At 49.1% G+C, this 142946-nt stretch overlaps 2 protein-coding genes and 1 non-coding gene across 9 annotated transcripts in view; all 3 read right to left on the reverse strand.

Moving 5' to 3' along the window:
* Positions 1–5624: 5624 nt before the first annotated feature.
* On the reverse strand, positions 5625–70835 carry RAP1GAP (RAP1 GTPase activating protein). Of its 4 annotated transcripts, none has more exons than XR_009516892.1 (26): positions 70753–70821; positions 53867–53902; positions 34205–34298; positions 27794–27829; positions 26730–26777; positions 25438–25476; positions 24766–24951; positions 21462–21565; positions 21143–21221; positions 20715–20768; positions 19534–19617; positions 19231–19331; positions 18968–19097; positions 17760–17915; positions 17223–17294; positions 16524–16610; positions 15957–16094; positions 13997–14128; positions 12011–12088; positions 10933–11042; positions 9848–9961; positions 8153–8276; positions 7064–7166; positions 6572–6706; positions 6262–6303; positions 5625–5886 (listed from the first exon to the last, which is right to left on the reverse strand). XR_009516892.1 is itself a non-coding variant. In XM_059996268.1 (26 exons), exons 4-25 carry the CDS (start codon positions 27809–27811, stop codon positions 6295–6297), a joined length of 2046 nt encoding a protein of 681 aa, XP_059852251.1. In that variant the 5' UTR covers positions 27812–27829; positions 34205–34298; positions 53867–53902; positions 55998–56017; the 3' UTR covers positions 5625–5886; positions 6262–6294. The 4 variants fall into 4 exon arrangements, 1 of the variants encoding a protein (XP_059852251.1); XM_059996268.1 differs by lacking the exon at positions 70753–70821 and adding an exon at positions 55998–56017 and having other exon boundaries at positions 6572–6651; XR_009516895.1 differs by lacking the exon at positions 53867–53902 and having other exon boundaries at positions 70753–70835.
* Positions 70836–79879: 9044 nt separating this feature from the next.
* The window catches only part of USP48 (ubiquitin specific peptidase 48), a 67682-nt gene continuing 4615 nt past the window's right edge, over positions 79880–142946 (reverse strand). Inside the window, exons 2-28 of one of the 4 annotated variants that reach the window (XM_060015713.1) lie at positions 135861–135997; positions 134982–135102; positions 133658–133814; positions 130895–131022; positions 130432–130556; positions 129837–129945; positions 125912–126045; positions 125221–125303; positions 117257–117436; positions 114210–114338; positions 113371–113520; positions 109698–109895; positions 108658–108772; positions 107608–107738; positions 104841–104912; positions 98358–98482; positions 98073–98195; positions 97715–97776; positions 97338–97448; positions 96643–96773; positions 96205–96311; positions 93854–93958; positions 90087–90242; positions 86320–86445; positions 84730–84778; positions 82278–82304; positions 79880–81213 (exon numbers count right to left, since the gene is read on the reverse strand). In XM_060015713.1, coding sequence (XP_059871696.1) covers positions 81191–81213; positions 82278–82304; positions 84730–84778; positions 86320–86445; positions 90087–90242; positions 93854–93958; positions 96205–96311; positions 96643–96773; positions 97338–97448; positions 97715–97776; positions 98073–98195; positions 98358–98482; positions 104841–104912; positions 107608–107738; positions 108658–108772; positions 109698–109895; positions 113371–113520; positions 114210–114338; positions 117257–117436; positions 125221–125303; positions 125912–126045; positions 129837–129945; positions 130432–130556; positions 130895–131022; positions 133658–133814; positions 134982–135102; positions 135861–135958 — 3075 coding nt within the window. In that variant the 5' untranslated portion in view covers positions 135959–135997 and the 3' untranslated portion in view covers positions 79880–81190. The remainder of the gene's footprint in view (positions 81214–82277; positions 82305–84729; positions 84779–86319; positions 86446–90086; positions 90243–93853; positions 93959–96204; positions 96312–96642; positions 96774–97337; positions 97449–97714; positions 97777–98072; positions 98196–98357; positions 98483–104840; positions 104913–107607; positions 107739–108657; positions 108773–109697; positions 109896–113370; positions 113521–114209; positions 114339–117256; positions 117437–125220; positions 125304–125911; positions 126046–129836; positions 129946–130431; positions 130557–130894; positions 131023–133657; positions 133815–134981; positions 135103–135860; positions 135998–142946) is intronic. The other 3 variants (XM_060015708.1, XM_060015701.1, XM_060015715.1) reach the window with 3 other exon arrangements.
* LOC132416564 (small nucleolar RNA SNORA18) lies at positions 127613–127748 on the reverse strand. Its single transcript, XR_009517648.1, has one exon. It is a non-coding gene; the product is annotated as a small nucleolar RNA SNORA18 (small nucleolar RNA).

Here is a 142946-nt window from a genome sequence, read left to right on the forward strand (position 1 = left end):
AGGGAGGGATCAGCAAGTGAATAAGTGAATGAATGTATGAATGAATGAACACAAAGGCTGTTTAAGGGACTCTGTCCTGGGGGAGGTGTGGGAGAACCACAGGCCTCTCCCTAGTTGGCCCCTTCAGGAAGACCCCTGAGATCGATGCGCTTCAGGAAAAGATCCAAATCTTACCTCCCCAGAAACAAGTGTCCTCAAGTTTCTGGGTCCCAGGATCTCCCAACTGTCCAAATGTCTCCCTAAGGAGCACTGATCAGCACCTCTTTGGCCTGCTCCCCTACCTTAGTCCCCAAAAGCCCCCAATGCCGGAAGCCAGAGGTCACCCTGCCCTAGTTCCCAGCCCCGACCTGCATGCTTGCCCAGGCTGGACTCTGAGTTGGGACTGGGGTCTGGGGTGAGGGTGGGGTAGGAGAAAAGCTGGCATCATCTCTCTGTGCCCTCTGCCCTGCTCCTCCCCTCCACAGCTCACTTTGGGGAGCCCCTGGGGTGAGGGCGGTGCACCCTCCCGCTGGATCCAAGGAGCTTGGGAGGGGCAGGTAGGGTGCTGGAGCCCCTGCTGGCCAGGCACCACCCCACTGCTGTGGGCATGGGTTGGGAGAATCCTTCATTCATTCAACAAATATTTATGAAGCCCCTACTGTGTGCCAGGCCCTGGATGAGGCACCAGGGCTCAGGAGAGACCCTCCCTTCTGATGTCTATGGTTCCCCTGAGGAGGTAACTGGTGTCTGTGTATCACGTGCACCGCACCCCGCCAGCCAAACTCCTGAGGACTGGCGCCACCCCAGAAAACTGAAAGCTCCCTGTGGGTAGGAGCTGTTCCTCCCACATCAGACAGGGATTTCCCCCAGGCGTGGCTGTGACATCCCCGCCAGGTGGGGGCTCCCTCGGTCTATAGAACCTGCTGCTCCTAAGAAATTTCTCCTCTCATTCTTAGAGCCTCCCCGATAGGGCTGCCAGATAAAACATAGGATGTCCAGTCAAACTTGAATTTCAGATAAACAAGGGATGATTTTTAGTTTAAGTATGTCCCAAATATTGCATGAGGTATACTTAAACTAAAAATCATCCCTTGTTTATCTGAAATTCAAGTTTAACTGGGCTCTGTGTGTTTCTACTTGCTAAATCTGGCCACCCTACCCCTGGAGCTCAATTCTTCTGCTCACACCTGGCCTGGATGGATGGCCCAGGCCATGACAGAGCCCCTGCCTGCCCAGTTACAGCTCCTGTCAGTCCCCAGGACTACTGTCCTCCCCCACCAGGACCCACCTGCAGCCCCAGCTCCCAGGTGGACACTTACCCCTTACCTGGAGTACACAGTCCAGCCTACAGACTGTCAGAAGCCTGCGGGGGCCTCCTGCATGATGGACCCAGAGAGACGGGGATAGAGTCACAGCTGCAGAGAGGGACCTTGAGTGTCAGAGACAGAGAGAGGCAGAGACACAGAGATAAAGGGACATAAAGAGTAAGCAGATGGAAACTGTGGGAGATAGCCAAGACAGAGACAGACAGAGAGCTTAAGGCTCCCTGCCCAGAACTGCTTCAGGGAGACCAGTGCAGAGGGTGGAGGATCCTGAGAGCCCACCAGGGTTCATTCCGAGTGGATCAGGGCAGAGGCTGGGCCCCTGAGCCCCTGTACTGGGCCAGGGCTCTGCGCCCTGGATGGGCAGGCCTTGGGAGGCAGCTTGGGGTCTCCGGCACTGGCAGTCAGGGGTGGGAGTCCTCCCAGCCCCTCTGCTCTCCCCTCACCCTGCCTCCCAGGGGCAAACACAGGGACATTCATGGCTTCCCAGAAGGGCCTATGGGGCAGCCAGAGTGGCTTTTAAAATTAGCCTTGCTAACCAGATCTGGTTATTTCAGGAGGCTCCGTCCCTGACTGTCCCCTTGGCAGGGTGGATACAGGGAAGGAGGGAGGGACCTCCACATTCCAGGGTCCCTGGTTAAGTACCCCCTGTGGCCTGAGCAGCAGAGACTGTCCAGGTCCCAGTCCCCTGGCACTGGGCGGGCCTGGGCCTGCGGCCGGCTCTTTGGCAACGTTGCCCCAGAGTTAGCCGTGGATGTCCAGGGATGCCCCAGCTGCTGGGGGGTGGGGAGGACCCCCTCCTATTGGGCATGGGGTCTATGCCACATCCATTAGAGGCCATGACAGCTTCTTGGCCTGACAGCAACAGGTAGGGCTTTGCCTCCATTTTATAGGTGAGGAAACTGAGACCTGGAGAGAAAGGTCCCAGCTCTGAGGCAGGGGAGATGTGGCTGTCGGGTCAGCCAGGCGCCCAAGTCCCTCCATGGAGGCCTCTTGCCTCCTGCGTCCAGAGAAACCTTTGGCTGCCGTTTCCACCACCAGAGTTATTTCTAAGCAGAGTCCTGTGCTTCCCGGAGCCTGGCGCCCCCCGCCCAAGCCCTAATTTCAGCCTCGGGTCAGTGTCCTGGCTCGCCCTCCCCACCTCAGAACCCAGGACGAGCACAGAGCTGGCGCGGGCACAAGAGAAACAGCGCTGGAGGCTTTGATCCCAGAGGCCAGATTCGTCCTCCGCCTCCCCCAGCCCCACCTTGGAGCCTGGAGGGGTGGGGCGGGGGCCCAGGCTGAAACCCAGCCCAGAGGCCGGCCCTTCCCGCTGACGGGGGCTCTGCCACAACCTGGGCAGGCCGAGGGGCAAAGGCAGGTTCTGCTCATCAGGCCTGCCCCCTGCTTCCGCCCCAGCTCAGCTGCGGGCCGGAGCTGTGGGGTGGGGCACATCATAAAGGGATACAAGCAGGGGTGCCCCACTTCTTTTATACAAGGATCATGAACCCCAGTAAAGCCCAGGAAGCTGAGGTTCAGGGAAGCAACTGATAACTGTACATTCCCAACGCCTCGTATCCAGACACCTGTGCCGGGCTCCGCGCCAGCTGCTTCATCTCCCATTCAGAGAGAGACTCCACAGCCTCTGATGCGGGTCACGGAGATGGCCCTCGTTAATGGCTAACTGCATGTCCCCACACACAACACACACCATTTTCTGAGCCCACGGTGTGCTAGGGCAGCACCAAGAACCTTCTGAGGTATCATCTCATTGAATCCTCACCTCAGGGTACCAAGGGCAGGACTGTTAGCATTCCCATTGCACAGATGAAGACCCGGAGGCCCAGAGAGCCAAAATCACGTGCCCAAAGCCACAGAGCCGGGAGGTGAACAGACTCAGAGCCAAGCTCTTCATCTTGGTGCTGAAGCGGGGCTACCGGCCCTTGGTGGTGGGATGGGAGGAGACAGGGTAAGAGACTGGGGCAGAGAGTGGGGAAGAGCCAGGGCCTGGGAGGGGTGAGAGAACAGGGCCGAGGCAGAGGAGGGGAGGGGGGATTACCAGGGGACCCACTGAGCCCAGGGTTGCCCAGGGCCAAACCCAGGTGGGCGGGGCTGGGGAGTGGATGTGAGTCACCACCCCTGGGTGGCCCCAGACATCTGAGTGTCACAGCAGGGCCCTGTTGGGAAATCCCCTGGGCTGCACCCAGCATCGTCCAGGGGAGGGCATGGGAGCTGTGGTGGGGAGGGGGCGAGGCCAAGGCACGGTTAGTCCCGCTGGAACCCAATTCTGTGCCCGTGCCCCCAGACCCCAAATCCCCCAACCTGCTCTTCCTCCTGTGCTCCTACCTCAGAGGAGACCCTCCCATTCACCCAACACTCAGGCCAGGAACCGCCCCCCCCCGCCCCAAGGTTCCTCAGGTCCTCCCTCAGCCCCACATCGCATCAGGCCACGTCAGGCCCTTCGCCCAGACGCTCAAGTCTCCCAGCATCTTCCAGACCTGCCCACTGTCCTGGTTACCCTCCGCACCCAGCAATGGCCTCCTGGGCCCTCCCCTCCTTGGGCTGACATTGCCCAGCCAGTCCCCACCAGCAGCCCCCTCTTCTCTTTCTACTGCTATTTCACATCCTCCATGGCTCCCCAGTGCCCTCAGCGTAAAGCCTTAGCCCTTGGTCTGGCACCCAAGGCCACGTGACCTCTGGCCTCATCTCTGTCCCATCTCCCTGCCCATCACCACCTTCCCATCATTCAGAACTGCTGGCTCCCTTCCCGACTGCAAGCAGCACTCTCTCGCCTCCTGCCTTTGCACCTGCAGCTCGCTCCCCAGGGACACTATCCTAAGCCTTTCCAGGATGCCCGGGCACCACTGTTCCGGAGTCTTCCCCATTCTTCCCTTAGCCAGGCTGGACCCCATGCTCGTCCCCGCCCCCCACCCCCGCCAGGGCATTCGTCATCCTTTGTTGTAACCGCTCTGCACTGTGAGCTCCTTCCAGCAGCTGGACAGATTCATCGCCATCTCCCCACCCCCATCATTCCAGGTAAGCAATCCCTTGGCGCCCCCAGGTGGCCACATAGGGGAAGCCCTTGAGCTTCACTGGGCATAGGAAAAGAGGGAAGCCGATCCTTGAGCACCCACGGGGTGCCAGACGCTGTGCTAGGCGTTCCACCTGCTCCAGCTCAGTGAACCCTCATGACGAACCCTTGGGAGAGGTACTATCGCTTCCGTTTTACAGAAGTGGAAACTGAGGCTCAGAGAAGCTTGTAAGTTTCCCAGCGTCACCCAGAGAGTTAAAGAGACCGTGTCAGGACTCCAATCTAGGTCTGCCTGATTGGACCTTCAAAGCCACGTCCTCCCTGCTGTGGAGAGGGGAGCAAGGTGGAAGAAAGGGCAGGGCCATGGCGGGGAAGCCAGAGCTGGTGGTCACGGAGCCTGCGGCTTGGCCCTGGAGGTGCTCGCAGACCCAGCTGCTGATTCGGGGGGGTGAATAGGCTCTCCCTCGCCACCACGGTGCCACTGAGATCTGTCGGGTTGATCCGGGTGGGGGGCGGGGTCACGTGAAGCCACACCTGACTCGGGGTACAATAGCGATAAATAGAATTTATTTTGTACAACTGTTACTGACATACACATGGCCACGGGGGGCTTCCAAAATGGGTGTTGGGGCCAGGAGGCTGGCCTTTGGCGTGGCGCCTAAAAAGTGTGGACAGACGCACACAAGGATGTGGACCCACAGCAGCTGTGCCTGGCTGCCCCCTCCGTGGTGGGTGAAGGTGGCGCAAAGGTGCGGCCCATAACTCTAGGCAGCTGAGACCCCTCGGCCCGGCGTGCCCAGGAGCATGGGAAGGCAGGGGTTAAGCTGGGTGCTGGCTGAGGAGCCAGGCAGCTCCCACTTCCCCCACAAGCGGGTCACTCGTCTGTCGTGGAGGCAGTGGACAGGGCATCGGCAGATCTGCGGTAGAGACTGAGGGTCCAGGAGGGGCAATGGGCACAGCCTCGGCCCACCGGGGGCCCCAGGAACCCCAAGAAGCAGGGTAGGGTGATGGGAGGTCTCTAGGACGACGATCCTCCATTCTGGGGCAGGTGCATGGACTCACAGCCTTCAGTGACCTCTGAAATAATCTTGTCCATTTATAGCAGAAGCGCCCAGAGAGGGAGAGTGATTTGCCCATAGTCACAGAGCAGAACCCAAATTAAAAGCTAGGACTTAGGACTCCCAGCCCAGTGCTCATTCTACCACACCTCACACCCCACGGCCTCCACAGTAGGCTCTGTATGCACTGAGATGTCTCAACCCCCCCCTTCCAGCTCACTCCCCCTGAGTCCAGAGGGACATCCAGGGGTGATGGATGGCCAGGCCTGGAGTCCTGTTTCAAGTGACCACTCCCTGCCCCAGCCGGCCCCCCAGCCCAGGGGGTGGGGATGGTGCCAGCAGCTTCCCCGCTCCCAGGTCTGGATGGCTCCGCCCTGCAGAGACAGCCCAGACAGTGGGCCAGGAGGAGGGCTGGCGAGGCAGGGGCAGCCCACAGGCTGGTGCTGGCCTCGGGGGCAGAGGTCCCGTCTGCCTGGATTTGACACAGCATCTTCACCTTGTGCTTCTGTGGCCTCATCTGCAGGGTAAGGGGAGACGGAGGCACCGTGAAGCCGGGGGACAGATGCGGAAGGGCCCACCCTTGGAGTTCCAGGCTCTGGGTCTTTCCATCCCACTGGGAAGCCCCTAGACCCCACCCTCCCAAAAATTCCCAAGTCCCTTTCAGGCTCCCATCAGATCCTCCCAGAAACTCATGGGCAGAGGTGAGGCAGCATTTATTAGCCCCATTGTACAGATAGGGAAACTGAGGCCTGCGGTCACTTAGCAACTGAGTGGCAGAGGACTCAAGCCTAGATACATAGCTCTCACCCAAGAGAGGTGACAGAGGAAGACAGAGAAGCTGGCCCACCCCCGCCCTCTCCCCACCAAACAGAAGCTGGGGGCTGGTACTGACCTGCTCAGTGTCACCTTCAGAGGGGCATCCTGGCTAACAGCCCTGCACAGAGATGGCGGCAATGCAGGTGACAGGACAGACGACATGGAAGATACACGCAGGCAGAAGTCACTGGCTGTGCCCAGGCTGGACGAGCCCAGCCCTCCAGGATTAAGGGGGGCCCTTGGTCCCGCCCCCATCCCTGGGGACCCCTGGTGGCTTTGATGCCTCTCCCCAACAGCCAATCTCCCTCCCAGGTAGGGCTCCCCATAGGGCCAGGCTCCAGGCCACCCGTCCCCACCGTGGCCAGGCCCCCGGGGGCTGTGCATACCAGCTGGGGCGTGTGCTGTTCAGATGCTTCCAGCTGGATCTTGATCTCGGGACATGCAGGGTCCCCCGACTTGCCGGCGTCTGGGTGGGGTGACCGAGAGGGGCCTGGGGAGGGAGGCAGGAGGGAGCCACCTCACTGGCCGCGGGGAGGCACCAGGGAGACGGGGGGCATGGATGGGCGGTCGGCACCAGTGCTCCCCAACCCCACCGAGCCCCTCCCTCTGGGACTCCCACCCTTAACTCCCTTCTTTACCGTCCCCCCCTTCCTGCATCACCCTCCAAGGCCTTTCTGGAAACCACCAGCCCTCCAAGCCACCAACCACCCTAGGCTGGACAATGACCAGCCCACTGTCCCCATGTCAGGGGCAGTTCCATCACACACCCACCACCTGGGGCCTGAGAACTGCTTTTGACCCTCTGTGCCCAGCCCTGTCCCCTGCCCACCACAAGACTGGCCCTGCTTGTGGTGGGGGAAGCTGGCCCTGGCCAGTACCTGGGGAGCTGCCCCCACTTGTGGTGCTGACACTGTCCTCCAGCCACGTGCTATAGATGAAGGAGTCCCGCTTGTGGGGCGTCCCCGAGGATGAGACGCTCTCCTGGGGATGGGGGAGGAGAGAGGGAGGTCAGCCCTTGGCCATGGCACTGGCTTGGCTGCCCTCTCCCCTCCTCACCAGCCCCTCGCCGCTGCAATCCACAACCCCCGACCCTTGCCCCTCTGCAAAGAGGATGAGGGCCCAGCAATGTCTGCCCCAGGGGGAACCAAAGGAGGACAGAGTGGGAACAGACACAGACCCAGGGGCGCACGTGCACACGCGCACATGCGCTCCCATTCATTCATTCAGCAAACATTTATTGATGTTCTCATGAGCCAAGCCACCGAGAGAAATCAGGAAAGGTCCCAGCCCTCCGAGAGCTTGAAGAGGAGAGGAAAGACAGGCTGTGAAGAGACACTAGTCCAAGCCCCACAGGGCAGGGCCTTGGTCTGCACTGTCCCCTCTGCCCACGCAGCACCTGGCACGGGGCGTGGCAAGGAACAGCGCTCGCCAAAGGACTGTTGAGTGAAGCATGACAGACAGGTTCCAAGGACAGAGCCCAGGGTCTATGAGAGTGTAAAGGGGGATCCTAACCTACCCTGGGACCAGGAAGGCAGGCTTTCAGGAGGAGGTGACATGAGGCTGAATTGAGAAGGATGAATACGAGTCAGTCAGACAAAGTGGGAAGGAGGAAGCAGGTAGCGCTCCAGACAGAGGAATGGCGTGTGCAAAGGCCCAGAAGTAGAGTAAGCCTGGTTGGTTTGGGGGACTGCAAAGGAGGGCAGAATGGCTGAAGTGGTAAGAGACGAGGGTGGGGAGGGAGGGGCTAGATCTTCAACGGCCTCAGAGATTGGGCTGTGGGGGGTACCGGGGAGCCACGGAAGGCTTTAGAGTAAGAGAAGGTCAGTCTGCATTACTCCTTTGGGCTGAGTCCCTTGATCACAACTCAACCACACCCAGCCTCATGCTTCCACCCAGAGCATCTCCAGGGACCAAAGAGCACCCCTTTCAGGCCGTTGTGGGGCACCTCCCCTCCCTGGGCCTCTCACCAGGCCTGTATCATCCCCGTCCACACCCTCTGCTTCCTCCACGACGCTGGCGAAGCTGCTGGCACTGGACGAGGAGCGGGAGAAGTCCTTCAGCACTTCTGCTCTCTGAGCTGCTGTCTCCGCTCTGCCACAGACAGCATCCTATCAGCCAGCATCCACACTGGGCACCTCCTGGGCCAAGACCCCATGCCCCTGCCCTCCCGGCCCAGGGCGGCCCAGCCTGCAGCCAGCCAAGTGCCTTTTTGGCCTCTTACAGCTCCCTGGGCCTCTGAGCCTCCCCAATGCCACTGTCCTTGCTAACACGCGGATCCTATCATGCCCCTCCCCTGCTCAATTCCCTCTCCTGGATCCCCACTGCCCCAGATAAAGTCCAACTTCCTTGGCTGGATGCTCAATCGTAACTATTAACAACAATACTGCCATCTAGTGCAGGTTTGCTCTGTGCCAGGCACTGTTCTAAGTGCTTTTCCCCTAGTTATCTCATTGCTATCATTATTAGACCCACCTTACAGAGGAGCAGACACCGAGGCACAGAGAGGATGGGCACACGGCCCGAGGTCACGCAGCCATAGGTGGGAGAACCGGCAGGACCCAGGCCTTCCAACTCCACAGTCTACTCTCTTTTAACTCTCTCACAATTTTGTCCCATGCTCAGGGCCTTTGTGTCTCCTGCCCGGAGTCTCACTCCTTCCCTCAAATCCCAAAAAAGTAAATTTACCTTTGGAAAACCAGCCAGGGGTCGCCTACTCAAGGAGGCCCTCACTGATTCTTCCTTGCTGTGGGAATGACCCTCTCTGCTCAGCTTTGTCTCTCCCTGTCCCTGTGGCCCTCTCCTGCTTCTCTGTTCACTTGCCTGACTCTTCAGCCCAGGCCGGGTCCTCTCAGCAGCCCCCTCACCCCCAGCAGCCAACGCAGAAGGGGCTCAGCCAACAAGCACTGAACGGAGGGGCAGCCTCCTGGCTGGCCTCCCTGCTTCTGCTCCTGCCCCCACCCTCAGAGCCTTCACACGGGGACCACAGTCAGCTTGTTAAAGCACCACGACTCCTCTTAACTAAAATCTTCCAAAGCCTCCTTGCCAGTCTCAAAGTGCTCACATGGCCTTCAAAGCCGTGACCTAGCCCCCACCCGCCTCTCCAACCTCATCCCCTCCACTACCGGTGTCCGCCTGGGCCCAGCCTCACTCATTCAGCTCCAACTGCACCAAGCACGCCTCAGGGCCTTTGCACTTGCCGTGTTTCTTACCTGAAACCCTCTTCCCTCTGCCATGCCACTGTAAGTCAGACCTAACAGGGCTGACTCCTCACTCAGCTCCCAATTCAAACCCCAACCCTTGGTAGATGTCTTCCCTGAGCACCCACCTAACGCCCCACCCCCACTCATTCTTCATCATATCCTCTGCTTTATTTTTCTATCATCACTATCTGGAAGTAGCTTATTAGGTTATGTTATGCTGGACTGTCAGCTCCACGAGGCAGGGGCCGTGTATGTCCAGCTCACTGCTGTCTTGCAGAGCTTGGCATGCACAAAGTGCTCAGCGGGTGTGTGTCAAAGGAGGACCTAGGAGAGTAATCAGGCACCCTGCCGCCGTGGTATGGCTGTGTCAACACTCCTGGCAGGCCTGGGCCCAGACAGGGGGTAGAAAGAAAGGGCCCACCACACCCAAGCCCCCCGGCTCAGCATGCCCCGCGCCCCAACCTGTTTTTGGTCGTGGGCATCTCTGGGGAGCTCTGAGTGGATGAGTTCTCCGACTTGGGCTCCTGTGAGACGTGCCCGCTGTCTGGGGTCTTCTGGCCAGCCGGGGGGCTCTCCCTGCGGGGCACATGGGGGCAGCGGGGGGAGTCAGCACCAGGCCTGGCATCAAGGGTAGAAGGAGGCCCAGGTGGTGAGAGGAGGTCATGGGTGCCTCCTGCCTTGTACCCACACCCTACATCCTCAGGGGCCAGACCCAGAGCAGTCCCTGCAGCTCCTGGGCTGGCCTGGCCAAGGAGGGGGCAGGTGCTGTGGGAGCACCTACTGAAGACCCTGTTATGGATAAGGAAACTGGAGTCCAGAGATGGGAAGGAACCTGCTCAGGGACGCGCAGCTAGGACATGGCGAAGCCAAGACTCGAACCCTGGGTTCATGGGATTCTGGGCTCTCTTGCCTTTGAGGACAGTGCCAGCTCCACTCCTGAGGCCTCAGTGCACCTGCTCCCTGCTTCACATGCACTGCACCCCCCCCCCCCAGCCGCAGCAGCACCATGCCGTTGGTTGTGTTCTTATCCCTATTTTTCAGATTGGGACAGTGAGGCTCAGAGAGGGACAGTGCCTTTCCCAAGGTCACACAGCCCCAGTGTGGTGGAGACAGGACTCACACCCAGGAACTATCCTCTGCTTCCCGGAGGCTCTCTGCTGGTAATACGGTGTGCTGTCCACACCCCGCCCACACAGATGCACTTACAGACCTCCATGGACCAGGCCTCAAATCCCAGCTCTGCCCCTCACCAGCTGTGTGACCTGGGCAGGCCCCTGACCCCTTGACCTGTGGCTCCTTGATGTGCAAGGTGTGAGCCCCTGGGAGCCGGCAGAGCTGGGACTGGATGATAGGGCTTCATGTTAGGCGACGAGCTGGCCGTGGTGCCTGACGCAGAGCAGGGACTTGACCGTGTAGCTGTCGCCAGTGGGGACAGAGGGGGAGAAGGGTGGGAGCTCCCTCTTGCCTGCTGTGCTTTGCCACTGAATGGGGGTCGGGGGAGCCAGAGGAGACGCAGGACGCCCTCCTACCCTCTCTGCTGCACCCACCTTTTCTCCTGCACCTCCTGTATGTTCTCAATGCCGATGGCACTGCTGCGGCGTGAGCCGAATGGGCCCGACTTCTTCCTGGTGGGGCTCTTTCCAGGGACAATCAGGGACTGCGGGGAGAGGTCCCAACTCAGTACCCACCTGCTCCAGGAGCCCCTGTGCCCCCCACATGCCACCCTGGGGCCCTGCTGCCCAGGCCCTGAAGCAGAGACAATGAGCAAGAAAAATGAGAGAACTGTCCATCTCCAGAGAGGGCCGTCCTAATTTACAGATAAGGAAACAGGCCCAGAGAGGGCAAAGGCCCCCCTGAGGTCACACAGCAGGTCTGGACCCAGCATCTTAGTCCAGGAGAAGAGCAGAAGCCTGAGGGAGCTGGACAGCCACTCTGGGCTGGGACTGGAGGAGGCCAAGTCCTCAGAATGACTGCTGCCTCTTTGCCCCCAGGACTTCATGGGACCTGCAGCCTACGGGCAGCGGGGAGAGAGCGGGTGAGGCAACCCAAGCCCCTGCCCCCTGCTACACCTCGGAATCTCCAAACTGGTTGGGGGAGGTTCTGGCCGAGCAGTTGAAAGATGCCCCCGAGCCCAGGTTACACATATACAATGGTGGGATGCCCCAGGCACCAGAAGCATGTCCCCCATTTCTCTGGGGAGGCGGGAAGGTGGGCCCCATGGAGGCACAGATGGGCAGAAACCCCCAGGCCAGTTCATGGTCGGGACAGGGAGTTAGGGCAGAGGAGGGCGGTGGCGCTCCATGCAGAACTGGCGATATTGGGGGACGTGCAGCTGGACAGAGGGTCTCTAGGTACCAGATCCTAAAGGCAGGGACTGGGCCAGAGTCCCAGGGGGCAGGGCAGGGCCAGAGCCCCTGGTGGGGGGGGCACTGGCACTGGCACAGGTGCCAGGCCCCAAAGCAGGTGCTGAGCGCCATCAGAGCTGCTGGCACTCCATCCTGCCAGCCCTCGGGCCTGTCCCGGGGGGAGGGGGGCAACGTCCCCAATATGGCCTCCGTCCTGAGGGCGAGCAGAGAACAGCGCGTGCAGGCAGCCTCCAGAGACGGCGGCCCCGCGGACGACAACCTCTTCCACGGTTCCTATGCCTATGGCACTGCCCCGGCGTCCGAATCTACTCGCACTTTTCCCAGGAATAAGCAATGACTGGCAAGCAGCAGAGGGTGGGAGCAGAGAGAGAGAGACAGGCATAGAGAGAGTCAGAGAGACAGAGATGGCGGGAGGGGGAGGCACAGAGAAATGAGTCAGGGAAAGGAGGGAAAGACAGACAGACACAGACAGACAGGGACAAAGAAGAGAGCGGGGCAGGGGATTGAGAGAGACAAGGCCGGGGAAGGGAAGGAGAGAAGAGGTGGGAGGAGACACAGAGAGAACAGAGGAGAGAGATTGACAGTCACATGAGAAGGGGTGCAGAGTGAAACACGGAGAGACAGACACAGAGATGGACCCGGGGAGCAAGACGGACAGACGGAGAGGGAGGGGCAGGCACAAAGGAAAAATCAAGGGCGAAAACAGTTCGAAAGAGGAGAGGGAGTAAAAAGACAGGTGCAAGAGGACAGAATACACAAGTGCAAGAAGGTGGAGGGAGGCAGGGGGTGGAGGAGGGGAAGAGAAAAAGGGAAGGGAAAACAAGGAACGAGGAGAGAGTGGAAGGAAAAGGAAGCAACATGAAGAGAGGGGACAGTTGTGCAAAAACAAAAACAGAAATGGGTCTGGTTACTGCCACGGTGGGTGCTGCTGGTCTGGCCCTGTCCCTGGGGCCCCTCTACAGCCACCCACAGGAGGCTGGGCCACTCTGGCGGGGAAGGAAGGGAGTGGCTAGTGAATTAGGGTTGGAGGAGGGTGGGCCTGCTTCTCCAGTGACAGTGGGCTTGGTGACTGCTGGAACACAGAGGACTCGCCCTGCCTCCCTGGCCAGGTCAGCCCATGGGGCAGGGGTGGGGTGGAGGGGGTCCCTCCTGCCACATGACACAGCCTCACAGCACCGAGCACAGGGCTTGCTTGGCATGCAGCAGTCAGTCCGTAAATGATGGGTGGGTGGGTGGATGGATGGATGGACGGACAGACGGATGGATGGAAGGACGGGTGGATGGAAGGAAGGAAGGAAAGATGGATGGGGAAGGGGCAGCGGAGCAGTAGGTGCAGTGCTGGGGGTGACCACTGGGCAGTGGAAAGCAGACTGGCCCACAGTTGAGGGCCTTATTCAGCCTTTGTGCCCAGCACACCCCCTGAGTGTTAGTAGCAGAATCCCGCAGAGCCTGGCAGACAGGAAGTAATCACACAGTAGGTGCTCACTCAGGAGAGGCTCACACAGAAGCCCAGGTCCTGACACACAACAGGTGGGCACAACCACAGAGGCCCTGGCACATAATGGGTGCTCACGCAGCTCATCTCCTGACACAGAGAGGTATTCACTGATACCCGGGGCTTATCACAGCAGTCCATTTCCTGACACATGGTGGATTCTCATACAGCAGCTCAGGGCTGGGCACACAGCAGACGCTTACAGAGTTAGGTCCACGCAGTAGCCCAGGATCTGACATACAACAGGTGCTCACAGAATCTCAGGGCCGGGCCCACAGTAGGTGCTCACAAAGTACATGGTGCTCACACAGCAGCCCAAGTCTGGACACACAGCGGTACCCACCAGCATCTCAGAGCCAGGCACACAGCAGATGCTCACACAGAAATCCAGGTCCTGACACACAGTGCGTGCCCACAGCCTGACACACAACAGGTGCTCCCAGAAACTCAAGGCTTGACAGGAGGCGTCCACACAGCAGCCCGATCCCCAGCATACGACAGACAGTAGGTGCTTCATAAGGAATGTGACACGGAAGCTGCCCCAGAACAGACACAGCTGAATAAGGGGCCAGGAGGTGGGGCGGGCCGAGGAGCTGGGGAGGGGGCTGCAGGCTCTCAGCATCCCAGTGTCACAGCCTGGGCACCTGACCCCATGGAGGGCAGTGGCTAGACCTAGCCTAGAGCCCAGGATGAGCCCTCGGACAGCAGGGCAGCGGGGGGGAGGCGGGGCCCCTGGGGGAGGGCACTCACTATTCCAGCCGCCTTGGCCAGGTCCGGGTTGTTGGGCGCAAAGCTCCCGCTGTGGCTGGTGGACACGGTGTTGGGCTTCTTGTTGCTCAGCCCCATGGCATCCATGGACTGGCTGCGGCTCCGGATGACCCGCTGCGAAGGTGGCGGTAGGGGTTTCCTAAGGCCCCACCCCCTCAGGGAAACCCAGGAGCCACCGACGCCAATCTCGGTGACCCCAGGAAGTTCCTTCCCATGAGACCACACGAGAGTCAGGTCCACGTGTGCCAAGGGTAGTGTGGGCCTTGACTCTGCCACCAACTTCCTGGGTCACCTTGGGCAAGCCACCCCACGCCTCTGAGCCTCTGAGCTTCATGGCCGGTCGTGCAGTTGTTGTAAAGCCCGCAGAGGACGCTGGGTCATGAGCAAAAGCGTGCACAGAGAGACCTCCAGAAACCCCAGTTCCCTCCTTTTAGCGTCTCTCAGGGCTTGTTTCTTCCTTGCTTTTCTTCCCTCCCTCCCTCCGTGCCTCACTTTTGTCAGTCAGTCTGCACTGAACGCTCACTTCAGGGCCGGGTGCTTTACATTTGCTCTCACTCAATCCGCCCCAGGGAGCAGGCACTGCCACCAAGCCCATTTTACACGTGATGAAACTGAAGCAGAGGTGGGGCTGGAACCCAGATGCCAAACCCAAACCCTTGACCGTGGGCTCCGCTGCCTCGAAGAAGGTCTGTAACTTAAGCCCGGTCCACCATCCAGCACTCACCAGATGTGGGATCACTGGAGGCCCCCTCAGAGAAGACACCCCAGGTCCGTGTTCCTCCCACCCACTCCCTGTCTCCAGTGAGCAGAGGCAGGGCTCTCTTCAAGCCTCTTTCTCAAAGACGTTCTGTTCGCCTCAGCCCAAGGCAGGCCTGGGCAGCTGGGCTAATCCTCTTACGCAAACCCACACCTCCAACTTTGTGGCCTGCCCTGGGGTAAATGTGAGGCCCCAATAGCCTGCTGGGCACCTGGAGGATGGGCAGTCCTCCTCCTGTGGGTGGAGGACACAGTGGCAAAGAGGCCACCGCCTGGGGACCTGCAGCCTGGGGGAGTCCAGGCCCTGTGGGGGGAAGAGGAACTCTCTCCTCCTCTGTCTCTCACTTTGGATGGTAGTTGCTGAGGTAGATGGGCAGGGCTTTGCATTTTGCTTCTTAACTTAGATTACACTGATCTAACTGCTTCACAAATAATTCTCAACAGTTGTATGAGGTAAGTTGCCATTACCCTAAACAACAGATTAGAAAACCTGAGGCTCAGAGAATGCTCAAGCTGGTGGTAAGTGGCAGAGCTGGGATTTGAACCCAGGGTGTCTATGCTCTTAACACTAAGCTAAACTAGAGATAGCCAGGGTGGGTCACACGGCCTAAGGTCATGCAGACCAGGTCCCTCTCCTATAGCCCCTCGTTCACCTCCCTTCCCTGACCTCTGTTTCTTTCTCTCGGTCAGGACAGAGGCTTCCTCCTCTCTTCTCTGCCTGCTGACCTGGGAGCCACCACCCTTGGCACCAGAGGGCTCCAACCTTCAGCACAGCTCCCAGGCAGACTCCGCCCCCAAGCTTAGCCCCGCCTCCAACCAGCAACTCCTCCCCCAGCCAGAGCCCACCTTACAACTCCCAACCGCAGCTCTACCCCAGGCCAAGACCACCCCCCCGCCAAGTCTAAGCCCACTCTAAAGCCCAGGTCCACCCAGAGGCTCACCATCACCCAAACTCTACCCCAGGTGCGTGCCCACCTAGTCCGAACTCACGCCTATTAACTCCACCCGTGACTCCACCCTGAGCCACGCCCCCACCCGACTCCACCTCCAATGTGAGCTCACCTCTAGCCACACCCCCACACCTTGTAGCTAACGGCATCCCCCTGCTGTAGCCCAACCACGGGCCCAGATTCCAAGAAAACCACACCCGTCCCCCTCCGCACCCAGGTAGACCCCAGCTCTTCACCTTGAAGGACTCGAAGAAGCCGCCGCCCCCGCCGCCGTTCTCCATCTTGTCCTCGTCTCCACCCAGGCCCATCATGGACTGGCTGTGGATGTGCAGTTCCTCATAGAGCGTCTCCAGGAGGGCGGCCCGTGTCCGCTCCTGAGGGCCAGGCCGGGGCCGTTAGGAGAGACCCCAGGGATCAGCCCTTCTTCCCACATTTGCAATCGTGGCCACCTTCTCTGAGTGGGAAGTGGGCCTGGGCTCCAGAAGCCTAGACGGCTTCCCTCAGGCCCCTCCGCAGCACAGGCAGCCCCCAGGGCTTGACGTGGCCCCTCAAAGATCTGACTTCATGTCCCCACGCCCCTCCTCCACTGCGTCCTCTGTGGCAGCCCGCCTACCTCCAAGGCCCTCCTGAGCATTCCTTATGAACCCTTACTTCCTCTCCCCTGACCCTGACGCTACTCATCTGTAAATCTGTCCTCCCCCAGGCAGCCTTCCCTAAGGCCAAGGTCTGAACACAGCTCTTCTCTCCCCAGGGGCTGAAATTCTAAGGGGTGGGGGGATTCAACCCCAAGAACCCATACTCACCTCTAGTTTGGCAAACTTCTCTGCCTTGTAGCAAGCGTATTCAGCATTGATCAGTTTTGTCAGCAAAAATTCCTGGAACTCAGGCCCCTGGGAGCCCCCAGCGTGGAGAAGAGAAAGGGGGGTCAGGCGAACACAGAGGCAAGGGGCTGGGGCTCCTGAGCCACGCTCTGCTGGGGCCTCGGGCTGCCCTCTTCACTCCCAGAAGGGCATCTCCTTGGGCTCAGCTCCCCAGCCCAGGCACCTGTGAGCCCTATGCCCTTCATGGCTGCCCACCCCTTGGGAGAGCTGGGTTGGGGTCTCCCACTGTCTCAGTTTGGGGGATTGGGGGGTGCCGAAGCCAAGGCTCAAAGTGAGGGCTCCTGAGAGGTGAGAGAGATGTGTGCCCCTCTCCTGGAACATTTTAGAAGAAGGTTGAAATTGTCAAGAAGACAACAGAAGTGAGGAAAGGCCACAGAGTCTGCTATACCAAATGTAAAACAATGATATAGTCTGTTCTGGGACGTTGTAAAATAAAGTCACAGTTTTTATCAAGATGAACAGAAAAGCCAGGCCCCAGCTGCTCAGTTAGGGGAGCCCGGCTGCCCTGGCACACAGTGGGGCTTCAGGACCTCGTACAGCAGAATGTGCACCCTCTCAGCCCCCACCCATTTAGTCCTGCTCTGCCCATGATGGGGGGGGGTGCTGGGGGCTGCCCCTCACCTTCCTGAACACAGCAGGGTCCGGGAGGGGTGGCCCGAAGAAGGGCACATCGTCTCTCGCAGTGACGGAGACCTGGAAGGGAGGGCAGCTGTCCCCATGGAGTCCCCACACCAGCCAGAAACCACTGATTCACCTCCCTATCCTGCCCCGTGCTGGGCACAGGGCTGCCCCTTGGCGGGGGAGGTTCAGTGACTGCCGATTGGATGGGTGAACCCCAGGATTTCAGCTCCTCCATCCTTGGTCCTGAATTTGAGTGGTGGGAAGGGTTGGAGGGTCTCAGGAGTCATGAGGATGGAGAGGGAGGAGGAGGCTAAGGGGCGGAGGAGGGTAGCCAGCCTCTCTGAGGGGAGGGATTTCAGGGGGCAGAGAGGGCGGGATGGGACTCCTCCATCATCAGAGCAAGAGGGGGGCTCAGAGACCTCCGGACAGTCCCCCTACTTACAGTTAGGGAAACTGAGGCTCAGAGAGGCCTCACAGTGAGTGAGGGTGGGGCTGGGATGGTGGCTGATGCCCTTAGGAAGCTCCGAGATCACCCACCTTGTACAGGGGGCCATCGGGGCCCCCACTCTCGGCCTGCACCACCACATAGGCATGCAGAAAGTTGGATGCAATCATGTCCGGCACAAAGGGCGTGTTCTCGTCCTGGAAGACCACAGCCACGATGTCGTTCCCGATGTGCCGCTTCCGCTGCAACTGAGCACAGGGCCACAGCCTTCACCACCTGGCCGGAGGCCCGTGGAGTGTGGGGAGGGTGCCCGCAGAGGTGCAGGGGGCTTGGGGTAGGCAGAGGGCATGTCTAAGGAGTTGCTTCCTCCAAAAAAATGTGGTGAGAAACTTGTCTTAAAATTATTCTCGTTTTCTTGGAATCCTGTGACAGATGAGAAAACTGAGGCCAAGACAGAAGTGACTTGCAAGGCCCTACAGTGAATTAGGGGACTTGAACCCGGGGTTCTTGGTCCCCAGGCCCTACCTCTCACCCTCCTCCTGTCTAAATACCCCAAACATGGGCCCCTCTTGAACACATAAGTTCCACTCAATATATCTTTGTTGTTAAAATGAACAGAGAATCTATTAAAAGAAAATTAAAAGACATTAAAAATAAGGAATAAGCATTTCCATTTTTCTCACATGACCCCTGTATCCCCCTGTACCCCTGGAGTGGGGGCATGGGGAAATAAGGAGGACAGCCCTGCAGGAAGCTTAGGACAAGGTGACAAATTTCCAAGTTCAGCTCCAGGAACATGCCTTGCACTTCCTCATCACCAGGCCTTTGCAGAAGATGGAAGCCATTCTTTCCCCCAGAATGCTCCTCCTCCCTCTCCTACCTCCTTTGCCACCTAAAAGTCACTTTATCTTGAAAGCTTTGCCTGACTCCCACCTCTGCCCAGTCTAAGTCCCCCCATGTGACCTGACAATACCCTTCATTTCCTGTAAAAATACTCGCATTTACTGAGCTCCTGCTATGTACCAGTTACTGTTCTAGCCACTCTGGGTGCATACCCTCGTTTATGCTCACCTATAAGGTAGGTGCATTATCCCCATTTCACAGATGTGGAACTGAGGCTTTCACAACATCGTAGTAGCTTGTCACCCTGCCCCAACTAGAGGCCACAAGTTGGGGGACTAGATCATTTCCATCTCTCTATCCCAGGGCCCACTGAGTCTGGTGTGGTGGACACTGAATGGGTAGGTAAATGGGGGACAGGAGGACAGGTGGGAAGCAGGTGGGTGGGTGCCCAGGCTACCTGCTGGGCGTCCCCTTCTGTGTAGGGCAGCTTGGTGGACACGTGAAACATGATCTCCTTGTTGCGGAAGTTGCAGTACACAGACTCGGTTCCCGTCTGCCCGTGGGTCACGTCCAGGCCTCCTCGGAACCTGCCCCAGGCCCCCCAGGCCACGGCTCAGTCTCCAGCCCCAGCCAGGCCTCCACGGGGCCAGGACGGGGGCTCCCTCCCTGCCCAAGGGCATGGGTCGGATTATCCTCTGCTTGTCCCACCCCAATGCTCACCCCTTAAAGTCCTGCAGTTTGACCTTCTGGCCAAGGAATTCGAGGAACTCCACGAAGGCGGGGCTCTCCTCGTTGGTGCTGAAGAGTTCTTCCTCGGAGGTCTAGGGATGCACAGAGGGCAGAGGTCATCGAGCTGGGCCTCCTACCCCCACTCACACCCAGGAAGGCTGGAAGGGGGACCTCTGGCAGCCCCTGAGCTCCTGGGAAACTGAGTCCCTCAGCAGGTGCTCTCCCTGGCAAAGGTCTGAGGTCCCAGGTACATGGCCAGATGTGTGGGGGGCAGGGAGGAGGAGGTGAGCACACCTGCCCAAGCTTCTGATAAATGACTCCGAACTTGAAGTTATTGCTGATGACATGCTCGTCGAAGGTGACAATGAGGCGGGAGGCCTGCGGGGACAGGACGATGGGTGAAACACGCTGCTTTTTCAAGTTGCCGTTTATTGCTCAATGTGCCAAGCGCTGTGCCAGGCACTCCACATGCATCCACTCATTTCCTCCTCAGAACAAGCCCGTGAGGGAGGCACTCCCGCCGACTGCATCTCGCGGATGAAGACGCCGACATTCCGAGACCTTAAGGAACTGACTTGCTGAGGTCAACAGCTGGCAAATGGCAGAGCTGGGACTTGAACTCAGGTCTGTTGGATTCCAAAGGCTAAGCGCACTGCTCCTGAGTTCTGCTCGTAAGCTCTCGCCCCTACTCTGCTCTAACACCCAACCTGTTCCCCGGCTCTTCTGTAAAGCCACCTCATCGTTCTAGAACAGGCCGAGTCCCCCAGTGTGCTGTGGAGCCTTGGGCAAGTTCCCCTCCTCACCTTGGGCTTTCGGTAACTGAGAAGCAGGGCCTGATTTCTGAGGCCCCTTCCTTCAGGGGACCTTTCCTGGACCACCCGCCCTTCAGCGACCTCACCTCACTCTGGAATTCAGTCAGAGCCACAGGCTGTACGTGTCTTTCAGGGCCCACCTCTTTCCAGAAACCCCCTGGCTCACTGAAGACAGAAGTCCCTCACCTTTATCCCACATTGTCACAGTGCCTCAAACCCAGCACCCAGCACCAGAGCCGGAAGTGCAGCTGCCGTCTGTGGGGCGGCACCTACGGAGGTGCCTGTGTTATTCTCTCTCCCCAGGTCCCCTCTGGGGTCAGAAGGCAAGACCAGTGGAGCCTAGGCTCAGGAGCACAGATTACCCTTAGAAGGGTCCCCGAATGGCACTGAGAGTTTCCAGAGGTAAGGAAGGCTCGCCTCCAAGGAGGACAGCACTAGGTTCAAATGCAGGCTTCCTTATCTGCTGTGCATCCTTGGGTAAGGCACCAACCCTTTCTGGGCCTCTGGTTCCTCTTCCACAAACTGGGGACTTTGCAGGGTTATTGTGAGGTTTAAATGAGAGAACTTAGGAAAAATGCCCTGCACACAGCAGGTGCCCAATAAATGCTTGGCCCCCTAGTTATCTACCCACTCCCAGTGAGCAGGGCCCAGATCCAGCCATACCTTGGGGTAGAGCACAGGATAGAATCGATCCACATTCACGTCTTCACATACCAGCTGCGGGAGCAGATAAGGGAGGGCCTGAGGGTGGGGCCTCTGGGCCTCCCTGGCCAAGGTCTGGGGGGAGGACAGTGGAGGACAAAGAGGGGACAACCAAGGCTGAAGGAGGCCCACTGTCACTCAGAATGGGGTACAGAGAACTGGAGCCCCTGTCTCCAAAAGGTGCTCTAAAGAGTGCCCAAAGCACACAGCCAGCACGTGGGTGGGCATCACGGGAACACGTGAGCAGCAGGACCCTGGAGACAGGCCACAGCAGGCAGGCCAGGATCTGGGGCTAAAGATGAGGGTGTGCAAAGGCGAGGCTGCAGCCCAGCTCTGTGCCCACCTGAGATGTCCACGGGGGGCTCAGCATGAAGGATCAGAGGCCTCACCTTTGCCATCTGGACCACGTTGGGGAACTCAGTGAGGCAGGAGATGGGGATGACGTCATGGTATGTCCGGCACTTGGCCCTGGGAGGAGAAGACCCATGCTGAGGGGTGAGGCAGCGCGAAAGGGAGACGGGAGCCCCTCCACACCAAGTAAGACCAGAGAGGGCAGACCCCGGGGAGGTCCAGAGGTGATGAGGCGCTCAGGCCTGGCTTGGGCACTAACTTGCAGGGCAACCTCAGGCAAATCCCCGGCCCTCTCTGGGTAAAATAAGATGGGCTCTCAGGTTCTGAGAGTCACAGGTCCCCTCACCCCACCCTCACCTGAGCAGCAGACGCAGGTGTTCCTGGTCCCCGATGACATCATACTTGAGTGAGAAGACAAGGTGGCCCAGGGCGGTGTCCAGTGAGTAGTAATTAAAATGCTCCTGTGGTGGGAGGCAGGGGCCAGGGGAGAGGGGGAGGCTGAGCCTGAGGCTTCCAGAAACCAGACGAGAAAGCCAACTCACCCCCGGATGGGGGTCCTTCACCAAGCAGCAGGTGTCCGGGCTAACAGCACTGTCTGCCTCAGAGAGACCTGCATTCAAATCCCAGCTCTGCCACTTGCCAGCTGGGTAACCTGAGAAGGTCACCTCACCTTTCTGTGCCTCAGTTTCCTAGTCTATCAAATGGCAGTGAGGCCCACTACCTTGTGGGAGGGTGGCAGGCACTGAAAGAGATAGTGCCCGGCGCAGAGTAGGCGTTCTCTGAACGTCTGTAGTAACCTTGGCTCTCTGGGTCTTCAGCAAAGTCAGGACCACATCTGTACCTGCATGGCTGTCTCCCAGCCCCCGCCCCTCTCAGAGCTGGGCACACAGGAGGTGCTCAATAAAAATATGTCAACTGACTGATTGTTTAACTGATTGCTCTGTGGCCCCTGAAGCCAGGGCCCATGAGAATCAGGAAATGAAACATCTCATGAACACACTGGCCGGCTGACCGAGCCGGTTCCTGCCCTCCTGCCTCACCTGGGGAAGACACAGGGTGGGGAAGAAATGCTCCCGAGGGCCCAGGGGAACTGCAGCAGGGATGGCGCCCCCAGAGAGGAGCTGGCAGTCTGGTACCTCCAGGTGGGAAGCCCCAGAGCCAAGAGCCGGAAGTGCCAGAAGATTTCACCCCGCCTGGCCCTGGGCTCCCCTGCCAGCCCGGCTCCTCAGCCACACCCACCCCAGGAGTCATCGTAGAAGGAAGCCCTGTTTAAATACAAACAGCTGTGCTCAAAGGATGGGAGGAAAAAGATGTAGGGGCCGGGGGACGTGCGCCACAAATCCAGAGCTCAGGGGCAGTCCGCGGGGACCTGGGGCAGAGTGACGGAAACCCCCAAAGGCTTGGCACTATCTGTGCAGAGGGAGTGGCAGGCACTTGGCAAGGAGGTCTGCACCGAAGTCCTCGGGGTGCGGAGTTTCCCCAGACCCCCCTGGCTGGGCCCAGAGAAGCCCAAGGAGAGTGGGCTCAGGGTCCCAGTGGGTCAATGCCAAAGTCACCCTAACTTCCTCCCTCTGGCAGAACACGGCCCACTGCTTCCCCAGCACCCCACCTGGAGCCGGGAATGGCCCGGCCTCTCTGCCAGCCCCTGGGGCCCCTCCTCTCTGTGCTGCCAGCCTGACCCTGGCCATCATGCCTCCTCTAAGACCCCCCAACCTGTGCCTCTTCCAATCCTCCAGTGCCCAAGGCACCACCTTCATTCTATCACTCACCACTTCTTCAGCAAACTTTTCTGTGCACCAACTATATGCTAGGCCCACATAGTCCCCCAGGCCCCACCACCTGCCAGACCCAATTAAGAGCCTCTGGACAGTGGGTTCCGGGGATGCAGTTCTCTCTCCACCCACAGGTGGAATCCCCTGCCCTGTTCTGAGTTTGTCCCCAGGCAATGGCTCCTGCATCTGGGCCTGCTGGTTTAGTCTCAGTCAACCTGTCCCCCCACCTTAGCACCAATACCCACCAGCATCAGGCTAATGCCCTGGGCCCAGACTGAGCCCACACAGCTTCCCAACACCCCAAGGAGTCACCCCTCCTCCCAGCACCCACGAGTGCACGCACATACACTAGAAACGTGACCCCTCCCTTAGTGTGTCTTAATGGAAGGTCAGCCAGAGCTATGTCCAGTTCCTAGCTCAGTAACTGTGTGAACTTAACCAAGTCGTTTTATCTCTCTGAGCCTCAGTTTCCTTTTCTGTAAAAATTAGGACGCTCCTGATCTCACAGAGTAATTATGAAGATGTAATAATAACATCTAACGTTTACTGAGCACTTACTATGTGCCAAACATGGTTCTCGATGCCTTTATCATCCTCATTTCTACAGACGAGGAAACAGGCTCAGGAAGGTTAACTAACTTGCCCGAGGTCACACCATCAATAAACAGAAGAGTCAATAGGCGTCCCCAGGCCATGAGACTCCAGAGCCCACACTACATGCCACCACCTCGTTTGTAAACTGACACAGAGACCGCACTCGGCATGGAACGTGGCACCTACAAGGTCCCAGCGTGTGACCTCCCCTCCAGCTCCCACAGCCTCGCCCAATAGCTCCTGCCTGGAATGCCGTTGTCATCGGGTGACACGAGGACAGGTCGTTACTGGGCAGGGTCCCGGCTCTGGGGCAGGTGGTGGGGCAGGGGTTGTACCAATCCAGGTCACACCATGGAATTACTGTCTTCCCCACCTCAAGCTGCCTGAGGGCAGGGCCTGGGGCTGTTTTGTTTGCTGCTGTATACCTGGTGCCCAGAACAGGACCAGGCACACAGCTGGTGCTCATTATTTGTTCACCCTGACTGAGCCCTTTGTGCCAGACACTTTGGGCCGGACACCATTCTAAATGCCTCACAAACATCGTCGCATTAAAGGCATGAGGTGGGTATCATCACCATCTCCGTTTTTACAGATGAAGAACCAGAGGCAGGGGCTTCCCTGGTGGCGCAGTGGTTAAGAATCTGCGTGCCAATGCAGGGGACACGGGTTCGAGCCCTGGTCCGGGAAGATCCCACATGCCACAGAGCAACTAAGCCCGTGTGCCACAACTACTGAGCCTGCGCTCTAGAGCTCACGAGCCACAACTACTGAGCCCACGTGCCACAACTACTGAAGTCCATGCACCTAGAGCCCATGCTCCATGAGAGAAGCCACCGCAATGAGAAGCCCGTGCATCGCAACGAAGAGCAGCCTCCGCTTGCTGCAACTAGAGAAAGCCCACACGCAGCAGCGAAGACCCAACGCAGCCAAAAGTAAATAAAATAAATAAATGTATTAAAAACAAAAAAACAGTCTCCCCATCTTAAAAAAAAGAAAGAAAGAAAGAAACAGAGGCACAGAGAGGGTAAGTGACTTGCCTGATGTCCCATGTAGTGACAGAGCCAGGATTCAAGCCCTGGTAGAGTCTCTGTTAACCACTATGCCATAACACTGCCTTTTGCAATAAATGTTTGTTGCCTGAATGAGTGAATCCACTACGCATGCTCCCTGGACTCTGCAACAGACAGCCAGCCCAGCCCACGGTTCCGCTCCCTCCCAGGCCCAGCGTCCCCCAGGGTTGGGCTGTGACCCACTCCCCAGCCAGCCCAGCCCCCCAACACCAGCCGGCCACACACCTTGCCAAGAAAGTGCTTGCGGTAGATGCGGGCGGTGGGGTTGCATTCCAGCTTCACCTTGGCCGTGGGTGACTGCAGCGGCTCTGTCTCCGGGATGCTGGTGATTTCGTGATTGGTGCCTTCAATCCAGTAGCCCCCAAACTGGGGCAGCAGGATGAGGGGGAAGGGCCCTTCTCGCCCCAGGACCTGAAGGAGGACACAGCTGAGAGCCACCCACACTGCACGCCACTGGGGGCCCCAAGACACCCCCCATTTCAGACCTGGAGCCACTTCTGCCATGGCTAAGGAGTACTAGGGGACAGCCCAGAGCCTATGTGGGTCCCAGGGATCAAATCCACCTCCTTCAAGGCACTTGCTCCAGCCCTTCTCCTCCCACTGCAGGCACAGACCCAGATGCACAGAGCCCCATGTCCCAGTCTCAAAGGATGGGAGTGTGGGGACAGGTAAAGCTGAGAGCATGACGTTGGCCGAGAGGCTGGCATATTTGGCTCAGAGGCCTAAGGGTTCACATGGGCTCTGAAGTCTTGGGCTTGTAAACTGAGTCTCCAACACCCAGAGCAAGGCCTGTGGTCAGGCTCTTGACAAGGAGGAGGACCCGGCTGTCCAGACTCCCTGAGGGAGTGCCTCCTGGGCTCGGGATGGAGATGGGCTCGGTGGGATCCGGTCGGTTACCTCGTGGACGCTCGGGTAGGGAATGTAGTCCTCCTCCGTCTGCAAAACACAAGCAGGGCAGAGGCCCAGCTGGGGTGGGGTCCTTACCGTTTACTTCCAGCCTCCCCAGAACACCTGCTGTTCAGGCAGCACCCCCGGGCTGGGGTTGCGGTTGGGGCTGCTTCCTCATCTCCCCATACCGTGTGGGCTGACCCCACGAGGCAGGGACTGAGGCAGGCTTAGCTCACTGAGTGCTGGCAGCCTCTTCTGGGTCTCCTGCCTGGGGAAAAGGAGGCTCACTGCATCCCCAGAAGAAACCTCTGGACCAGTGGTTCTCAGTGCATCAGAATGGCCTGGAGGGCTCATTAAACTGATTGCTTTGCCCCACCCTCGGAGTTTCTTGTGCAGTGCGTCTGGGTGGAGCCCAAGAATTTATATGCCAACCAGCTCCCAGGTGATGCCGATGCTTCTGGCCTGAGGACCACACTCTGAGAAGCCCTGTTCCAGACAAAGCATCAGCCTTGTGCCCATGAGCCCCACTTTAACCCTCATCCCTGTAGCCCTGGGTCCACTCCCCTAAGCCCAGCCACTGATATTCTGGGATGATTGGGGTCCCAAATTACCAACCATGGTACCGTGTACCTACCTGGAGGGGCTCTGCAGCTCCCACCCCAAGAAAATCCTGAGTCTAAAGAGCCTCCTCACGCCTCCTTTGGTCCCCAGCTTCCTGTTAGTCTCTTCATGAAGGCTGGCGGGTAACGAGGCTACCCCTCCCCATCTCTCCGTCTCTCCCCCTCCCCCTCAGCCGTCCCAGGCAGGAGCTACACGGAGAGGGGGAGCGTAAGCTTCCTGGGTCCTGGGTACGAGTCTTTCTGCCACTGCTGATCACAAGTGGCTTCAAGGAAAACCTTTTACGGCAGGCTATCGTGAGGGATGGGGCTTCGATTTTGCGATGGGGAAGCCTGGAGAGGCAGGGTGAGTTTACAGTGGTGCAGATGGGGTGAGGAGGAGCTGGAATGAAGGCCTACAGGCAGGGAGGGGTTCTCCACACCTTAGCCTCCTCGAGGGGAGGGGCTGGGTATACCCTGCTTCCCCCTTGGCCCCAGCACCAACCCGCAGTAGGGCTACTTCACGAAAGGGGGGCGCAGATTCTCCTGGGCTGGCTGCTCGGCTGGGGCAGCACTTCCCCCACCCCTAGAGAGGGAGTCTGCCTCCCCCTTCCCGTCCCCTCCCATCCCCAAGCCCTTTGGAGAGCACTGCTCAGGAAGCCAAAGGCCCCCAGAAGGGTGGAGTGGTTCCAGATTCAGACCTACTTTGAGGGGTGGTGGGAAGGAGCATCGCTGTTCATCCATCCTGCTTCCCTGCAAAGAGAAGGCAGCACATCCCGTCACCCCCTTCCCTGCTGCTGGAAGCAGCACCCCTTCCAGGTAGATGGTGCTGTGGAGGTGCTCCCAGGGCAGGGCGCTGGCTGCCGGGTTACTCAGGCCTCTGCAGGGCTGGCCCTCCTGGAGGGAACGGGGGCTGCGGGAGGCTGGCAGCAGCAGGGAGGGCTCGGGGCTCTGGTCACTGCTGGGAGTGGGGGCAGGGCCAGCGTGCACGCTTGTGTGTGAGCTGGGGAGGGAGGCCGCTGCTTCTACACAGATACGTGTTGTTGAGAGCAAGAGGGAGAGGGAGAGAGAAAGGAAGAGGGAGAGGGGGAGAGAGAGGGGGAGGGAGAGAAGGAGGGGGAGAGGTGGAGATGGAAAGACTAAGAGAGGCAGGGAAACAGGAAGATGGCAGGAGACGGGGTTTGGAGGGTGACCTGATATCAGGAAAGCTCCTGAGGTTGGTTCAAGTCCCCCGGCCGCCTCCTAACACACACCCAAGCGAAAAACACAGACGAGGGCCTGGAAGACCAGGGCTGGGGAGTGGAGGATGGCCAGGGGTCAGGCAGAGGGGGCGGGGGCTGCCCGGTTCCTTAACACCTCCCCGGACCTGCAGCCCAGCCTCTGGTTGCCCTGTGCCCTGGCATCTGTCCCTCCCCCCATTCCACACAGGGTCCTGCAGAGCCTGTGATGCCTCTTGGGAGATGGGGGATGGTATGTGTATGCAGGGTGGGTTGAGGCACTGACCCCAGCAACCTACACAGGGATGGGAGCTGGAGAGACGCAAGTGGGGCCTGCGCCCTGGGTCAGTCAGGCAGTTGGGCACTATCAGTCCCCATCCCCAGACAAAGGGCTCTGGACAGCACACTGCCAACATCTCCTCCTGGCACGGTCTGCGAGAGCTCCCGGCCCGTCCTCAGAGAGATGTAGGGCTGCAGACACAGCAAGGGCCCCCCGCCCCCAGTCCAGCCCCCTCTGTGGCTCCCCAGAACGGGCTCCAGAGCCCACCTCACCTGCATCTTTTCAATCATCTCAAACAGATCTGTGTTCTGCAACAGAGATGGAGAGAGCAGGTCAGCACCGGGGTAGCCCAGCTGATCCTGCAAGTCTCCGAGGAGTCTCCACCTGCCCCAGCCCTCCTGGTGCCCCAACTCTGACCAAACACCGTGGACCTGTCCAAGCAGCAAGAGGGAGTGGAAGGGACCAAATATCATGGACCTGTCCAAGCAGCAAGAGGGAGTGGAAGGGACATCATAGGATGGGGCTCTGTGCCACTGACTGGCAGAGTTTGACCAACTGCCCGGAGAAGTCTGCCCAGAGTCCAGCACCCTCCCCAGGCAGCCCACCCCACTCAGTCCCCTTCCCCAAAGGAGGAGGCTGCTGCCTCAGACAAAGAAGGTCTTGACCTTTGGGGAGAGACACACCTCCCCCACGTCACTGCAAGACTGGCAGTGCCCGGATCGGCCCACGGACCCCTCAGAAGAGCCCCAGGTCCCAACTCCAGAGACGAGCCCAGCTGGGATCCTCAGGAGAGTCTGTGGTTCCACTCACCTCTGGAAGGAGGGCCCCATCCTCCCCCCCAAGCAGTGTGGGCTGGGCGTCTGTTGGGGGAGAGAATGCTGGGATGTCCCATTGGCCCAATACCTGTGTCTGAGTCCACACATTCCCCCTCCTCGCTCCTCCCTCCTCACACTCCAGCCAGCCTCTCCTGAGGCTAGCCCGGGCACACACAGGGTTAATCCGGGCATCTGCCAGCTGTGCTTGGCAGCTTCAGCCTCTCCAGCGCCAACTCCCTACGAGCCTTCCTGGAAGGCGGCATCCTTGCCGGCTGGCGGAGCTGGGGGCTGGGCCTGGGAAGCCCCCAGAGTCTCTAGGAGAGCGCCCCTCCCCCAGCACCTCCAAGTCCTCAGTTCAGTCAGCTCCTGCTGTCCAGTGGGGGCACTGCCTGAGCTCACACACACATGTGCTGTGGGGTTGTACACCAGGAAACACACACTCCCTCTCTCTCTCTTTCTCTCTTGCTCAAACACACACAGGCCTGCACACCAATATTTAAACACAGTCTCACTGTACCAAAGAAAGCAAACACACAGAAACCCACACGCAGAAACCCACCGGGTCTGTGCACATCAATTCTTACAGCTACACGCTAACATACAAATACACGTGTCAGTGTCCTACGTCACACAACAGCACATTCCCTCACACACTTACAGGTCTATGTCGCGTAAGAGCCGCACACACAAATGCAAACCCACCCCTATGCAGATCTGCGCAGCTGCACCAGCAATTGCACACGAAGCTACACGAACGCCACAAAACTACTCTCACATCCACGTGCCGAGAGACAAAATAACATGCACTCGCAGACACAGGCAGGTATGTTCATGGAAACTGAGCCACAGAGCCCCACTGCCATGCACAAGTTCATCCTTCCCCATCAGTCACACTCCCTGTATAACAGACGTGACAGACTTGATCCCATAACATTAAATGAGTTTTGAGAAAAAGAAAAAGCATGCAGCAACTATGGAAGTGGTTAATCGCCAAGGATGAGGGGCATTGGTCTGAACCACACACACACACACACACACACACACACACACACACACACACACACACGCTACACAGAGCTGTCTGTTAAAGATCACAAGACACAGACACCCCATTTGCACACTGTGAGGCCTGTCGACAGAGGCAAAACCCACCCTGTAAAATGCACGACAGGAGTCCACAGGAGATGGTGACCCATGGCCCCTGTGGCCACACCCAACACTTCTGAGCTTGGAAGACAATTTCACAGGCAATTAGAGCAGAGACCATAGACACACATCTGCAGTCCAGGTAGACAAACACACCTGTCAGCCAACACCTTGCACAGCAGCAACATCAGCATCTGTGCCTGGGTGAGCCACATAACCTCAGCCCAGCACAGTCCCAGCACCAGTGATACAGGTGCACTGGTGTCCCCCAGAATACCCCACTCAGGGTAACATGGCCTTACATGGCCAGAAACAACGCACTGGGAGTCACAGCCACATAAACACTGACACATGGTACTGTCACCCAGAGCGCACACACAGCAACAAGTGATACCCACAGATACAGCCTCATTAGTGCATCAGACGTTCTGACACATGGAAGGCTGTGAGTGAAGTGCCCCAGGGCACCAAGCAAAGTTACACTGTGACATTCAGACCCTTCCTAAAGGGGGAAGGGGATGGATGAAGTGGTCCCAAGGCTAGCGCCCACACACACACATCCACACACACGCACACACACATCCACACACACACAGAGTGCCCCCGCAGCCCAGAGCCACAGTGCAACCACGAGCACTCTGTTCCGTAGGCAGCTGCAGAAAGAGCTCAAGGCCTGGGACCCCAGGGCAGGGGTGTGCCCTGTGGCCTCGATGGCCGTGTGTCAGCCCAAAAGCTAACACACCCTCCATGACGGAGCCTCGCACACCCGCCCTGACTGGGGCAGAGCCTGCCGGGCTCCGAAGAAGTTGGGCTGATCCGTCTCCCGCAGACCCCCTCGGCCAGGCCGCCTTCGCCCTGGTCCTCACCTGCCAGCCGGCCCCAGAGGGCAGTGATCCCCTCCGAGGACAGCCCGGGGGCTCCAGGGGCCGCGGCTGCGCCATCCTGAGCTCGGCCCGGCCCCGGCCCCCACCCCGGCAGCGCTTTAGCTGACCCAGCCGGCTCCGGCCCGCGCGAGCCCCGGCCCGGGCCCCGCAGCGCCGAGCTCCGCGCTCCCGGCTTCGGGCTCCCGCGGCGCGCTGCCTGCGCTGGGCTCGCCGGGCTGCCGGGCCCTGAGGGGGCGGGGCGCCAGGTACGGGCAGCGCGGGGACCGGGGCGGGGCTTCGGGGATCCGGGGCGGGGACACAGGAGGCCCCGCCCCGGACACTGCGCCTGCGCGCTCTTGCTAGCGCGTTGGGAGCTTTCGGCGCGGGCCCTTGGGCCCCGAGGCTCTTCAGCGCACCCATAGCGTGCGTCCTCTACCTTCCCAAACTCTGGGTACCACGCCTTAGGGCCTCAGGGATGGGCTTCTTGGGCTGGGCTTTGAAGTCGGGGAGGAAGTGGCAGGGGTTGGGGGCGGTTACCTTGGAGACAGAGGGCTTTTCTTGAGCATCTACTTAATGTTGGACCCTTTGCAAGTCTTATCCTCACCCCACAACTCAAGAGGTACGAGTGTCATCCTCATTTTACAGAAGAGAAAACTGATTCCAAGAGATAAAATATCATGCTGAAGATCACACATCTTGGAAAAGGCAGAACTAGGAATCCAGGGAAAGGCTTGGAGCTCTCTCCCCTCCCACCTCCTCACCTCCACCCCCCTCTAATGCCTGCCAGTGGCTGACCTGTACCCTCCCTTCCCCAGGCCCCATGCCCATACCTGTCCCTAACTGCCCCTGATCCTGGGAGAGGGAGGGAACAGGGCCTGCCAAGGACCCACACATGGAGAAGACTTAAGCATATGTAGGTTCTAGCTCTGGCCTTGCTACAACTAGCTGAGTAGACCTGAGTGAGTCCCTGCCACCTCTGTAGGCCTCAGGTTCCCCATCTGTAAAATATAAGGCCTCTGAAAGCCCTTCCAGCTGATCCTGCACTGTGTCTGCCACTGAACAGTGGGGGGCAGGGCCTCAGCATCCCCTCCCCAGACAGATGCTGGGAAAGCAGCAATAGCTTCCTGAGCTGTGGCCAAGTCAACACCAGCTGCTTCAGACCCTGCGGGGCAGGGCTGCCCACCAGCTCAGTACCCAACCTCTCTTCAGCTTCCTGAAGGAGCTGTTGGCAGCTACCCACCACTCTCCATCTCCAGGGCCAAGGCCTCCTGGAAGGAAAGCACCGCACCTTCCTTTCCCCCAGACCTGGCCCTGAGTCAAGCTGGAGCCCAGGAAGCCGGTGGGAACTCTGGAGATGTGTATTCCAGACACAGTGTAGCTTTGTTTTTAATAATTAACAGCAGCAAATATTGATTCACGCAGGCACTTCCAGGCCTGAGCGCTTCCGGGCACCCATCGAAATGCAGCCAGAGAAACATTCATTCCCACACTGGGAGGAGGAAAGAGCTGCTCGCATCACCGGAGACATCTGTGTGCCAGGAGTGGAGGGTGTGCACATGTGTGCATGCAGCTGTGTAGATGTGTGTGACTGAGATCAGATGGGGACATCCTGGGTGTGCATATTTGTGTGTTTGTACATCTGTATATACATGCATGCGTACATGTGCGAGTCTCTGAATACAGCTGCAGACATGTGAATGCACCCATGTATGTAGGTGTGGGTAGGCTGTGTATGTACGTGTGTGCAGATTTCTAAATCCTCAAGCAGAAAAAATCCTACAGCAGGGCAGGGTAGGAGGGCCTTGGATAGCTCAGTGTCTATACAAATGCGGCTTCCCAGTGAGAGGGGGATGTCCTTTCTGGGTGTTCTGTCCTGCCCTGGGAACGTAATGATGCTGATAATAGTTCAGCTTCCTAATGTGAACTTTCCAAAATTACTTTCACAGTCATCCCCCAACTGCAAGCTGGCAAGGTGGGTAGAAGAGAAACTGCCACCTCTATATCACAGATCAGAACTGAGGCCCACAGAGGGGCAGGGATGTGCCCACTGGCACAGGGAGGTCAACTGCCCCTCACACTGGCTCCACCATCAACATTATAAACGTGTGCAGAGCTGGGGGAGGGGGAGTGGAGAATGTGTCACAGACCTGGGACCCCTCAGCCCCACCACTGGTGTGCTGGGGACCCTGTCTCTCTGGGCCCTGGTTTCCTTTGCTGTCAAAGGAGTACGATGTACAGACTGTGTCTTGATTCTGGGGTGGGGGCGGGCTGTTGGGATGGGGCAGTTTGGAGCCCGCAGCTGGCTGGGCTGTATTGGCACAAATGGAGGCTTCTAGCCAAACTGGGCAGAGGGGAGGTAGCTCAGAGCTAATCTGAGAAGGCCAGCCCCAGGCTGGCCAAGCAGGCAGGACTCAGGGAGATGGGCTCTTCTAACCCTCATTTTTCCAACAGGAACACTGAGGCCCAGGAAGGGGAAGTGAACCCAGGCCTCCTACTGGATGCTTACGGGGAGAGGGACTGGGAGACTCACTTCTGAGCCCAGCTGCCATGGAGTCGCTCCCTACCTGCCAGGTCCCAGGATCCACATGGCCCAGTCTTGGGCTGTCGCCCAGGCACAGACAACAGGAGAGGATCTCAAGAACCCCTTGATACGATCCCTAGGACCCGCTGCACTTGGACCCCCTTGGAGGTGGTGATCCAAAAGTACACCATTCCTTGGACATGTGCCCTCCTGGCCTAGAAGAAGTATATGGCCCTTGTTCCAGGTCAGAGCACTGGGAAAGGAGCTTGGCAGATCCTGCCTCTACTATTTCCCGGCTGTGTGACCTTGGGAAAACCACTTCCCCTCTCTGAGCATCTGGATCCTCATCTGGAGAATGCCTACCACCAAGGTTTGATGGAAGGACCAAGAGGCATGATATCTGTGGACGTGCTTTAGAAACTGAAGAGTGTACTACGAAAGTGAGAGCTTATTACCCTCTGCATTAGAGATGCCACCAGACTAGGCACTCTGGTCAGATAACATGAGTTCTGGTCCTAGACCCATCACATCCTACCTGTGTGTCTTTGAGCAAGTAACCTAACCTCTCTGAGCCTCGATTTCTCATCTGCAAAATGGGACTAATAAGAGTACTAATATAAGTACATAGTAGTTAGAGTTTGAGAATGAAATGAGATACTGCACGTAAAGCATTAAGTACCCACCTGGCACATAGGAAATCTCAATAAATGCTAGTGGTTATTACTGGTATTTGACACCCTGTATAAGTTGTTTAGTTATTTATCTCCTAACTGGACTATGGCTCCCTGAGGGCAGGGTCTGTGTCAAATTGATTTCTGGCACCTCAGTGCCCAACACAAAGTTGACACAGGTCAGGTGCTGGGCAAACATTTGATTTTGATGATAACAACAAGAATAGCCTCATTTATAGGACTCTTACTCTGTGCCAGATATTGTGCACAGAGTGTTTTATCATCACTTTTCACACTTTACCCCACTTCACAGGGCGACCTCTCACAGTAGCCCTGTGAAGTGGGGTATTATCATTATACCTGATTTACAGATGAGGAAACTGATGGTGATGTTGATAACGAATATGAGGAAGAATAGCTGTTTGGCCAGTTTATTCCCCGTTGTTTTGCCCCCAACAGTGCTACAGACCCTGGTTCAACTTCTGAGACTGTACCAGGCCCACCCAGGGGTGAGGAGTTGTATACCCTTGGGGTGGGGGGCTAAACCCCAAGCAGCATCTACCCAAACATTTTACTTCTGCACAGCAGTCATTCCTAGGTATCTCTTGGCCCTGGGTCGGGGTGGGGGGGTCTCCAGACCAGGGGCCGTGGGGAGACGGGCACTTACCTTAGGGTGGAGTGAAGCAGTCTGGGAGGGAGCTAAGTCCACTCGTGGCAGGTCTAGTGCCTGAGGGAAGCGCTGGTTCTGCCCATCACTCCTCCTGGAAGAGAAAAAGAGTCTGAGGTCAGGGAGGGCCCCAAGTTGGGAGATTTGTGAACTTTGGGAGGGAGAGTCATTCTCAGAGTTGGGGGACATTAAGGGGGACAGATTTCACAGAGGAGGGGGTCCTGGGTTCCCCAGGAGGCAGGAGAGGAAGGGCTTCCTGAGCAGGGCTGCCAAACAGGCTCTCCTTCCCCAGGGATCACAGCTGTAGACAGGGTCTCACTTCCAGCTCTCCATTAGGCCTCCCTAACCCATACTCCAGCCAAGAGGATGTCCACAGCCCATTCTGAAGATGGGCAGACTGAGGCAGGGGGGCAGTGAGGGTTGCTGTAGAGGGCTGAGCCCTGACTTCTGGACTAAGCAAGGTAGCCCAGCCTCTATGCACCTCTCCCTGAGCCTTTAGGGACAGAGTAGCCTTAAGGCTGAGGGCCACCTGGGCCATTGCTATTATTAATGACAATAACAATAACGGACACTCATTGGGCCGACTACGTGCCAGGTCCCATGCCAAGCCCCTCCTTCCAAGCCTGAGGGCACAGACTCATCACCACACTGGCATTCCCACTTTACAGATGAGGACGCAGAGGCACGCAGAGGTCACACGGCGGGTCAGCAGCAGAGCAGCATCTGAGCGGCGCTTGACTGACACCAAGCCCAGACTCTTTGCCCACACCCACGGCCTTGCCTGAGGAAAGGAAGCAGGTCTGGTGAGGGTGAACTCAGCTCCTATTACCCTAGAAAGTCTGCCGAGGAGGCTCATTCTGGGGTCAGGGAGAGGAAGTGCCCAGTGGTTCCTGGGACCCAGGTGGCCCAGGGCTGGGCAAGCAGTCCTGGCTTCCACCCACCACCTAGGGCCACCCTGACGTGGCTGCACCCCCGCCCCAGTCCCTCGAAGGCTGGTCCTGAGAGGGTGAGTCATTCAGGCCACGGCCAGCTTGAGTCAGGCGGAGCTGGGACTGCCACACCCCAAGAGGGGAAGGGCCTGTGGGAACCTGGCCCAGGAAGGAGACGCTGAGGAAGCTCTGAGCCCCCTTGCTGGCTCCCCTGGGCCCAGCTACTCAGGGAGAAACAGCTCAGAGGAACTGTCCATAGCCCTGCCGCAGGCACCAGCTGCCTCTCCACCTCCCAGGGGGGCCAGCACCTTAAAAGGGGGTCCTGAACTGGGGAGTGCTTGACCCAGAGGATAGACATGGTAGCAGTGACATTTCAGGCCTGTGGCATCGTTGTAGGGGAGATATTCCCAGGCACTTACCTGTTGTGTGACCTTAAATCAGTGACACACCCCTCTCAGCCTCAGTTTCCAGAAAAAATTCATCATAGAGCCTGGGCAGCTAGAAGCTATTCACTCAATGAATTCCCTGGTATTCATGCATTCATGGTAAACTCTGAATCCCCATGGTAGGGTCTCATTAAGTATTTGTTAAATGGATGAGTGAGTGCATGAATGAATGTTGGCAGTGGGAAGGCATTAAAGGTCTGTGAGCAAAACAATGGCCTAAACACAGGTTTCTGTAGATTACAAGGTACAGTGACACGGGGAGAGACTGGGGAAGGGGGAGTGGAGAGAGGCCCATAGAAATGGTCCGGGCAAATTCCACTGAGGCTGCCATGGGGACCCTTGAGACCGACTATGTGCCTGGCACTGTGTCAGGCATATTACACCTTCACTACTGTGCTGGGAGGCTGGCATTATTCATCCCCTTTTTCACAGATGGAGAAACTAAAGCTCAGAGAGATGAAGCCACTTCCCCTAGCAAGTGGGTGACAGAGTCAGAATTTAAAGCCAAGCCCTTGACACAGCCAGGTCAGCATGGCGAGCGGAGATTGTCCAAAGGCCAGGAAGCCCTGGAGTTGAAGCCCAGGTGAAGCTGGGTCCCCTTGATGGCAGCGATCACTGTCTCGGTGGCCCTGGCTGCCGAGTGGAGGTTTTTGCCCATGATTGAGCTATTCGGGTGCTGTCCTTCTGTCTGTCCCTTCTCATACCCCAAGGCTCAGGCTGTGGCCACTGCAGGTCAACCTGGCAGCAGCTCCCCAACACGCTCCCCTTCCAGAACCCGTCTCCGTTTCCCTGTGTCCAGGTGCCCCCTCATGCAAGACTGCTCACGTTGGCACAGGACTCGGTACGTCTCTCAAGACAAGGGGGCTCTTGCTTCTGTTGGAGTGCTGCCCAAGGCCCTCAGCTCTCCAGTTCCTGGCTGTCCAGAGTCTGCCCCTCACAGGCAACCCCTCCACCTCAAAGGTCATTGCTGAGGCCCTAAGGGGCAGGGGAAGCGAGGGGCTCCAGGATGAGAATAGCGCAGAAATCGGAGGCCCTGGGTCCTGCCTGCCCCAATCCATCCCAGCTCTGCAGGGATAGAAGGACAATAATGACAAAAGCCACAGCCTCCCTGTGCCTTCCATGAGTTTTCTTAATCCTCACAGCGCCCCAGTGAGGCAGGTGCTCAAAATCTACCTGCTTTACACATGAGGAAACTGAGGCTCAGAAAGGTATGTTAACTTGCCCAAGGGCGCACAGTTAACGAGGCAGAGCAGGCATTTGAACCCAGGTTTGTCACTCCAGAGCCAAAGATCTGAACTTCAGAGCATGGGCAGCTAGCCCTGTGGACCCAGCACGTCACATCAGGGACGTAATAATAACAGTAACTGGGCTTCCCTGGTGGCACAGTGGTTGAGAGTCCGCCTGCCGATGCAGACCGGGTTCGTGTCCCGGTCCGGGAAGATCCCACATGCCACGAAGCGGCTGGGCCTGTGAGCATGGCCGCTGAGCCTGCGCGTCCGAAGCCTGTGCTCCGCAACGGGAGAGGCCACAACAGTGAGAGGCCCGCGAACCGCAAAAAAAAATAATAATAATAATAACAGTAACAACAGCAAGGGCAGCCAACCCTGATGCAGGACGTACCGCGTGCAGACCCTGAGCGAATGGCTTCACTTGTATTACCTCATTTAATTCTGTTTCAGAGGAGGGAACTAAGACACAGAGGTTAAGCAAGGTGTCCAAGGTCACGCTGATAGTGAAATACAGAGGCTTTGAACCTCCAGCCGTTGGATCTAGACGCTGCCCTAATGTTACACTATTATCTCTTATAAAATAGTAGCTGCTCAATCAGGGCTTCTGAAGAAATGAATAAACTCAGGTTCTTGTCTCCCTCCCTCCCCCCTCCCCTCCTGATGCCTCCTCTTCCTCGTCTTAGCCTTCCTCACCTCTCACACACCTCTCCCCCACCTTTCTAGCCCACCATGCACTCTCCTCTGCCTCTGGTCTCCGCAGACCTCCCCCTATTTGGTTATTTTCCTCCCTCTCATGAACTTGAATCTCTCTTTCTCTCCTATCCCACCCTTGTCTCCTCCCAACCTCCATCATTCCGTTCACACGGGGGCCTCCCAAGTCTCTGCCCGCTCCCCATTTCTCTGGAAACCTTCCTGACCCTAGGGCCTGGCTCAGCTTAAAATGCGTTGCCTTCTTCCTGCACACGCAGCAGCTGGGACATGGGGAACTCTCCCCACTTTTCCGTTCCCCTGGCCAGGACTGTAGTCATATCTGCACGGCACTCTACAGTTTACATAGACATTGTCTCATTCAATCACCATGGCAGTTTTGTGAGCTTGGATTATTATCAGCCTTTTTCCAGATAAGAAAACTGAGGCTGAGAGAGGTTAAGTGACAAGCCCAAGGTCACTCCAGGGAAAGGGCAGTGCCGGGGTTTCACTCTAGCCCAGGGTTCTTCTACTACATGCATCACAGCCACTCTCAACCCAGCCCCCAGCGGCCTCCCCATCACAGCCCCAGGTTCCTGCCGCCACCGCCAAGCATCTTCTCTAGGTCCAGCTCCAATGCTGCCCTGTCTGGCCTGGACACCTGCCTGTAGGTACAGGACACCTGGACACAGGAATAGGCGGCAGCCAGAAAGGAGGTGACTTGCCCAAGGTCACACAGAAAGCCAGAGCCCACCTGGAGTCTGGGCCAGCCACATTCCAGGGTCACCTTCCAGCCCTGCAGGTGTGTGGCCACCAGCCATCTGGCCCTAGCTCCCCTCCCTCTCGGAGTGCCCATCTCTTCCAGGGAAAGGGTGCGGCGGGGTGTGTGGGGAGGGACCCAGTGGCCCAGCTCCTGAGTGAGATGGGCCAGGCCGGAAGCTGCTGCAGACAGCTCCCGGTAACTTGGCAACTGTCACTGCACCTCCTCCCCCTCCCGTATCTCCATGTTGAGGTAACAGTAATAATTGCAGAGTCGTGAGTGCAGCTTTTTCTACTTTTCAAAAGCCCTCTTTATCTGCTCACTCCTGGAAGTCTCACCGGAACTGGAGCGGGAGATAAGGCAGTCGCTAGGATCCTCCATTCCCAGAAGGGTAAACTGAGGCTCAGAGAGGTTAAACAACCAACTTGAAGTTACCCAGCAAGGCGGGAGCAGCTTAGGAACTAGAACCAGGCCACCACCGGTCCAGGGCCACAGATGCTGCGCTGGGGTGGGGGGCCTCTCAGGGGGGTGTCCACTCTCTGCAAAACTGCAGGTCAGACCCAGGTGTGATTGGGGAGAAAGGGAAGACGGAGCACAGGTGACCAGATGCCTCCCTGGGTTGCTTCCCACCTGTTAACCAGCTGGAGAGTTGGTGGGAGGGTCCTGTCTTTTATCTGCAAAATGAGAGACAATGTACCCACCTCCTAAGCAAGTAAGCCCAGTAGAAGTGTTTGCCATTATTATTATTATTATTAGCCGCTCTCCCAGAGAACCCACCCTTTCAGGGCACCAGAGGGGTGGCTGAGCTATCCTGTGAGTAGGACTTGGCCCTTTGGCCATTCAGAGAGAGCTGCCCTGAACGGAGGCCCCCAGGTGGGTCTGACCCCTGCTGAGTCTCCCAGCCTCATCCCCCCGCCCCCACCCGCCGCTTCCTGCCCTAACCTGGCTGGGCTGCAGGCAGCTTTCCAAACGCGCTGTTTCCCACTGCTGAGCCTCTGCACAGGCTTTGCCCTTTGCTGGGAGCTCCTTTTTCCTTCTTTTCTCCCGTGTAAACCATTCATGCTTTAAAATGCAATTGAAACAGGTGAAACTCTGGTGGCCAGAGCAGGTGACACATGACCACCAAGGCAGGAGTCCTGTGACGGGGAGCAGGGTAGCCGGGCAGGTGCTGGATGGCACACACACAAGTTGGGAATCCAGTCCTGGGGGGTGTTGGGAGGGCAGAAGAGGGGCTCAGCCAACCAACGAACATAAGGCTGAGAAGGATTTGTCGGGGGCTAGCCCAGGACCGGGGCCTAAGGGGTCCAGGCCAGCCCAGCACTGGTCACCAGAGCTCAGGGTCCCTTGAATCTCCCTGGTCTTCATGAGATCAACCGGTTCTACCAAACTGGTGATTCACGTTGGGGCCGGGGGATGGGGAAAGGGCACAGACCTCAAAGTGAGAAGGGGTCCCGCCCCGAAGGTCACTCCTGTGAACCTTCAGTCCCCTGAGAGAGGGCCCTCTGGATGGGCTTGGGAGGCTGCCCGTGCCCCCCAGCCGCGGGGTCAGGTCTGAGGGGACTCTAATCTCCTGAAACCAGGGCTACAGGCCACCCTGGAACTGCCCCCTCCCCCCAGGGGCCACAGAAGCCCATTGTCTCCGGAGCTCAACCATCCGGCACCGCTTGCCCCTGGCCTTGCCAAGGTGCCAGGGAAGGTGGCCAGGGGCAGCCGGTGAGCAAGTTTCTGAAGCTAGGCCTGGGCCCCCTCTGGGGGCCCATGGGGAGGGGCGGCGAGAGTAGGGGCGTCGGGGACACAGGCATGGCTGCTCCTGGCTCTCCTTTCCCCAGGCACCTTTGACCTCAGCCAGGACTCAAGAGGGAGTGTTGAGGGCACAGGAGACAAGGGGGCGGTGGGGGGGGCGAGCCAAGCGCTGTGGTGTCCTGTAATCCTCACAACAGCTCTGACTGAGGCTGCTGTCATCCTCACACCATTTCAGAGATAAGGAAGCAGAGGCTCAGCTAGGTTGCAAGATGAGCCGGGATCTCGCAGCCGCCCAGCTGCAGAGCTGGCAGGGCCCCCCTGGGGGCGGGAGGAGAGGATCTCAGGCACCAGGCAGGGCAGAGGGGAGCAGGAAGGGGGCTCGGGGCACCGCACCCTCACCCTGAGCTGGCTGAGCGCCGAGACAACCGGATCCCAGAGCTGCGCCAGGCAGCGGCCTCCTGAGCAAACAACAGGTTGGCAGCCCCGAGAGGAGGTCATGGGACTGGCCCCCACCCGGGGCACAGCACCTGGGAGCCGGGCCTCCCATCTGCCAGCTGCCCGCCAGTGCCTCCCCTGCCCAGGTGGCCCAAGGCCTGCAGCAGCCTAAGCCTGACCCTCCTCCTCCCCGGGGACTGACCCCTCCCTGCACCGGGGGCAGGAGGGAGGAGTGACGCTGAGGTGACCGAGCCTCGGGGCCTTCCTGCTCCCTAATGACAACATCCGCTTATCCCGCCTGGCACTTTACAGTTTACACACTTCCTTTGCTCTAGACCCTCCCTACAGCCTCACAAGGAACCGAAGGCAGGTAACGTTCGTTACCTCCATTCTACACAGAAGGAAAGTGAAGCTGGGACAGAGCTGATGACTCGCCCATGGTATCACACCCGAAGCCCAAACCCAGCGGCTGTAGCCCTTGCCCACGTGGGCACAGGACAACTTACCAGTGGGCCGGCACAGGCCACCGCCCTTAGCACCCAGGGAAAGGGTGGCCGGAGCTCGTGCGCAGGGGCCTTCCCAGCACCCATCGGCTGCTCAGTCTTAGCGCCACCCACGCCCCGCCTCCCTCCTTAACCTTCCCGTTCTTTCCCAGCCTCTGTCGCCCAGGGGGTCTCCCTTGCTGAACTCCATGCATTCCTTCGCTCACTCACTCCATCACCCACCCACTCCCCCATGTGCCCTTCATTCCTGTGCTTAGTCACTCATTCAGGACACACGTCCTGACGCCCGCTCTGGGCCAGACAATGGTGCTGGGCGTTGGCATCAGAGCCAGGCCTCACCCACCTCAAAGCAAAGCCCAGTGACACTGCCCGGACTGTTCTCTAGCTGTGCCTGCTGCTCTGTGGCCTCACTGCTCAGATGCTAAACCCTGCAGTGCTGAGGCCTTGTTAAATCCATCCGTCTTCCTCCTAGCCAGTGGGTTTGCTCCCTCATGGGTTCCAGGCCACTGGTGAGCAGAAGCTGAGAATACCGTAGGTGTTGTTCAATAAATTACAAGCTCCTGCCGGAGAGACAGCATAACATCAGAGGTGTGGGCCCTGGAGCCAGACTGCCTGGGTTTATATCCTAGCTCTGCCACTTAACAGCTGTGGGACTTGGGCAAGTTACTTAACCTCTCTGAGCCTCAGTTTCCTCATCTATAATTTGGGGGTAACAACTGTGTCTGCCTCCAAGGGTTGTCGTGAGGATTAAATGAGTTCATACATGTAAAGTATGTAAATATTAACCATGAGCATTTCCTGGCCTTCCCTTCTCTATTCTTTTTTTCTTTCCTCTGTAGGCTGCTGAGGACTGAGGCAGGTCTCCTGGGTGAAAGTCGTGAGAAGGTAGACCAGAGTCCAACATGAGAAATAATGTGATGAATAGAGCCGTGTAAGGTACTGAGCTCCCCGTCAAGCAAAGGCAGGAAGGGATGAAGGGGGAGATGCCAAAGTATGGGAACAGGGAGAATAATGGGAGCATGGGGGTTCACTAGATGACCTGCCAGGCACCTCCCACATGTGGAATCGATTCCTCTTGACTCCAGGGTCTGTGGTCAAAGGCAGAGGCAGTGGATAAATTCCCATTCTTTCGAGGAGATGGACTTTCCTGGGTCTCCCGTGACACATGGATTGCTGCTACTTCTCTGCCGGTTTGCTTGCCACACCCATTAAGGATGAAAATGTGCACACTCTTTGGCCCAGCAACTCCACTTCTAGGCATTTATCCCCCAGAAATACTTACAAAAAAGCACAAAAATATATGAACAGAGGACATTCACTGCAGCAGGGTTTGCCATAGCTGAAACCTGGAAGCTGGTTAAATACACAAGGCATGTGCAAACCAGGGAAGACCATGCAGTGGTGACAAAGGAGGTTTCTAGTCCTGACGGAAAAGGGAATTTGAGGTATACTGTTAAGTGAAAAAAAACAGGCTGCCCCCCAAAAAATCTCACTTGTAAAAATTTAAAATTACATGTAAAAGTTCACATGGGTTATCTCTGGGCAACAGGACCACTAGGAACTTCTGCCTTCTACAGGATATATTTCTCTGTATTGTTTGGATTTTTACAACGAGCACTGATTATTTTTGTCATTAGAAAAAAAAAAAAAGAAAGATTAAAACAACTGAGTCCTTTGAGTCAGCTGAGTACCTGACTCCTTTACTTTCCTCAATCATCTTAAGAAAGAGATACTCTTCACTCCGTATTCCAAGGAGAAGCTGACACAGAGGGAGGTTAAACAACATGGCCAAGGTCCCCCAGCAGCAGTGAGAGAGCTGGGCTGTAACCCTCGTTCTGGCTGACTCTGAAGCCCACGCTCTTTCTCCTACACAAGGCACTCTGCTCTGAGGGGCAGGGAGGAGAGAAGGCAGGAGAGAAGCAATCCAGGCTGCTGGGCTCGGGGCTATACCCTGGGACCTCAGCTGTCAGGTCCTGGGAGCCAGGCCAGCCACGGTCAGCCTGTGCGGAGACAAGGCTGTCTGCCTCATTTGCAAATGCAAATAAATGAAGCCTCTGCTCCTGGTGTCAGGTCCCAGCCCCGAGCTGCCCCAGGCTAGCAGGCTGGCAGGTGCCCAGCCCCACCCCTGGAACCACCCCCCCAAGGCCTCAAGGTCGCCAGGCAGATGGGCTTGCACTGGGGCTCTAAATAACTTTCCAAGTTGATCAACGTGTTTCTGGAAGAAACTGGCGTTTTAAGTTCCTTGCCGCCTTCTCAGTGAAAGCCTGGAGAGGAGAGGAACACAGATGCGTGCTCCTGAGTCTGGCTGGACCAATGGACAGATCTAGAAGCCAGATGGACTTGAGTTCAAATCCTGACTTGGCCAAGCTCTAGCTGTGTGGCCTGGGGAGAGTCACTTCACCTCTCTGAGCCTCAGTTTCCTCAGCTGTAAAACGGTGTTGATAATTCCTCCACGCAGGGCTGCTGGGAGAATTCAGTGAGATAACGCGTATGAAAGTACTGCCCAAGCTAGGAGCCACCTTCCATGTGCAGGGGAGGGTTATGATCCTGCACGCTGTGGGGGTGGTTGGGAGGGGGCACGTGCACATCTGTGCAAATGTGGAGTGTGCAAAGGGCTGGATCAGAGGGCGCTGCTCCACAAAATCAGCAAGCAGCTGGGGTGAGTGTCTGACACTTTTGCTGGGAGCCGGCACGGGGTTTTCTGCAGTGCTGCCTGCTGGTGCGACAGGGTGTGTGCAACTCCGTGGGTGAGGATGTAGGTGGGAGGCCTGGCAGGAACGTGAAGTGTGGGTGGGAGAAAACACGCTCGTGTCTGGGGCGTGCGTGGGTTTGTAGGTGAGCATGTTTGTGTCTATCACGTCATCCACCTGCCTAAAAGCCCCCCCGTGGCTTCCCGCCACGTGCAGGATGGAGATTCGACTGCCTCACGTGGCCCACGAGGCCCTGAGCGTGTCCCACCTCCCAGCCTTTGCACACACCGTACCCTCCACCTGTTCCACCCTCCCCCGTCATCCCCCATCACACCTACATGCTACACTCTTTTTTTTTTAATAAGCAGATATTCATTTTTAATTTTTATTTATTTATTTATCTTTGGCTGTGTTGGGTCCTCGTTTCTGTGCGAGGGCTTTCTCTAGTTGCGGCAAGCGGGGGCCACTCTTCATCGCGATGCGCGGGCCTCTCACTATCGCGGCTGCGGAGCACAGGCTCCAGACGCGCAGGCTCAGTAGTTGTGGCTCACGGGCCTAGTTGCTCCGCGGCATGTGGGATCTTCCCAGACCAGGGCTCAAACCCGTGTACCCTGCATCGGCAGGCAGACTCTCAACCACTGTGCCACCAGGGAAGCCCCATGCTACACTCTTATACAGTCTTTCTGGAGCCCCCTCCTCAGACTGGGTCAGGTTGCCCCTACCCTGACCAGCTTTCCCAGAAGCCTGTCCCGGGTTTGCACTTGTCACAGTGTGATTATCAGATCACGGGGCTTCTGCAGTGTGGACCCGACCTGTTTGGGGGCCTGGCACACAGTCGCTGCCCGATTATGATATGCTACACGAGTGAATGTGTATACAGCTGTATGCTCGTGACGAAGCTGCCTGGACAAGAGTCAAGTCTAGGAGTGTGCACAGGGAAAATGTGCGTGTGTATAGGGGGCATCTCAAAGAACCTCTGGCCCGTGGGTGGGCCAGATCTGGGAAACGCCGGAGCACGCTATGACTGGTACTCAGGCCCAGGTTGGCTGCAGAGAGAGAGAAAGCCAGCCAAGGTTCCTTTGCTCCCCTCCCCCAAACTCCTCCTGAAATAGGCCCCGGGTCTCTGCACCAGACCCCAGAATACTTCTGGGCAGGGGGATCAGCCAGGTGGTCGCCAGGCTGGCCTCCTGCCTGTGCCCTGCAGTCGGCCCCACCCCTGCAGTCGGCCCCACCCCTGCGGGCTCAGAGGCTCCGCCTTCTGCCACACGCCCCATCTCACGGGAGGCCCAACCCAAGCCTGGTCTTGCATGCCTGCCCACAGTGCCCACCCCCCTCCCCCAGGCCTGCCTCGTGAGCAGCAGTTCTTCTGAGAGAGGATGGGCCTCCAACACCCCTGCCTACTCAGCCACCTTCCACATGCTGTCAGGAGATGATCTGGAATGTTCCAGATTTGGGGAAGGGAAGGAATCTTGTTCCCGCCCCAAGGCCTTTACACATACTCCGCCCTCTGCTTGGATCACACTTCCCACAGTCAGTTCCTTCCCATTCAGGCCTTGAGAGGCCCTCCCCGATACCCTTAGCAAAAGGTATCCCCTCCCCAGCCACCCTGTCACGCACTACCCACTACCCACGTGAATTCACCTTATTTGCCCATTAGCTCGTTTTGCATCTGTCTCCTGCATTGGAAGGTGACCTGTATGAGGCCACACACCAGGCACCTCAGGTTCGCCGCTGTATCCCCAATTCTTAGACGACACGTGGCAGGGACTTGATAAGTATTTGTTGAATGAACAAATGGCTAACGAGGGACTTCCCTGGTGGCGCAGTGGTTAAGAATCTGCCTGCCAAGGCAGGGGACAAGGATTCGAGCCCTGGTCTGGGAAGATCCCACATGCCGTGGAGCAACTAGGCCCATGCGCCACAACTACTGAGCCTGCGCGCTAGAGCCTGCGAGCCACAACTACTGAGCCTGCATGTCACAACTACTGAAGCCTGCGTGCCTAGAGCCCGTGCTCCGCAACAAGAGAAGCCACCGCAACGAGAAGCCTGCGCACCACAACGAAGAGTAGCCCCCGCTCACCGCAACTAGAGAAAGCCTGCGGGCAGCAACAAAGACCCAATGTAGCCAAAAATAAATAAATAAAATAAACAAATTTATTTGCAAAAAAACAACAAGCAAATGGCTAACGAATCCTTGAAAGGATCCTGTGAGGTGAATATTGTCCCTGTTTATAGGTGTGGAAACTGAGGTTCAGAGAGGTTAAGTCTCTAGCCCAGGGTCACACAGCAATCAGTCAGACCAGGTCAAGATTAGGGACTATCAGACTCCACTAGAACCCCAGCACGACAGTGTTTTGTAGCTAACCTTCCCATTTTATAGATAGGAAAATGAGCCTCAGAGAGTGAGAGTGCTGTTTCTGCAGGTTACCGGGGCTTCCCATGGTCTGAAAGAGCTGCACTGTTAGGCTGCGCTGGACCTTTAAAAGCACCTCCTCACTCCTCTCACCCTGAGGTGGTGACAACTAATAACCCCGCTGCACAAAGGAAGAAACCATGGCTCAGCCAGGGAGGTACTGCCCAAGGTCACCCAGCCAGGACTCAGTGCAGACCTGGCTGGCTGCAAAGCCAGCATTCTCAGGGCCAGTGTCAAGGTCAGTGCCCATGGCTGGGAGCATGCTCAAGTGTGGGCAGGTCTTGCCTCCCGGCAGGCAGTGAACTTCCAGAGGGCAGAGTCCACACACTGAGCGATTCTGCCCCCACTGCAAGGACCAGCTTGTAAGGATGACACGGCAGGGACCACGATCGCTGGCATCACTTTGGTTTTGGACCTTGGCATACATTTCTCACTTAATCCCCACAACAATCTTCAGGGTAGGTGCTTTTATGGTCTTCAATTTATAAGACCCAGAGAAGTTATCCTCCATTGTACACAGCCCCAGTCTGACAGCACAGAGCAGGGCAGCCCTTACAGTGGGGAGTGCCCATCTTACAGTGGGTGACAGGCAGCCCCGGCAGGCCTCTGCCCCATCGTGGCTTGGGGGTTCAGACCCTCTAGGGCACCCACAGGAAGTCCCAGTGGGGCTAACAGGGACATGAGCTGGTGGCTGCCTCTCCCACTGTCTGTTGCCAGGTCCAGTTCCGTCCTGTGCCCAGCAAGTGCCACCAAATGCTTTTCTCCTCCATGTTGCTGACCTGCCACCTCCTCTTCTTGGAACACTCTCTTGGCACTGGCCCTCTCTCCCACACCACACACGCACAGACACTCTGCCACTTGGCCCATTTCAACTTGTTTTGTGAGTTTCAGCTTCTGGGTCACCTCCTCCAGGAAGCCTCCCCTGATTCCCAGGTAGGGGAGAGGAGTCCTTCTCTGAGCTCTCAGAACTCCCCACATCTGCCCCATCAACACGTATCACCCCCCCCCCCCTTAGAGCGCTCTCTTTCCTTATTCTCCCCCCTGCCCTTGAACTCCACGAGGGGAGTGGCCTTGTCTGTCATCTCCATTGCCATGTCCCCAGTGTCCAGCATGGGGTTTGGTTGGCCCTTGGAGGGCATTCCCACATTAAATATTTGTTGAATTAATTTGCTAAATGAAGGAATGACTGTCTTGGGAGAGACCCTGAGCAGAGGAAAGTCTTTATGGGATTTAGGGATATCAGAAAGGTCCCCTCCTTAATCACTTCTCAAATAAGCCACCTCCACAGGGCCTAAAATTCTAGCACTAAAATTTTAATGAGTCTCTCTTTGGTTTAATGTGTCTTTTCTCTCAAAATGCAAATGCTCAGGGAGAGGGAAAACATCCACTGAGTGCACACAATGAACTTATTTCATTCTTAGCCCCCCGTGGGGTACGGAGCCTGGTTCTTATTGTCATGAGCAATCTGAGGTTCAGAGAGGCAAAAGTAGCTTGGGCAAGGCCACACAGCAAGTAAGAAAAGCTGAAGTTGGTATCTGGACTCAGATCTGCCTGAAAACAGAACCCCCATCTTTCTTTGCACCTCCCAAACAAAGGGACCTAAGCCTGAGCGTTGCTGGGATGTAGAGGCAAGCAGGGCCAACCAGACTGGGAAACTTAGAGCTGCAAGTGCCCTCCAGGACCATCTCTGCCTCCCTTTTTCTTGACCACACCTCGCAGCAAGCAGGATCTTAGTTCCCTGACTAGGGATCGAACCCATGCTCCCTGAAGTGGAAGCGCGGAGTCTTAACCACTGGACTGCCAAGGAAGTCCCCCATCTCTGCCTCTTGATTGTGCCGAAGGTGGGCATGGGGAAACTGCCCGAAGACGGGGATTCACTTCCCAAGGTCACACAGAAACATAGCGGCAGACCCAGGACCAAAACCCATCTGAAGGAGACTTTCTCTTATCTCCGTAAGTTAGGGAGGCCTCTTTCCTGGAAGAGGGGGCCTCTCTGGTCTGGAGTCTCTCCTAGGCGTCCCCCCTGCCCAAGAAGTGGGCTTCCCCAGGAGTGGGCATTGTCTGGCCCTAGGAAGGCAGAGAGGCACAACTAAGGGGGCTTCGAGGCCTGCACAAACTGAGCTAAATAGAGGATGTAAAGGAGGGTGGGCTAGGATGAGTGACTGTTTAGACAAGAAAGAGTGGACCTGGGGGTACAAAATCCCCATCCTTGTCTCACTAAAGGGCCACTGTCAGGGATGGGACACCCAGAAGGTGCATCTAGCTCAGGCAGCTGGTTTGAAGTAAGGAAGAATTTTGAAATCCATCTGAGTTGCTCAGGAATGGAATGGGATACTTCAAGGGTAGTGAGCCCCCCATCACTAGGAGTGAGCGACAAAGGCTAGTCAAGGAGCTGCCAAGGTCATGATGGTCTCAGCCAGGGACGATGAGCTTCAGGAGGGCTACAAAGCCACTGAAAATAAAGGTACGATTTCCTCAGGGGCCCCCCACAGTCTTCTTCCAATATTCAAAGGGTTGTGAACCAAGGGAGGGTTCCTTGTTTAGTGGGAGGCCATAGGAGGGTGCCTCAAACATTTCTTCCATCTCCAAAGATTCTAGGAGGCCCAAATTTTCTGATTCTAAGATTTCACAAAGCCAAGAGTCTGAGACTCAGTGGTTCTGCATGTCAGTCACTGATGTTGTAGCCAGACTCCTACCCTGCCTGCGAGACTCTCAGTCTGGCCCCTCCCCCTTTCTAAATCCACCCCTGGCTTCACTCTCCCACATCTCTTCAGCCACACCAGCCTCCTTCCTGTTCTGAGGACACACCAAACTCACTCCTGCCTCAGGGCCTTTGCATCTGCTGCTTTCTCAAGTGGCTCTTCTCATTCTCCAGATTTTGGTTCAAATGCCACCTCCTCGGAAAAGCCTTCCATGACTCCATCCCTCAGCCCACAGCTTCACAGTACAGGGTGATGCACAAGCTGGAGCCCAGCTGCTTGTGTGCAAATCTCAGCCTGGCCAAGAGACCTTGAATAAGTTACTTGGCTTCTCTATGCCTCAGTTTCCTCAGCCCTAAACCAGGAGTAATGACAGTACCTGCCTCATGGGGTTGTGAGGATTAAATTCATCAATATATGGAAAGGGCTTTGGAACACGGCATGCTGGCTAAGCTCCAAGTAAGGATCAGCTCTTGCTAGCATGTACTCTTGCTTTAAAATTCAGCACAACCATCAGTTTGTCTTTTGCTATTTGGGGGGGGCGTCTATTTATAGACTGTCTCCCCTACTCCCTGTTTTACACATGAGGAAACTGAGGTTCAAAGAGGTGAAGAACTGACCAAATCAACCTCTCTGAAGATAGGGACTGTGCCTGTCTCATTCTCCACTGAATCTGCAGTCCCTAGAACTGTGTCTGGCTTACAGTAGGTGTTCGGTAGTTCCTTATAGCTGAATGAATGATGAATAAATGACCAAGACTACCGTCACTCCGAGGTGCTGTGCAGCCAGGAGCCTGTGCACCTAAGACTCTATAGCAGCCTGCCTCTGCCCACCCTAGTCCCAAACGACTCTCAGCTCAATCAAGGTCCCAGCCTCTCTCAGAAGTAGCTGCTGAGACAGGCAGACTAATGAGCTGGGCACCAGCATCCACGCTCCTGTCCCCCGTGGAACCCCCTCACCCAGGCTGGGCTGGGGGAATGAGGCAGGAGCTGCCCTGGCGTTCGCCCTGGGGGATCCCTGCTCAGAGGTGTGGTGGCAGGTGTGGGCTCAAGAAGTGGTAGCTAGCTCCCCTGTCCTGTGCTCTGCCAGCTGCCCACCGGGGTCCTGCCCACCAGATGCATAATAGAAAAGGAGGCCCAGCAGGCTGTGCCCGCCTGGCATTTCAGAACCACTAATGAGGCCAGCCTCATGCTTCCTGCAGCAGCACACAGGCTCCCTCCGCCGCCCAGGGCCTCCGGCTCAGTGATTACAGAAAGGAACCACCTGACAGGGGCTGCCCACCCAAGACCCCCAGTCGGCACAGGCAGCCTCCAGGAGAGCTGGAGCTAAAGGTACAGGCTCAGGCTGACCCTGCTGCCAGTCTTGTTCACCACTCACGGACTGTGTTCCCCTGGGCCAGCCAGGTCCCCTCTCTGAGCCTCAGTTTCCTCATCTGTAAAATGGGAGACAGATAGTAATAGTCTCTACTTTGTAAAGCTGGTATGAGGATGGAATGAAATAATTTAAATGAAGTTCTCAGCCCAGGGCCTGAGACCGGGGAAATGTTTCATATATGGGAGCAACTGGTACCATTACTATCACGGGGAAATATCTCAGAGAGGCCCTCCCGGTGGGACACAGGGGGCTGGGCAGTGCCCTCTGCTTTGGAGGTGTTCCAGGATTATCTCACTCTCCTCGTCCTCCTCTCTCACCGCGTAACCAGGATTTTTCTCATTCCTGTGGCTTCCTTGTCTCTGGCCAAGGACCCTTCCCTGGCAGGAGGAAAAGCTGGATTCAAATCCAGCCTTCGCCAGCTGTGCAACTTTGGGCCAGAGTCTTCAACGTTCTCAGTCTTGGTTTTGGCCTCTATAAAGGGGACACTAAGGCCAACTTTCAGGACTGTCATCATGACTTAATGAGGTCACCACAGTAAAATGCCCAGCAGGCACTGGCACTGAGTCCTTGCCAGGTCCTGCTCCTCCTCCCAGGGTCCCAGCTTTAAGGTCAAAGCTGAACCTCCTCTTCCCAGGGTATTTCCAGAACCCACCTTCCCTGCACAACTCCACCTAGCCATTCCCCCACTCTGACACTGTTCCACCTCCCTCCTCCCCCCACCATTTGAATCCACCGTAATGTCCATTAGGGCTGCGGAACCAGAGTCACCCACTATCCCACTGGCTCCTAATCCCCCCACTGGGCCTCATTCCTTGGCATTTGCACGCTTGTTCTGTGTTCCTTCACTGTAGATAATCTGCTGATGAGAGGCAGGGGGTAGGGGAATCCAGCCATGATCACATCTGGCCTCTACCAGGCCTCACTGCTCCCTTGATCCAAGCCCCTACCTCTTAATCCCTTTTAAAAATACACGGTGAGGGCTTCCCAGGTGGCGCAGTGGTTGAGAGTCCGCCTGCCGATGCAGGGGACACGGGTTCATGCCCCGGTCCGGGAAGATCCCACATGCCGCGGAGCGGCTGGGCCCGTGAGCCATGGCCGCTGAGCCTGAGCGTCCGGAGCCTGTGCTCCGCAATGGGAGAGGCCACAGCAGTGAGAGGCCCGCGTACCGCAAAAAAAAAAAAAATACGTGGTGAAAACCACACCCCCTCTCAGTCTACCTGACAAGGTTTCACCTCTTCCACCCTCTGGACACATTCAATTCAATCCCACAAACATTCATTAAGCATTTACCGGGTTTGGGCAGCTGGGCAAGACTGTGTGGAGGATGGAGAGATGAGAAGAGTACAACCCAGCTCTTATGGGACTCATGCTGGAAAGTGGGCCTAAGTCAAAAGTAACTCCAGCAACCTCTGCTTTCAAGGACCTCAGACCCTGCCTCACACCACACTCTTGTGTGGATTCATTCAACTCAACTGAGGTCAACTCGCTGAAAGATCCAATTCATTAAATACCATTGAGCACCAAATGGGGCTCAGAGAGGGGAAGTGACCTGCCCAAGGTCACACCACTAGTGTGTGACAGAGGCAGATTCAAATCAATGTCTGTCAGACTCCAAAGGCCATGGCCTTCCCACTGCACTAGGAGTAAGCTCTACTGTGTGCTCTACAAGCATGGTAAGCAGCAGAAACGGCATTCAAGGAGAAAAAGAGGAGGTGTGGGGATCAGGAAAGCAAACACTCAACAAATGGTGATAAAGATGGGCTGCAGGTGTGGCGAGGGCTTGTGGAAATGGGAGGGGAGGGCAGGTCGAGGGGAGGGGACAAGGCGAGTAAAAGCCTGGAGGTGGTGCTCATGGGGACCATATTCCCATTGATCGGAAATGCAGGGCATGGGAGAAGTGAGTCCCAGCCTGGAAGGTGAGGTGGAGACAGGCCTTGAATGCCAGAAGCTCATAACTGATAGTCAAAGTGACCACCCACTTACAGGGCACTACCTAGATGCCAGGCACAGGCTGGGGGCTAAGCAATTGGCTTGGGGATGAGGGAAGAGAGGGCCTAGGGGCTAGCACCAAGGACAGCAGCTCCAGCAAGGAGGGCATGGGGCAAGGCATTGTGGGTGATGGGCAAGTCCTGGTCATCCCAGAACCTTATTTTGTAAATGTGTCAACTGAGGCCCAGAGAGGGGAAGGGACTTGCCCAAAGTCGCACAGTGGTTAGTTACTATTAGTCCTAGACCCTCGTCTCTTTGACTCTTCATTCAAGGCTCCCTAGAGTGGGCTTTCTGAGTCACTCCTCCATCCTTCTGAGTCCTCCTCCATCTTCAAGTCTTCCCTCAGGTGCATCTGTCAGATCTGCCCGGTGGCCTGGAGGCCCTGGGACGGAGTGAGTGAGACTCTGGGTTCTGCACAGAGCCTGGAAGATCAAGATTCAAATCCTAGCTCTGCCACTGACTAGCTGTGTGAACCTGGGCAAGTCACTTACCCCTTCCATGCACCATTCTTCTCATCTGTAGTTAAGGCTAATAGTCCCTGACTCAGTGATGTGGGAAAGATCACGTGAGATGATGCAATTCAAGCACCTAACAGTACCCAGTGCACAGCAGGTTCTTGACAAATGGCAGTTGTTGGGATACTATTATTGAACTCCTTGAAAGAAAAGGCACTTTTCTCGCCTCCATCTGTATCTCTCCTCGCCCTACCCCTGCGCTGGGCTTGGCACATGGCCTTGCACATGGTAGAGACTCAAACTGGCTTTGCACGTAGCAGAGGCACAGCAACAGGAGACAAAACCCAGAGAGGGAGAGTAACTGGCTCCAGGTGGCACAGAGAGCATCAGAGGAAAATAAAAGGGCAGGCCCTGGAGCTCAGCCTGGGCACCCCGTTGGCCTCCCGCCCCAGGTGTGGCTTCCTAGGGAGCTCTTGGCAGCAGGTAAGGCAATGGTGCCAGATACGAGTCATCCAGCAGCTGGGGGGCACTGCAGGGCCTGGGGACCCCAGGAAGTCCTCAGCAGGGGCAGAAAGCAGAAGCCAGAGCAGTTGGGGGCTCTCCTGCTGGAGTTAAAGTGGCAGCAGGAGCAGCCAGCCGGACCCAAGTGATGCCGGTGCCAGGGAAGCCGGGAGGCACCCGCCTGCTGGGGCATCGGGCTGGGGGGTGTGAATCCCGAGGTGAGGCTGCACCTCCACCCACTGCTCACAGTGTTGGGGAAGCTGCAGACACTTCCTCCTCCAGAGAGAGGCAGCCTCAGACACAGGAAATGGGCTGGAGGAGGGCGTCCTGAAGGCTATGTATGGAGTGGAAGTAGAGGGTTTGGGGGTCAGTGGCCAGGAGACACCATGAGATGGGAAAGAATAGAGGAAAGGAAGGAAACCTTTCACTGCGGGCCTACAATATGCCAGGCCGTGTTTTGCTTTTTTTGGGGGGGTACAGCTTTCGCTCTGTTAAATAGGCATTTTAGTCCCCATTTCACAGATTAGAGCACTGAAGTTCAGAGAGGTGAGTGAATTGCTGAAGGTCACACAGGCAATGGCAGAGCTGAGATTTAACCTGATTTGCCTGACTCCAAGGCAGAGCTCTAGAAAGAACTGTGGTGATGGGACAGAGCTGGTAAGAGGGTCTGCCCACTCCAAGGCCTGCAGAGGATGGGTGGAGGGTTGGTGGGGTCTGGCCTGGCATTACAGGGGGCAGTAATGGTTTGGGAGTGTCTCTAAAGTTCGGCCAAGCAGCCCAGCCCCTCCCGAGAGCCCCTCAGTACTCACCACGCACTCCGGTGAGGGGTGAAGGACTTGTCCACCCTGAAACACAGCAAGAGGGACAGCAGGTGAGGGGGGCAGACCCTCTTACCAGGCCTCGCCCAGCACATCAGGCCAATCCTAACTCACCACCGCCCTTGCAGAAGGGCCTAGAGGGGGTATTGTTTCTAAGGTGCCTGACGCACTGTCACCATCCTCCACAGGCTGCAGGGGCCCTAATGTCAGTTTAGGGACATGTGAAGTTGTGGGGTGAAGAAGAAAGGAAGAGAGACAGGATTGGGGACAGGGGAGCAGGGGCCCAGGACCAGGCTATGGGGTGGCAGCAGGGGTGGGGTTCAGCATGGGATGTCCTGGAACAGGTGGGGTGGGACAGTGACTACAGCAGTTTGGGATCAGAGCAAGGATGTAGGGGTGTGGCTGGAGCCAACCTAGAGTGTTTCCAGACGGGACTGAAGGGTGTGGGTGTTTGTAAAGGTGGGCAGGAAGAACACCCCCCTCTCCTTCCCCAGTGGCCTGCCTCGATCCCGGAGCTGGAGCTCACTCACATCCACCCAGGGGACAAATGCCTGGGAATCTGGGCGCAGGAGACCCATGGGGGGCTTCCTCTCCTTACCCACCCCCAACCCAGAGCAGAACCAGAGGAAGACCTCAAGCCCCCAGAGCTCAGGGGCCACCCGCTGGCCTTGTCTCCCCCACTCTCTCCAGGTCTGGCATTAGAGAGGGTGTATAGGCAGCGCCCCCTCCCAGAGGCTCCCCCCATTGCCCTCTGAGGGCACCTTGAGATAGGGGAGGGCTCCAGCCTCCAGCCCAGCTGGGGGCCGAGGGGCTCAGCAGCTGTTGGGACAACAAACAACTCCTGCCTCCTGGTCAGAGGCCAGAGGAGAACCGGAAAGGGGCCCCAAACCAGACTCCGCCAGCTAAGGAGACATCTTCTGGGGAGGCAGGGCTGGGGTCTCCCAGGGATCAGCTAATGCGGACTCTGCAGATGGGGAAAGTGAGGCCAGAGAGGCCAGGACTCGCCCAAGGTCACACAACAGAATGCAGCCCCACTGCCTGGCTGCCTCTCGGTGTCAGCTGACCGGGAGGCTCAGGGCTCAACCCAGGACCATCACCTGATGGCTAGCAGGACCCCAGGCAGGGAGGGCAGCCCTCTTGTCTCCCACCCCACCCAGCCCCTCTGCGGGGTCCCCTTGGAGGTTGGGTGTCCAGAGAGGGGAGTACCTTGGACACAATCCCGTCAGATCAAAGAGCACATATTCTGCAGTGTTACAGTGTGAGCCCCAAATGCTCTGCACCCAAAAGGTGGGTCCCGTGGGTCCCTCTGACCACAGGGAGGCAGGGCCTGGTGAAGGTTATGCCACTACTTGGCCAGCCAGGGAAGGGGTTCTGGCCAGTCTGTCTACCCAGTCTTCCTTCCAATTTACCAAACCTCTGCCGAAGGCAAGGATCCTCCCAGCCCACCTCTGCACTCCTCTGGGGTGGGCACTTGGGGTCAGGAGGAACAGTGACCCCAAGATGGACCAGACACCACTCTGACTCCCCCCGCCTCCACAGGTCTCCAGGTCCAGGCAGCCAGCAGCCCTGGGAGGAGGGGGTTCCTGAGAGCCAGGCAGCCTGAGATAGGGGCAGCGAGGTACCCAGGGGTGGAGGTGGGCGGGGGCCTCCTAATGGCTTCTAGGTTCCCTTCCTCCAAAGCCTCACTGCTGGGGCCCAGCAGCTTCAGAGCCCAAGTCAGGGCCCCTGCAGGGCCTCCCCTTGACCTGCCTTTTCCCACCCCCACGACCTATACGTGCACCCAGGAGTGCACACACACAGGCCCACCTGCCGGTCCACACACAGTCATACACATAAACACTGTCACACACTTAGACACAAACACAGAAATGCCCGCGGCCACTCGCGTCCCCACGCGTGCACAGGGGCACCCAATCGGAACACACACACACACACACACACACACGCACACGCAGACTTCCCAATCCTACGAGTTACGTACTGACATCAAACCGCTCACCTCACACCTAAGCACAAATTCACAACTACAGAAACCAAGGCAGACACCCGCGGGCGCGCGCGTCCCCCGCCCTTCCCCGCGCACCCCCGCGCGCGCACGAGCGCCCCCGCCCGGCGCACCTACCCTCCGTAGGCCCCGAAGGTGAAGCTGCGCTTCCGGCCGCTCATGGTGCTGCCACCGCCCGCGCCACCCGTCCGGCCCGCGCCGAGCCGGAGCCGCCTCCCCGCGCCCGGGTCACCTTGGCAACCCGGGCCGCCCCGCCCCCGGCCACAAGCCCCGGGATTGTCCGCGCCCCCGCGGGCTGCGGTCCAGCTGTCGGCAGCCGCGCGCAGAAAGGGCCGCTTGTTCGCGCCGCCCTCGGGCCGGGGGCAGGGGATTTGCTGGACTTTCCGAGCTGGGACCTCGGGGCGGGGAGGCGGGAGGGCCGGGCGGTAGCGGGGGTCGGGGAGAGGTTAGGACAGGCCAACCCTCCACCCCCAGACCAGGGCGTACCGGGCTGCAGACCCTCTTCTGGAGGCGACACCCTCTTCCATCCCCCCTAGAGCCTTCCGGTTCTGTCGGCGGATTTGTCCCCCTGTCATCACGAAGGGGAAGCTCATAGTGAGCCGGGTCCAGAATTTGGAATCCAGGGTCAAAATGGTCTGCATTGTACCTCGAATTTCTCATCTGTAAAATAGGACGAATCCCGCGGGGCCCTTGTGGTGAGTTAATGTGTGTGGAGCGCTCTGCCCAGGCCTGACACAGTAAATGCTAAATAAGTGTCAGCTAGGAGAGTCCCGCACTGTGGGTCGAAGCTCTGCTCTTGAAAGAGTGAAGGAAGGAATTGCCCACTCTCATCCCCCACTCCCAGGAGCCCTTCTTTGCCCAGGTGAAGAGGAAGAGGGGGAATGGAGATGCCCCAACCTCTTCTTGAAAATCATCCATCCTGGGTTCCTCAGCAACCTTCCCTTCGGAGGGAAACTGGGCTCGAAGTTCTAGAGCCGTTCACACATTCACTCAACAAACACTCTGAGGCCCTCCTCTGCACCCAACTCACCCAGAACTCACAGTCCCTCCTGACCCAAGTAAAGGTGTGTCAGGAGACAGGGGACACTGCCCCTGTCCCCAGGACTCACCCACCCCTCCCAGAACACCCACTCTGCCCCCACCCCCTGCACCCAGGGAGGCCTTCATAGAAACCTGAGGTTTTCTATGGGGTTTTCTGTTTAGAGGGACTGCAGGGAACAGATGCAGTGGGGAGACGAGGGAGAAGGGACACCCAAGGGCACAACGATAGGGTGGCAGGGATTCTTCAGAAGCCTCTCAGGAGCTGTTCCTCCTGGGCCCTGAGCCAGGGCTCAGTGAGCTCCATCTTCCCCTGGGAAATGGCTGGTCTGGGTACCGGCCTCCACAGTTTGCCTCACCCAGGTGGGGGATGGGGGGCACAGCAGGCTCCTAATTTCAGATGTGAAGAAACTGAGACCTTGGCTCACAGCAAATATTCCTGTCTTGGTGGATTTCCACCCCCCGCCAGCCCCTCTCTCTGCCCCACCCTGGACCCCTTCTCCTCTCCACACATGCTGGTGGGTGGAGGAGCCCTCAAGAGCCCCTTGCGGAGTTCAGAGCCTGGGCAGGGCCAGCATGATTTTCGCAGCCCTAGAACCACTCCCTTGGTTTGGTTCTCAGAGGAGGGTCTGGCTCTCTCTTGGCAGGGTGCTCTGGAGCCAGGGCTGGGCTCCTTCTGCTCCGGGCAGGGTGGCAGATTCCGGGGCAGTGTGGGAAGCCCACTCCTCACAGGGCAGTCTGGTAGGGCTCCCGAGGGGCAAACCCTAGGAGCACTGAGATTGGCCCAAAGAGGGAGAAAGTCTTTCCTTCCTAAGTGGTAGCAGCAGCAGGGGCACCCAGAGAGCTGGGGTGGAGGCAAGGACCGAGAACTGGGCCTGGGTCATGAGGGGTGTGCAGTGTCAGGGCTGCGACCCAGGACTCCAGCCCCATCCAGGGTGGTGCACCCACCTGGACATTTCCCTCAGCCTCGCCGCTCTCTTTTCAGTGGGAATGATTCCTGAGTGGGCTCTGCATGTCCACTTGGCAGGGTGGCCAAGAGGCCTCGGATGTGCCAAGTTTCCCAGCCGGCCCTGGCCCCCGGGAGGCCCTGCTGGTGCTGGGACAGTGGGCCCTTGAGAGGGGCCATGGGGGCTGCAGGGTTCCCACCGAAGACAAAGAGCCCAGTGTGGGCTCCGGACTCTTGGGCTCTGACCAGCTGCAGCTGCCTCACTGGCAAGAGCTGGGGGTGGGGTGGGGGTGGGTGTGGGTGTCACAGTCCCTCAGCCAGCGACGCTCAGGACACTCCCAGGCCAGCTCCCGGTCCCGCCAGCAAGAGCAGAATTTAAATGCACCTTCTGAACCTGCAAAACCACTTCTGAGAATTTACCCTCTACGTCACCACAGGTGAGTCTCAAGATAAATGGCCAAGGACAAGAGACAGGAAGGCAAGTGCTTATATCCTCATTCTTGTGAACCCTCTCAGGGTTCAAATCCCAGCTCTCCCACTTGTCGGCTGTGTGACCTTAGGCAAGTCACTTAACCTTTCTGTGCCTCAATTTCTTCATCTGCAAAATAGGGTTGATGATGAATATAAAAGTACCTACTTCAAAGGGTTTTGCCAAGGATTAACTAATTTAATACTTACAAAGCATTGAGAATAGTATTTGAATCGCATGAGTTTGTTAAATAAAACACTCGCTGCAGTATCATTTGTATTAGGCCGAACTACATGAACTCACCATTTTTTTTTTTGAGTTAGCAAAGATTTATTAGTAAGAGTTCCAAAACAAACTAACAGCCATCCAGATAAATAGATCAAAGTTCAAGTGCACCATGCGGTATAGGCAGCTGTTGGAAAGAAGGGGGCAGCTCTATGTGTGGCCACATGAAACAACCTCCAAGACAGACACACAGACACACACAGAGGTGGGGCAGTAAGGGCGGAGGTGCCAGGCCAGGCTCTGACATTTCCTCGCTGTATCGTATTTAACAGTCCCCAGACGTCCAGCCTCCACTGGCCGCTGTGACAGGGAGCTCAACACTGTCCAGGCAGCACAGAACCGGTGCTTTGCCGACTGGCACTGGGAAGCCACTACCGTCTTTGGGGTGGGACAGAGCTCCCTTCTTCCTTTCCCTGCAGCCTCTCCCCTAGAAACCAGAGCCAGGCTGCCCTCCAGGGTCCAGGCCCTCCCTCTAGGAGGAAGCCTCCCTTCTAGCCCTCCTAGATTTGCACCAGAGTTGCTCAAACAGGTGCCAGACTGTGCGAAGGAGGAGGGAAGGATGCAGGGGTGGAGGGTTGCAGAGCTCCCTTTCCAAGTTCACCCTGGGTTGAACTCTGGGAGTTCCACCCACCTGCCTCCAGCTCCCACTTCCCAACCCTCAGCATGGAAATGTAAGGGCACAGGGAGGGGCAGGCTCCTGGGAAGATCTCAGGTCTGGGCTCCAGATGGGACTGGTGGGGTCAATTCTTGCTAGGGTCCCCAGCAACCTCCCCTGTTCTCCCTCCCCCCTGTCATTCCCAACCACGATATCTGCTGGGGGCATCCTGGGCAGGAGGCAGGGCAATCCCAGGCTTCCTGCCTGGCCAGGCAGCCTCCTGTGTTAACCAGTTTTCCTCTATGGGCCTCAGCTTGCTCATCTGTTAAAACACCCACTTTTACTTTGCTGGGTTAGAGACTGAATCATGGAAAAATGAGAATTTCATAGGTTCGAAGCATCATTGCCCTTAGCTCATGACCTTTCTAGCCAAGCCACACCCACCCAATCCCAAGATGCTGCAAACCCTGAGCTCCTGGAAAAGGAGTCTCCTGGAGGGTCCCTAGGCCCTGGGAAAGGAGGGAGGAGTGGGTGTGGCTTGGCTCACACCGTCTCCCCAAGTGGCTGCCCAGTGAAGTTAATGAACCAGCCATCCTGACTCTGAGACTGCCATCCCATTCAATGAGTTCCTGAGACCTCTGCCTATTCAGAAACCTACTGTGTGTCTGACACTCTTCAGGAACTAGGGGTAGAGGGTGAACAAGACAGTCTGTAGTGGACCTGTGTGCGCACCTGCACAGAAACTTCACCAGGTCACACGTGCACTTGTCCTTGTACTGTGCACAGATACATCTAACTAATGCCTACAGCGATCATATCAAGGTCAAATGCATGCAGACGTGCTCACATGAACACCAGCCCCACACTTACAAACCCACATGCACACACGCATGCTAAGGTCAAATCAAACTCACACCCACAGGTCCCAAATTGGTGAGCGCTCACCTACTGACTGTGGCTGGGTTTGTACACACATGTGAATACACACCAATGACAACAGATTCATACACAGAAATCACAGGCCCACACAGATCACATTATGTTCACACAAAATATACACACAGACACACGTGCACACACACATCACACACACACACAGCGCTCAGCCAACTATTGGGAAGAAATAAAGGTAGGGCTCTAGTGGTGTGCAACTGCTACATCCCCAAGGAGAAGCGAAGCCAAGACCCTCTCACACATTATAGGCTGGAATCCAGCCAGCCTCCCTCTCCTGCCCCCCTGCTAAGGGCATGGCACTCCCTGCCCATTTTCAGAAGCAGGTAAGTTGAACTGGAAGGGAGACTAGTTACGCCCAGAGCTCCACCCGGGGCAGCTGGGCGGACTGAGCCCTGTAGCGGGGAGACAGGAGATCTGGGTTGCGGCTTCCAGCTCAGCTGGTCACTCATTGTGTTTTCCTAGCACAATCTCTTCCTGCTTTGGGCCTCTACTGGTCCATCTGTAAGATGGGGGATGGGATGCCCCGACAGTTCCTTAAGGTGCCACGCTCCCACTCAGCCAGTCAGGGATGCTGTGAACCCCTCTTCACCCAGCCAAGGCCCCCACCTTGGCAATGGTTCTCAACGGGGACGGCTCTGCCCCCTGAAGGGCATTAGGGAAATACGCGAGGGTGGTTTTGGTCCTCTGCAGTTACTGGGGGGTCACCGCTGTCACTCAGTGGGTGGAGGCCAGGAAAGCTATGCCAGGGAGAATCCCACCCAAGGAGACCTGCTGTGCATCAAATATCCCCCCAGATATTCACGTGGGGGAAAGGCCTGTTTATCCCATCCTACAACTTAACTCTGGTTTACATATTTTTTAGTATGGCTTTATACAGACTGAGTCTTCAAAAGATTCTGAACTAGAAGTCAGGTACCACGATAAGATTTTTCTACCCTTAAATCTAAATTTTTTTAATATACAAACAGGGGCAAGCATTTGGTTACTTCACTAGGTCCTGTGGTGTGATCGTGCCAGACTATTTATCTGTGGAAGTGAGGGCTCTTACTTCTCTTAGGGCAGTGTGTCGTTTGGTTTTTTAAATTGTGTGTGTGGGTAGGCTTATTATCCGGGAATACCACTACATGAGAATAAAGAACGCTCTTTAAACATGTGTTCTGAAGTGGGCCTGAGGAGTCCGCCGCGGTCCCGGGTGCCCTCAGCTGGTCACTACGGGAACTGCAGGGCTAGGGCCGGGCGGGCTCCAGGACCAGGGACAGCGCCCCGGGCGTCTCTTCTGGGGAGGGCTGGGACCCGAGGGCACCCCGAGGAAGCGCCCTGCATTCCCGGCCGTGCTCCGGTTACCCCCGCCCCCCGCACTCCTCACTCCCCCACCTTGAGCGAAGGAGGCCTCCCGAACGTGCCTTTTCCCTAATCCCCGGCGCGAACTGCAGCGCCGCTCCCGGCCCACAATGACACACCTGCGCGCTACAATGGTGGCACCTGTGCCGCCGCCCACCGTGTTCCCGCCGTCCCCTCTCCCCCGGGAACCGATACCTCGGTGTGCAGACCATGGAGGTGCACCTACGTGCCCTGGGACCTCGCTGATCTCCACAACAGCCCCCTGAGGCAGATTACACAAGAGCTGTGTGTCAGCCGTGATGGATGGAGAAACTGAGGTTTGCAAATAGTGCAGATCCAGCTCTCCTGCCGCCCCCTCAAGACCTCATCCTCCATCATACACGCACCCCAGCTCAGTAAGAGCAGCTACGAGTCCCCGGGGCCCTGTACCAAGCGCTCTCGTTGGTTCAGTCCTCCTGACCACCCTGTAAACTACGTGCTATTATCATCCCTGTTCACAGACCAGGAAACAGAGGCCTTTTGAGAGACTAAGTGGCTTGCCCAAGGGCCAGGGAAGACCCCCTCAGGTAACTCAGCTCTGAGTCACTCTCAGGGACACTCCTGCAAGAAGAAAGCCCTTCAAACAGCACACGCTGCCCTGCCCTGACACCCCTGGAAGCCTGAGAGCCTCTGCCTCAAGACTTGGGTGCTATCTCCCCGTCCTCATAAGCTTTAGTCTCGCAAAGCACTTCCCCAAGGCACACAGTAGGTGCTCAACGAATATTTGCTGCTCGGCTGAAGCCTGCCTTCCAGGAACCAGGCTTCTAAATGCACAAACACACAGCCTGGGCACAGAGCCTGGACACAGAGCAGGGCAGTGTGAGTCAGGGGTAAGGGCACAGGCCTCAGAGCTGGAGAGAGCTGGGTTCCAGCCCAGTCCTGAGCTGTGGGGCTCTAAGCCTCAGTCCCCACATCTGGAAAATGGAGGTATACCAGCTCTTGGCTCACAAGGTGATGGTGAGCGTCAAACAAGGTGATGCACACAGAGAGAGGACTGAGCACGGTGCCTTGTGCCCACGAAGAGCTTGCAAGGTCGTGGCTGCTGTTGCTATTGTCCGTACCGTCTTCCTGGTGGTGTCCCAAATCCAGAAGCCCCTGCTGAGTCATGCCCACATTTCTCACGAGGGCCAATCAGGCGACAGCAGACACCGTGGGCAGGAGGAAGGGCAGAGAAAGAGGTTGCAAACACACAGTCTGTGGCCAGACTGGGGACAGAAGTGGGGAGGGCAGCCATCCTTGGCGGGGTCAGAGAGTCTAGGAGTGTTTGGAGACGCCCTACCTCACTGTCTAATCTCTGACCCTCAACCCCTGGCCTCTGACTCCAGATCAGCTCCCTGGTCTCCTCAGCACAGAAGGCGCTCCAGAAATGTCAGTGAATGAACGTATGATGTCCTAGGTTGGCTATGAGCAAAAAGAAGGATAGAATAAATTTTATTCCTATCATAATACATACAGGGGTTGACATCAGCATGGGTTCGGAGTAAGGTGGACCTGTGTTTGAATTCTCACCTCTGTCTGTCACTTCCTGGTTTATGACTTTGGGCCATTTTCATAACCTCTCAAAGCCTCAGTTTCTTCATCTGTATAAGGGGATGGTAATGAGAACAACAGTACTTACCTTAGAGGGTTGTTCTTAGGATCCAGTGTCAAGTGCTCAGCCCCGGCACACAGGAGGTGCCCAATAGGTGGGGGCTGTCCTTAGTACTGTTACCGGACTTGTGCCAGCAGTCATACACTGCGTCAGGAGACCCAGGTCCTAGGCCCAGCTCTGCCACTGGCTCCGTGAGACTGCGGGCAGGTCCCTACCCCTCTGGCACCCGGTTTCCTTCTCTGTAAAATGAGGGCTCTCCAAGGTGCCTTCTCAGTCTGATTTGGGGGGCAGCCTGGGTCCCATGGGCATGGCAGGTGGAGAGGCCCCTAGGAAACAGCTCTGCCCCAGTCTACACTCGGCAGGGAGGGGGTGGTGTATTCCCACGACAGGGGAGGAAGGCAGGCATCACTGGGAGTCCCGGAGCTTCACCTGACACCTGCCTCGTGCCCACACAGACGTCTCAGAAGCAGCGCCCCCTAGAGACGCCCCCAACACCGTCCCTAAGGCAGGGTGCAGTCCTGGAGCCACGCCACGTGGGCTCTAAGTCTCAGGGGACACGGGATGGTGCAGTGGGCTCAGGCGAAGCAAGATCCGGGTTTGGAGTCCAGCTTGTGCCCCGAGGCCCATCCCTTCACCTCTCTGAACCTCAGTTTCCTCAGCCTCAAAGTGAGGAGAACAACAACGGCAAAGCGAGTCCTGCCGGCCCTGAGGGTTCTGGCGCACGTCGGAGGCAACCCAGATGTGAAAGCCCTTTGTGAATCGCTGCCATGGGCTGTAATCATCATAATTATTATCTATAAAATGAGAGGGTTGGACCAGCTGATCTCCATGGGCTCCTCTCCAGATCTGATGCTGAGGATTTCATGAGCTGGGAGTTCATGCAGCCAGAGGGGGCCAGGAGAATCCAGGGGGGTCTGTGGGATTGTACGTCCCTGGGAACCTCTGCAAACAAATCTCCCCATTCTCTCCTCTTCCCCCAACTCAGTCCGGGGTGCTGAGCCCCACAGACTGACTGACGGGCCATGGGGAAGGGAAAAGGGAGGGAGGGGGAGCTGGGAGGTTCAGGGCCAGGTCCTGCAGGTGTGAGGCAGCCCTAGGGTTTGAGCCCCAGCCCCACCCCTGCCCAGAACTAGGCCCCCCCTCCCCCTCCCCACTCATTCTGCATGCAGTACACCAAAGTGGTTAAAAATGGAGTCAGACAGCCCTTAATTCAAATCTCAGCTCCAGCCACACACCAGCTGGGTGACCTTGGGCAGACTGCTTACCCTCTCTGAGCCTCAGTGGGCCTAATGACAGTTGTTCTGAGGATTAAATAAGACAGATCCATGAAAAGTGCTTAGCGCAGGGCCCAGCATACTGTAAGTACTCAGTTAACGCCCCCCACCTGCACCCTATCACTCAGCCTCCATTCTGCTTCTCCCCTGCCAGGAACGCTCCTGCATTGCTAAGCCAGCCAGCCAGCTCCCACCCTGGCTAACACAGGGCAGACCCCAGTGGTGCAGCTGGGAGCAAGGGCAGGGGACAGGTCCCAGGTTTCTCTGCCCCTCAGAGGACCACGGAGGGCCACACCTCTCCAGCTAGGGCGGTCTGGGGCCCTGCCCGGTGACTGGGACAGGTGAAGGCTTTGTCCCAGGGGCTCTGTGCAGTCCTGTTTCCGGAGGCTTGAAGCCCTGGGAGAGGGACCGTAAGGGCATGCCTATACACCTGGAAAAGCTCCCACATCTCAGGCGGAGGCAGGTGGTAAATAGGGCCAGGCTGGAGCCCACCTACCCAGAGCCTCAGCCCCATGGCCTCTCTCTGGACCCTCAAGGTCGGGACATGGCACCAGGGTGGGAGGCGTGCCTGCCATCAGCCTCGTTCTGGCAATCCCTCACCGGTTAATGAGGGGTCCCACTTTTGAAACGGAGGAATTGGGGCTGCCCCAACAGTTCTGGCCCTGAGCTTGCAAGCAGAGAGAAATTCCCAAGGTCACCCTCCACCCACCCCCAAAAGTCCCAACTCAGAGGAGTGGGGTCTTGGAAAGGGCTGCCCTCTGAGCTGGGATGGGGGTGTCTTTCTCTTCCAGACTTGGGGTGGAGAACTCAGGAGCAGAGCAGAGGGCTGGACCCACATGCCTCACCTGTCCACTCCCCCAACAGCCTGGCTGTGGCAGCCATGTGGCTCCTGTGGCCCTGAAGGTCACGGCCTCTCTGGCCACTCAGGAGCCTGTTTTCACCCACTGTCCCCCGCAAATTGCAGCAGCCCCAGATTCTCAAGGGAGCCTGGGGAACATGTAGTTGCAAGAAACAGCACAATTCCCCCAGAGATACGACACACCTGAGGATCATACAGCACGGTCACCAGCTCCACCTCACTGGAGCCACATTGCAAAGGCAGAAACTGCACCCACCCATTGCACAGATGGAAAGGGAGGCTCAGAGGGGCTGGCGACTTGCCCAAGATCACACAGCTATTGGGATGAGGGCAGAGGGGGACATGGGTCTCCTGATTTCCAGCACAGATGGTCGCCCCCTCCTTTCCTGACTGCTTGGTGCCTTGGCCCTCTTTCCTGTCCCTGGGATGGAAGATGCTGGAGCTCTCTCCTTTGCATACAGAGGGAAAATGAGACCCAGGGAAACGGGCAATGGAGCCACACTTACACAGCAGGAGCAGGGCAGAGAACCGGGCCAGGCTAATTCCTACCCAAGGCCTGCCCACAGAAGACTCAGCCACTCTCTCCAATGGTTTTCCCATTGGCTTGCAGGGAAAATTCCTCAGCCTGGCATTCAAGGTCCTTAATAAACTGGCTCCAACTCACCCCCTACACACACCTTCCAGTGAAGCCAAACCAGTGTCCTGATTGCCACCTTTCATGCTGTAGTGGTCACGCCACCAGAAATATCTTCACTCCTCCTTCCACTCGTAGTGACTCCACTCATAGCCACCATGACCATTTATTGACCACCTACTATGTGCCAGGCACTGACTCCCCAAGGGGGAAAGCTACCCATCTCATGTGACAAGAGTAATGCCAACTGCCTTGGAAATGTGAGGTTATGGAAACAATTCCCACTGCCCCTAAAACATTGAATAAAAGGCTTATTTTTTCTTGCTGTCATAAAATATTTGAAGTTTCTTTTTTTAAGATTTTTCTCCATATTTTTCTGGTGTTTGTTTTTTCTTCTGTGCATTCATATCTCTGAGTGCAGCTCTATGTTTTTCAAAGCAGCTCCCAGCCACCATGTCTGATCTGCACAAAAAACACTCTCAGGTAGGCAGGCAAACAAGGGCTTATCATCCCTATTCTATGGAGAAGGAAATGAGGCACAGAGAGAGTGAGTGACTTATCCAAAGTCACACAGCAGAAACTGGATTCCTGACAACTCCCAGCCCATCTCCTCTGAGTCCCCAACAAATGGCCACAATGAGCTGGATACTGCCCTGAGTATTTGCCTACATTAATCTTAACCCTCAAAACAACCCCATCAGGTACATAGAGTGGGTGATCCCCACTTTACAGATAAAGAAACAGAGGCTCAGAGTGATGGAGTAATGGGTCCCAAGTTGTGCAGTTAGTCAGTGGCAAAGTCGGATTTTTAACTCAGGCTTTCTTCCAAAAGGGGACCCCAGGGAGGGTGGCCCCACGCTGGCAGAAGCATTTACTAGAGGAGTGGGTGGGTCATTTGACCTCTTTGAGCCTTACCTCCTCATCTGAGACATGGCCACAGTAGCACCACACCGGGCTGTGGCAGGGACCGAAGGATGCCACACCCAGCTCATGTCTGTTTCACCTGTGTCTATTACTGTCCCTGGGACACACTACACACTCGATAAATGCTTCCTGAGTGTGCCGACAAGGGCCCTACCATTGTGCCAGCACACAGCGGGGGCACCACAGAGTTGACTCCTTTCTTCCAGTGGGGAAGGCTGGTATCCCAGCGGAACCTCCCTGTTTTGGGGTGTCTCCCCACCAGCACCCCTCTGCTTCTTCTTCCTTCCTCTCTGAGTCACTGCCTGCAAGTACCAGTCTGCAGCCCTAAAAATAGAGCACATATGGGGGCATAAAAATACTCACAGATGTAAACTACAGCAGCAGGCCCCCCGCCCTCAGGTCCCCCTCTGTTGACCCCAGGGTGGTCGCCCCAGGAAATCCCTGGACTGGCAACCCCTGCTTGGCCTAGTGTGGACCCAGAGTTTTCCATCTACCGGAAGTCCTTAGCCAGGGGCCCCCTCTTGCCCCACGCTGCCCAGCAGAGCCAAACTTCCTTTCCTCATTGGCACAGAGCTGCCACCTCACACCTCACACTCCCTAGCCAGGCCAAGCTGCCTCCCAGAGCTGGAGATGGGCCCAGAGAGGGGAGATGACTTCCCCGGGCCACACGGCCAGCAAGAGGCAGGGCCAGGCCTGGATTCAGAACTAGCGCCCTGGCAAGCCCAGGGTGAGCATCCGAGTGAGAACGGCAAAGTCCGGAGCCCCTCGCTGCCCTCCACCTACCACGTCTGCCCTGCGGAAGACATCTGAGCCCCCAGAAGCACCTCTCAGCAGCTGCCTCCCAGCGATGCCAGGCTCTCAGAGGCAGAGCCAGGGTGCCAGGGCCCAGGCAGGCAGAGGTTCTGCCGAGGGAGGAGGTGGGTAGAGGAGAACTCCGAGGTTTCCCCTCCCTGCACACCAGCTGGCCCCCAGCCTCGCTGGGAGGGCAAAGCAGAAACCAGGACTTGGCAAGGTCTCCCGGAAAAGTGGCAAATGAAAGGGAACCCCCGGGCTGCTTGGAGCCTGGGCTTGGGGGTGTCCTGTTTTGGGAGGGGCCTGAGGAACAGCACCTCCAGGGGCAGCAAAGGGGCAGCCGAGGGAGACGCTTCTCTGGCCACCTGGCAGGTATATGTCTGGGGGGAAGGTGGGCAGGAGAGGAAGGCCCACTGATGGGTAATCACAGGTAGTTTCCCAGGATTCTCAGGGTCAGCCAACCTGGGTTCATGTGAACCAAAAAAGAGGGAAGAAGGTGAGGGTGAGGCTTTGCTGGGAGCGGCCAGAGGGGCCTCTGCCACCCCCTGCTGGGGTGGTGCTGAGTTCGTGTCCCCCGCACAGGAAGCTGATGTAATGCATGCGTGTGTGCACCCATGGCGGCCTGGGTGTGGGTGGGTGCATGGGCCTATCTGCCAGGTTCACTTCCAAGGGTGCGGGGCTTCCTTGTGCTCCTTCCTGGGTGTGCGTCATGTGCGTGCCCTGGAGGAGGTAATGGAGGCCGTTATCAGCCCCATGAGGGCTTTGGAGGCGCCTCTTCTTCCTGCCAACACCCTCCTCCTCTGTGTGCACACAGCGTCTGGGTGGCAGGTCTCTCCGCTTGCGGTATTGGTCAGAGTTAGAGGCGGGGGTCTTGGCCTGAGTGTGCGGTGCGTTCCTGTGTCTGGCTCCCGGGGTGTCTGTGAATCGGAGCGTGTTTGCCTCTGTGTCTGGCTGTGCACGGGTCTTGGTTGTTTGTGCAGCCGTGTGGCTGCTCAGCGGTGTCTGACGGCCAGGACAAAGGCCTCCACAGACAGACAGGTGGCGTGGAAGGCAGACCTGCCCCAGGAGTCCTCAAAGGGCCTCTCGGCTCCGGAACAGGACAGCCGGCAGGGGTGGGGCCTGGTGAGAGGGAGGTGGAGCGGGGCCTCAGGGTTCCCTTACCCCAGGCTTGTGCTGACCCAGCTGGGGGCCTGAGGCCAGAGCAGCAGAGACGCCCGAGCCAAAAAGGAGACCGCCTGCATTTCAAGAGGCCGAAGGAAGAATCCTTCTTGTCTCACAGGGGCGGAGGGTGGATAGAGAGGGGTCTCTGGAGACCCCTGCCAGGCAGGCACCCGGGGCAGAGAGGAGAGCAGAGGGCTTTGCCCAAGGAAGGCTGGGAGCTGGGAAGGTCCCAGGGAGGGAAGACACACCATCATGGCCGTGGGCAGAGGCAGCAAAGCAAGCACGGGGCTCTGGGAAGGGAGAAGGTCTGAGCTCTGGACCCTGAAGAGAGGTAAAGTCCTACTCAACCTGACCCAGCTTCCCACCTCCATCCCAGAGGCACCCTCCCCCCTCCCCCCCCCCCCCCGCACCCCAGGCCGCACAGGAGAGCAGGTCACCTGTGAACCACTCTACCTTGTCACTGACCCTATCTCCACCCCACCACTGTGGAGATCCGTCTGGACCAGGAGCCAGAGAACTGATTCTAGGCCAGCCAAAGGTGACTCTGTGACCTTGGAAAGTTCAGTCAGCCTCTATGAGCCTCAGTTTCCTCATCTGTGCAATGGACACTCCAGTTCGCCTCCCTGAAACACTGCTGTGGATAAGGAAGGCTCTCTGCCACTTGAGGATTAATCGTGACCCTGGAATCCTTTCCAAGGCCATTAAGGTACCCCTCTGCTTCCCCAGACCCTCCAGCTGCCAGGGGGTCTCAGAGAGACGCAGGTCCCGGATAGAGGAATGGGGGCCATCTTGGGGCCAGCTGGGCATGACTGCCACCTGCCCCACTCAGCCGCTGCCCTCTCCCTGTCCAGGGGCCCCTTTGGCTGATTCCCCTCTCGTTAGCTAGGAAACTCAGGGCCGCCCACCCCCTTGCCCTGGCCCAGCTTCTTCCTCCAGACACCCTCGGGAAAGAGGGACCACCACCCTCTAGCAGGAAGGGTGGACTAGGAACCTGGGGAGGAAAGGCTGCCTCCTTCCCTCATCTCCCCTCTGCGCGTCTCTCCTGCTCTGTCCTGACCCAGCTCCTCCCAGTCTCCCTCCTGCTGGCCTCTGACTTTGGAGAGGAAGGGGGATGAAGCACGGGGACAGATGCCAATGTGCTATGTGTGAAGGGAGGGGTGTCCTTCTTGATTCCACCCCCAGGCCTGTGGTAGGACCCCGACAAAAACTAGGGGTCACGCACAGGTCGGGGTCTAACCACCATGGAGGGAGGGAGCTCACGTCCTGAGCTGGTGTCTGTGTGTGTGCGTGCATGTGTGAACACAAGGGATCTTCCCGAAGCCCAGGCACCCCACGGCTGGCACCAAAGCGTCTGCGGGTCGCAGGGACCGCCCTGTGGATTCCCACCGAGTCCTCAGATCCTGCGGAGCCGTGGGGGGGGGGGGGCAACGAGGGGGCGTCCGACTGCGTGACGCGGGGGTGCCCTGTTCCGCGGCGGGTCGGGGACGAGGCTGGGGGGGGGGGATGCGCGCTGTCCCTGGGGAAGCAAGGACATCACTGCCCCCTCGGTTCAGGGTCGCTGGACCCCCACTTCCTTCCTCTGAGGACCGCAGTGCCTCCTCCTGGTGGGTGTCGGGGCCGGGCCCCTCCCCAGAAATCGAGAGAACGCGCCCGTTTCTTCGCGCCCCCTCCTCAGGGTGAGTCCAACACGGAACCCCCACCCACGCAGGGGGGTGGGACCCGAGCCCACCCCCCCCTCCCGAGCCTCGGCCTCGGCCCACCCCGGAGGCAGGGGTCTGAGCCGCCCCCCCATCCCCCGCCCGCAGCGCGGCCAAAGCCAGCCTGCGCCCCCAGCCCCCGGGTCCCCGCCCGTTGCCCGCACCCTCCTGCCCGGCCCGCCCGCTCTGGGTCTTGGCTGCCGGCCGAGGGGAGCCCGGGCCACCTCCGTCCCTTCCCCTCCCAGGGCCGCCGCCCGGGCGGGGCGGACTCACCCGCGGGCCTGGGCCGGGGCTTCCTGGGCTCGGCGCTCCGGAGCCCGCGGCAGCCGCTGCAGCTCTGGTCGGACGCGGCTCGGCGTTCGCCGCCGCCGCCGCAGTTCGGGGGGGGTGGGGGGCGGCGTCACGTGACCGCGGAGCCTCCTTCCCGGCGCGCTCCCCCTTCACTGCGGAGCCAGAGCTGGAGCCGCGGGCTCGGCGGAGGCCCCCACTCGGCCGCCTGCCACAGCAGGTCCCGGAGGCGGGCGCTCTGCGCCCCATTTTACAGGTCGGGTAACTGAGAACCGGAGAGGGCAAGGACCGGCTCAAGGTTACACGGCTAAACTGGCAGGGCCGGGCGAGGACCCAGCGGTCCAGCCGACTGTCCCTGCTCCAAGGGGAGAGGGGCAACTTCTACGACAAGTGGGGTCGACGGGAAAGTGGGGGACACGCCCTGGGCCCGCGAGTCTGCAGGGGCGGAGAGGAAGGAAAAGGCGGCCAGGTTTAGCTGGGTGAGGAAGCTGTACCCCCGCAGCACGTCCTCCGCGCCCGGGCGCTTCGCGTGCCTCCTGGCAGCGCGGCCGCGCGCTGGCCCCCCAGCCGGTTAGCGGCTCTCCGACATCCTCCGGGGACTAGGTAGCTCTCTTCTTACTCCCAACCTAACCGGGGAACGGGGGTGGCGAACCTCAGGCCACGCGCTCGAAAGGAGAAGTAGAGGGAAGGCTGCAGGAGAAAGGTGGGGTGAGGGCATGAGTGAAAACCCAGGCACGAAGGGGCCTCAGACATCACCTTAACCTGCCCTCTGAGGCCCAGAGAGGGGAAGAGACTTGCCCAAGGTCACAATCAAGTGAGCAGCAGCAATGCCATGGACCCTTGAGCGGCTCCTGGGCTCCTCTCCCCACTGGACTCCCCTCCAAGGAGCAACCACCCTAGATGAACAGAGAAAACAGGCAGTGTGCCTGCAAGGCCGGAGCTGTCGGGGACCACGGGTGAGGCTGTGGTTGGTAGGCCCACGTCACACAGAACGCTGATTTTAGAGGCCATCTTTACACCTCTGGTTCTCACGCCCTCGCTCTAATAACTGGAGAAACTGAGGTCGCAAAAGGGGTAGAGAAAAATCTCCATCTCATCTACCCTCCAAGGTCAGCGAGTCCAGGAGGCCCACTTCACAGGCAAGATTTAGGGAAGATTCAAGTCTTGTATTCATTTACTCACCGTATTTGTTGAGCGCCTGCTGTGTGCTTAACAAGGGACCGTCACTTCCACGGTCCCCATTCCCCCCTCTATCTTCCCAGCCATGGGGATTCATTTCATTAAGGAAAAGACCTGGGGCCTTCAACAATGCTTCTATCAGCCTCTGGACAATCGGAGCCTTTCAAGCCTGAGTTTTCAGTCCCACAGGGGTTGGGACCAGGGCCATGTTTCCCTGCCAAGGCTCTCACCTCAACCAACAGAGATTAGAATTAAGGGGGAGTAGCAGGCCATTCCTCACCCTCATCCCACCGCCTGAAAATGTGAAAAGGCAGAGGGGATGTAGGGATGGGGCATGCATTCTTTCCCGTCCTTCTGTGTCTCGTCCGCAGGCACCCCCCAGCCAGGGATGGGAAAGAGTTCCCAGCCCAGGGCTTCTCAAACTTCTAAGAGCACAGGAGTGGCCTGATCCAGATTCAGTGGGTCTGGGGCCTGGGCTTCTGCATTTCTAAGAAAGCTTCACAGCATTGCCGGTGCTCTGGGGCCACAGATAACATTTTGAATAGTGCTGGCAGAACAAGGCCTTCAGGGCAGAAGAAACAAAACTGCAGGGGCTCCGAGAGCAGCACCTGCTCACGCTGGGCCCCCCACCCCCACCCCGGGGGGCGTCTGATTTCCTGCCTAAGCAGCAGGCCTGAGCCTGGATCCTTCTCAGGATGCGCCAGGGCTTTATAGTTTGGTTCAAAGCTGTAGTTAAGAGGGAAGAAGTTGAATGAGACTGGTCAAGGTACTTCTGGGGATGGCGCAGAAGGGATTTCACAGTGCAGCAATTGCCCCAGACTGGTGTGTCGTACAGGACACTGGTCCTGAGAGATGCTTGGTGAAGTAAAACTGTATTTGGGAAACACTGGTTGAAAACCCAAAGCCCTTCCAGGGCAGCACGCACTGGGCTAATCTGCCTACAGCAAGGCTGGGCTCACACATCTCAGGAAGGGCACACACACTCCAGGCTTCTCTGAAGCACGACATCTCCTCCCATCCTCTGTCTTTTTTGTGAACTGGGCTGGATGGATCCTTGAATTCAGTTCCCATCAAAATTCCGGTGCCTCTTCAGCTTCTCCAACTACTCGCCCAAAAAGCCCTCTTCCCCTCCATGCTGTGAGACAGAGGCCATGGGCTTCCAACTCTGGCCAGGAAAGCACTGCTGGTGGTACCATTCCAGACTGGACTCCAGAGTGAAGCCAAAGTGCCTCACATGAGCCGCAGCAAGGGGCCCGATGGAGGCAGAGGAGGTGCGGAAACAAACTAAGTGAGGAGTTGCAGCTGTGATCTTTCGTGGTCTGGACCAGCAAACTCCAAGGTCTCCAAGGGCCTGTGGTCCTATGGGCACCGAGGGACTGAATGTACCCAATCCTGGCTGAATAGGTCAAGAAACGAAGGCACTTCTGTGCCAGGCCTCTAGTTCTTCTTTATGAACCAAGGAGCTCTTCAATTACAGCACTTTCCTCTTTACAGAAAACCTCAGTACAAGAGGCTTATAATCTCTCCTGTGTCCTGGGGGGCAGCATGCTGAGACTCTCAGGGGCCCTGGGGAGAAGGCAGCCAGCACGTGCCGTAGGGCTGGGCACAGAGCCTGGCATGGAGCCTGGGTATTAAAGGGAAGATTGAATGAAGGCCCTGGAGCTTCGCTTTCCCTGCCCTATTTCAATCCAAACCACTCAAGACTGACCACTCAAGCATGGCTGCCTCTGGGCACAAGCCTTCTCTTTTCCGAACACTTAATACCTTGCGACCCAGCAACCACCCCTGCCCTCCCTCCCCACTGCTGAAAAATGAAAGCTGGCTTCAAAAAATCTGACATCTAAGAAGGCTGGAGAGTGAAAACGTGGGTGGCACAGCTGTAAACTTGGAATAATGCACGAGGGAGTCCGAAACTGGGAATGGAAATTACTCTCTGCCACCCTTCCCTGCCTGGCCAGATCGGAAAGACAGGGATGGGAACTGCCCAGTGGGAAAGGCAGAGGGAGAAAACCCCAAAGTGGTGCGTCCCCAAGGTGTGTTGTCCGCAGAACACTGAGCCAGGTCTAGGAGGGGCTGGTGAAGAGGAGGGTGGGCTGCAGGGATGGCTGGGAAGAAAGTTCCGCTCCAGTGAGAACAAGACCGATGAGGACTGAGAGTCAGTCAGCTCCAGGGCACATCCGTCAAGAAAGGTTCTGAGGACTCAGTGTCTCGGTGGGCTGCCATGCTGATGCCGGACACACAGCAGAGAGGATGCCACCCTGGGGGGACCCACTCTTGGATCACAACTGTGAACACAGCTAGGAAATCCCCATTTTGAGGACAAAGGAGACAAGCCTAAAGGTGGGGACAGCACTGGTCACACCAAAGTAATAGGAAACTCTCTCCCAGGAATCTTGCTGTTGCTGGACAAGAGCTTCCAGGGGGTCCTGAAGTGTTCATCCGGTTTTTCCTTGCTGAGAACGTATGTGACACACTGCAGGACATAGGATGAATAAGATGGCCAGAGACCCTGCCCTCAGGGAGCTAGACCAGTCCAGCACTAATTAGGTTGATTCATTTTCTGGGGTTTGGAGTGGTTTTAAATGCAGACGTAAGAGGCTTCCCAGGTGGCGCAGTGGTTAAGAATCTGCCTGCCAATGCAGGGGACATGGGTTCGAGCCCTGGCCTGGGAAGATCCCACATGCCGCGGAGCAACTAAGCCCGCACACCACAACTACTGAAGACCGCGCACCTAGATCCCGTGCTCCACAACAGAAGCCACCGCAGCGAGAAGCCCGCGGACCGCAAGGAAGAGTAGCCCCTGCTCACCACAACCAGAGAAAGCCCGCGTGCAGCAACAAAGACCCAACGCAGCCAAAAATAAAAATAAAAAATAAATTAAAAAAAAATAAAATAAATGCAGACATAAGATCCAGCACAGCCCTAACTCTGGCTCCCAGTTAAGACAAAAATAAGTGATTCACTCTAGTTCCAGAATTCTAGACAGTCTAGCACGACTTGAAGCCTCCTTCACCCAGAGCCAGTGCACGCTACAGATGGGAGAGGAGATGCAGCAGAAACTCCAAACATAAACCAATCAAAGAAATGACTCACATATAAAACAAGAGTCCTTAGAGGTGGTCCAGTTGGGCAATTTCCCAAACGCACTCCCTGGACTTTGAGGTAGTGGGTGGCGGTAGGGGTGAAGAGATGAGGCCCCACTGCCTCCTTCCACCTAATTCCTGCTTGACAGTTTCTACACCCAACTTCCTTTTAGAGCGAACACTGAGGCACAAAGGGGAACACACTTATCCAGGACCATAAAAAGAGTTGGTAGCAGTTTAGTGTTCTCTCGGTTATGCCAGAGAATGGGGGGAGGGGAGACCAAGATCCAAGCTTGCAGAGGCCCATGTGCCAGCCGGCAACGTTTCAACCCAGGCAGCCGCTGCCCAGGCCTTCCTTGGGGTGTGTCCCCCACTTCCTGTGGCCCAGGGCCTGCCTCGCCTGGCAGCACTAACGCAGATCTGGAATTCATGCTGCCATTCCAGCTGCTGTTACGAGGCTGGTTCCCTCCCTGACCAAGAGCAATTTCACTTCAAAGGCCCTGGCCTTCGCAGTCCCAGCCAAATCCTTGAAAGCACGTCTTTTTGTTTTTTCCCCTTTAAACATGTTGGGGGAGAACAGATGATGCCCTCTGTTTGAGACCAATACAGTAATTATGTTGGACAAGCTCTCAGAACTGACTTCAGGGGGAATTCAGACAGTCTCATGAATGGCAAAGTGTGAACACACGGCACGAGAAGAGCCACCGCGTCACTGGTGCCCGTGGACGGAGCCCGTTTGGCAGCAGGATACATGTCTTTGGGAAACGTGGTCTTGCCTCTGCTGGGGGAGACACAGCCAGGGCTTAGTCCAGTAAAGAGTTGGTGCAGGTCCCAATTCTAAAGGCAGAACAATGTCACCTAGAAAAGGCCAGACAGGGCTTCCCTGGTGGTGCAGTGGTTAAGACTCCGTCTGCCAATGTAGGGGACACGGGCTCGGGCCCTGGTCCGGGAAGATCCCACATGCCGCGGAGCAGCTAAGCCCGCGTGCCACAATTACCGAGCCTGTGCTCTGGAGCTCGTGAGCCACAACTACTGAAGCCTAGAGCCCGTGCTCCGCAACAAGAGAAGCCACCGCAATGAGAAGCCCGCGCACTGCAACGAAGAGTGGCCCCCGCTCGTCGCAACTAGAGAAAGCCCACGTGCAGCAATGAAGACCCAACACGGCCAAAAATAATCAATAAAGAAATAAATAATAATAATAATTAAAAAGGCCAGACAACTCCTGGCAAGTTACAAAGATGACTTGATTCACAAGACCAATTCTGCAAACTCTTCCCAAAACCTAATGAGGCTCAGCAAAGATACCTAACTCTTACCGTATGAACAAATGTCACTAACTTGTCAGAAACACATGCACTTTTTAAAAGTGCTGAATGTGATATGGTTGGCAGTACACTGCAATCATGTGATAAAGAGGGTCCTGTGGCTTATCTGCTGGGGAAGTTCCCGGAAGCACAAGAAATACCTGTTCCATGTACCCTACTCTTGAAAAATATTATTCACTAAATCTCAAGAAGTAAGTAAAGAATATAAAACACGATTCTCAGATCAGAGAGCAGCCTGAAGCACTGGCCGCAGCCTCCTGCTTTGCCCGGTGCCTGCACAGCCCGGCCTCTGAGGCTCACGGCACCTGTTCCTGATGTTCTTGGCAATGACAATCAAAACATTGGAAGCTGCCCCTCTGGGGCAGAACCTGCCTATCACAAAGACATAAATCTTCAATATGCATTCCAAACGCGTTCCAAATTCCTTTCAACATGACCCTGCAAATAAACACAGAATCAAGGCACCTTACTGTTTGGCCATTAGCTTCACTTTCCTTATGGGCCAAGAGGAAATACTTATATAACAGAATAATCAAACACACCTGTCCAGCCATCATTTTAACTCCAACGGCTTCCAGCATAACGTACGTCCTAAAGTTCTCAGGGAGGGGGTTCCAGGCAGCTTGGCTATGCAGTTACAAGACCTCTTTTTGAAGACTTGTGGGAAAGATTCCACAGCGTTTCGTCACAAAGGCTGAAGTCTAATTACAAAGAATCACGAAGTATTTTACCCCAACAGCGTTTATTATTGCATGATCCTCAGTGTGGGAGGGTGAACAAGGCAGCAAATACTGCTCTGTTCGAAGAGATAATTTGGAAACCAAGACAAAGCAAAGCTAAGCAACTTGGCTTAGTTAAAGGTAAATGGTGAGATTATCTGTAACACAGGTGACCCAACTTCTCAAACTAGCCCTTTCAACACTCGCCTACACAAGTATGAGCTATCTGAACAGCTAGCAGACTCCTCAGCCCAATTAACTCAAAAGCCAGATCTGAAAAAAACCCACAAATGTTTCGTATGTATGAGATGGGGCGTTGTTTTCTACATCTACTACTTTTTTTTTTTGCGGGGGGGGGGCTATGTTGGGTCTTCGTTGCTGTGCGCGGGCTTCCTCTAGTTACGGCAAGCGGGGACTACTCTTCATCGCGGTGCACAGGCTTCTCATTGCGGTGGCTTCTCTTGTTGCGGAGCTCGGGCTCTAGGCGCGTGGGCTTCAGTAGTTGTGGCGCACGGGCTTAGTTGCTCCGCGGCATGTGGGGTCTTCCCGGACCAGGGCTCGAACCCGTGTCCCCTCTTGGCAGGCAGACCCTTAACCACTGCACCAAGTCTCCCTACTAGACTTGGCTCTCAGGACTTGGCACAAAGCCGTTACTCAGTGAAGTATGTGAAACAAAGTGTTACCATTTTACAAATGTCTGTAATCTGTATTTTAGTGATTAAAGGATTCCACTCATGTCGATAATCAAATCCCCAGCCAATATTGGTATCTATGCATTGCCTGGATTTTGGGGGGTGGTAAATGGCTAGCTTTCAGAATCAGAAATACAGTTGTGACAAAACCCTGCACCTGGGGCGGGGATGCACAGGCCATAGGCAAAGGGGTAAGAATCTCCTTAAAATGAAAATGCTGGTTGTTCATGAGACTGAACTCTATTCACAGTCCCCTGTAACACTGAACAAGCTGAACATCCAAATGCCAGAGAGAAAGGATGTGACACTCCTGCGCGATTCTATAACAGGAAAGGCAGGCTTCAATGCTCATTTCACCTTAGCAGTTTGTTCAGACAGAGATAACACCCTTTGGGTATTTAAAACAGGTTATTCAACCCTAGCATTCACTTCAAGTATTAACCAGGGTCTGATCAAGAAGCCCATGACCACACAGACCAACCAAATGGACATTTAAAGTAATAAAAAACTTGCTCTGGATTATGATGCCACAGAAACAAACATACATTTCTTTTAAATTGGGCAGAATGGTAACTGTAATTCTACACAATAAAGTTCATTAATACACAGATACTTATTGCCCCCAAGGAATGAAGACATCCCAACGGCGACCTATGTTTGAGGTGATGGCAACAATTCGTAGCAGAATGGCATGTTGTACACATCAGACTGGGGGTGAGGAATGGACAGAAATACAATGGGGATGGGGGGCAGGGGTGACTTCAAGCTTCGTTTTACCTTCCACAGAAGACTGTCTTTAAAAAACAAAACCACATGCATAAGAAACCTGACGGGAAGAGTCTCTGCACCTTGGTGCGGTCAAAGTCAAGGAGACAATTGATCTCCATCTATTAATACAGACAAGGCAAGAATTGATTTTAGGTTACATGTTGTACCTGTTTTCCCCGTACAAAGTGGTGAGGGCCACTAAATACACGTATACATGACTGTGTAACTCTGCCGACTGACCGTGGGCGGGAGAAGGCCCAGCCCAAGGCTTCCCAACAGGGGCGGCTTGCACATGCAGATTTAGTGGGTCTCAGGCCTGAAAACGTGCATTTCTTTCTTTTTTTTTTTTTTTTGTAGTACACGGTGCCTCTCACTGTTGTGGCCTCTCCCGTTGCGGAACACAGGCTCCGGACGCGCAGGCTCAGCGGCCATGGCTCACGGGCCCAGCCGCTCCGCGGCACGTGGGATCTTCCCGGACCGGGGCATGAACCCGTGTCCCCTGCATCGGCAGGCGGACTCTCAACCACTGCGCCACCAGGGAAGCCCGAAAACGTGCATTTCTAATACAGCTTCGCAGTGCTGCTGGTACTGTGGGGCCACAGACGTCACTCTGAGCAGTGCAGTGCTGGTAGCACACGGTTAAGTCGTGGGGGCAGGAGACAGAACTGCTCGAGCATCACCTGCTCACACAGGGCCCACCCCGCTCCCACCACCTGTGCAGATCAATAAGGGAGCCAGTACTGGGTCATCAGCCTGAAAGACCTACCACAGGCTGTTATTTTGTACCACTGCATGAGGAAAAAAGAGACTCAGGTTACACATTTTAAAGCTGTTATTAACAGCAAACTGGGGAAATACATCAGATTTCTGGGTGACTACTGACATGCTTATGTCAATCCCCAGAAAGAAACTTCTCTGGACAAACAGCTTCTTTACAGGGAGGAGGAAGCAGCTGCATCACGTACTAAGTGAACTTGCACACAAGTCTTTACCCTTGGAAAGTAGTAGTTGCTTGGCATGTTATTATTTTATGTTCAGGTCCATTGGGGGGCGGGGGACTGCAGGTGTTGGGATCTAAAAATGAGGATTAGCTCACGACCTGGACCTCAAGTCCTTCCTTTCCCTTTGCTGACCTGAGGGTGGGGCCCACAGGTTCCTAGAATGGGTTGTGAGGGTCCTGTGTGCAGTGCACTCTCCCACAGACTCATTAAACACCCCCTGCCTCCCCAGGGGGTACAGACTGAAGACACTGCAAACACAGAGGGGTAACTCAGGTAAGAAGTTGTAATCTTACCAAAAAGCCATAATTATTCTGATAAAAAGATCTATTCAAAGGGGATGCTGCCAAGGTTACTGGTCCTCAAATTGAAGCCTGACACCCCCATCCGGTATTTCAGTTTAAATTTTCAGAAAAGGGAGGGGTTAAAAACAAAAAAAAAGCCCAGCAAAACCCAGGGCTAAATAAAGTGTTAGCAAAAGAGACGCCCGAGTCAGCATCTCGGCCGAAAAGTTGTACATACGTACTCAGAGGAAACAGTGAAACAAACTCCAGTCTTAATTCCTTTGAAAATCCTCCGATATTCTAACGAATCCTGCTTTGGTCACGTGTTGCTAACCAACAATCCTGAGCTGATGACAGGGCACACTCCACGTGAACATTTATTTTTCATTTTTGAACAATGTGATCTAAAAGATCCTTTCTGGGTGTTTCGGAAGAATGCTTTCAAAACAAGAAAAGTGAGATCCAAGAAATGGCGGACTTGGAGGATGGGCAGAAGAAACTTTATATAAGAACCGTGTTAGTTTCCAAATGTATTTCAGGCCATTTTACTCTTCAGATAAGGTGGTCAGACTTCTCAAAAGTGCAAGGTGTATTTGATTTCCCACTTTTTAATAACAGTAGAACTGGAGGATGCTATGACATGTAATACATTCGCCATCCTTTCTGAAATGCATGGAAATAAAAAGCCTTTGAAGACACCAGTGAGACACAATCCCTTGGCTCATTGCAGGAGACACGCAGGTGCACCCTCCTTTCCCAGCACCAAGTCAGAGACCAGCGGGCAGGATGTGAGGCAGTGCACTGGAGCCGACACGGAGAGGAATCTACTCTGAAGACACTTTTCCACAATTACGGCAAGTTCTTCACTTTCATGCTTTATTGAAAGTAAAATATGAATCAAAGACAGGTATTGGTAAGCAGGTTATGTCTCTAAAGAATTACTTTTAGTTCAGAGCAGAATGTTGTCCCATCTACTGTGATACAAATCCTTTATGGACCAATGCATCTGGTATGAAACTCAAGCAAGGAAATATAACAGAACTTTTATTCCCTCCCGTGCCTATAAATCTCATATGTAAACATGATTTACTGATACTGCTACTAAACTTTTTCAGTCTTTACTTGCCCATTCCCCCCCCCACCCCCCTTAAATATAAAATTTGAAACATTTCCTTCAAGTCTGATGGCCTTCAGTGCAATCTGCTTTATCTGACATAAGGCATTTGGGGACAGTCACTTTTGAATGGTTTTCTGCCTTGCGGAGGAGTCATGTAATGGTTTAATTCTTAAATCCACTTTTTCTGTAATGCCCTAACATGTCAAACTCCTCTTCCTTTCTGGTCATTTCTTAGCAGTCAGCAAATGTTCAAAAAGATTAATGTCCAAGAAGACCAGTACCTGGGAAAAGAAACACATGTGGAGGTACAGTTGTGAACTGCAAGGTAAGAGTTCATATATTCCATTTGCCAAGAACGCATCACCAACAGGGAATATCCAACTTAATAAATGAGCACAGAAGCCTTTTGACGTTGAAGGGTAAGAGAAAGTATCAGCAGACTCCAGGTTTTCCGCTAAAGCACCTTCCTGTTGAGAGCCGTGCGGCTGTTAGTTGTCTTCACACAAGTTCATCGCATTTTACTCATGCTTTCATTTGATGGCCATTTTGCATAAATAAATTTTTTGCTTTATTTGTTTTGTTGTAACCACATCAGGAGTTTCTGTGTAGTGGGAACGTGTAGACAAAAAGCCGCACTGAGAGGGAGGCTTTATTTAGGCCAGTAGCATGGCTCACTTGTTCGCTTTAGCAAAGAAACCCCGGTATTCGATTCAACCTCATTCTTGGGCAAAGTTGCAACCTGTCACGGACCTCTGGACTAGGACACATAGAATCAAACTGGCAACAGTTAAATCTGTAAATGTCAAAGGTCTGGATTCGACTATGTGCACAACTATAGTGGCCAAGATGTAGTAGAAGGCACTGCCGTTTATCCATTTAAAGTAATAATCCAAAAAATGCCTAATTCTAAATAGATCGATGAAACCTTTTCACTGAACCTAATATAATTCAGCAGATTCTTCTCCTCTAATTCTTATCAGTTACATACAAACTGTTTTGCTCTAAGATGGGACTGACAGGAGGAATTTGAAAAGGTTAAGTATAAAAATCAAAATGCCACCAGCTAATTCCCCAACTGCCCCCCCCCTGAAATGAGAAAGAAAAAGCAGAATGGACATCTGGAAGTAGATACGTCTATCACACAGGCCCTATTTGAGGCCTGAGGCCTGAGTGCTGATACAGATAATGAAGAAGCTTGAATAAAAAATGCATTTAACTAAAATTAATTTCAGTCATGAGACTCAGATTGAATTAAATTTTAAAATCAAATCATAGGCTTCACTTTAATAGAAAATTAGAGTATGACTCTGACATTCATGAACAAAACGTGACAAATGTAACTTACCTTTAAACCCTTCTTCTGGCATACACACTGGAAGGAAAAAAACAGAATTCCAAATTGAAAAGATTGTCACTACCGACAGTAATAAGTTCACTTCAATGCCTAAAGACGAAAAGTTTAAAATAACTTTTAATTACCTTATTCACCAATAAACATTACCTTTGAAGTTATAGATAATAATCAAATGAAAATCTTTCTCTTTGTTTTTATTTTATCAAAGCAATACATATGCATCACTCAAAAGACAAATACTGGGAGAACAAGGGTTATAACTGGAGCCAACATTCTGCATGATGGGGGGAGGGGCTGGAGAAAACCATGTGGCCATCGCCCTCTCTCCCCCTCCGCCTCCCATTCCCACACTCTAGAAGGAACCACTTTCAGCCCTTGCAGCCACTTCTGGTATTTAACCTCTGTATTTCTAAATAACATGCTTATATTGCTAATTCATAATTTTAGATACTATCTAATAATTTCACGGAAAGAAAAATTTAGTTCTTCTCCCACCTCTTACATACCACCTGCCCCCGGAACCCATCCTCCTGAAAGTGACATTTTTTGCTAAGCTAATCTCCAATGTTTACATTATTTTTTATTACATAATACTGCTCACAGTTGAACTCCCTGGTGTACCTTGGTTATAGTTCCTGTCTGGTATGACTTTGTCTTTCTGGGGTTGGTAACTGCTGCATTATTTATGTGTTTCATTTTCTCTGTACTATCTCCAATTCAAGTGTAAACTCTGAAAGAGCTGTAAACCTCAAGACAGCCATCTATCACTTCCACTCTTCCCAGGGGACATCCTTTGCCAAAGCCTGCATCCCACTGCTCCAATCTGGATCGGGTGTGCTCAGCACCTGCTGCAGAGCTTCCGTCCTGGAATTTCCCCCTCACCAGCTTCTAGGGCATCTATTCCTATGCTGGATCCATGTTTTTGGGTTCCACTGTTTTCTTTTTTTTTTTTCTTTTCTTTTTTGTGGTACGCGGGCCTCTCACTGTTGTGGCCTCTCCCGTTGCGGAGCACAGGCTCCGGACGCGCAGGCTCAGCGGCCATGGCTCACGGGCCCAGCCGCTCCGCGGCATGTGGGATCTTCCCGGACCGGGGCACGAACCCGCGTCCCCTGCATCGGCAGGCGGACTCTCAACCACTGCGCCACCAGGGAAGCCCTGTTGACTTCTTTCTTGATTTACTCTCTCATTTAACAGAGCACACCCTCCCAGAGTATCTCAGCAAACGGTGTGTGTGAGAAATTTGAGGTCTTACATTCAAAGAGCCATCAAGTGTGAAGTTAAAATAAAGTCTGTCTAGTTACAGAATTCTAGATTCAAACTCACTCTTCCTCAGAATCTTGCGGGCACTGGTCCATTAGTTTGTCTTCCTGACTCTTCATCCTGTGAATGTGGTTTTTCCTTCCATACCTCTAGATGCTTTTCGGGTCTTCTTATCCCTAGATTTATACTTTATTGTACCAGGCCCTTGGTGCACCCATTTTTAATTTTCATGAATTATTTTCTATTCTCTGAATGTTCCTTACACATAGACTACTTTGCTCTTTCTCTCGTATTGTTTATAGTTAATTTTTAAGCTTTCTTATTCTTCCTGTGTTGTCTATTTTCTCTGGGCTCCTTTTTTTTCTGTCTGTTGACTGACGTCTTTTGGTTTCATGCTCTTTGCTCAACTGTCTGGTGCTCTCTAGCTGTCCATTTCCACCTATTTAAGTGTGAGGTACTAAACAGATGTCTAAAAACTGTTCGGTGGGCAGTGGTGGGCTTAACCCAAGGGTACCTGGGAGATGAAACACTCTTTAAAAATATACGTAGGCTCTTTTCTTGAATTGCCCGTTTCCCCAGAGGATCATCCCTTCCCTTGACTATGGGAGGTAAGGGATGGGCTGCCAGTATTTGAAGAAAGAGCTGGTGGGTGATCTCCCTGTTTGGTAGGTAATGGGCCTCATTATCACCCTTCTAGGTTAATTTCTTCAAAGAGCTGAAACACAAACTCTACAGGTTGAGAAGAGGCAGTGACATGAGGGAAGGGCTGTGAGGATCTGCAAGGTAGTGAGCTAACTGCTTCTCATACAGCTTCCAACCGGCCTTTAGGTTTAGACCTCACTCTTACGCTCAAAGGCACCTAGGGCATCCAATTCCTCTGTACCTGTCTGAGGTTCTGCAATTTGAATTAGCTTTGCTTTTTGTTGACCTCTTTCACCTGCAGGCTTACATTCATTTGTTTCCTATGGTAAATTAGTACTGTTTTTCTCCACTTTCTAAATTTTCATAGATATCGTTCTTACTAAGATCTTTTCAGAGCAATAATGTAAGATTCTACCTTAACATGTAGAAGCTCTGTTCAAGTTTAAAAGTAAAAGCACTGTAGACGAAAGCATCAGTAACTATAATCCCACCTTCCTTTAACAAGTTCCTCAACAAATTCCCAAAACAAGTTGGTCTTTACCTTGCATGACATCATCCATTGCAGCATAATCTGCAATTGGTTCATCAGCCTAGAAAACAAATGAAAACAATTCAAAACCACAAGGGAGTGGAAGCCAGTAGGAGGATAACGTCCCACCCACCTCACACGAAAGGCTGGTCCCGAGCCCACCAGTGTGTTGCTCCAAGACACAAATACAAACACTGTCCAGTGGAAAACAGGGTTCAAACCAGAGCTGGCAATGTCCAGGATTAACAAAGGATGCCTTGTCAATGGTGGGTCTAGACTCAATACCCTGATAACCGCACAGACTGCACATTGGATGTGGCACTGTCTTCCTGCTCCTCAAATACCTTTAGATGCAGAAAGGTTCAGATACCCTGAGTTACTAAACACTGATCTAACTGATATGACTTAAGGTGCCAGTGATGACAGCGTGAGTTGGCAGAAATCAAGTCCGAATGGTCCTCTAAAAATGCCAATTAGGTTAAAAATACATTTTCATCCCGCCTCAACATCAAGCAACAAATGCTCACGTCCTTGTTAAGGCAGAAGCCAGCACTGAGTCTGAGCTTGCGGTGGGATTAGCTGCAAGGGCCAAGAGGACAATGTCCAATATGGACTGTAGCTGCCCATCTGAAGTACAAAAGCTTTAATTACACAGGCTGTTTCTAGGATTTTACACGGCGTCCTTAGGATTCAGCAAACCAAAGAGGCTTTCAAAATAATTCCACAGAACCTACAGTTCCAAGAAAAGCAAACAGGAAGGGGGTAGGTAGCAGGATGAGGGGTGTGTGTGTGTGGGGGGGATAGATATGGGCCTGCATCATCATTTCCAGGGGGTAGGTAGCAGGGTGAGGGTGTGTGTGTGTGTGTGTGTGTAGGGGTGTGTGTGTGTAGGGGTAGATATGGGTCTGCATGACCACTTCCAGGGCCTAACTTTATCTGACCAGAATTGAGGCTCTACGGTATGAAAAACGTATTTCACAGTTCAAAACCTGAAAAATATTCCATCACATCATGCAGGGGGCATGCTTCTAGCCATAAAGAAACAAAAGAGGCAAAGGAAAGTGACAAAATCAGGCCCTGAGGGAAGGCAGGGTTGGTCTAAAGAGGCTGGTTGAGTGATTCTTCTTCTGTGACAAAGTCTCAGAAGCCCCTACTTTCTAAAACACACCTACCTCTCCTAAATCCATTCTTCCCCAAAGCCAATTTCCATACCCTGGACAAGAATCCCATTAAGCCAACCAAAAGTATTTTGACTATTGTGGCCAAGACTTGTGTCTTATGTCCGTTTCCTGTACTTATGAGGAAAGGTGGAGATGCTTTAATAGTAGAAATATGGTTAAGTAATTCGCTGATCCAAAAGTTACGGAGGAGGTTAAATCTAGATTATTTTAAACAAGAATTATTAAACCCCACAAGACCCAATGATGTTGTGACCTCCTCTAAGTCTCTCAGGGCTCATCCAGAGATGGAGAATGTAGAGGCCAGCAAAACTCTCATAGCAGAAGCTTCTTACCACACCCTGCCGAGAACCTGAGGTAACTGTAACGACCACTGCACGCGGTTTACACATGAGAATCCCTCAGGTAAAGAGCTGTTACCTACCTTTAACAAAATGACAGATTCGGGAATGACGCCAAGGGTTCCGAGGGTGGCACAGTCATCACTTAAAATCTTTCCATCAATTGACAGATTCTGGTCAAAAGGAGCAACTGAAAATGCATGCATGATCTGTGCCAATATAAAGGAAACAAAGTTTGTGTAAAGCAAAACACTGAGACTTATACCCTATTTGAAGAAATAATGCATAGATTCTGAGGGCAAAATAAAAGACTTCAGAATACAAAAGATACAACAGTTTACAGTCAGCTCGCTTGCTAAATTCCTATTGAGACTCTAATTCCAATACATCTGAGAACATTCTTAGGAGGCCTGATAGAGAATTAGGAGACAATTATACCCACAGGACCTTGTCTTCTGCATCTTACCACCTCTCCACGGGCTGGGGTGCGGAGAAAACAAAGGAGCAGAAGGTGGGGCTGGGCCGACAGCTCCTCTGGTAATAAGGCTTGAGCAAGGCCGTCACTGTCACTCCTATCATGCCCAGGTTCCACATCGTTTTAATAACCAAGTCAATTCCAAATTCTTTCATAAGACCATCTCTAAATTAACCAGAAGGCTATCTGGACTCTTCTCGTTTTGATCCCCTTAGTGAGCAGCCGGACTACAAAATTCAGCCATTGGGCCTGTCACATATTCTTAGACCGAGTCTTGCCTCTAGGAACCAGAATATGAATTTCTTAAGGGTAGGGGCCATATACTCCAGCCCAGTTCTAACCAAGTCTTAAAAGTTGAATACATTCAGAAAGACTATTGTGCATAATACTTAAACATTGTTTTCAAATTCAGAAAAATTTTTATCACGTCCAGGGAGTAAATACCAGTGCGAAGTAAGGAGGAGTTGGGCTCAGAGAGGCACACATAGGTACCCTTCAATGATACATTCTAATTCTTCACTTGGGTGTATTCTAGAGTATTCATTTTATTATGCTGCATAACTGAGTGCCATACTCCTTGAATATGTTCCATTACATGCATCTCATTACACCAATATCCATGTTACAGGGAAACCATTCTACCCTTTTATGCACTCTATTCCTCTACTCTTTGAAAAATCTGGAAAGACAAAACAAGCAGCCCTGAACCAACTGTGTATATGATTGGGCCCAAGAGCTTTCCAGCTGGGAAGACTGTGACCAGAAAAGTGAGTTTAATAATAGTACACAGGTAAATAACAACAGGGATAACAACACTGGCCTCCTCCCTAACTGTTAGGCCAGGTTCATAATTGGACTTCTCAAAAGGACATCAGGCTCTCAGGAGCAAGCAGAGACTGATTAAACAGGGATCTGTAGCTACAGTGCAGTGACATCATCAACGATCTGTGTATGAAGCAATGAGCCTATTTCTGGTACATGAGAAGTAACGACGGGACAGTTCTACCGAAGGCAGCCCAGCACACGGGCATCAGGCAGAGGCAACAGCCCCAGTCAGTAAATATGACCCATGAAGAAGAAAGCACAGTTACAGAGGAAGTGTCTGATACCAACTTAATGTGGGCAATGTCACAGCTGCATGACTGTAGGAATGCTAGTTCACACGCCTAAGTGGGATGCACAGGGTCTTTGCACCACCACACAACACTGGACCAACCGCAAATACCTCTAGACACGAGTTCCATCTCTGAGGGGTGGAGGCTCATATTTTATATTTTGAGTGCACAGACAAGGACATTTCAATTCATTCAACAACTCATGAAGATTTATCACACCATGTGCTGACTACCGTGCTAGGTACTGGAAATATAAAGTGAATAATCCCACCCCGGAGAGGTCGAGAGGACAAAACCAAGCAGTGAAGATGGTGGCAGAAAGTACACATTGCTCCTAGCGGAGCACACAGAAAGGAGCAGTTAGCTGTGTGGCTGAAGGCCAAGACAGGTTTGGCAGAAAAGATGTTGTGAAAGATGAACAGTGCTTACTAGTGAGGAGAAAACGGTATTTCAGAATGAGGGAACAGGCCAAAGGCATGGAGGCCTGTGCCCTGTATAATAATAATTCATAAACCGTAAGTGCTAGGAGAATGCTTCAGAAGAATTAACATTCTATAGGTCTGTTTAACAAGCGGGTGCAGCACTGTGGATCTGTGGGGCATAAAAGGAACAATGAAAACTCTGTTCCTACAAGGTGAGCGGCTCCATGCTGCTTGCCACGGGGGTGTGAGTGTGTGGCTGAAATAAGGAAATGCAATAAGGAAAGTGAAATAAGGAAAATTCCCTCCTTTCTAAAGCAAGCAATACTACCCACTCAAAACCTCTCTTTGGGAAAATGGAATAAGACAATTAAACACCAAGCATATTCCGAGAAAGGAGATGGATAAATTGTACTTTATGGCCTCATAGGTGGATGAATTAAGCAACTATAAATGGGTGTAGTTGCCATCCTATTAACTTGGAGATGTAGTATACCCTAGAGGACAGGCTCCATGAAACATAAAAAAAATGCACTACATGCTTAAAAAGTCACCCCCCACCACCGGCTGAGGCTCACATGCACGCCCACCACAAGCTCTAACAGTGCTCAGGCTGCTGGGCAAAAAGGTCCCATCTAGTGGGAGCTTTCGAAGCTACCACCACGGATCACTGAAGGGAAATTACACTTCACTGCCCTTTCTTTGGACTGTTTAGATCACAGTGGTCCTCGAAGCCAGGACGGGAGATGAGAGGAGGGACACGGCAAAGGAGCCATCCAAGGAGAGCGCGTTTGGGGGCTGTCCTGTGAACAGCTGCTGCCTTCTAGCAACTCATTTGTGCAGGTAACATGCTCACAGACAGAGGTTATTTCTGCTGACTTTTGATTTATTCTTTAAAAAGGGTAGTCCACAATAAAAAGCAGCACAGGCTTTGAAAATGTCTTTATCCACAGGGGCTCTTTTTGTAATTTAAAGGTTTTGAATGTTCGAGGTTTACCACTGACAGGCAGAACGCCGGTGATAGAAACAAGCTTTCTCAGATGTAAAAGCTACAATAACAGAGTAAAGCTATCAGGCCAACACATTTATTTTCAGAGCCATGGGTTCAACCAAGGGAAATACTGTTCCCGGGACAATCTGGAACACATCACACCCTCAAAGGAAGCCTATACTTTTGCCTCAATTACAACGATAAGTATCAGCAGTGAGGGAAAATGCAGAACCAGTAAACCAGGCCGCATGAAAGCAGCAGAGAGGGAAATTCGGTCAACTTCTGGGATCCGTATCAGTGACTAAAACAGATAAGAGGCCAGATTTTTTTTCATGTACATCTTGAATTTATCAGCCTCTTTTTCCTGGGTTTTGAGATGTCCCATTGGCATGCTCATTTATAGTACTTTAGTATTGCTACCAGGAAACAACAGTACCGTGAGGCATTTTCATAATGCATCCACTGTGTTGATGTGCAAAAGCAATGGAGGGGGCGGGGGGGATAGAGTGGGAACGATCTAAAATGAACCTCCAGAAAGAACCACCTCAACACGTAACAAGTTAAATGGCTCTCGACATTTCTCATTATTATTGGAAAGCTACTCAGAACCTGCTCAAGTTTTCAGAATCCCCAAAATACTTTTCATCTTCACAGAAAGATTCTTGGCTTATTTTGAAAACTTTGAAACTCTTTCTAAAGAAAGAGTTATTTTAATTTGGTGACCCTGCAAGCATTATTCTAAACTCATAAAAGCCCTCTCTCAATGGCCTAATACTTAGGTGCAAAGCAGAAACTCGGGAAGGTCCTCCAAGTTCAGAGCATAATTAAACAAATGCTATATTCTCCTCACCTGAATTTTCAATTCTTTTAATGTTTGATTAGCAGAAACAAGAAGAGCTTTTTCACCACGAACTTTCCTATGTCGCATACTCCGCCGAATAACTTGCTTTTGGTAGGCTATATAATTTTGATGGGATATCTTTTGCCGCTTTGTTCCTCCATTGCTCTATAATAAAGATCCGAAAAAAAAGAAAGCACTGAAATTACCCACACTGTGACCCGTGCTCATAAAGTTCATCAGGCAAGCAAAAGCAATTTATTTATCAGACTGTTAACCATTTGAAATTCAATATCAACAGTGAATAGGAACTCGCTGGAGGTTCTTAGCAGGCTCAGACAAAACTGAAAAAATTAAACGACAAAATACACTTCTAACTGCATATAAGCTCCAGGATTTTAAAATGTATGTATTATAAAAAGGAGATTTAAAAGCAAAATAAGTTTGACCTTAGAAAGACACAATTATGATAAACCGAAAAAATTTTAAGATTATTAAATTTAATCCAGTCAGTGTCAAAAGGGAAAGAAAGGGGTGCGGAGGCAGGATAACTGTTCTGGATAACAGTCTAAACTGATACAAAACAATGCATATCTTAACTGTATGCTGGTTTGAGGAGGGAACATTGCTTCACACACATTTGGGATAGGTGAAGAAATCTGAGGTTGGGTAAACAGGACACAGTCTTTACTGATAAGTTGGTTTAAGAACTTGGAGGTGGAATGCCATGATGTGCACAATTTACCTAAAGATGGTTCAGCAAAAAGTACAGGCATACATATGGGTATATACTATATATTGTACCAGCCTTTTATAGACGAGAACCAAGTATCTTTCTACACTACTCCAATAAATGCCTCATCAAGAGGTTAACAGTCAAGATTATTCTGCTAACCAGGACAGGGAATGAATGAAACAAGATTTTTAAAATAATCTTTTCCCCTGGTTTAATTAAATCTGGATGAGGTAACCCCCAGGCTCTGCCTCTGGTTTCCGAGACTGTCACTGAGTGTCAGGTGTGCATAATCAGAGCGGTTTAGGGGTCATTATGGACACAGATGCCACCCACGCATCACCAATGGAGCTCCAGAGATTTACAAAGCAGAGAGGATCAGGGGGTAAACAGAAGAGCGTTTGTTCAGGGTGATAGGCCACTGGCTAGGTGCTACACAACGCTAGATTCAGCTCTAGCTGTGCATCTGAAGAGGCACACAGGTGATTCTAACATAAGAAACAAGGTGGGAGTTAAAAAAAAAATTCATGACACATTTTTCTCAATTTCAACTATTCAAGAAAAGGTGAAATTGGACCTAAATTTCACAATTAGGAATATAAGGGAAAATATCTACAACCTAAAATTTTACTTCAGAAATATAAAACACAACCAAATAACAAAGCCCTGAACATTAAGCAAGATATATTTTTTAATGGGTCTAAAAGCCTTTCCCAGAATTTCTTTTAAATCCATAGAATTTAAATTGAACTTATCTGACAAAAAGCAATCCACTGGTTTTAGAAGGCTTTCAATTACCTAAGTAATATCCAATACTGGGTACATTATTAACCTAAATTGTAGATAAGGTCAAAGTCAAAGGAACTGGGTTGATCTAGCTTAGAGAAAAGAGGAAAGGGGATTTGTTCATTTCCATTAAGGACAAATAGAAATGCATCATTTTATATTACAGGGATTTAAAACAGCAATTACAGAAGCTTTGTATTGAGATAGTGCAACGTATTACAAAGAAAAGATTTGAGGAGGCCGACATTCTGAAAACTCTTGACATTCTTCTGGGACCAACTACTCTTTTCAAAATGGAAGGTTACACCTTTTTTGCAAGACAAAAATGTTTAAAACATTCTAGAGTATACAACAATGAGAAGGAAGACAAAAGAAAGTACAAAAAATAATTATGTCATAAAAAACAATGTTCCCCAACAAATATTCTCTATCGTATTTATAAAAGTGAAATCTGTTGTCATCTGCATCTGAGGAACAGAACAGCAATTTAAAAATTGCTGTGGGTATGACAATAATAGGTAAAACCAGACATTAAAACAGTTAAAGTTCCCAAAAATCGAAATCACTTGAAAACGTTTTTAAAAGTTTTCTAAATAACTCTTAGGCTGAAAAGTAAAGCTTGAAATGACAGAAATAAGGACAGTAAGAACACAGATATATATCTAGCTTTACAAACTTATTTACAAAGTTTACCAGAAGAATAGGGATTCCCAATTGATTATTACACCATACTCCCACTAATAAACAAACTACCAATAAACTACCATGGTACTGCTGGCCAAGCAAATGAAAGAGAATGGAGTCCTAAATCAGGATGGACACAAACACTTCTATTTAAAATATATCAATGGAAAAAGCAAATACACTAGCTTGTAGATCTGACTTGAAAAATGGACTGTAGAGGAGATGGGAACATAAAACAAGTTGACAACAAACAAGGTTTGTTATGTTTGCAAACTCCTATTCAAGAGACATATTACTTAACTCAATAATCTCAAAAACCATCCCGAGGAACAGAAGGCATACCTGTACATAAATTTTAATGAGGGCATTATTTATTATAGGAAAATATCCCCACAAAACTGAAAACCTACATCCCTATAAAATGCATGGATTTGGTTAGCACTGGGACAAGGGGGCCCTCCAAGGCTGAGGGACTGAAACACAAATTTGGGAGGAGTGGCTGATCACGGTCGGCAGCGCCTGACTTTATTCTTCCAAAGGTGTTTTAAAATCAACAAATGCTGACATATCTCTTTATGCCAGTTGGGAAGCTACAAGTAACATCTTCCTCAGGGAGACCAAGATTCAAGTCAAGAGTGCTTTTCAGACTTTCTTAATCACAGTTGAAAATGAAGTAACAGTATCAGTATGTATACACAGAGAGGCCAAGAAACCCAGATAATCTCTGCTCTGTAACAGATACAGCAGACGGCCATTTTATCACTTTCATTCCTTCAGGGAGGATGCTAACCATAATCCGACTACACTATTTTTTAGCAGTAAAGAAAGAACGCAAATATCTCTAATTAGTTAATTAAAGCTAAACTCTAATTAGAGTAGAAATTCCATGAATTTAAGGTAAATCTAGAATATTCTGGTGTATAATGGTCTGACTTTTTGAGAAGCTAAACTTATCTACATCATATATCAACCAAACATATGCCCACATTATTTCCTGTTCTTGACATTTTTCTCCAACATCACTGTGAACATGCAGGATATAATCAAGCAACCAAATAAAAGGGGGTAGAAATACCGTAACAAAATACACAGAAAATAGGTAATTTTAATAGAAGAAAAATGAAAGACTAATGCCGATTCTAGTCATTTGCCTAACATGGAAGAGACCCGAAAGTCTCTTCTATAAACTCCAATATTATAAAGGCTACTGTGTGTTTTCCTTGTAGTCAGGGAATCTGAGTTTAATAATTTTTTCATACACAAAGATTCCATGATTAAGCAACAAGCCAAGACATGGGTTAGTTTAAGTTTTCTTTCCAGGTAAAAAGTGAATCATTTCAGTATATTTTAGCCTTTCTGGCTTAATAGCACATAGTAACTGTAGAGTAATGTAGCCCATGGCTTTTCTGAGAAATCAGGGCAGCTACAGCATGCTACCCAATGCAGGAAAGCGGGAAAAAAAGGGGTCCTGAGAACCGACATCCTGCATAGGCTACGCAGAGATGTCCAAGAGCTTAGAGTGACTGCTCTCAGAACAGCAAAAGGTGCAACAATGAAGAGCAGCTTCAACACATACTTGATTAAAATCTGGATCTTTTTCTCCATCCGGTTTAGCTTCTTCCTTATCCTCCTCTGTTTCAGAACTACTCACATTTAGCTCTGGAGCTGAATCCTTCATCACCTGAATGTGTCAGGAAAAGACAGAAAAGTAGGTCAGACCCTAGGAAGGCGAGCTATGGAGGTTGTGGGGCTTTAAAAATTTTTTTTTTTAAATACATTTATCTATCTTTGGTTGCGTTGGGTCTTCGTTGCTGCTTGCGGGCTTTCTCTAGTTGTGGCGAACGGGGGCTACTCTTTGTTGCAGTGTGCGGGCTTCTCATTGTGGTGGCTTCTCTTTGTTGTGGAGAACAGGCTCTAGGCGCGTGGGTTTCAGTAGTTGTGGCACGCGGGCTCTAGAGTTGTGGCTCGTGTGCTCTGGAGCGCAGGCTCAGTAGTTGTGGCACACGGGCTTAGTTGCTCTGTAGCATGTGGGATCTTCCCAGACTAGGGCTCCAACCCGTGTCCCCTGCATTGGCAGGCAGATTCTCAACCACTGTGCCACCAGGGAAGCCCAGCTGTGGGGCTTTGACTGGCCACCTTTATCAAGAGGAAGCACACCTTTTTCAATGGTGGGGTAATAGATCAGATAGAGGATCAAGACTCAAGGGCTCTCTCTCTTTTCTGTGCTCTTTTAACATGTTAGTTCTTATCCTATGATTTATTCTTGTATTTAATGTGTTTGCCATAAATGTAAGCGGTCTCTGCAGAACAGTTATCAGATTTTACAATGATGTTATTTTGCAGAAGTTCAAAATTGCTCTACATTTTCCCTAGTACACTGATCGTCAAGCCTTTTCAAGTTCAGACAGGAGTCCCAATGCTCCTTGAGACTGAGAAAATGAAGGATGGATGAAATACTGCTATCAAACTAAAAAATAATAATAAAACTTTACCTAAATTGGATACTATTTTGTACTAGATACCAATATATACATGCACTAATAGGTACAAAAGATATAAGAAAATTCTAGGGGAAAAATTGAGACATTTTTACTCAACTTCATTTTCTCAGCAAATTAGGAAATGAGGCCTTAATTCAACTTGTGAAGCAAAACCCTAGACCATTAGAGCATAATTTGTAAGTTACCCTTCTAAAATAATGTGTTTGGTAACTATCATCAAATAAAACACATTCTATTTTGTCTTTAATTCCCAAAACCTTGGAATCAAATTAACAAGATGTCCAGAGATATAGGTCAGGATCTAACCTAAGAGCCATTCCTAATATGGTGAAAATGCTCCAAAAACAATCCACAGCAACACCCCTGCTCCCAAATTATACCCAAATCTGTCCACTTCACCTACCCTTTAATAGATAAAAAAAAAATGCAAGAGGCTCTAAACTGGCCGTCCTTCTTTCCGTTATGCCCTTACCAACTCCAAACACAATGGCCAGGGTGACTTTTTGAAAGCATAAATGAGAACACACCATGACCTCTCTTGAAACTCCAGTGGCTTACATCTACGCTTAGACTAAGATGCCAAATCCTTGGTGTGATGTATAAAGGCCGATAAATTTTGATCCCTCATCACCTATCACTTTCCCTCCTTGGAAGAAACTTCTCTCTAGACCAGTGCTGTCCACTGTGGTAGCCAGAGGTGACACATGGCTATTTAAATTAAAGTGAATTAAAAACTCAGTTCCTCAAGTCACCCTAGACACATTTCAGTGCTCCACAGTCAAATGCGGCTAATGGCTACGGTGTAGATACAGAACATCTCCATCACTGCAGAAAGCTCCACTGGGCAGTGCTGCTCTAGATACAACTTACTCTGTTGCTTGAGCACATTAGGCTTACGGTTTTGCCTGCACTACACGTCACAGGCTGACTCTCTGACAGTTAATGCTTAGGTAAAACAACTCCTCCTCTGACGTACCTTTCATACCCATGCCCTATCTAACAATGCACCTCCGCCTCTATCCATCTCTCGCTTTACTTTGCTAGATTTCCTTCAAAATACTTGTTCTTGTCTGAAATTATCTTATGAATTTATGGGCTTATTCTTGATCTACCTCACTAGGTACAAATATTCTTGACGGTAGGTAACTTCTCTGTCTTCTGCACCACCTGTATCCCCAGCACCAAGACCATTCCTAGCACACAGCTGACACTCAATCAATACTTGTGTTTCGATTAATAACTGACTAGATCCACATAAATCACATAACTATTCCTTTTCAGTTCTAGTCCAATGGCTCCGCCTGCACAATCCCCTCCCACCAAAAAAAAAATAAGGCAACCCTAGGCCATCCTCAGTGAAAATCCAACAGCAAGTCAAAAGGCAAGCTTGATCATTACTAGGCACGACCACAGGAGGGACTGGTACCTTCTTATTATCCACGACTTTATGGACGTAGATGGTGGCTTGAGTGTATTCACGCAGGTCCCTCTGCTGTTGACACAATAACCCTTCTCTACATTCTGGACAGAGTTCTTTAAAAAAAAAATAGCAGTGGTTGAGGAATTACTGTCAAAGAATGAAAGATCTAAAAGAACATATCAAAGTTACCAGAGTGTATTCATCAAAATATTACTCATATTTTCTGTTAACCGTTGTATTCTATTGTATGCAAATAAGGAAATCCATTTACTGTCGACAAACATACTAATAATGAGGTAATTATGTGATACTTCCCATCTGCGGAATATACTTTGGAACACCACATGATCTTTAAGTAGAAAATACAATATTGACATACTCTTTCCTTCCCCCTTAAAACGCCAACTTTTAACTACATAAACCAAGAGCGATATGAAAACTTACTAGGCTCAGAAATATACTGTGTTTCTGAAAGGTCTGCATCTCCTCCTTCAGTTCTCATGATTTTAATTACATGATCCACGACAAAGAGCTTTTGTATCATTTGCCACTCACTGGGCCATATGAGAGCTATACTGTGCAAAAAAACACAACATGCTTTAAGACACAAGGACATACTCCATCTCTAAACCAGAATTATCAAAACCAATATTTAATACGAATAAATTAAGAAGGAAAAGATACATCAACAAGGAACAGTAGTTTTTTCATACAAAAAAATGTTACAACAGCAGTAAAACAAAATGGACTGAAGTTATCAATACATGGATCAACATGGCTAAACCTCGAAAACTGAAGTTGAGTAAAGAACTTAGCTACAGGGGGATAAATTCTATATGATGTAACCTAGAGGCACTGTCCTGGGTACCAGCAGCTTGGAAGGAGAAAGCAGGGCTCCAGGAAGGAGAAGGGAGGAACAAGAGCAAGGCAGCCTCAGGCAGCCTCTTGATTTTTATGGAGAAGCAGTCTTTTTTTTTTTTAAAGGCTAGTGCTCCACCTAGCAGAGAATACCAGAGGAAATAACCCCACAATTCAAACAGATTCTTAAAACAGACTCTTTATGTCAGACGAGAAACTTCCTAAACACGTTCTATTAATCACTAGAAGAAAAAAAAATCACATGAAGAGAAGAAACTCACAGTTTAGAATCTTCTTTGGTCATGGAAGCAAATGTAAACATGAGTCCCCCGTGAGGACACAGAAGAGCACTGTTTCCAACTGATGACACAGGACTACACCTTGTAGGTTTTCTACTCAAATGAAACAAGGAGGATCAATATACTTCACTATTGCATGACTAAAGAGAAGATTTTTTTTATGATGATTATTTTTAAATTAGAGATATATTTTAATGATAGTAATTAATGTGTTTCTCAGGATTATTCATTTAGATTATTAGAAAATAAAACTTTCAGTATATGCTAGTAAAAGTAAGGTACTACGATCAGGATCCATGAATTCTTAAAAATAATAAAATCAACAATAAAAAAGGAAATAGAAAATTTTTGGTATATACCTAACAAATTTTCGCCATTCTTCTACAAAGAACTGTGACACAATGTAGAGGACATCCGTGTCCTAGAATAGAAAAATCAGACGAAAGTATCCATTAATTCACTGCATTCTTAACCTAAATCCTATAGGGAAAATGTCTCCATATACTGTGGTTTTCCTCTTTCAAGCTTCATAAATAAAATGGAAATACAGCCCTCTACCAAGCAACCAGAACTAAGAGTAAAATCCCCGGGATAAGAAAACTATACAAATGAGAATTAGAGATGCTCTCAGTTGTTCTGAAACCACTGTTCATCAGGAATTTGGCAAGGGTCTTACAAAGGTGAGATGAATTCTATCCCTTGTGGGAATCATTATACCTCTGGCCAGTTACTGAGACATGGTCTGTTTTTGTCCTGGAACAAATTTGGAAGAGAAGTCTTTTGCTCATTTGCAATCATCTTATGCAAGGCTTCATTTTCTTCTCCTTCTCTTTCTAAAATCTGAAAGAGAAGGAAGCAGGAAGCAATCAACCATCTCCTGCTGACAGCACAGGACCTGCCTCCTCCCTAACCCCTACCAAGAGTGCATGTCAATTCTCCTGGGAAGTCAATCCAGGGAGGTGGCATTATAATTTCCACAGATGTCAGGACAGCGTGCAGCACCTTGCACTGTGAACAGCATTCTTTGTAACTTGGAAACTCGGGAGCCTTTGGGAAGTACTGCTGCAGTTTGCTCCAAGCCTCTTTAGAAACAAGCCTTCTTTCATTTTCAGATATGCATAACTCCCCTAAGTCAAAAAGGGCGGGGGGGGGGGGCCGGAGTAGAGAGAAAAGGTTAAAAAAAAAAATCAATATATACCCTCCAAAAATCTATTTTATATTTCTTAAACTTAAGACAAATTTGTAGGGCCTCTTTTCCTTCTGTTCTAAAGTACTGTAATTCTCTCTTTCCTTAGTTTCAAAGTCTCTAAATTTTTAGTTTCATCTAATTCTAAAGAAGCCAGCCATTCCTTTGTTCTTAATCTAGGCCTTTCTTCCTACCAGTGAAGGAAGCACTAAAAGGGCTTCCAGGGATCCTGGTGTCCCTGTGCCACCCCAGGGGTTGTTTAACAGTATTTCGTCTGTATTTCATCTCCGCCCACATTCAAATGCCACGATTTCCTGCAGGATGTATTTTCTCCGTTTTACCTTATTACTTTACTAAATTCATCCCGAATTGAAATGCTATTTTCAACGTTGTGTGAGACTCACGCTTAAATAGTAAAGCAATCTACTGTTCAATCGTAAAACCATCTCCAGTCGATTGACTATTACTACTGCAAACACCCTGAACCCCGTGGATCTTTAAAGATCCTAGAAGAGAATAAGCAGAGTGCTAGTCACCACTACCCTTCATTTCCTCTGAAGATCACAGGAACGCCCAGATGGCAGTGACCCTCAATCTCAGCAGCCCCTCCTCGGCTGACTGATACTTCCAGCATTTCAGGCCCTTTCTCCTCACTCAACCCCTCACTGTGCTTGTGGCTCCAGTTTCTATTGCTTCAGCTGTTCCCAATAGATAATTCATGAACTGCATATAGTACCTATATGGTTCTTTACCCAGAAAACCATCTTTAAGTTTCCAAAGGAAAATGTGTTTCTACCCCCATTCGCAAGATACTTGCATGTTTACATGAGTAAAAAAGCGAGGGGCTTTCTAAATGCAGTATCCTGATTCTTTGCTTTATGTGTTTTATAACAATAAATAAACCAAGAATCAGAGAAATTAATACACCCAGGGTCACCACAACTGGTGGATAATGGAGCTAGGATATGAAACCAGACCTCTCTCATCTAAACCCCATAATTTCTAATGCCTCAAAATGAATCTTCTTAACTTCCATCCGTCACCTCTTATTGAGCTTTGACTGATCCTAAGAAATGATTACTTTGCTTTAATATACTTATTACCAGAGAAAATAGATCACAATGTAAAAATTAACTTTATTTCTGAGTAGGCTGTTAACAAATTTCCTCTGAGGTTATGAAAACTTACTTTAAAATGCTATCCTGGGGCTTCCCTGGTGGCGCAGTGGTTAAGAATCCGCTTGCCAATGCAGGGGACACGGGTTCGAGCCCTGATCCGGGAAGATCCCACATGCCACGGAGCAACTAACCCCGTGAACCACAACTACTGAGCCTGCGCTCTAGAGCCCGCGTGCCACAAGCCCTTGCTCCGCAACAAGAGAAGCCACCGCGATGAGAAGCCTGTGCACCTCATCGAAGAGTGGCTCCCACTCGCCGCAACTAGAGAAAGCCTGCGCACAGCAACGAAGACCCAATACAGCCAAAAATTAATTAATTAATTAATTTTAAAAAAGAAAAGAAAGAAAGAACTCCAGGGCAATTATACTTTTTAAGTGGTTTCCTTTTTTTTTTTTTTTTAAAGGGACCGTTCCTCTGTATACATATGTTATAACCCAATCTGGTTCATAAAGGGAGAATATAGGAAACAATAATGCAAATACACAAACACATATTTTAAACAGGATTCCACAGACTCTCTGGATACACTGCCTCTTGTTTTGATGTAAGGTTGCTTTTACTTTATGACTGGCTGTATTGTAAGATGTGCATTACTCAGGTAATTAGAGAAGAACGCAAGTTTATTTCTAAAATCAGCAATGTATCTTAATAAGTCACTTCACTGCAGTCAGAAATTAAATACTGCAGTCAATATTAAATACTTCCAAGTCAGTATTAATCAGAAAGTCCTCTACTCTACCCCTAGTCATGTTTCTAAATTTAGTTTCACATCATTTTAATAACTACCATGATTTAATGTATCTGAATAGTTCGACCTCACCACAATAAACTTTTACTTGTGACATATGAATTTTTAGAAATTAGACTTGTATTCTGCAATATATAACATTGCTTCTTAAATCTTAAAAGAAAGCCAATAAACTAAAATCATTTTGTAAGCAACATCTCCCAATACAAGATCAAACTAGTCATGAGAGATTGAATTCACCAAACATAATTCGATAACCTAATCCCCAAAGATTCTTCTGGTAAAAATAGAAATCTAGTTAACAGTGAGTTTAGATTCTGGATAAATCCCCTCCCCCACAAAATCTAGTTCAAACTCTAATACTTTGGGGGCACACAATATCCAAAGAACTCGTAAAAAAATAAATTAAAAAACTGCTTTTTTAACTGCTCAGCTGCTTAGTAAACAGGTATAATAAACAAGGTAGTTAAGGAAGTTGTTAACCATTAAATGAATATAAAATGAAATGGATAAGAAAGCCTGATGGATAAGGAATATCTGCAGTAAATGCTAAACATTATGATAGTAGCCAATCATATAATGGAATATATAATCCATTATTAATTCACACAAAATACATGATAAATATACACAGGCTTTAGAATATAAAAATGCAAACATGGACTTCCAGATAAAAATGTTTTTTTCTTTCTTTTTTTTTTGCGGTACGCGGGCCTCTCACCGTCACAGAGCACAGGCTCCGGACGCGCAAGCCCAGCGACCATGGCTCACAGGCCCAGCCGCCCCGCGGCACGTGGGATCCTCCCGGACTGGGGCACAGACCCGCGTCCCCTGCATCGGCAGGCGGACTCCCACCCACTGCGCCACCAGGGAAGCCTGATAAAAATGTTTTAAAACTGCATTTACTTCCAGTTCCTCCTGAAACACCATTAAACCACAGTAAGGGGACGTTTTCTAAAGATACAAAATCATAACGATGGATAAAAGAAAACAGATGGGACAACAGGAACAAATATTTTAGAAGCTGAAAGGTGGATGGATAAGACAAGAAAAATGAATTCTAAACTGACAAAAGAAGTAACCCAATTTACTACACATTAACCCACTTACTACACAGAACTGGCCCCACAAATCCAGGAATTAGGGGTACCCAGAAGAGAACAGACTAAAAGACTATCTAAGAGGCAGTTAAAATTCTGAGTTGCCCTTCTATACACCCTACAGATACCTGTCCCCGCTATCCACAAAAGACAACACAAGCTTCTCTGATGATATAAAACCTAAGGCCTCTGCACTGGGGGACACAAAGCTGAGATAAGAGGTAGTGCGCTGAGATGCGGATAAGTGAATGTTTCCATACAGAATGCAGAGACTCCCAAGCCCTCCTCTTTACAGCCCTGGAAGTGACAGCCAGCTCTGCATTTTCCAGGCAGGAGAATGAAAGATCCTTATGGAGAAATCTGAGCAGTCCAAGAAGGGATAATCAAAGTGAGAATTCTCCAGTGAAATGGCCCAGCCAGGACACCCAAACAGGGAAGCTGGCAGTCCCCTGCCCTCACACATGTGCATGGCTTCCACAGAACCCCCCGAGCAATAAATGAATTAGGACCTGCACAGGGTGAGGTGTCACGATGCTGTGGACAGAGATCTTAACAAGCTACCAAAAGTGGAAGGGACAAAAACTGCCTAAGAAGGGCTTTGGACAAATGGTACATTGAAAGATACAGTAAGTCCTTCAAATTTTCAAAGAAAAAGAATTTCAGACAATTATATAACTAGGTGAAACCTATGCATTAAGTGTGGTACCCTTTAGCAAACGACTCTCACCTCTCTGTGCCTCCGTTTACTTACTCATCAGTACAATCGGTACACTAGTAATACTGACCTTTCAGGGTTGTTGTGTAGATTAAATGAGTTAATATCTATACACTTAGAAAACTACTAGGCACAAGGTAAACATTTGATAAATGTCTATCATCTGTTTGCTATGACGACCATCACAACATCTCAGGAACAAGTTTTAATATAAACCTAAAGAGTGGGGTAGGTTTTAAGTGAAGTCTCGTATCCTGCACCTGTGGACATGGTACACTGACAGGTGACGTCCGCAAAAGCAAGAGTTGAGAACTATGCTTTTTAAATGCAAGATAACAAGGTACAGCAACAAAATTCCACTGAGCTGCAGATCAAGCTAGAAGATGTAAAAAAAATAGCTCATCTACAATTTCTGACAAGCTGAGGGGAGCAGCATAAGTCCTGAAATCACTTTCAGCTCTGCCATGCTTTCTAGTCAAAACTGTAAAACTAAAATGACAAGATGAGAGAGGTGGGCTGAGACCAAATGTCAGTGAACGAAGGAGGAAGACAGTCTGAGTTCTGGCATTGTTTCACTCTGCTAAGCAGCACCAAGCATGAAAACTTAGTATTTTACTACAGATTCCTCAACTCTCAAAATGGAGGCACTTATGCTATGTGCACATCTATGCTACAAATGTTAAAAAAAAAAAAAAAATCCACATCCCAGGATGACCCTTCACCCCCACTTCCTAGTTCTGTAGCCAGTAAATGAGAATGCCACTCAGCTAGTGAAGTGCAGTGAGATTGTGTCCAGAAAGACAGGCACACAAATACAACTCAAGTGACAACTACTATCACCAGCACCACCAGGACTCTTCATAAAAAACCACTAGTGTGGGGACTTCCTTGGCGGTCCAGTGGTTAAGAGTCTGTACTTCCACTGCAAGGGGCGCAGGTTTGATCCCTGGTTGAGGAACTAAGATGCCGCATGCCACGCCACACTGGTGTGAATGAGGGGAAGGGTGAGGCATCATGTATGGGTTCATAATGAGGCAATGAAGTAAGAACTAAAATAAGGAATTTATTGGGACCAACAAGAAGTCTGAGTATTAGGCTCAGGCATAAAACTGAATGAAATAATGCCATTTGCAGCAACATGAATAGATCTAGAGATTATCATATTAAGTGAAGTCAGAGAGATAAATACCATGATATCACTCATATATGGAATCTAAAAAAGAATTATACAAATGAACTTATTTACAAAACAGAAATAGACTCACCAACAGAAAACAAACTTATAGTTACCAAAGGGGATGGTGGAGGGGGAATAAATTAGGAGTTTGGGATTAGCAGATATACACTGCTATATATAAAACAGATGAACAAGGACCTACTGTATAGCACAGGGAACTACACTCAATATCTTATAATAACCTGTAACGGAAAAGAATCTGAAAAACAATACATATATGTATAACTGAATCAATTTGCTGTACACATGAAACTACTACAACATAGTAATTAACTATACTTCAACTAAAAAAAAGAATTCTGAGTATTAGCAATACATTAGCACACAACAAGAAATGCAAACGTGTTAACAGATTCATCACTGACATCCCAGCTTCTCTGGGCCCAATTTTTCTCAAGGTGGAGTTAGAAAAAAAAAAAGTGTGAGTGGGGAACTTATACAGTAGAAGACTTTGAGAAGTAGACACCATTTTGGCTTTCAGAGGGCTGACAGAATGGCAAACCATGTGTCATATATAAGGAGTCCCTCTCAAAAAAAGTTATTTCAAATGAGCACTCACTAAAACCAAATAAACACATAAACAAATATTCAGGATTAATAAGGATTAGGAAATTATTATTAAGAATATATAGTACACAGTAGCTAAGAAACTAAACCAGAAATAGCCCTAAGAAGAATATACAAATGCTGTTTTCGAAGTGTTCGAATTTGGACAAAGACACAGACACATAAATGGGAAATAACTGAAATTCTTTTCCTTCAAGCTCAGAAAACCCTTCAATGTGACAAGTGACAATAAGTTTCTTCACTAAAATATGGGGAGGGCTCCCCTGGTGGCGCAGTGGTTGAGAGTCCGCCTGCCGACGCAGGGGACACGGGTTCATGCCCCAGTCCGGGAAGATCCCACATGCCACGGAGCAGCTGGGCCCGTGAGCCATGGCCGCTGAGCCTGCGCATCCGGAGCCTGTGCTCCGCAACGGGAGAGGCCACAGCAGTGAGAGGCCCGCGTACCGCAAAAAAAAAATAAAAATAAAAAAATAAAATAAAATAAAATATGGGGAAATTCTATTATTTTACATTTTTTTTGTGAGGAGAGAGGGAAATGTGTGAGAGGCATTGGCTTGAAAGTAGGCAGTAGAAGCTAACAGCTGAACAGGGCAAGAGAATAGAAACATTAGGATCATGAGCAGTTTAGAAAACCAGTTGCTCTACCATGGCTGCCGTATTAGGGCCTGAGCTCTTGAGTGTAAAATATTTAACAAAATATACATGATATGCTAAAGTAAGGCTAACAACAGAAGTTTTACATTATCTAGCTTACCATGTGGGCACAGAATGTCTTCATTAAAATTTAATTCTTCCTCCTCCTCTTTTCTTTCTTCCTTTGATTCATCTAATCAAAAGAAATACAGATAATAACTCTTCTACTGTTGTATTTAAATTTCAAAGTAGCAAAGATACTACTCTACACAATTTCAAACACAGAAAACTTTAAAACATTTTAAAAATTAGACCCAAGTGATTCGGCACAGTCCTGCTAAGAAGTGTTTCATTTCTTTCCCTTAAAGGAAAGAAAAATTTCTGAACGGCAGTTTTGCTTTTTAAGGATTGGGGTTATGCAAGAAAATATGCATTTTTTCAAACTGAAAAACAGTTTACATATCCTTCCATCAATTCTAGTCAAGGTATTCAGATTACTGTGTCATAAACCAGGATAATCATCTACATGTCATGTCACTTTCATCCATCAATTCTTTAGGGAAGAACAGAAAACTTTAGAAGGCTAATGAAATAAGGATTTAACATTTCATGTCAAACATATATAATTTAAAAAAATTTTTTTAAATATATATATAATTAAAACTTTCCTTTTCCTATTAACAGTTCTCTTTCAACATCTGCTTCTCCTACTTGTCTACACTGTGACACTTGCCAGTTTGTACTTGTGTGTACCAGTGAACAGGATCAAATAGAAGAAGTCCTAAGTAGCAGGATATTAGAATTCTTCTTCATGGATTTTCCAGGTTAAGGACATAACAGACTTTTAATACACTTAATATACATAAAGAATATTTACTAATCATTAAAAAGCTTAAGCAAAGAAATGGGCAAAGGAAAGACATGACCAGATAACTCTGTCTCCTGCCTGTTCGTCTGTGTCTCTCTCTCTCTCTGTCACATAATGTGAAAATTAGGCAAAGAAGTAGGTACAAGGACACTTTTCCTGCATCTGTGTTTACATACTAATTGTAAAAAACTGAAATAGGTTAAATATATATATATTCATACAATGAAATGTAGCTGCTAAATTTTTAAAAACTGTTTTGGTAAAGGATGATGCACAACTGTGCCAATAACAAGCACCATTATAAAAAGCCACTATTTACAGTAATTATACCTGGTGGAAAGGCTTTTTTTACTTTGTTACTTCTACTCTGCTTCAAGCTTTTAAAATCTTTGAATGGAGGACGGGGGAGAAGAGGAGCATTCTACTCTGAAAGCGACATGAAAAATGTTTTTAAGCTAGGACATCAAGGCATTTTCTATTATGGCATCCAACTTTCCTTAAAATGAAGGGTGTCACTGGAATCTAGAACATGACACAAATCAACCTATCTATGAAACAGAAAGAATCGGTGACACAGAGAACAGACTGGTGGTTGGGGTGGTGGTGGCAGCATGCACTGGGACTTTGGGGTGAGCAGATGCAAACTGGTATATACAGAATGGATAAACAAGGTCCTGCTGCAGAGCACAGGGAACTATAGTCAATATCCTGGGATAAACCATAATGGAAGAGAATATATATATGTATAACTTAGTCACTGTGCTGTAATTAACACAACATTGTAAGTCAACTATACTTCAGTTTTAAAAATAAAGGGCCACTGATATGTAAAGAGGCTTAAAAGAGCACAAAATATTTAACATACTGGGTCACGTCACACTAAAAGTATGTTTTTAATCTTTCTTTTTAGTGAGGTGGTTGATGTACAATATTAAATAAGTTTCAGGTACACAACAGTGATTCACAATTTGTGAAGGTTATATTCCATATATAGCTATTATAATATATTGGCTATATTTAAAATATCTTTTTTAAATGATAGAAGAAAATTGAAACAAATGTTAAGTTCATGAAGTACACAGCACAACAAAATACTTTAGCCAAAAGAAAAAAATCACTCATCCAATTTGAAAATGTTTAAAAAAGAAATCAGTTTAAAATTATTAGTGGCTCTAGAGTTTTTACATTCTCAAAAATAAAGCAGTGATATGGGAAGATCCACACCAAATAAAATGATACAAATGTTCAAATGCAGAAAATACAGAATATTTCAGTAAAAAGGTTAAGAATATTAAAATAATAAAATATATGTATATAAGTACTAATATTTGGAGATAATATTAAGTGAAATAATTGCTTATGGATCATTAATTGTATATGAATTAGTAAACTGATCACACTACTGATTTCTATTTTAAATCTAAAAGGTTTTAATGTTTTAATTTCCCATAATCTTATAAAATACTGATTACAAAATTGGAATTGAGTGGTTGACTTACATTAATATAATTTCCTATTTAAAAGCACTGCTTCAGAAAACTCAGAAGAATTTATAAGTAAAAAGCTATTCAAAACCTGCTTTTTCTCCTGGATAAGTTCAAGCACATTTAACTTGACGAAGTCAGCCTGTTGGCGTGGCTAATAATCTATAACCAAAATGTACTGAGCTAACAACATACTATGCAATTTGCAGCAGACTTGCCTTTCTTAAAAATTTTAGCTGGAGCAAAATTAAAAGTAATTTTGCTTGGGATTAACTAGAGAGACCCTAAGCCCAAAGCAGGTCATAAGGAATGCCTTATGCCATAAGGAATGCCTCTCTTGAGCTGTTGAGCCCTTGCTCACTTTCAATAGCTTGTAAGTCGTTTTATGTGTTCTGAGACATTTTTGAGAGCTTTAGACTCCAAAAAATTGTCTTAGAAATTACGTGGATGGGAATCAAAACCATTTTACTACAAACAAATGCTTACAATTTTGTGGTATGATTCACAACCATCTACATACAGGTTTTAAATACTACCTTTATTCAAGGTGTTGCCATTCATTTTCCCACTGCTTTGGTCTGCATCGCCATCTTGCTCATCCAACTGTTCAAGAGCTAGCTGACGCCAACTGCGTAAGGAGGATTTCCCTACCCAAAATCCATCATTGCTGTGGAAGAGAGAGAGAATGTAAAATCATGCAAGTGACATTTCCTAATGTCCTTCTCCCTTCTTTCCTTGTAAAGGCCACAACTAAACTGAATTAAAATGTTCAGTATTTGCTGCTGTGCACACAATTTTTTTTAACCTATTTCCTCATTTTGGCCATTTTTACTCTTCATATTAAATTGCACGTATAGAAAATACTTTGCTTCCATCCTAAATCTTACCCTGCTACTCCTAACCCTCATTTAAATTTATGCCAATCACACCAAACAACTGGCCACTTTCCTTCACTTGATTACTACTCAAAACCGCATATAGCTGACCCTTCAAATGCATATAGGCACTCACATATATATACACAAACACGTTTAGGCCACTCAGGAGGCTGTTTATGGAATGACCCAAAACAGTGAACTAGATTGATATTTCTTTGGGAAATATACAACTTAAACTAAACCCAAACATCATAAATGCCACCTGAGTCCAGAGGTGCTCTACAGAGTGCGGCTCAACAAACTCCAAGAAGCCTGTATGTTCCTGACAAGGATGCACCACTGGGTACCCCTGGTTAACACACTTACTTCAGCCTCTCTAAAGGGGACACCCCAGGCCTGCTAGAATGGTTTTCCAACATAAGTATTCCACAATTCCATGTCAGAACACGGCGAGCACCTTGCCTTAGCTTGTTTAGGCCTCAGATGCACATCTCTGCTTCAACCTTTCTAATGGATGGAATATAGCCACAGGAGCTGTGCCTCAGCCCTCTTTATCTCTGCCACAGCAGCAGTCACCACAAAATTTACTCTGCTGTGGCCAACCACTCATCACCCTTCTTTCTTCCAAAGATCCCAAGTCCCTATTATCCACAAATAATAAGCTACTTGGTTTTTTAGCTTATCAAACAATATACACTGTGAACATACCCCTTTACTGTTGCTTTGAGCAGATTATTTACAGTTTTATAATCTTCATTTAGTTGGTTCTTCAGACGCAACACACGACAACGTTCTACTACACATTCCTTACACAGGGCTTTCACTGAGACAGAGAAAACGAAAGGGAAGAGTGTATTCACATACAGATTTCCTGTTAAGAAAATGTTTTCAGCACTTCATAAAACAATGAAGAATTTTAACCCAAAGTCACAAATTTTCACAATATAGCAAATTGGTATATGTCCTAAATTATTTTGGTGACATAAATCTCAAGACAGTAATAGTGTTATCCTGCATAAAGAAAGAACTATAGGACATAAAATGTCATAATATGCTATAACTATCTATGCCAGAAAGTACATTTTACAAGATTTAGATGCAAATTTTGCAAGACCACCATCAAATGATGGAGGGTGTAAAGGAGGGGAGGGTAATCAATATATCTGACAACTATAAATGTAATGTTAATTGTTTAAGACCTTCCTGTGGGTATCAACCAAACCAATACTCTGAAGAGTACTGTACAAAATAACAAAACACTAGATGGCTTTCTCTAATGTATCCTATTTTGTCTGTCTTGTGAGAAAAAACACACAACAAAACTGAATAAGCAGTTTCTTTTCTAACATTATAAATATACTGTGTATGACGCTGCTTAATTTATACTTGACTTAGCAAATCTTTTTTTTTTTTTTTTTTTTTTTTGCGGTACGCAGGCCTCTCACTGCTGTGGCCTTTCCCGTTGCGGAGCACAGGCTCCGGACGCGCAGGCTCAGTGGCCATGGCTCACGGGTCCAGGCGCTCCGCGGCATGTGGGATCCTCCAGGACCAGGGCACAAACCCGTGTCCCCTGCATCGGCAGGCGGACTCTCAACCACTGTGCCACCAGGGAAGCCCTAGCAAATCATTTTTGCAAAGTGCAAGGAATATGAGGTCTAAGCACAGTCTGGATCAAATGATCATAAAGATCATATAATGCAGACTTATTGCATTACTCTTTTTTAAGCAGATAAGACATCTCGAATTACCAGTTAGTCTTGGTCCTCCTCCATATCTACTATAGAAAATGTCTGCCGCATATTCAGATATTCTCTTCATAATCGATATTTTATCAGGATGAAGCTTATCGTGGGAACACAGGCAAGCGTGATTATCAATAGGCTTGGTGGGTGTCGATTCGTCCAACCACTTCTGCAGCCACTCAAGAGAGACAAATTCATAGGGCTCTGAGGAAGAAAGCAAGGGAAAGAGCCTATGTATTTTTACAGCTTTTTGACTAAGCGATACATTCATTTTCCGCAAGACAATGCAAACTCTTTCCAAAGTTAGCAGAATCAGAAGAATCATTGTTCAGGGAAGACGTTTCATGAGTACAGCACAAAGCTCCGTTTAACTAGCACTCATCTGAATTCAAGGAGCTGTGCACGGGAGGGACGAGTCTGCACGGTGCCCTGTAAGATCGGCTGGTATTATTAACCACATTCTACAAAAGAGGTTTTCACAGAGAGAAGTGTCTTGCTTGATAGCACAGCAGAGCTCTGATCAGGACACTTGGTGACTACAAGCCACACTCCAGGCCAGCTCGCAAATCACATAACCTCACCCCCATAACGATTTTCATAAACACTTGTCATCGATGTGTGATAATACAACTGAAAGTTAAAATGAGGAGTCTGACTAGGTTCTAAGTTAAAAATTAACCTCATCAGCTATAACCGCACTTTCACAAGGCCGTTTAAACCACTGAATTTTTCTTCACCCAAGATGATACTGATGTTGATTAAAAGGTAGTTGATTTCCCCATCCAAATCCATATCACAATCAATTCATTACATTATTATGTATTTCAGGAAATTAAGCTATTTTAAGCAACTTCTAGGATGAAGTGCACTGGAATCGAATATTATCAATTCTGAAGTTGCAAAAATTAAAAGATACAACCAAACACCTCAGAATGTGTTTTAATTTGGGAAAACAGAGCCCCAGAGTTCCGTAAAAGCCAAAATTAAAGATAAAGGGCCAGCTTTGATTACTTACAAAGATCTCCAGTGAGTCCCAGCATAAAACATAGAAGAAAACATACAGAGGTTGAATTTATATATTTGTATTATGATACTACTTCTGATGAGATCTGAGGGATAGACAATTCAACTCAAAGCCCATTTTGACCAATTTTACACTTCCCTGAGATTTACAAGTCTAAAAACTAACTTCCATTTTAAGTTTAGCATAAAACATTTCAATTTTTACAAAAACAAAATCCAGAACTGTTGGATCCCTTATTTGTGCTAAAACTGTACATCATAAACGAGAGACTCCTAACTGATTGGTCAGCTCTGATGCAGCTGCAGAGGAAGAGCTCGTGACTACAAGTTGAGACCAAGTTCTGCCACCAAGAAACTGAACTTGAGCAAGTCACTTGAACTCTCTATGCTTCAGATCTTTTATTTGTAAAATGAAGGTAATAATACCTGCCTTCTACCTACCTCACAGGGATGCTGTTGAATGTAAAAGATAGGATATGTGAAGCATTTTGAGCTTTTATGGAAGAAAAGAGATATAGAAAAGTTAATCATATATTCACACAATATATAAATGTGGAGTAAGATTCAGCATAGGTTAACATGGTTGTGGCATTTTACAGTGTATAATGGTATGGAATGATCCCTATCCCAGAGAGCAAAATACAAGTCTTAGCATATCTAATCTTTTCCCAAGGAAGAGTCCCATAGGTTAAAACTTTTAGTAATCTCAAGGCTATTGATGTAAGATATGAAGATTAGAAAAATCTTGAAAGAGCTGTAGCAATTTCTACCAAGGGCTTCCCTAACAATCGGGGTCTAGCACAAGTCTCAATAATTAAAGTAGATTCTGCTTGTGGAAGGTTTTTACACTACAGATGTTTCTGCACTAGAGAGAGACGCCTGGCAGGTTCTCACAGATGTTCTCCATTATTGTGATGCCAAAGGCATGGAGAATCAACTAACAGGAGTAAGAACTCTATTAAGTTGGGATAACAAACTGTATAAAAATCTCAGCATCTGACGAAGCGGGAAAGCAAGTGTTAAAATATTTACCAAAGGGAAACGTATACTATGGTTCAAACTTATTTATATATAGTTATAAATGCCTGGATTTTGAACAGGAATTTGTTTTGGAAAGTTATAAAGTCTAGAAAGATCATGGCATCAAAAATATTTGAAACAACTTACCTAAAGATAATTTAGGATTATTTAGAGATAATTTATTTCAACTTAAATAAAAAGGGCCAAAAGGGTTCAGGTTCCCAGTGAGGTTTATATTTTAGGATAAATGACCCTTCTTTTAGTATGTTCACAAAGATAAGATTTAGAAAAAACATAAGACTTTGATTGGCAGCACAAAACCATGGTCAGTAGCTTTGAGATCTGACAATATTTTAGGAAAACATGGACTTACTATCATATAAGGTTACTATAAACGGGAAAAAATTATAAACCTCATAATTGGTAAGAGTATTGATAACATATATACATATTTAAAGAACACAAGCACTGGTTCTTATAGACGGAATGAAAACAGGCAAGAGGGCACACAGTGTAAATTTGACACATAACATCTTTGGACCATACAATTTTAAAGAGTGATTCTCTTTAGTTTATAGACCCAGTAAGTTGCTTTCTTTTGTCCAGTGAATACAGGAAACCATGAATAAGGTTCAGAAAACAAATTTCTAGGTACCAACTCCTTTGAATAAATTTAGAGATCTGAATTACATGTTCATTTCCAAATTGTTTCCAATAAAACTGAGGTCGGTCTACTTATTTAGGATAATCCCAACCCTTGAAGCAGAGTTAACAGGTTACAAAGAAAGGTCAGAATCAAATTAAGGTATAGTTTAGACAGAACTTTTGAGAGATATTCTTACAGATGTAGCAATTTATATTCATCTTTTGCTTAAAGTAATACCAGTAATGGAAAACTGAGATATCAAAAACACAAAACCACAAGTACAATTATGCTTGAGTATTTATTTTCTAAAATTAGTAAAACTGCCTCTTTTTAAAGTAGGAGTTGGGTATGGGGAATTGCCTATGAAATGACCGAAAACTTTATTACAAATGGCATACCAGCCTTAAGGAGTTGAGGTTTCCTTTTTGAGGCATTAGATAAACTTGAATAAACATACACAGTAAAGGAATGAGCTGGACTGTGTGGGATAATTCTTAAGAAATTAGGGGTCAGCAGAAAGCTTTCCTATTCTTAGAATATTTGATACTAAATTTCAAAATAATCTAACAGTATCATAAAAATAGTACTCATATAAAAGAATGCCTGTTAATACTCTTAGGGCACAAAGTACACAAGGAAATAGACTAGGCAAGTTGCTTTCATAGTAGCCCAATCTGATTTTTCTTTCAAAACAAGCTAATGCCTCACAAATCAGAAATATCTACAAGAGTTATATATGCAGAGTGCTGACCTACACCTCATAATTTATTAAGAGCTTCCCATTTTTAAAAGTACACGATAATGAAAACTATACGGAATGCTACACATTAAGTTACTGTTGGTTTACATAGTAATTGTATAGTGCACAAGCTGGCATTAACGGGTTATAAATAAGAAAGGGCAGGGGAAAGTTTGTTCATACACATTTGTAAACATAAAAGAAACAAGGCACTTAATGGCAACAGTGCTGTCCCAGAATATCTTACAGACCAGCTCCAGCAGGTAACCTTTGGTACAGCTCCTTAACTTCTTCATGCTTTGCTTTTCCTTTATCCACACTTTGCTTACGCATCTCGGCCATTTCAATACACCACTCCTCAAATTTGGAATTATCCCGATCTACCAGCTCTTGAAGAAAGGCTATTCAGAATAGAAAGACACAAAAACCTTTATCCTGTTTTTCAAAGACAAAGAACCATGCTGATTTGTAAATTACAACAAATACTGGCTAAGATTTTGGTGGCAAAATCCTACTATGGTCTCCCTACAACCTGCAGGCAGAAGTAAAACTGAAGACAGACCCTGGAATAATACCAGGGGGTTTCCCTATCCGATTCTGCATGACATCATCAGCCAACTGGAAGCATCAAATGGGTCAGAAACACCATTCAAAACACATGGTGCCACAGACAGAGCAAAGCACAGTATTAGGTAAAATGACAACTGACGACTGCCTTCAGCCAAGCAGCAGCTCTTCCTTTCTTATATTAAATCTAGAAAATTTATAACTGGCTAAAACCCAAAACTGCTTTACAAAACTGAACAAAACAGAACCAAATTGCTCTTTAAATTCATCTTTATAATCCACAGGAATTTTTTTTAATTGCTTTTGCTTTTCTTTAGGGGCAGTCAGTGTAACAGTTCTGTTAAAGCCTCCTTTATCATAAAAACTCACCACTTTAAAGCAAATCTGTGATTATATACACTTTCACCATTTACCATATGCAACCAACCTACCATAATAGATAAAAGCAATCCGTTCTCGTCATTGACCTTTGAGCATGGTATTCTAAAATACTTGCCTTATGTAATCCTGGAAAATTGCTCACCTGGTACCTGAATAGTCGTGTTGGGTTTTTCTTGAGCTTGTAGTCTATAAACCAACATGTACGCATTTCGAGAGCAGTGAGTTCCTTTGCCACACTTGGGTTTACGTGTCTGGGATTTAGAAGGTTCTGCTGAGGTAAGAGAAATCAAAAGATGACTAAATTAGAATGCCTAGAGTTTATTCATTCTTTTGCAGGGGAGGGGGAGGGGGAGGGTCATAGAAAACAATTCCTAAAATACGAACTCAAAATACATTAAAAGGCAATACAAATTTAGCAGGCTGGACAAATATTTTAATGTTTAAACAAGTTACTAACCCGCATTGCCTGCCATATTCCATTTTTAAAAGCTGAAAAGAAAGTATTCTTTTTCACAATGACAAACCTGAACCAGGAAAAAAAAAACAAACCACAAACTATTATGAGTTTATTTTACTGTTGATCTTAAATTACAAAAATAAATCCAGACTTAACTGTGCAAAGAAATAAAATGGAATGTTCCTGAAAAAAAATGAAATAAAATGCTAAGATTAGCCACTAATCTCTATAAATTCAGAAGCAAGTGGAAAACATTCGTGTTTTACATGGCACATACATCACATGAAGGGGATCTTCAAATTGAGTCTGATTACCCCAGGATAACCTTCCAATGGGTAGGAGGTCATGCATAGCTCTGAGGAAATCAATTATCAGAGCCTCAATTGACAATGTATTTTTCTAAAATTGTTCAGGTTTCACTGATGGTTTCCACCTCTCCTTTCAGTCATCTGCCTCCCCACCTTACAAAAGAAAGATATAACCTCTTCTTACCTGTGACAAAAAAAATCTTATCTCACCAAAAGATATGTTTACAGTAAAATTTTGCAGTTCAATTTTTAAAAATTTCTGACACACTTACATTGGTTTGATCAATTATATAGTTTTATTTTAAAAAAAAGAAAAAGAACACTCAATCCAGAAGTACTTTCTAACTATTTAGAGCTTTATAGCTACAGAAAACTTACTATATTCCATTAGAATGAAATTCTATAGGGTCAGTGTAATGGAAACACTAGTATAGGAGAAAAAGGAAACATAAAAAAAAAAATCCTGTCATAAAAAAAGATCAGTTCATTTAACTCTGAAAAGGATGACATGGATGTATGGAATCTATATGTTATGTAATTTCATTTGGATACAACAGTAATGCTGCAGTTTAAGTTTCAATATTTATAATTTGTCAGAAGTTACATTATTTGAAGCTATTTAAATTTACAATGAAAAATGCTGGATTTTAAAATGTGCAATGAAATACAAAAGTTGTTCAATATTCTTATAGGGACTACAGGAGCAAGTATGTTTGAAGACCACAGTCATAGGGAATTAAAACTGTCAGGAGCATGTATACAAAGAAAAGACGTTGGTCATTCCTAACTAAAAAGTTAAGATTTAAGATGTTCATTGGGCTTCCCTGGTGGCGCAGTGGTTGAGAATCTGCCTGCCAATGCAGGGGACACGGGTTCGAGCCCTGGTCTGGGAAGATCCCACATGCTGCGGAGCAACTAGCCCCGTGAGCCACAATTACTGAGCCTGCGCGTCTGGAGCCTGTGCTCCGCAACAAGAGAGGCCGTGATAGTGAGAGGCCCGCGCACCGCGATGAGGAGTGGCCCCACTTGCCGCAATTAGAGAAAGCCCACACACATAAAAGAAGACCCAACACAGCATAAATAAATAAATAATTTTTTTAAAAAATTTTTTAAAAAGGGAAAACTCAAAAAAACATGTTCATTAATTTGTATAAGACGGAATATAAAATGATTCATAGAAGTTCACAAGAGAATATAGTAATGACTGACTAATGGAATTTAATGAATAAGTATTTTCTATTTTTGATAAAATAGATAAAAGGAGCAATGTAAGCTGCATATAATGAGAGGTATTAAAACATTGGAATGGGGGCTTCCCTGGTGGCGCAGTGGTTGAGAGTCCGCCTGCCGATGCAGGGGACATGGGTTCGTGCCCCAGTCTGGGAAGATCCCACATGCCGCAGAGCGGCTGGGCCCAGTGAGCCATGGCTGCTGAGCCTGCACGTCCGGAGCCTGTGCTCCGCAACGGGAGAGGCCACAACAGTGAGAGGCCCGCGTACCGCAAAAAGAAAAAAATGGTATACATAAAAAAAATAGAAAATACTTCTTCCAATTACAAGAATAGAGCCACCACATGGACATCTGCAGCAAGATTCCCCAGGCCTTCCTGAAAGCCAACCTTAACTGCCATGCTACTCCACCTTGGGAAAGAGGTACTGATCCTTTAAGAAAGAAGGGTGGCAGGAGACACACACCTACTCCCAATCCTTTTCTCTTTTCGCATCCCATTGTCCGAGCCTCACCCCAAAATGACAAATACGGTAAGAAAGTGATGAGAACCTCAGCCAAGATGGCTCCTATTGGAAGAACAGCCCACGCCATTCGACAACAAATGGGTACGGAGCCCACGAAAACCGAGGTGATGAGAGCCACACACTAGAATAATACTATTTCAGGAGGTATCGTTTACAGCAGACCTCATCACTACAAAACAGCAAGCAGCTTATTCCCCAGAGGCACTGCTCCACACTCTAGGGATGGAGTAAGATACTTAACAGAGAGGGGTAGACATTGCTCAGGGAACAAAGTTCCCCTGCTATACTTATTTCCCCAAAATAAATTTCCTGACCCAGAGAAAAGGACTACAAATCCTACTATATTACATCTACTACTCATAATTTTTAGCTTAATACTCACCATCCTCTTCCCTAGCTGCCCACAATTAACCTGTTAATTGAAAATTAAATTTGTGCCTTCAAACTGTACTGAAAACATGACATTATGGAAACCATCTCTGGAGCAAAATCATTTTTTAAAAAAATTCAAGCATTTCTATAACAGATGTTCAGAGATTTCATGTGTTTAAGAAATGCAAATAGACTTGATAGTCCATAACAATCTTGGGCCATAATAATTTATCACAAACATTTCTGGTAAAAAAAAAAATTATATTTTAAAAGGGCACTCACAACTTAAAGGTTTTACCTAGATCTTCCTCAATCCCTAGTTGTAATTTCTTCCCCTCCATCTTTTCTATGTCTTCGTCATTAAACTTATACCATTCACCAGACTGTGGATCTTTCACATGGGCAATGTAGTGACCGGAATAAGCACTCACTCCTCTGTGTATGAGCACTGCACTGAGTTCATACACATAGGACCCACCTAGGGAAGGAGAAAGGGGAAAAATGAAAGAAATTTTGGATAACATTATTTCTTCTTATATCCTGAGCCTGAATTGTAATGATTACAATTCTTTATGCATCTGACAGAGTTCAAAATATGTCACCTAAGATTTAAAGAATTTAGTCTCATAAAATAAAGTAGCAGGCATTGTTTTAAGCAGCTCACTGTATCAACTCTCCATTCCCTCTGCAAAATATACAGGTGGAAAGCTACGGCATTCTGGGCACTCAGGGTTACGAAGCTATTCTGAAGTATACTTTCCCTTCTGCATTAACAGGCTGAGCCATATGCTTATCAAGAATCAGTTGTTCATATTTTCCAACTTATTACAAAGATTAACTACACACAAACTAATAAGATTTGAGTGCAAAACTAAAAAGCTATTGTTTCTAGAAAAAAGAAAAATGTTTTTTAAACATTGGAGATAAGTCATTAAGGAAAATTGCTTTCAAAATAGGTGTAGACAAGGGAATTCACTGGTGGTCCAGTGGTTAGGACTCGGTGCTTTCAATGCTGATGACGTGGGTTTGATCCCTCGTCAGGGAACTAAGATCCCACAAGCCTCGTGGCACGGCCAAAAGAGGGGGAAAAAAAAAATCGGTGTAGACGAGACAAATAGAAAATACAGAGAAATAAACAATAAAAATCTAGACTGGGTTCTGCACTCAGATTTCTTTATGAGTATTTTAACTTATTAACTATTCCACTTTAAATAAACAAAACCGGGGCTTCCCTGGTGGCGCAGTGGTTGGGAGTCCGCCTGCCAATAAAGGGGACACAGGTTCGATCCCTGCTGCGGGAAGACCGCACATCCTGCGGAGCAATGAAGCCTGTGCGCCACAACTACTGGGCCTGCGCTGTAGAGCCCGCGAGCCACAACTACTGAGCCTGCGTGCCACAACTACTGAAGCCCGCGTGCCTAGAGCCTGTGCTTCTCAACAAGAGAAGCCACCGCAATGAGAGGCCTGCGCAACTCAGCGAGGAGTAGCCCCTGCCTGCAGCAACTAGAGAAAGCCCGCACGCAGCAACGGGGACCCAATGCAGCCAAAAATAAATAATAAATAAAATAGATAAATTAAAATAAATAAACAAAACCTACATATCACAGCCTATCTACTATGCACATGGTTTATGCAAGAAGAGAAGGCTTTATCCATACATCAAAATATCAGCAAATGAAAGAACATTTACATTTTAAGACAAAATATTTTTAAGTTTGAAAAATATCTTTTAAACATTCTAAACTTAAATTATAGGGAGGAAAATGTACTTAAAGCAATCACTGCTACTACATTTTATTAATAAAAATTAGAAAAATCATCAGCAATCCTACAACACAGACATAACCACTATTAATATTGAAACTTATAGATTTTTTTCCAACAAATATATCATTAACATCTTTCCACATCATTAAATATTCTTCTGAAAATTATTTATAGTGACTATATACAAGTACCACATTATATTGAACCACTCCCTCACTGCTGGACATTTAAACTGGTAGCATTTTATGGCCATTAAATAATTACCTTTGTCATAAAAATCTTTGCACACATATCTTTGTTTCATCACTGTAATTTCCTTAAAACTGCAAGAAGTCAGTCATAAAGGTATAGCCAGTCACTCATTCAACAAATAATAAACATCCTAGACACTGTTTTAGGCATGGAGAATACAGCAGTTGACTGAAATGACAAAGTCCTGCATTCCTTTAGCTCAGTGGGGGAACACGGTAATGCAGATTAATACCTGAAGCAAAGCTCATCTAACCCCCCCCAGCTGAAAATAAATTTAAAATACTAAGATAAAAATACTTTAAAATCTTTTAAGATGCAATGATCATCTGGCAACAAATGAAGAATTCTCAGAAGCCAAATACTATGTGAAGGCAGGAAGCTAGGGAGGTTAAGGAAAATGAAACCAATTTCCTCCTGAGAGTATTAGGTGAAACTTTATCAACTTCAACTGTTGTTTTCACATTAAGAGGTTTGTGGGACCAAAGCTAAGATCCTTAAAAGGTGAGGAGTCTAGAAGAGGACTCACATTGTGAAACTAGGGTTCTTCAGTTTACGAAATAAGGAGAAATGAACCTACCCTGCAGAGGAAATAGTAGGAAAAAATTATCTGCCTTATACTTTGACTCTTGGGGTGAGGAAAAAAATATCTGTTGCAAGTTTTTAAGAATCAGGCCCTCATGAATATTTCAACCAAGAATTCATACTACCTAGGAAGACAGAAAAACCTCAAGCCAAGAGTGTAGTTTGATGTGGTCCTAGAATGAGTGACAGTTCTAAAGAATATGAATTCAGTCCAACATACACATAAACACACACAAACACAACACAACACAAAACACCAAGGACACAAGTCACTATAACTGAGAGGCAGGAAACAACAGGTAAATAACCCATGAAGTTTTTCATCTCAGTTACTGGAAAAAGTAAAGTAGAACGTTATGTTTAAAGAAATAAATGATAGAATAAAAACTAAAAGTAAGGAATGAGATTATAAAAAATGAAAGTAAGATGTGATACAGAACCAAATCAAGCTTCTAGAAATGAAAATTACAATAACTGAAAGTCAAAACTCTACACAAGTTTTAACAGCACAATTAGGTTTGCCTAAATAGAGAATCATTAAAGTAGAAGGTAGGCCTGAAAAAAGTTATGTAGAATGCAGGACAAAGCAAGAGTTAGGAGACATGGATGGCAAAGTTAAAATCTTAATACATGACTAATGTAATTCCAGAAGGAGAGATGAATGAATGGAAAAGAAAAAAATTTAAGACATAATGGTTGAGAAATTTATCCTTTAGGGAGGATAAATACACTAAAATTCAACCCAAACAGGTCACAGTGGCACTGCAAAACACCAAAACAAAAACAAACAAAAAAAGATCTTCAAAATCAGACAAAATAAAACAGGTCACCTATAAAGAAACAAGAATTAAACCACAACCAACTTTACAACAGCAACAAAGGAAGCCCTAAGACAACAGAATCTCTAATTGTACTGAGTGAAAATAACTGTTAATCCTTAGAGTAAATTTCACAACAAGAAATAAATATACTTCCAGACAGTGTGCTGAAAATAACCGGATACCAACAGCCCCTTACTAAAGGCATCTTCACAAACTTAATTCAAGTGTTCCAGTTGGAAGGTCTAGAATATTAAAAGGAATGATAAACAGAGGAGGTAGGTAAACTAACACCAATAATTCTACAGATAATAAGGCATCCTATGAGGGCTAGTGTGTGTGTGTGTGTGTGTGTGTGTGTGTGTGTGTGTGTGTGTGTGTGTGTGTGTGTGTGTGTGTGTGTGTGTTTGGCAGCTGAGGGCTAGTGTGTGTGTGTGTTTGGCAGCTGAGGGCTTGTGTGTGTGTGCGTGTTTGGCAGCTGAGGGCTAGTGTGTGTGTGTGTGGTGTGTGTGTTTGGCAGCTGTGGCCACACCAAGCAGCTTGCAGGAGCTTCCTTCCCCAACTAGGGATCGAACCTAGGCCCCTGGCATAGGATTCCCCTTATCAGTTTTTTTTTTAAGGTAGAACTAAAACACATATGAAAACAATAAACAACTTAGAATATCGATTTCCTAGTGGTTTGAGGTCCTTGTACTGTTTTTAGAGGGTAAAGTTGTTAACTCTAAGAGTTAGGTATGTTATAATTTCCAGGTTAATCACTGAAAGAACAAAACAGTAATAGCAAACAGCCCAGCCCAGGTTGTATCCACCAGGTGGGCACTTCCACACTCCACGTTTCGGGGCTTACCTAGACTCACCTACCCACTCTTCTTTCTACTACACTGCACTCTCCCAATCACTTCATGGAAAAGGTGAATGAGAAACCACCTCTCCACTCCCAACCTCAGGTAAGAAACAACCTCTCCACTCCCCAACCTCAGGGAACCTAAAGAAAACTCCTTAACCCTGAGCAGAACAACAGGAAGAGAATGGGGGGAAATGTCATGGGGTTAAATTGGCCGGGTTCTTATAGCGTGAGTGAGCAAGGGAACCTCAAGCAGCGAACTTGATCTGTGATGATACCTAACTAGTAGGGACCCCAGGTGCCTGGCAGAAAGAAACCTGAGGTCTCTCTGAAGGAGGTGGCTTCATCCCAGCCCTAAGTGAATCCCCGTAAAAAATTTTCCAGGGACTTCCCTGGTGGTCCAGTGGTTAAGACTCTGCACTTCCACTGCAGGGGGCGCAGGTTCGATCCCTGGTGAGGGAACAAGATCCCACATGCCATGCAGTGCGGCAAAAATAAAAAATAAAATAAAAATTTTCCAGAGATAACCAGGTACGGAAGACATGGCAACATTAAAATAACCAAATCAGACAGCAAAAATAAATCTGAATAATATTCCACCAATATCAGTCATGGATTATAAAACTGGGCTCTCTATGTTTAGAGAAATGAGGAACTTGAAAATATATGCAAGTGACGGGGAACTATAAAAAGTGATGTAAATTTGAATTAGAGGAATTAGGAGTGTAAATAGATGAACTGATCCAGTTAAAAGATCAAAACTGTCAGATTGGATTTTCCCATATAAATTTGAAATTCTCCAAAATAAAAAGGTTAAGAAGACAGACAGACATACCTGTGGTGTTTTTCTCCAGGGATCAATGGCCCAGATGAAGGAGCAGAGGAGGCAGATTAAGATTTAATGATGGGTTAGATTTCACCTGGCTATATCCCAGGAGGCAAAAGGGTAAACTAAACTATAACGTTTAGGGGTACAAGCTTACACGGTAAAATGCTAAAGCAAAAAGACAAAAAAGTGATTTCCATATAAGTCAGATTACTGGCTATATTTCAGGAGGAAGGAGATTGCAACTGGGTGGGGCACACAGGAATCTTTGGAGTATTGGGAATGTTTTTTCTTGACCTGGGTGGTACTCGTGAAGATATTCACTTTGTGATAATTCTCTGAGCCATACATTTTTGTATTTTAACTTCGATGAATGTGTTACATTTTATAATTTTAAGAAGAGGAGGAAAAATAGAATGGAATAAGATATATGAAATTTAAACTATGGAAGAAAAAGGTAGCTATGACCCTAAGAAGGACTGAGGCCGAGTGAAAGACAAAATCACTGAAGGAGAGAAGTTGTTAATGAGGTCAGCTGAAGACTGTCTACAACAGTGGTACTTAGTAGTATTCCCTAAATTATTAATGACGACAATAAACCACAGAAGGATTAGCAATAACTGTGACTCTACTACCAATAGACATCACGGCTTTCATTATCACATTATCATTGTTGCAGATAACCTGATTTTATACTTATCAATTTACTGTACTCATCAACTTAAGAATTACAGTGGTTTTGACCACTGGAACCTGTTCTTTGGTTTGCACTTATATTACTGTATTACAAATTTGTGTCAGTATTTTGATAACTACATTTAAATGTAATTGGTTTCTGGGACTTCCCTGGCAGTCCAGTGGTTAAGACTTCGCCTTCCAATGCAGGGGGTGCGGGTGCGGGTTCAATCCTTGGTGGAGAGCTAAGACCCCACGTGCCTCGTGGCCAAGGAACCAAAACATAAAACAGAAGCAATATTGTAACAAATTCAATAAAGACTTCAAAAATGATCCACATCAACAAAAATCTTTAAATGTAATTGGTTTCTTCTAAAAGTCTATGAATTTTATTCAGACTCTTAAAATGGTCTACAGGGATATTAAAATCCCCAAGAAATATGGCAGGAGTTAGAGGGTAAGCTGATAAATGTTCAAGGTATGAGAATCCCTCTGTCTACATATCTCCGTGTATCTGCAGGTTCACTATTTAAAGAAGCAAATGAATTCTCCTTTAAAAAATAGATCATCTTTTAGATCTATCTTTTCCACTTTGTATGGTTATGTGTGTGTAGACATACATGAATAAGAATTTAGTAAAATATAAATACTGGTTATCTGGGTGATAGAATTACAAGTGGCTCTTATTTATAACTCTTCTTTATGCTTTCTGAATTTTCCTAATTATCTAGAATGAACCCTGTGCAATTATAACAAGTTCATTTGTTTCTAGTATTCTACCTATATGAGGTAATACATTTGTATAACAAACATTACAAAAGAGTGTGAACAGGTCTATAACTACAAACTACTGGATTAATTTTACCAGTCATAGCTAACAATTCTAAAATAAGAATTTTTATTTCTCTAATTAAAAATTACTTAGTAGGGCTTCCCTGGTGGCGCAGTGGTTGAGAGTCTGCCTGCCGATGCAGGGGACACGGGTTCGTGTCCCGGTCCGGGAAGATCCCACATGCCGCGGAGCGGCTGGGCCTGTGAGCCATGGCCGCCGAGCCTGCACTCCACAACGGGAGAGGCCACAACAGTGAGAGGCCCGCGTACCACAAAAAAAAAAAAAAAAAATTACTTAGTAATCCAACATACTAAAATTATATATACAGCTTTTTTGACTTATTATGGTCAAAGGTTTTCTTTACAATACAAATTGGACAAATATATAATAAATTGAATAATAAGAACTATTCAAAATCATACACTGGAGTCAAGGAAAAGAATAATTGGGGAATTCCCTGGCTGTCCAGGGTTAGGACTGGATGCTTTCACTGCAGTGGCCTCGGGTTCAATGCCTGGTCAGGGAACTAAGATCCTGCAAGCCACACAGCGCACCCGAAAAAAAAAAAAAAAAAAAAAAAAAGGAAAGGAATATTTTTACATCTCCTAAGTTTCTGACCCCGAGAAATCACTAAGCCATCAGGCTTCTCTAATTTCAAATAATTACCTAAACAAAGGAGGCAGGAAGCAAACTACTACGTAAAGTAGTAGTTTACGTAGAACTACTCCTAAAGTTTATTCATTCAGCCAAATATAGTAGTAACAAAGTCCAGCAGCAACTTCTACAGTAGTTTCCTTCTTCCACAGGTGTAAATTTTAAACTCCAGTACTGATTAGAGAGCACCATACATTTTAAGGCTTAAATATTTACCACATCACTTCCCCCAACCTCCCCAATCATTTCTGTTGAAGGTTTTACTTTATGGCTTGCTCCTATTTATAAGCTGCCACCAGAACTTTTCTACGGAGACAGAGTTTATGATATAATTTCTGTATTAAAAATTTCACAAACATTAAGGTCAATCTTAAAAGAGAAGTAAAATGGTCTGTCCAGTACGGGCAGGAGAAACAAAGGGCAAGATGTTTCTTTTCTCTAACAAGAATCATCCTGTTTGGTAAGATGAAGACTACCAAAAGAAAAAGAAGAGTAAGTTATTAGAGACTCTGTCGTAACATCCTACAACTTATCAGTGGTCATATATATAATTATAGCATAAATATTGGAACTAGGCCATCTAATGTTTTTGATAAAATGGTTTTTAAAAACGTGACTGGAGGCAGCTTGGAGAACCTTAATTTTACGAGGAATTACAGATATGGTATTGAGGCTAAGGTAACAAGCCTTGAGTACAGGAACAGCTAAGTATTTTTCATTTTTTATTCTTTTATACCATTAATTATATACTGGGTTGACCAAAAAGTTTGTTCGGGTTTTTCCGTGAACGAACATTTTGGTCCACCCCAATATACGTCCATGAACCATCTAATCTTTGTTATGTACTCACTCATAGAAAATGAAAGTAACATATCGGCTCACCTAAAATGCCTTTGTTCTCAAAGATTAGCAAATAAAATTTAGTAGTAAAATGCTACTCTGTACTGAACACAAATAGATCACAGGTTCGTCTCTGAGCATTATAACTATCACTGCTTGGTAAAAATATTACCTTTGTGTTCCACATACGGCTCCATATCCAAAATTTCTGAGAAGCCAATGTAGGTGTTCAGCTTTTTCTTATGTCCCGTTTGCCTAACCAAGAAAAAGCTAATTATATTTACATTTAAAACAACCATAAAACAATGTATAAGGGCTACTGGTTATTTTAATAAACTGGATAGCAGCTAGGTAGATTTCATTTAGCAATCTTGCTCAAAACATAATACTGTCTTAGAATTGGGCAATAAATAATCAACACCTTAAAAGGTATGCATTTAAAGTGCTAATTCCAAACAGTACATTTCTAGAAGTTTTAGTTTTATTACAAAGGAAACCATACATGTTCCTGCTTTACAGAAGAAATGCACATGTGAAAAAAAATTGCCTGATCTATCTCCATGGGAATGGGGGACGTACTGTAGTGAGTAGAAAATTTACTCAAGTCCTTATACAGTAAAACAGAATGTCAAGGAAATTCAGTTCCTACCTAAATGTCTGCTTTTCCTTGGCAGTTTTTAATAATTTTTCAGAATAAAAAATAAGGATTCTCTATTCTTCCAGTTCTTAATTATGACAGGCTGTAACTTTCATCCCCAAATCTTGACTTTCAAATTATAAGCATTTTACTATCTTATCTATGATAAAATCTGTACATACTAGTCCACAGTGAGCAACAAACACTACGACATGCACATATTTACCTGTCAAAGACAAAACGCATTAGCTGTAAGTTCAGAGTACAAGGAAGACTAAGGAGTCGGATCTTCCTTGTTGCATTCTGTTTGCTTTGACAGTTTTCACAAAAGTATCGATTGTCTCCTTCTAATTTTTCTTCCTGATCAGGAATAAGACACATAAAAAAAAAGAAAAGATTTTTTTAAGTGATCAACCCTATGATGCAAATTATAATTTCATTTTAGTTAATAGCTTCTATTTCTATTCAAGCTCTTTAAGATCAAGTTATTATAAATAATGAAGGACACATAAGATTGTATTAGCTTAGCAGTGACATTATTAATTTGTATACAATGATTTAAAACTAATGTTTCTCTTTCCAAAACGTATGATTTTAAAAATACTTGGCTTTAGATCTTTTCTCCGGATAATCCCAATTCTGGGAATTGTAAGGAAGTAGGTTTAGGAAAGAAATCATAAGGGGCTTCCCTGGTGGCACAGTGGTTAAGAACCTGCCTGCCAATGCAGTGGACTCGGGTTCGAACCCTGGTCTGGGAAGATCTCACATGCCGTGGAGCAACTAAGCCCGCGAGCCACAACTACTGAAGCCTGTGCACCTAGAGCCCGTGCTCTGCAACAAGAGTAGCCACCGCGATAAGAAGCCCATGCCCGCACACTGCAACGAGGAGTAGCCCCCGCTCACCGCAACTAGAGAAAGCCCACGCGCAGCAACGAAGACCCAACGCAGCCAAAAATTAATTAATTAATTAAAAGAAATCATAGGTACTTTGATGCAGCAAAATTAATTTTAAAACAGTGAAAATGGGTGGAAACTACATGTGGGCAATGAATATGAAATTATATATACAAATTTCAAACACACACACAGTTACTGAACCACATTCATGACACAAAACTAAGAGTGCAGAAAAACGCAATGTTAGAGCTAATGGTGGTTTCTTTTTAAATTTTTCCTTTTTTTATTTATGCTGACTTTCTGCACAGTGTAAAGGGTTTTTTTTATTATGTGTAACATAGGCAATATTATTTAAGTCAATAAATTTTTAAGGAATTTCAAATGTTCTGATTCTTTCCACTGCCAATCACCTTAGTGATTATTTTAGTGATAATCTCCAAAGTCATAATCTTCAAGATAAGATAGCCCTTTCAAAAAGAAGTTTTGCTCAATCCACAGCTGTCATGTCAGTCAGTCCACAACTCTTTTAGTTGGGCTTCTTTGATCTCCAATGGAATACGGACACACTTCAAAATTCCCCACCTATAACCTTTGGGATCCAGTTTCCTCAAGCAATTTACTGTAGGACCATGTTTAGGGTCAGGAGATGGATATGCCTGGTTCTGAATTTGACACCCTCTAAAATTGTATTAAGTTCAAATCATATTCATTCCTAAGCTATCACACCCTACAACAGTACAGATCGTTGGGATATGCCAATATCTAAGCTTAAAAAAAGTTTGACTGTTAGGTTTTTCAGTTTACTTGGCAGCTCTGTCTTTTTTTTTTTTTTGCAGTACGCGGGCCTCTCACTGTTGTGGCCTCTCCCGTTGCGGAGCACAGCCTCCAGACGCACAGGCTCAGCAGTCATGGTTCACGGGCCCAGCCGCTCCGCGGCACGTGAGATCCTCCCGGTCCGGGGCACGAACCCGCATCCCCTGCATCAGCAGGCAGACTCTCAACCACTGCGCCACCAGGGAAGCCCTGGCAGCTCTGTCTTATAGTTAGTTCTTTCCCACAGATATAACAGGTAGTTCTATGAGTAAAGGAAACCACATAGTTAACTCTATGAGGCGTTTCCAATGCTGTAGGTTTACAGAAAAAGCTCCATCGGGATAGACCTCAACTTCGTTTATGTTTCTATAAGAGCTTTTTGGTACAGATTACACTACAAGACAATAAATACAGTAATACAATACTAGTACCACCACTTTATTCATTTGATCCAGGAAGCCACACTCGCCCATTTACTCAACTCACATCCCCCTCAGCATCTCTGACTAGCTGCTCCCCTATCTCTCTGATCTCTTAATGTTTGAATGTCCCGGGGTTCCGCCCTTGGTCTTCGTCTCTCTCATGCCCTTGGTGATTTGATCAAGCCCTGACTTCTCCCCTGAACTATACCTATCAAATCTGCACTGCAGATGCCCCACTGCAAATTCCCCACTGCAAATTCCTAATTCCTCTGCCAAACCTGCTCTTCCCACACTCCTTCACATCTTAGTTATGCCAACTTTATTCTTCCAGTTGCTCAGGGCAAAACCTTAGTAATCCCTGACTCCTCTCTTTTTCCCCATACCCAATCTACAATTTTATCAGCTCTACTTTGAAAAAATCCAAACACTGCTTATCACCTCTCCAGCTAACCCTTGGTCCAAGCCACCATCAACTCCTTCTGTCTGCCCCCTTGCCCCACCATCAGCCTATTCTCAAGACAGCAACCAGAGTTATCCTGTTGAAACAGATTACATCACTCCTATGCAAACAGCCCTACATGGTATCTCATCTCACTCAGAGTCAGATTTCCAACAAAGGTCTACCAGGCCCTGTCTGATATGGTCCTTAGTTACCTCCACAATGTCATCTTCTATCATCCTCCATATGTTTCAACCACACTGACCTCCCTGCTATTCCTCAAACCCCAGGCACATTCTTGTCTCATGCTCTACACTTGCTATTTCATCTGCCCCAGACACTCTTCTCCCCAATTCTTGGATGACTCACTACTCCACTTTCAATCACACTCCACATTCTCCATGCCCCTTCCCTGCTTTAGTTTTCTCCATAGCCCTTATTACAGTTGACACACTAGATGTTTTACTTCCATTTATTTTATTGTCCGTCACTGGTCCCCATACCATTATCACTATAAGCTTCTTAAAGGCAAAAATGTCTGTTTTGTTCCATATGGTTATTCCCAACAGCTGAAACACTGCCTGAACATGTAAGCACTCAATATTTAGCTGAATGAACCCAATAAATGAGAACTTCAAGCATTCTAATGGTTGTGCTAAAGGAGGAGGGAAAGTACAAAATTATTTTAAGAAAGGAAGCTATATAATAAGTTCACCTATCAATACCATGCTATGTGTCTGTTCCTACATGATAACAAAGGCTGCCTCTTAGCAACTTTTCCACTCCAAACAAAGGGGAACCATTTCCCTGTCTCTGCGTAAATCAAAATATACAAAGAGGGACTTCCCTGGCTGTCCAGTGGTTAAGGATCCGTGCTCCCAATGCATGGTGCACGGGTTCAATCCCTGGTTGGGGAACTAAGATCCCGCATGCCGCCTGGTGTGGTCAAAATAAACACACACGCACACACACACAGATATGGAGTGGAGAGGCTGAAGAATGGCCGTATTTGATGTAAAAAAAATATTTGCATTCAACACTGTCTAGTTCTCATTAAATGAAAAAGTAAATTAACCTTATGGTAACATCACTTACATTTTCTTACTCTGTTACACCCCAATCACACAAGTTTTTGCACATACATAACTCTACATATAAAATAAACTGAAACAGTCAAAAATTATTATTATTATTTTTTTTTTTGCGGTATATGGGCCTCTCACTGCTGTGGCCTCTCCCGTTGCGGACCACAGGCTCCGGACACACAGGCCCAGCAGCCATGGCTCACGGGCCCAGCTGCTCCGTGGCATGTGGGATCTTCCCGGACCGGGGCATGAACCCATGTCCCCTGCATCGGCAGGCAGACTCTCAACCACTGCACCACCAGGGAAGCCCCAAAAATTATTTTAAATGCAGCCTACTTTAATATTTTATAATTTACAAAGTCTCTTCTACATCATTACATAAACAGAGACACTCGTATGTAGAAAAAGTTGAAATGATGAATTTATTCATAAAATCAAAGACATTCAGAATAGTGTTAATGAACAGAAACAACATATACGCCAAAATCTGAATACCTTCAAAAATTCTGAGATACAATCTGTTAACTGTTTGTGGCCTTGGATATTTAACTCCAGTTCATAAAACTTTGATAAAAGCTTAGATTCTCTGCCACACTGATTGCACCTATAATAAAGCAGAGTGATAAAATTAAGATGAGAGTGGGAAAAGCAATAACGTTCTACTGTACTACATCCTGGAAATACACAAAGAAGCATTTATTACCTTAATTCTGTCATTGAAATTATCTACACTATGTATATTCAAAAAAATAAAAACAAAGTGATTGATGAGGCCATGCACTTTATGCTTAGGAAAAAGTTTAAGAGTTGTTTTACTTTTAGTACTCCAGCAGGCTCCAATCTCATGCTTTCAGCCCAGACCACAGCCATGAAATAAACAGCAAGAGCTCAACCACAGTTCCCAACACCTGGATGCGTTCAACTGCAATTATCTAGTCAGTTGTTTACATGTTCCCCTGGAAACGTATTACTATAAATACTTCAGGTCTCATGATAGGCCACTAAATCCATAACCTGGAACTGAACTAGAAGACACAGAAGCAACCGCCTTAGAATAAAATGCATGATGAAAAAGTGGAAACACACTTACACAGTTACATAAGCATATTCCCCACAGAACTGCTGTTGCACAATGTTCCTCACATCGGGATTCTTTTGTTTAGACAAAGTATCTTCCAAAAGAGACATAAAGAGCTTTGAAAATTCTTGGGCATCCTACAATACAGGTTTGGGTTAATAAAAAGAAAAAAAAAAATCATACCTTGCTTTTCAATTTCTGTTACAAATAGTAATAAGTAAAATAATCCAGAAACTTTGAACTTAGCATTTTGTACTTTTGTACTTTGAACTTAGCATTTTGGAACAAGGACTAGAGCTATGCTGAATCAGTTTGTGCCCACATATGGATTTTCAGAAATGAGATCAAGGAAAATGTATAATATACTGAACAGTAAATAAAATAGAAAAAAATTAATTTTTAAAAATTTCTTCATTTCTTTCTATAAAGATTGTAAGGAATGCTTTTTATATTTAAAAAAATAAAAGGTTCTTACCTGCTGCTGCCCTGTGTCCAAGCCCAAAGCTTTAACAAATCCCGATGGATCAATGTATCGCCTATTACTGTTTTGCAACAAGGCAAATAAGTACTGGAGATGCTCACAAATTGTTTGAGGCTCATAATCTATTAAAGAAATGTTTGTTCTTTTAAAAACTGCTACTTTTTAAAAAATGTACTCCTCTTCACATGAGAACATAATTATAATTAAACACCCTTATATCCAAACTATAATAATGTTTTATTATAGTTTTAAAACTTTAAAAGAAATCAGTAATCACATCTTTTGGAAGTCATGAGGCAGCCATGACTGTCTATATGCATCCCCTAAAGGCAAGAGGCTATACATATGTTACAACAACAATAGCAATCATGACTATGGCTTCTAGAGTGTCAAATCACACCGAAACATCCATTCCAGTAATAAAAACCATACACTATATTTACTATTTGCATTAAATGGCCAAATACTTTAATATAATCTCATTAATGTGAACTTGCCACAAACAGAGCAAATGACAGCAATCTCAAGCACACTGATTCAAACTTGAATGAACAATATAACAATTTACTGTTAAAAATCTTAAAATTTAGTTTCAAGTTCTAGTGAGTTCGGAGAAGGTATGAAAATAGGAAGCATGAATCTCAAGAGCCCTAAAAGATTTGTGTATTCTCTTCTGTGCCAGTTATCGATTAACTAACTGCCTCTCAGCTCCAAATCCACCCTTCTTTGCTTGCTCTGTGCTAACAGAGATGAGCTCTGCAAAGATTCCTCCTTTGCCAGCTAGTGTAATGTTGAGTCTTGTCAGTAGAGGGCGCTCCAGGGTTCCACTCCGTGTCTCACCAGGCTCTGTGGGCTCCCTCAGCCAGCAGTGGCCAGCAGCTTCTCCCGGCACCTCCTCTGGTAGCTTCAGTGGGATGCCTCTTGTGAGGCATTTCCTCCTGAATGACCACCCTGTGAATGACCTCCTGGACACTCTCTGCAAGAGATTCCAAGGCCCAGTACCTCCCTGAGGACAGTTTCCAGCTAGGAAACCCACTGAGGCATCTCAGCACCTTCTTGGCCATCCAGTGAGCTCAGGAAGGCAGTGCTTTCTCCAATGAGGTCTGGATCTCAGGCCTGGTCAGTGGGGGTGTGGGACTCCTCCTTTTGTATTCTTTTTCAGCCCTTGGGGTAGTGGCTGCTCCCCTATCTGCTATATCTGTGTTTTTTCAAGTCCTTTTCAATTCTTACTAACCAATTCCCCTATTACTCTAATTTCCTATTAGTAATTTTTTGTCAGTTCAAATCACTGTGTAGTTTGTCTCCTGACTGGTCTGAATGGTTTACCTCTTTACTACCAATTGCGACTCACCAATTGTGAAAAGGAAGTCAATAGTTCATTTTGTAAAATAAAGATAAAAATCTTACTTCCTGGGGTGCAGGGGCTTTACAGGATGTTAAAAGCCCTTCAAGTTAAGTTTGTAGCTACTCCAACTTTCTTATTTACAGATTAGATACTACATGAGATCTTAAATAACTTATCCTCTGCTGGTTTTCCTACCTGTAAAATAAAGGAGTAGTGGAGCTGGGACTAGAACTCAAGTCCCATCATTTCCAACACAAACCCTTCTCACTACACTGCACTGTGTCTGCTAATAGCACCAGAAATGCACACTCTTATCCGAGAACAAGGTTAAGGGCTTTGGTGAAATAGTAACATCTAAGTGTTTAGAAATTAAAAAAACAAAAAAAACCACATCTCTTGAAGATACATATTAAAACCGCAATACCCCAAGGTGGCCATGGTGCATCATTTTACAAAATAGACATTTAGTTTCCACTTGTTATTTAGCTATCTTCTCACTGGTAAATTTATACTTCAGCAAAAACAATGCTAAAACTGAAAATGATCCATTTTCCATTACTCATCCTTTACATACACTAATTCTTTAAATATCAATATCTTCTATACTATTAATCTAGATTTAAATATTCAGAACTATAGGAATAAAGCTTTGGGGAAACAAACGTAAGAATTTTTAAGCACTGTTTTGAACTGTTAACAAGGACCAAAAGTATTACAATTGTCTAAAGAGCAGCAAGAAGGAAGACGTGGGACTTAGGAACCCTATCTTTTCTCTCTCAGAGCCAAAGACATGATGAGCTATGTGCCCAAGTCAGATCACATAAAAGACAGCACAGGATTTACAAATGAGAACAAGAGTCAAAGGTTCCCAACCTGGAGCTCCTAGACCTGTGTAATCTTATACTCACTTCCCTCTATCCCCCAGCTTTGAGAAGAAAAACCTGGTCATTCCATGGAAGTTCCATCTCAAAGAGAATAATCTCTAAATAGAAATATCAATTAGGAATAATAATCCACATATTATGCATAAAAAAACTAAATAATTCCACTAGAACAGTTTGAAACTGATTTCTAAATTTGCAATGAGTGTAGTCGCATATTAGTAGCTTGCTTTGCCAAGGTTGGTTAATTTAATCTTAATTTTAGAGGGTATTTTGTAAATCAGCCTATTTGGGAATCAAGACAAAAGGCTGTGCGTACACTGAAGTATTTATTAAGTCTCTCAAACTAGGCAAAAGAGTAACATTGTCTGCTTTACTAATTTCTCTCAATCACTAGAATTTAATGGACTGCAATCACAGTGTCTTACAGAGGGAAACTGTAGTTGAAGTTTCCTCTATATGGTTGGTTCAAAGTGGTCTAGCTAGCAAAAAGCTCAGCAGTAAGCCCTCCCCATACCCATCCCCACTCACCTTTCTCTTCTTGGATACCATCTCCCATCATGTAGTCACTACAGGTGCTTGGACATAAGTAGAGCGCCTGCCGAAGCTCCAGGTTAAGAAACCACACTTGAAGAAATGTGTTGACATAACAAGTAGCTCCAAGGTTAGTGAGCCCCACAAATGAGTTCTACAAAGACACAAAATTTACAATTATAAAACCAGTTTCCCCTTAAATAAAAAGATTATGAGAAGTATTATTATTATTTTTTTTTGCATTACGCGGGCCTCTCACTGCTGTGGCCTCTCCCATCGCGGAGCACAGGCTCTGGACGCGCAGGCTCAGCGGCCATGGCCCACGGGCCCAGCCGCTCCGTGGCACACGGGATCCTCCCGGACCGGGGCATGAACCTGCGTTCCCCGCATTGGCAGGCGGACTCCCAACCACTGCGCCACCAGGGAAGCCTGAGAAGTATTTTTTTTTAATTTGATTAAAAATGTGTTAAACTGCCTCAACCACTAAACCCTGTGAGCCTCTCTCAGGAAAGGTTAGGGCATAATTATCATGAAAGCCCCATTTGGGTTGACTATGGGAGTGGGGAAAGACTTAGGACAGCATCTCTAGCCTTCTCCAGCCACTTAAATCTAAGCTTAAGAGAACAGTTGGCTCTAGGAAACATCAATTTTAAACATATGTACATAGGTTTTTCATTTGCTATATTCCTAAGAGCCCAGCATTCAGCAGAATGACAAAGTGAAACTTCCAGAAAAGTTCCTTTTTATCCTATAGATCTGGGAGATGGGAGGATGCAGGGAGTTAGTTGCAATTTTTCCAAAGATAAGGCTGAGAATTCCTGAACTTACAAAGAATCGTTCTTTTTAAGAGAGAAAATACCTATACAGGTGACTATTGTAAAGGCCAGGCTTTATCGTTAGAAAGTATTAATGTGTATTACCGTTAAAAAAAAAAAAAGTAAAACTTCTGTTGTATGTATAATATGTAAAAATACAAGCCCAAGAAAGCAAAGTAATATCATTGAGAGCTCATGCCCTGGATTTACCACCTCCTTTAAAGAGACTTAAAAAGAGCTCAACGTAAAACATGCTACATTAAAGCAAACGCAGAATCAGCACTGAACTAAAACTATTATTTAAAGGCTTACTGGATTACACAGCTACCTGTTTTAAAGCATACCATTAAGAACTGTTCCAATTCAAGTGGTTTAGAGTCTTCAATTCCACTACTGATCTTAAAGCTGCTTAGGTTACCTGAAATCAGTAATGGTTTCTGATCATAGGCACAAAATAAAACACACAAGAATGCCATATAGAAATCGCTTAAAAAATGATGGCTTACCTTTTTTCTCCTCTCACAGTTGGGGTCATCAATGTTATGAAAACTATTTTCATCTATTTCTCCTAACCAAATGTGCTCACCAATCCCAACCAAGCAATTCGGATTTCCTTTGCAGTTTCGTCTATGAAAAAATATTGTATGATTAAAAAATACCATAGTTCCATGGTAAAGAAATATGCAAATTAAAACTATAATGATACCATTTTTAAAATTCTATTTCTCATCTATTAGATTAGCAAAACTGAGAAAGCATAATATCACACCCAGTTTGCGAGGCTGTGGGGAAACAGAACTCATCTACTGCTGATGAGAATGCCAACTGGCAGGACTCTGACAGAAGGGAATTTTGCAATTGCTAACAAATCTACATACACACCTACTTTTTGACCTATCCATTTCACTTCTAAGAATTCATCTGAAGATGGACCTCCAACAGTGCAAAAACACATACACTAGGTTATTCATTACAGCATTGTTTGTGACTGCAAAATACTGGAAACAACCCAAATGACCAAACATAGGGAATATGGTACATCCACACAATGGAGTACCACACAGCTGTGACAGGAAAAACACATGACCATCTCTGTGAACTGATGTAATTTCTAAGATATATTAATGAGCAAAAAGCAAAGTACAAGACAGTTATCTATAGCATGCCATTTTTTATGTTAAGAAAGATGGGGAAATAAAATACACATGTATCTGCTAATTTGAGCAAAAAGGAAAACACAAATGTATATATGCATGTGTATAACTGAATCACTTTGCTGTACAGTAATTAATACAACATTGTAAATCAACAACACTTCAATGAAAAAATAACAGTATAAAGAAAAACACCAAAAGGATAAATCAGAGACTAGTGAAACTGGTTACCTGTAGAACATGAGTAGGATTAAGATTTTTTTAAAAAAAGCAGCGTTGGACATTTTCCTGAATATACCGTTCCATACACTGTTGAATTTGGGGGCCATGTGAATGTTACACACAAATCAGTAAGGATGAAGGGAACCCTAAATTCAACACAAACAATAACATATTTCAATTGAGTTACATACACTGAAAGGAAGAGGGTGGGGCACTGACCCAAGTAACTTGAACTTGGTCATTAGCAAGTTTTTATTAGTGTCAGGATAAAGACATAAGGAACAAACAACAAACTTATTTAATAGCTTCCTTTTCAAAGATACATGGGTTAACAATTCTGAAACTTTCTGTACATTCTGCAATTTAACAAATAAGTACATGTATACTGGGGATGAAGGGAATCAAGTTTTGGAGAGGAAAGTTACAAATAAGGGAAGAAGAATAAAACCAACCCTGCAGTATTGATTAGGAATAACAGGTGTTAAGTCAAAATCCACAGGGTCTTAATATATACAGACAGGTAGATTAGTGTTGCCAGATAAAATACAGGACAGAAGTTATTTGAATTTCAGATCAATGACATATTTATATTTTTTAAAGTATTTGTTGTCTATCTGAAATTTAGATTTAATGGGCAGCCTAAACGAGACAGCTTTTTTGTCAGCCGAGGGCCTAAGAGCAGTAATACGAACACACCGAGCAAGCAGATCTTGATTTCTAAATATTCCCCACGCGAAGAACCCAGAGCTCCTGGGAGAGATGGCCAATTTGAAGCCTGGGCAAGATAAACATGGACATACTGCTGTGCCCCCAAAATAAGGATGTACTCAAAGAATGAGGGGGACATGTTAAAAGGAAGAGGTTGTACCCAAATCTGGAACAATCTGAGCAACAAAATAATGATCGGATTACAACCCGCTCAATAATGTAGGAATCCATTAGTAAGGTGGGTGGATGGATGAATGGATGAGAAATCTCCTCCTTAAAGAAGAAAGCCAACTATCAATGTGGAAGAAAGGACAGAATTAGAAATTCACCATTTGGCTGGCATCCATCAGATTAATAACGAAATCATGCAGGATTGTCAATGGATGCCAGTGTAGGAAGGTTTGAGGAGTAACGGAGTATTTACATCGTCTCAAAGTATCTCAGCACAAGTTGTTTATTAATTACAAAAGGAAATATAGCTTTCAGTGGAGAAACCTGGCAGATACCACCTAACCAAAGGATCAAAGTTTAAGTAGCCAGTAATGGGTCTAATTAACTGTATGCCCCTCCTGGTGTGATGCACTAAGAGCACAACATCACTTCTGTGGTTTTCCTACCAAAGTGAATAACCTAAACCCAATTATAAGCCAACACCAGACAAATCCAAGTTGAGGAGCTTTCTGCAAAGTAAGTGTCCTATACTTTTAAAAAACCTCCATATAGAGATGGGGATATATGTATATGTATAGCTGATTCACTTTGTTATAAAGCAGAAACTAACACACCGTTGTAAAGCAATTATACTCCAATAAAGATGTTAAAAAAAAACCCTCCATATGATGAAATACAAAGAAAGACTGAGTAATTATCCAGATTAAAGGAGACTTAAGATACACAACTGACTGTAACATACGAGCCTAGATTTTCTTTTGCTGTGAAGGACTTTATTAAGTCAGTATGTTCTGAATATTTCAGAAGGTTACCCACTAAAGCTTTATTGACAGCAGTAAAAGACTGGAAACACTATAAATGCCCATCAATAGGAATCTGCTAAATAATACAGCCAAGCAATGGAAACTACTGTAATTAGGAAAAAAAGATAAGGAGAAACTTTATTATGTTGTGATATGTAACAATATCATTAGTTGAAAAAAGCAAGGAACAAAGCAGTGTTTAAAAATGGGTGTAGGGGGGACTTCTCTGGTGGTGCAGTGGTTAAGAATCCACCTGCCAAGGCAGGGGACACGGGTTCAAGCCCTGGTCAGGGAAGATCCCACATGCCGCGGAGCAACTAAGCCCGTGCGCCACGACTGCTGAGCTTGCACTCTACAGCCCGCGAGCCACAACTACTGAGCCCACAAGCCACAACTACTGAAGCCCACGTGCCTAGAGCCCGTGCTCCGCAACAAGAGAAGCCACCAAGATGAGAAGCCCATGCACCGAAACGAAGAGTAGCCCCTGCTCGCCACAACTAGAGAAAGCCCGCGCACGGCAAAGACTCAATGCAGCCAAAAATAAGTAAAATTAAATCTTTAGGGCTTCCCTGGTGGCACAGTGGTTGAGAGTCCGCCTGCCGATGCAGGGGACACGGTTAGTGCCCCGGTCTGGGAAGATCCCACATGCCGCGGAGCGGCTGGGCCCGTGAGCCATGGCCGCTGAGCCTGCGCGTCTGGAGCCTGTGCTCCGCAACGGGATAGGCCACAACAGTGAGAGGCCCGCACACCGTAAAAAAAAAAAAAAAAAAAAAATTTAAAAATAAAAAAAAGGGTGTGAAGAGGACTTCCCTGGTGGTCCAGTGGCTAAGACCCCATGCTCCCAATACAGGGGGCCCGGGTTTGATCCCTGGTCAGGGAACTAAGATCCCATCCCGCATGCCAGGTGGTGTGGCCAAAAAAAAGTGTGTGTGTTTGGGGTATGACAGACCTGTTTGTTTGTTTGTTTAGATAACAAGATGCACTATAACCTGGGAACAACCATCTTTGAGGAGGTTTACCTCTACCTGCTGGCTGCAAAACTAAGAATAAAGGGCTTCCTATGTTCCCCCATCACATTTTGTATCTTTCAGATTTAGAACTCTGGGAAGTACTACATAATCGGGAAATCAGTAAATAATTGTTCTTAATATTCCACTTAAACACACTGTCTTCTTGGCTTTAAAAAGTAAAAATGAAAACAAGTTTGGCCAACTTAAGAGCAGTTTTTTCAGGATTATGTCAAAGCCAGGTTGGAAAGTAACTTACTAAGGAAATAAAAGTACAATTGATCCACTGTGGGGGGAGGGGGGAGGATCTAAAAGGAGTTATTTTTTGTGCCTATAACTCACCTCTAATGGTAAAGGACTACTACAAGGGAATTACAATGAGTAAAAGCAATCTCTCCTTTTACACAGAAGTAATTTTTCTCTTCTACCAAGAGAAGATATAAAGAAACAAACAAAAAAACCTGATTCAGAGACAGGGGAAAGCAACCTAAAATCTTTCCTTGGAATAGGGGCAAGGGCTTACCAGGCAGATTCTTTTAAAAAATAAGTAAATAAATACGGAAGATTCTTTTATTTTTTTATTTTTTTTTTTTTTTGCGGTACGCGGGCCTCTCACTGTTGTGGCCTCTCCCGTTGTGGAGCACAGGCTCCGATGCGCAGGCTCAGCGGCCATGGCTCACGGGCCCAGCCGCTCCACGGCATGTGGGATCCTCCCGGACCGGGGCACAAACCCGTGTCCCCTGCATCGGCAGACGGACTCTCAACCACTGCGCCACCAGGGAAGCCCTGCAAGGTCTTTAGAACAGGAAAAGTTAGCATCCGTAACTAGAGTGAAAATGTTATCTCTAAAACTAAGTAAGTATGTACTTGCTCTTTCCAATATGCTTTTCAAAGGTATACCAAGTTTGTTTTCTCCTCGTAAACAAGGGAAGGGTAAGTCCTTCACAGGTTTTGGCTGGGAAGACAGGCACTCTCCTGTGGGTCAAAAGCACAGATCATTCTCTCAACTACAGTTCCATTAGAACCATTCTGATTTTAGTCTCCTGTTCTAACAGCAAAATAGAGAAAATGAACAAAAGGAGGCTCTCCTTGTCCACGCTCCTCCCCTCCCACACACACAATAAATCTTGTACACTTGGTCCAAAGTTGGCCTCAATGAGCAAATAAAATACACACTTATGAAGTAAAAATGTCACGCAATAGGTTTCTTTAACTTTAAAAAGACTTCCAAAAACAGATGTGAGAAGCTGGGAGCAACTTGTATTATTTAGCCCTAGAACGCTGGCATTGTTTTTTTGTTTTTGCTTTTCTTAAATTAACTGATGGTGAGGTGTTACTGAATAAGGTTCCATCAGCTAAAATGCCATCACCGTGTAGATGAGATGAACCTGTGTTAAAGCACCAGCCACCACCCTCCTCCCCAGAGAACCTATGGCTTCCGGGTGCCTAAGGACACACTCCAGGTGAGAACCAAAGTCAGTGGTGAGCCACTGCATTAAAAGTAGCTTAGGCTAACCAACTAAAGCTTTCCAAATTGAGGCCAAGCCTTCTTTTGGTACATGGGCTCAATGTTGTGGAGAATTTTTTTGTCTGTTTATTTATTTTCTTGTTTGGAGCAGTGGAGAATCTACTTAAGAAGCATAAATCACAAAAACATTTCTACTGGGACTCCCTGGTGGCGCAGTGGTTAAGAATCTGCCTGCCAATGCAGGGGACACGGGTTCGAGCCCTGGTCCGGGAAAATCCCACATGCTGCGGAGCAACTAAGCCCGTGCGCTGTAGCTACTGAGCCTGTGATCTAGAGCCCGCGAGCCACAACTACTGAAGCTCGCACGCCTAAAGCCTGTGCTCTGCAACAAGAAGCCACTGCAATGAGAAGCCTGCGCACCGCAATGAAGCGTAACTGCCCACTCACAGCAACTAGAGGAAGCCCGTGTGCAGCAACGAAGATCCAATGCAGCCAAAGATAAATAAATAAGTAAATAAATAAAAATTTATATTATAAGCCATTACTTCCAAGCCAACCTAAGCAGTGCAGCAGAATGCCATGTACAGAAGGCTAGATGAAATCCCCCTGTAGAAGAAAACCTCTCCCAATCAGTCTCCAAAGCCCCAAGCTCCTTTTTATCCCCATTAGGAGTAGGCTACAGGTGTCAAGTATCAGCTATCATCCTGTTTGTACCAATTTTCTCATAGCAGAAAAATACTTCTGCATACCTGTTTCCATCAGTGTAAGAGACAGACCAAGGAGGCTGAGACAGGGACACATGTTTACATGTTTGATGTGTAAATACCCTAGCCTGTTGACTCAAATTTATACAACTTACTTGGCCCTAGAAAGCATCTGAATTTGCTAATGCTGACTTAAAAAGCAAGTAACTTTTTCAAGGTCACAAGTAGCCCCGATTTAATCTAGGTAGAGTGATGCCATTCACCTTCTCTGAAATAGTAAGTTCCTACAACCTTAGTGGGTACCCTCTACCCACTCCCCACTGGTCTTCTTCCCAGAAACCCTTCCTTCTGCCTACAGGGGAATCAGAGAGGGAGAACTGAATCACAAACAAAAACAAAGCATGAAGAGCACCATCCTGGTTCTCCCCTGGCTCTCTCCCACTACTCGTATCTCATTTACTTATGCATCAGTCGGCTTACGTCTAGGTTTTTGTTTTTGTGTGGCAGTTGACTATTACTGTACATGCCTAGTTTCTTCAGCTCCCCCTGCCTTTTTTATTTTTCTTTGAGAACAAACTGTTCCTCCATTCTTGTGGTTCTAGCAAGAGCTGCTGAGATGCAGCTCCCATCTAGCACCCAAAACCAGCCTCACAAGATATTTAAAATGGGAACTGAGAGAAAGACAAAACAAACAACCCCAAAATAACAATCCCTCTTCAGTAGCAGACCCTTCTGACAGCTTAGCTGTCCTAACATTAAGAAGGAAACAACATGCTGATTTGCATGAGAAACAGCTGTAAGAGGTTCATGACTCTCTCCTGGGCTCAAGTGTTTCCCTGCCCTAGCCATGATTTATTTGTCCACATCTTTCCTGAATTAAAACAAACACCTCCCTAAATTTGTTAACTGAGGCACTTCCCTTACACTATGTTAAAGTTTCTGTCACCTGTATCTAGGAACCCTAACAAATATGGACTAACGAAATAAAGCTTTTTCTGTTATTAACTTACCTCCAAGAGCCAACAATCCATTTCAGTCTCTAACAGATCTCCTAATTTTTTTTTTTTTTGGCCGTGCCATGCCGTTTGCAGAATCTCAGTTCCCCAACCAGGGATTGAACCCAGGGTCACGGCAGTGAAAAGTCCTAACCATCAGACTTCCACGGAACTCCCTGATCTCCGAATTCTTAAAAACAGCTTTGCCCCTCTTCCTCTAAGCTTTCTTATAAGACCAGTTAACAAACAGAGGAAAACATTCAGCTCCAGAGAAATGTGAGTTTAAAACAGCCATGAAAGATGTTTTCACTTATGAAATCAGCAAAAAAAGTTTTGGTGATGGACTTCCGTGGTGGTCCAGTGGTTAAGACTCTGTGCTTCTGCTGTAGCGGGCACAGGTTTGATCCCTGGTCGGGGAAGTTCCACAGGCCGCGCAGTGCAGCCAAAAGAAAAAAGTTTTGATCATGAATCATGGTAAAGTGAGAGTCGCTGTCCATTCATTGTTAAACACAACGCTTTGGGAAAAACTTGAGAAAATGTCTCAAAATGTTAAATGGCACCAATATTTTGTTTCAATACTTCTGGGCACGTGTCCACAGAATATGTTTGACACTGTGGCAATGAAACAAAATGAAGAATTCTAACAGGTACTTTTTTTTCTAGGGCCATGGATATAAGAACACCAAGTGGCTACAGCAGTAGGCAGGGGGCAAGTTCCCCAAATGTTTGGTATGACATGTTAAGCAGCTGTGACGTTATTCGCTGTGATTTTAGGCCAACAAACGCTTTCGCAGCAATGTAAATGATGGACCGAGGCTGAACAAAGCCTAAGACATAACAATTTTCCTAGTCTAAACCAATTTAGTGGCAATGCAAGCAATGGAAGAAAGCTGAATTCCAGCATATCGATGCAATGGAATAGGACTTGGGAGCTGATTAGATGGTGTGGGCAAGAAGGAAAAGGAGACATCTGCAATGATATCCAAAACTGTACAGAAAGGAAACAATTTTTCACAAATCAAAAACTGCAAAGTGGGAAAAAAAAAACAGTAGGCTAAGTATCTAGGGGTGCAAAGTTCCTTCTACACTGACCATAGGTAAGAGTGGTAGTTTTAGCTCTGTTTTGACAGATCTCCAAGGATCTGTCATTTAGGAGTATGTTTTCCAGCACAATGGACAGAAATTTAGTCAATGATTTCATAGATGCTATGCAGTACAAAGAAATTTTATTATTTGAAT

Source organism: Delphinus delphis, chromosome 1 (assembly GCF_949987515.2).
Source record: "Delphinus delphis chromosome 1, mDelDel1.2, whole genome shotgun sequence".
Lineage (NCBI taxonomy): Eukaryota > Metazoa > Chordata > Mammalia > Artiodactyla > Delphinidae > Delphinus > Delphinus delphis.

What these genes read in the sequence shown, in the direction of transcription:
- RAP1GAP (XM_059996268.1), bottom strand. An exon ending in CCTTCCCACCACCCCTCAAA is followed by an intron (nt 25,477 to 26,729) that starts GTAGGTCTGAAT and finishes TGTGTTTTGCAG; the next exon opens with ACGGAGGAGGACTACATTCC. An exon ending in CAGAAGGGGACGCCCAGCAG is followed by an intron (nt 17,916 to 18,967) that starts GTAGCCTGGGCA and finishes CCCTGTGCTCAG; the next exon opens with TTGCAGCGGAAGCGGCACAT.